This window comes from Ipomoea nil, unplaced genomic scaffold, assembly GCF_001879475.1.
Source record: "Ipomoea nil cultivar Tokyo-kokei standard unplaced genomic scaffold, Asagao_1.1 scaffold2735, whole genome shotgun sequence".
NCBI classification, from domain to species: Eukaryota; Viridiplantae; Streptophyta; class Magnoliopsida; order Solanales; family Convolvulaceae; genus Ipomoea; species Ipomoea nil.
In genome coordinates this window covers 1,378,678-1,522,856 of record NW_017619163.1, presented here as the reverse complement: position 1 = coordinate 1,522,856, position 144,179 = coordinate 1,378,678, and the positions used below count along the sequence as shown (strand labels likewise).

At 38.9% G+C, this 144,179-nt stretch overlaps 5 protein-coding genes and 1 long non-coding RNA gene across 10 annotated transcripts in view; 3 read left to right on the top strand and 3 right to left on the bottom strand.

Annotated features, from left to right (window-relative positions):
* LOC109156529 overlaps nt 1-758 on the bottom strand; it is a 1,323-nt gene extending 565 nt beyond the window's left edge. Inside the window, exon 1 of the mRNA XM_019304381.1 lies at nt 1-758. This exon is cut by the window's left edge and continues 565 nt beyond it. Coding sequence (XP_019159926.1) covers nt 1-758 — 758 coding nt within the window.
* A 16,211-nt stretch (nt 759-16,969) lies between these two features.
* Nucleotides 16,970-19,827, bottom strand: LOC109156501 (calcineurin subunit B-like). Of its 4 annotated transcripts, XM_019304352.1 has the most exons (8): nt 19,659-19,823; nt 19,486-19,542; nt 19,227-19,308; nt 19,000-19,124; nt 18,820-18,916; nt 18,079-18,188; nt 17,680-17,754; nt 16,970-17,171 (listed from the first exon to the last, which is right to left on the bottom strand). In XM_019304352.1, the coding sequence occupies exons 3-8, from the start codon at nt 19,294-19,296 to the stop codon at nt 17,121-17,123; spliced, it is 528 nt and encodes a 175-aa protein (XP_019159897.1). In that variant the 5' UTR covers nt 19,297-19,308; nt 19,486-19,542; nt 19,659-19,823; the 3' UTR covers nt 16,970-17,120. The 4 variants fall into 4 exon arrangements, with proteins under 4 accessions (XP_019159897.1, XP_019159899.1, XP_019159896.1 ...); XM_019304354.1 differs by having other exon boundaries at nt 17,676-17,754; nt 19,486-19,825; XM_019304351.1 differs by lacking the exon at nt 19,486-19,542 and having other exon boundaries at nt 19,659-19,822.
* A 36,431-nt stretch (nt 19,828-56,258) lies between these two features.
* On the top strand, nt 56,259-56,759 carry LOC109156528 (lysine-rich arabinogalactan protein 18-like). Its single transcript, XM_019304380.1, has one exon. It carries the CDS (start codon nt 56,259-56,261, stop codon nt 56,757-56,759), a length of 501 nt encoding a protein of 166 aa, XP_019159925.1.
* A 9,533-nt stretch (nt 56,760-66,292) lies between these two features.
* LOC109156544 (G-type lectin S-receptor-like serine/threonine-protein kinase At4g27290) lies at nt 66,293-67,351 on the bottom strand. Of its 2 annotated transcripts, none has more exons than XM_019304397.1 (2): nt 66,902-67,351; nt 66,293-66,811 (listed from the first exon to the last, which is right to left on the bottom strand). In XM_019304397.1, exons 1-2 carry the CDS (start codon nt 67,338-67,340, stop codon nt 66,528-66,530), a joined length of 723 nt encoding a protein of 240 aa, XP_019159942.1. In that variant the 5' UTR covers nt 67,341-67,351; the 3' UTR covers nt 66,293-66,527. The 2 variants fall into 2 exon arrangements, with proteins under 2 accessions (XP_019159942.1, XP_019159943.1); XM_019304398.1 differs by having other exon boundaries at nt 66,293-66,799; nt 66,902-67,350.
* Nucleotides 67,352-84,059: 16,708 nt separating this feature from the next.
* LOC109156551 lies at nt 84,060-108,667 on the top strand. The gene is made up of 3 exons (XR_002050044.1): nt 84,060-84,276; nt 104,594-104,597; nt 108,656-108,667. It is a non-coding gene; the product is annotated as an uncharacterized LOC109156551 (long non-coding RNA).
* Nucleotides 108,668-130,214: 21,547 nt separating this feature from the next.
* LOC109156527 (uncharacterized mitochondrial protein AtMg00810-like) lies at nt 130,215-130,905 on the top strand. The gene is made up of 2 exons (XM_019304379.1): nt 130,215-130,600; nt 130,686-130,905. The coding sequence occupies exons 1-2, from the start codon at nt 130,215-130,217 to the stop codon at nt 130,903-130,905; spliced, it is 606 nt and encodes a 201-aa protein (XP_019159924.1).
* Nucleotides 130,906-144,179: the final 13,274 nt, after the last annotated feature.

The window sequence follows — 144,179 nt, the reverse complement described above, 5'->3', positions numbered from 1 at the left end:
TTGACGCTACTCCCGGTGTCAACCAGGATTCGGCGAACGACTACACCATTGATGTCCATAGCGATGACCAACGCATCTCGATGCGGGGTCTCTCCGGCTGGCAGGTCCCTATCGGTGAACACGATGGGTTCTCGGCATACCTTTTTGGAGCTCTCTTCGCGGCCGTAAACCGTCCCGACATACAATTGCCGAGCCCAGGCTTTTCGGGTGTTTGCCGAGTCGCCGCCCTCTGGTCCGCCGACTATCATGTTGATAACCGGCTTCTGGCGCCATTGGGCTTCGTCCTCTTCGGAAGCCAGCTGCTTACCTCGGCTGTTCTCTGCGTCGGCGGCAAGTCCCTCATCTCCTCGACTGGCCGACCTTCGCCTCCATTGATTAGGGGGCGGGGTCCCTTGCTGGATAATCCCCTCCATGATCTTCTTTAGATAGAAGCATTCTTCCGTGCTGTGAGTATAAGATTTATGATAACGACAGTACTTAGAAGTCTTACCAGTCTCCCCACTTGTTACACGGTCGTCGATCGGTGGAGGCGGAGGTGGGGCGACTGCTTGTATCTCGTGGACCGGCCGCTCCGGAACCGGTCGATAGGCGTGAACGACGGGGCGGTCGTACGGTCGCCTAACCTCGGGTCGCCGGGCCACATCCGAACGCCTTTCCTTCGTCTCGGCCCGCGTCCTTTTCCCGCTGGCGGACCCGCCGACCTCGCGTTGTCGTTTATGCTTCATGGCCTGCTCCGTGTTGGCTCTCTTGTTGGCCATCTGGATAGCTTCCGCGTATGTTGCCGGGCGATTGTCCCTTAGGTCTCGGTACAGCTGGCCGGACCGCAAAGACTCGATGAAGAAAGTGAGTGTCGTTTGGTCCTCCACTTCCTCTATCGACTGGATCTCCTTTTACCAGCGGGCTAAATAGGTTTTTAAGGACTCGCCCTCGTCCTGGTGGATGTCGCCTAAGTGCGTCAGGTCCTTCTGTGGCTTGGTGTTGGCGGCGTAGTGGCTCATGAAGCGATCTGCCAGCTCCTCGAAACTGTGAATCGTACCTTGGGGTTGCGCCACGAGCCACCTTTGCGCGGGCCCCTTTAGCGTGGGTAAGAAGGCGCGGCACATGACCGGGTCCCGTACCCCTAAAACTTGCATCTTAGCTTGGTAGCTCAGTAGGTGTTCTCGCGGGTCGCCCGACCCGTCGAACGTGGCTTGCTCCGGGAACTTGAAGTCGCCTGGTATCCTGAAGGCCATGATCTCGGCCGAGAAGGGTAACGCGGTCAGCAGCGTTCGGCCAGGGGCCTTGGCTTTTCCTTCCACCTGTTCTTTTAGGTTTCGTACTTCCTGGGCTAAATTTGCCACCTCGACCCTCTCTTGGGTGCGGTTTCCTGTCGATTCCGTGCTCTCGCCGACCTCTGACTCGACAGGTCGATCATGGTCGTGGGCGGGCTGCTCTAAGCGGCGAGCCACTGTCCGGGCTTTCCTTGCACGGTTACGGTCACGCGCGCTCTGTCGACCGTGAGTTTCTAACGGGGCGCGAAGGGGTTCTCTTCGTCCCAGCCGTTCTCTCGCCGACCGTCGTTCAACACCCGGACCCAACCGAGAATGAACGGACTGGACCGGTTGACTCTTAGCCCGGCGGGTGGATTGTCGATTGTCTGGCCTTCGCGACGGTTGGGGGTCTCGTTGCGGTATCCGAGTAGTGGATTGCTCCCGTATTCCCCGGCTCGCCTCGGCCAAAGCGCGTCCAATCGCTTGTAGCTGATCCGGGGTGAGCTGCATCGCGGCTGGTTGTGGATTTCTCCGCGGAGTCGGCGGCGGTGTCGCGTCGTTTTCCCGGCTTCGGGCGTTTCTTCAATTCAACTGATCTCTTAGGTCGGCTCCTAGCCCATTATCGTGTTGACTCAACTGCTCTTGGCTTCCTGTCATGGTAAAGCCTTTCGATTTCTCGCAACTAGGGCTCTCCTCGATGTTCTCTCGGACTCGCTTTGCTCAGAAGGCACGCGACTCTTTGTTTCGATCCCCACGGACGGCGCCAGTGATGGTTTTTGGGTTTTCGGGCCCAAGGAGGTCCAACACAACCTTTCAGCTGGAGGATACACCTTTCACAAAAAGTCTGAATTTCAATGAAATGCGATGCCAATAATACTTTGTATTCCCTTTCCGGGTTCTCTCGAATCTCCCTCTTACAAGGGTGGAGGAGCCCTTTTATAGTGGCTCCTCCCTCACTGACTTAAAGTCCCATAATGGCCGACTTCAAGGCTGCTTTCAAGGTGCCGAGCCGTTGAGTGACGTTACGGGGTCTACCAACGGCTCTTTCTAGCTTGTAACCGGCGGACTGAGTCCGGCCTTTAATGCCTCAACGGCTCCTCGTCTTAACTTCTTCGGAGGCTCCCTCAACGGCTCTCTGCACTGAGTCTTTCCCTGGGTTAGGCCCGGACCGACTCCTCGTCTCCGGCCCATGCTTAGGTTGGGTTGTCCTTCATAGCCCTGGCCTGGGCCTTCCATTTGGGCCTGGGCCGACTCCTGGACTCGGCCCACGCACTCTCCAGGCCCGCCTTGTGTCAGCCCATCCTTCTCTCTGGTCTTTCCTCTTTGGGCCTTCTTTTCTTGGGCCGGGGTTCTCACCCCATCATATATAATTAAATTATTCTACCCAATTATATCCTAATAACTCTATATGATGTATGATATATATGTATATAATAATACATTCTTTCAATAATACATAAATATATAGGGTTGGGGTTCAACCTTTTGGAAAGAATAATACATAAATATATAAATATTGTATTATCATATTATACCTAAGTAATTAATACTAATACTTCTAATAATAATAATAATAACAGAAAGATTATTTAAATGTATATATCATTTAAATATTAAAACAATATTATTACATAGAATACATGTCCTACACTATTCTATCATAACATTTTTTTTTGTAGGAAAAAAAAATTATTTTTTGTGTCTTCATGCATGATATATGTGCTCTTGAAATTGGTTGTTTCACACTGTTTGCCATGGTCCTCTCATTTGTTGTGTGATGTATTCTTGTATATGTACTCCGAAACCTGCAAAATAGAAATCCAAAGCCAAAAGGAAGCATTGTTTGTTACTTAATTCTAATGGGTAATAAGGAATTAGGAATAACTTAGAGAGATCCACCTTGAAATATAGATTAGGATAATAAAATTCTATCAGCTTTTGGAGTCCTCTCATTTGCTATGTGTGATGTGTTCTTGTATATGTACTTCTAGACCTGCAAAATATTATGAAATAACATAGAAAGCATGGTTGCTACCTTATTCTAAATAGTAATAAGGATTTAGGAATAACTTAGATAGATCCATATTGAAATTAAAAAAAAAAATTAAAAAAAATGTCTATCAGATTCGAAGTAGGAATGACATCTCATCCCCCATTGAAATGCCTTAGACAAAAAATGTCTATCTGTTCATTGTTCAGCACAAAAAAAAAAAAAAAAAAAAAAAAAAAAAACAAAAAAAACAAAACAAAACCACCATCATTCAATTGTTTAAAATTCAAAATCAGACACACAAAGATCCCATCCTAATGTTCACAATTCCATCAGTTTCTCAGTTTTCATAGAATAGAGCTGTTAACATGGTCTCGTATAAACCGATTGATGTAGCTTGATTTGAATTGAGATTTGTAAAAGAACTTATCTACTGGTCATGGAAGACAACTTCCTTGGATTTGATTATGGAAGACGATTTTCTCTCGGGGATTTCATACGCTCTCATAACTCGCAAGCGAAGAGCGCTTCTCGATTTCATACGCTATCACAACTTCTTTAATAGTGTTTGTATTGCAGAGGATGTGAAATATATATATATATATATATATATATATATATATATATATATATATATATATATATATATATATATATATATATATATATATATATATATATATATATATATATATATATATATAGATGTTTAGATATTTTAGTAATTGATTTGATTGGCTTAAACTTAGTATTTGGTTTTGATTGGCTGACTTAATCTTAGTAATTGATTTGATTGGATTAAACTTAGTAATTGATTTTGATTGGCTGGCTTAAACTTAGTAATTGATTTTGATTGACTTAAACTTAGTATTGACTGTAACTTAGTATTGGATTGGGCGAAAACTTTTTACAGTATCTCATTTTGTTTTAATATATATATATATATATATATATATATATATATGGTGTGAATCCAGTGAGACCCCTATGATGCATGAGATCATGAGATCTCATCAGAGCCATTAATTCATTGTCAATAGATGGTTAAGATTGAAAGAGAAATGTAAATTAATTAAGAATATATTTAAACCAGGACTATGTGGTCTAATGGTATCCGGGTTGGACTTCCATTTGGAAGATTATGAGTTCAAGCCTCAGTGGAGGCGTTATTGGTTCTTTGTGTTTCAGTAGGTTGAGAAAGTATATGAACAGATACTACAATGTAATAGAGCCAGTAACTTTCAAAAAAAAAAAAACCATAAGGATAAACAAGTAATTGTAGTCATGTGTTTAAATTTGGAATTTACAGAGCTTGCAAATGGATAGTAACTGTAACTTCTTCTTTTTTTTTTTTTGCTAATTTTTTATGGTGGTGTGTGCGAGTAAGATCGATGGCGTGTGCATTTTGTATAGACTTGATTCTATGCAATTTTTTTAAGGTTTTCAAGATTATTAGTTGGTGTGTGCATTAGAAAACGTTGTGGGTTTGTTTTTGAGAAAAAAAGACTTAAACAGTGCAACAAGTTTTTTTTTTTTTTCCATCATGTGGCGTATATTACGATGGTGTGTGCAGTAAGATCTATGGTGTGTGCATTTTATATGGACTTGGTTCTATGCAATTTTTTTTTTTAGGATTTTCAAGATTATTAGTTGGTGTGTGCGTTAGTATACGTTGTGGGTTTGTTTTTGAGAAAAAGACTTAAATAGTGCAACTGGGTTTTTTTTTTTACATGTGGCGTATATTATGTTAGTGTGTGCGTATATGTTTTTTGGCGTGTGCAAATTGAATGGATGGGGGTTTTACTTTTTAAATTTTTTAATTTTAAAATCCGAGATTAATATTTGGTGTGTACGTGAGTTCATGTTTGTGGGATGTTTTTAAAATTGGAAGGGCTTGTTTTTTTTTATTTGTTAACAAGAGGTATATATAACGGTGGTGTGCGCGCGTTAAGTATCTGGCGTGTGCATATTTACTAGTCTGTGGCTCTGAAGGTTTTTTTTTTTTTGCTTCGAACATGATTAGTTGGTGTGTGCATTAATACATGTTGCCGGCTTGTTTTTTAAGGAAAAGAATTAAATAGTGCAACAACTTTAATTCTCCCCCAACATGTGGCATATATTACGGTGGTGTGTGCGTATATGTGCTTTGGCGTGTGCAAATTGAATGGATGAGAGATTTGATTTTTATTTTTATTTTTTGGTATTTAAAAACCCATATAAGTATTTGGTCTGTGCGTGAAGTCATGTTGGTGGGTTGTTTGTCAAGAAAAAGATTTAAAAAGTGGAAGGGCTGGTTTTTTTATTCGTCAACTAGAGTTATATGTAATGGTGGTGTGTGTCGTGTAAGTTACGTGGCGTGTGCATATTTTGGTCCAGGTTTAATAATTGTTACAGAAACTATAATCAAATGTGTATTCGAATTCATGACGTAGTTTTTATTTATAACAGTGAAGATTAAAAAGATACCTAGTGTTGAGTTTTTATTATGTACCGAAGTTGTTTATTAACAATGCTATGTGCATGGCTGTCGTTGGGATTGATATTGGTAGTTTGTTTAGAATGAAAAAAGACAGAAAGAGTATTATTCGGTTGTTTTAAAATGCATCGTAGGTTCAATCTGCACTGGTCTGTGCATGTATGTGTTTAAGTGTGTGCAACGGCTGGTACGGCGGGTGTGCTTACGTTAACACTGAATTTTAAGTCGGTGTGTGCGAGATTGTCATGACGTGTGCGTATTATTAAAACGAATTTCTGTATGATGTATGATTTATTAATTTTAATTCGGTGTGTGTGTGTGTGTGATTGTCATGACGTATGCAATTATTTATAAAAATATATAAAATATTTTATTGGTCTCTGCGATGCAGGCCCCAATGAAGCAACTGATGAGGAACGGATTGTGGTATGGGGCAGAATTATTATGCATGGGGCAAAATTATTATGCATGGGGTGTGTGCATTGCCATGTAACTGCGTGTGCAAGTGACTGAGTTGCAGTCTTAAGAATGCCATCGTGTTAACGTTTTGGGATTTTAGTTATTATAGAATTAGCAAAGTTGTTATTTGGAGGGAGATTGAATCCACGCATGTTTTGTTTTTGCTTAAAATGTGTTTAAATAATGCGAAATGAGTGGACTAGGCGTAGATGTGGGGTGGCTTGGTGGGCTGTAAATTAGGTTTGTGCATACAGAGTTTTTGGTGTGTGCACGGGATTGGGTGTATTGAATTGGGTTTGGTTTTGTCCAAAATAATTATGTACGTCGGTGTGTGCATTTGTATGCAATGGCGTGTGCTAATTACAGTTCCGTCACTGTAAGGACAGGAGAATGAATTCCCAGTAAAAAATGAGTGAAAAACTTAGAGAGCGAGAGAGAGATGATTATCTTTTATTTAACTGTACTTTCACTAGTGTTCTGTACATCTATATACACACTGAGAATACAGCCACATTCATATGAATGGAAGGGAGGGGAGTGAGCTAACAACCTCCCTTGACTATCTCTAATCATGAGCAAAAAGGATGGATACCATGTATATGCACTCTCATTCAATTGAATATACAAGGATGACAGAATCACAGGACATCTAAATGCAATGTGCCCGAAATTTTTCATAGAGTTAACTTCATTAATGAAAATGCAAAGCCAAAAGTTGACAAAACCCAAATCCCCAAACATCATCAAACACAAAAGAGAATATATTCTTTTATACAAAATAGTAGTGTATCAAAGTTGAAACCAACAACATCAATATAAAAATTAGAATTAAATTAATTTGAATAAATAGACTATTCTTGATGTTAATATTATATCTATTTATATATATATATATATATATATATATATATATATATATATATATATATATATGTGTGTGTGTGTGTGTGTGTGTGTGCATCCGCGACTAATATTAATACAGAACAAAGAGTAAAAGAAGAAAAAACGACAGTACCATGCCAGAATGGCGATGAACAGAGTGAATTCTTCTATTCGATCCGGGCAATATCATCTTCGAGGCTATCAACTTCTCCACTCCCTACAATTAAACCCCCTCAGATAAATCATGAAATCCATAATTCAATCCCTAACTTCAATCACTAAACGATATCACTAAACGAACAGACTGGCACCAGAGAGGGATGAGCTCGCCAAAATGGAGGAGGCCACCTTCCTTGCGTCGCTGAGCGCAGAACAATCTGATAGAAGAGAAACTGAATATACATGGCATGGGGTGAGAGAAATATATTGACAATTGATTCCATACCAAAAATAACGCTAAAATCATCTACAAATGGCGGCATTAATTAAGGGAAAGTAGTAAATATAGTGAGAAAATGCCAAAATGACCCTGTCTACATATAAACTCATCAGCACGTGAGATCAAAATGCAATGAATCTGAAACGTTGAACACTAAAAATAAACGAACAAGATGTAGTCTCACCATCTCACTTGGCTAGGGGTCTCATTGGATCATATATATATATATATATATATATATATATATATATATATATATATATATATATATAGAGAGAGAGAGAGAGAGAGAGAGAGATAGAGAGAGATTCGTTGTTTTGTTACACTATTGAGTGCTTTACTAAAATATATAGATTTTGTTGTCACAAATTTTTGAGGTGCACTTTTTTAGAATCATGCTAAATTTGAGCAGTTTTTTGAAACTAATTTCTATTAATTCCCATTATTTTATTTTATTTCGCTATATAAAATTTTCGCTCTAGTGGCAATCTAAAAGAATTGTTCACTAAGTTTCTGCCAACATCTACATTTGAGAAATTTGTTTACAAAATTCTAATGCATGGACTATAAAAGGTTATTGTGTTCAGGGGGAACGACAACCTCTAAGTATATTTGAACAAATAGTCTAGAAGACCCTTATAATCTTAAATATTATGACCTAAATGCTTATAGTTGTACTCTTTTATCCTTAGCCAGGTTTTTTCTCAATAGATTTTCTTAAGCTATGGTTTTTAATGAGGCAACATGTGTGATATATGGTTCACACTTCACATACATCGTGTATTTTTTTTCTCGACTAATTTTTTCCACTCAATTTTTCTAAGGAGACTTTTAACGAGACATGTGTATGGTAAGATAATGACCAAGGGAGAATGTTATAAATACTTGATTTATTGTCATTATCCTATTTTCTTGTATTTACTATTAAATACCGTTTTTCCATATATATATATATATATATATATATATATATATATATATATATATATACACATATACATATCAGTTATGAATGAAAATGAGCTATAGAAGTTCCAACATTTTTCAGTTTCTCTTCCCTTTACTTTTCTCTCTATCTATTCTCTGTATTATTTTTGCGTACAATTACGCTAAAAATCATCTCAGTAGACTGAGTTAAAGGAGGCCAAATTTATAACAAAAATAAATTAAAAATTTAAAAAAGAAAAAAGAAAAAAAGGGACCATTATTGTTTGAACCATGGTCCACACAGCTCTATGAACCACAAATGAAAAAGTACATTATTATTTGAAAGTACATTATTTTGTATACTATCAAATAATGTGCATTTAGTGCACAAATAATGTATTTTTAAAAATGTACTTTATATTCACTGAAAGTACATTATTTTGTATAATGTACATTCAGTACACAAATAATGTACTTCTAGTATATTAAAAATGTATTTTTTATGGTTCGCACACTTGTGTAGACCACGGTTCAAAAACACATAAAATACATCATTCTAATTCATAAAATACATTATTCTAACATAAAATATATTATTCTAATTTATAAAATAATTATTTTACCCTAGAAAACTTATTATTTTAACACATAAGCGCGTAGAGCATTATTAATTTTTAAACGTCAAAACGATATTGTTTTGGATCACCATGTTCGACACAATAATTTGCCTTTGGCCGGAGCAACCAGTAACACCAACTAAATTGGTCTAAATCCATGAATTTGACTTGTTCGCGGTCAATTACACCTTTTTTAATTATTAAATTGAATGAACAACAACATTTTGAGATAGTTAATTGGTTAATTTTAACATTTTTCCCAAAGAAAAAAAAAATTGAAACTAAAAGGAGTTGTTATACCATGGATCAGGGTCCACCTTACAAGGTAAATTAGAGTTCAAAATACACAATTTACATACTAAGTGTTTATAATTCAAATACTAAATGTTCACAATTTACCTTTTAAAAAATTGTGAATATTTAATATATAAATTGTGAATATTCAGTATGTAAATTATGTATTTTGAACGCAAAGTGGACTGAATCCACATAATAATTTGCCAACTAAGGATCCGTTTGGAAAGTAGGAAAATGACTTTTTCCAGAAAATATTTTTCTTTTCCATGTTTGGTTGCATTCTGAAAAACTGTCTTAGTGTGTTTGGTTCATATTCTGAAAAATGGGTAGAATTGTATAATTAATTATTTTATTTAGAATATTATAACATGTATAATAATATATAATAATACAATAACAATTTTAAATATAATAAAAAATAACTAATAAGATATCAAAATAACTTACCAAAGTCTTGTAATTCAAAACAACAACAACAACAACAACAACAACAACAACAACAATAATAATAATAATAATAATAATAATAATAATAATAATAATAATAATAATAATAAGTGGTATAGTAGTGGTGGTATGGTGGTGGTGTAGTGGTAGTGGTAGTGGTGTTATTTGTTATATAATAATAATAATAATAATAATAATAATAATAATAATAATAATAATAATAATAATAATAATAATAATAATAATAATAATAATAACAACAATAACAACAATAACAACAACTAGTAGTTGCACCCGTGCGATGCACGGACATATGATATAGACAAAAAATTAACATTAGTGTAATAATAATAATAAAAAGAATAGTATATGAAATAATTATTGAAAAATGATTAACATTGCAATTGTATTATGCATTATTGAAAACTTCTTTGTATATGACATTTGTAGTCGTACTTACAATACATTATCCCCAACATAGAAAACGTGTTTTCGTCAATTGTTGCAAAATTATCATCTTGAGTTTGCAATAAATGTGAGGTGGTATGCATATCTCAGAATTACCATCAACTATGTTACCGATGGTTCCATCACCAATATTAGTAACTCTCTTTGTAAAATTTTTAAGTTCATAAAAAATCATCACCATAATTTATCCTTTGCAAACGTAAAATTTTCTGTTAGCTTGAGTACTTTACAACTCATCCAAAGGTTTAAAAAAAAATAATAATAATAATAAATAAAAATAAAAATAAAAATAAAATTGTTTGCCCCAACAATATCTTGTGTTATTCTCTTTGGAATTACTGAGAATATTTGACAAAAATCTCCATAAAAAAACAGCTGCCTTCCGACCAAAAGTCATATAATAACTACATGGTTTTTTGAAGCATAACAAATCTATCATTGTTTTTAACAACACTTCGAAGCAATGTTTATGCATCATTGGAGCTTCACCTGAAATTATCAACTTGCACTGCACAATTAACTCTGCTAATTGACTCGGTTGTTTTATGTTACATGTGGATTCTTCTGTTATACAAATAGCTATTGCAAATTGAGAATATAATGTGTAGTTCTTCCACCAGGTAGTAGCAAAGATACTATACCGCTAGACAACTTCCTAAACAATTTTAGGTCTTCCCATTGAATTTGATGTCAACAATGCAACAAACAATTTCCCAATGTTGCAAAACACGCTAGGCGTCCCCTAGGCGCCGATTTTTTATTTATTTATTTTTATTTTATTTTATTTTATTTTTTTAATTAAAAATAAAATTAAAAATTAAAAATTTTTAAAATTTAGTAATAAAACATAAGGTTTCCATAGTTATTTCTTAGAAATTATTTACGAAAGTGGTTGTAAAAGTGTTCAAAAGATTGTTTAAATCATCTAAATACATAAAAAAACTAAAATTAAGAGCTAAAGAAGCATTTTTTTGAGAAATTAGTGGACCAAACCGCCTCGAAAAAATACGCGATTTGAAAAAAAAAATTGTCCAAAACGGATAACCGAGTCAAAAGTTATGCCTTCCGAAACTTTTTCAACATTAAAAAAAAAAAAAAAAAATTATAGCGCCGAACCGCCGAACCGGCCGGCTAGGCGGCCGGCCGCGGAGGAGGCCGTTCCTCGCGGCGGCGCAATGGCGCCTAGCGCCTAGGCGCGATTTTTGCAACATTGCAATTTCCTCATAGCACATCCTGTCGCCCATTGGCTTGCCTCATTTACAGCGTCAACATATTCTTTGTCATCGTCTATTAATCCTCTAGCATAACATTCATCTCTGAATGACTCATACTCTATACAATCAACCATTATTATATCTGTATAACCTGTAGCACCCATGAACCTTATTTAAGATACATCTAAGATAATAAATCTCACATGTTCCTGGTGGCACATAGAATATTCAGTCAATTGCAAAACCCCTATGTCTAGGATGTCATTCCCTAAGATTCTTTTTCCAAAGAAATATTGTTGACATCTCTGCATTAGTTAAACACCTTGCATCCGGGAATTCTTTTTCCAGATTATATTCTCATTTATCAAATATCCTCAGTATAGCGAGATTTTAAATCATATATTAATTTCAAAAGTTGGTGTTGTCATATAGTGAACTAACATAAATGCTAATTCGTCCAATATCTAAACTCATCAATACAATCTTTATTACAAAAAAATTAAAAAGAAGGTAAAATGTTGAATCTAATACTTCATCTACAATTTCATTTTTATGCATAAAATAAAATAAGGTCCCAAAATAAAAACAAAGTACTTAATATATTCTATTCAATTTATATACTACCTCTTTAATTTTTCAATATATGCAACTGCATATATATTAATAAGAACCAAATATGAAACTTTTGCTTTTCATTTACATGATTCACCAAACCTGTACTCCTCTTTTGAAATACTCAAACAAAAAGAAGAAACTTGAATCTTAAAAGTTGGTTAATATGTTTCAATGTTTCTTATTTTGTTGTTTGACTTTAACCTCTATTTTTCTGTACTTTTAACTTACCGTGGATAGTTTATTTTTATTTTTTTCAAATCAGTATGTGTTCCATTTACCTATGCCTGACATACTCTTCACTGTATGCGGCAATACAATTAGGATTAAAGGTTTTTCTTTTTTTTTTCTTTTGCAAACAGGATTAAACATTTTGATGTCCTCCACATACAAATGCATTGAAAAGTACCCAGAAGTTTGCACACAAATGCACGGGAAACACCCTGAAAGTCATAGAAAATCTTATATACTATTTTTTATACAAATTGAGAAAAAAAAATATTCAATACATGGTAGGTAGTAATAATATAATGAACTGATGAAAACTGAACCTCGCTAATCTAATGCCCCTTTACTGCTTTGATCAATAGAATGAACATCATAAGAACAACAATCCAATTACCCTGAAATTAAAAACTAACCACAAGAAATTAAAGTGTGTCTAGAAGTGAATGCATGGAACAATATATAATATGATAGTCCGTATTCATTATATAGTATCTAATGCTCAAATACTATAGAAGAGCCCACAGATCCTTTAACACAACCATAATTTTTTCTAAGTTTCTTATGGTCGTCATCTTTATTAGACACTTTGGGAACTCCTTTTCCCCAACACCAGCATTGCCTCCATGCACATCGCAATAACCAACTACAACACCGTCGTCCTCATCGACCGCACAAACATCAACCATTTCAAGATAATCCTCTCCGCCGACCAATGCCGCAATGACCCCCAACGAACAAATTCTGATAACTCTTGATGTTACGGACACTCTGTCATCCTCAACCTCAAAACCAACTCCATCTGCCCCCTCAAGATCCTCACCGACACCTGGTGCTCCTCCAGCCAATGAGTCCTAATGTTCTCTCTTTCTCTTTCAAAATCCATGGTTGCGCCTACATAATGAATACAACTGAAATTAAAGAAAACAGACCTAAAGATTCAAGATAACTATAGCACTCAAATACAAATTTTACCTTATATATATATATATATATATATATATATATATATATATATATATATATATATATATATATATATATATATATATATATATATATATGTGTGTGTGTGTGTGTGTGTGTGTGTAAACGGCACTGTAGAGATTGTCATCCAGAGGGTCAAGTAGATCAAGAAACTGCAAGTTGGAAAATTTAATCATTGAAACTGGAAAAACTATGACCACAATACAATTGCTCACTTCGAAATAAATCTCTTTGGAACTCTCTAGAAAAATCAAAGTCATCTCACATTCATGCCTCACTGTTGTATGAACTCATGCCTTCTTCACAACGCCATTACTGCTCATAGCATCTCATAATTTTCTATTCTTCTCACCGGTTCATGAATAATTGAGTATTTTGATATTATTATGCACACAGGGGATAGATGACTTGGATCTGCAGACGACAATCATAATGAAGGTCGGAAAGGAAAAAGAATATCCAAAGGTCAAAAATCTTAAAAGAGAAGCTTATCAAAGAAGGTGAAGGCAGGGAAATTGTCTATGAAGTGGAAGGTATTACTCTGAGCGTGAAGCCATTCTATTTCTATAGCCATTTGCAAGAAGCATATTTATTTTTGTCATTAATGCAGCCGACTATTACAATACCCAATTCTTTGAAAATGAACAAAATGTACTCTACGTCTCTACTACCCATGAAAACATTTATTTACAGGAGCCTTGGAAACACCCAAAATTTTATCGTTTTATCATATATAACATTTAAACGATACATGCATTCAATACCCTTTTCCCATAATACACATCGGATTACGAAGAGATCCAAAAGCAAATAATATAAGTATTTAATTAAGCCAAATACTCTAAGCTTAAAACAACACAGTTTCGCGTAGGCGGGAAATGATGTGGCAAAAAAGTTTTTGCTATTATATAGAGACATAGAGGAAGATAAGATAACAACTGGTGGTGGTATGACAGTGGTGGTGGTGGTGGTAGTGTGACGGTGGTATATGGTGGTGGTGGTGATGGTGGTGGTGATGGTGGTAGTGGTATGGTGGCGGTGTGGTGGCAGTGATTGCAGTGGTATGGTGGTGGTGGTGGTAGTGAGGTAATGGTGGTATGGTGGTAGGGAGGTGGTTGTGGTACGGTGTGGTGTTGTTGATGTTGGTGGTGGTGTGTAAAAGTTGAAAACGGGGGCGGAGCTACCTTTAGGGTAGGGGGCCTGCCCCTTACCCCACCCCTCATTTTTAGTAGATATTATATATATATATATATATATATATATATATATATTAATATGGATAAATTATATTTTTGGTCCTTCCTAATTTTTCAGGAAAGTTACACATTTGTCCTTAAGTTATGTGGTAATGGTAGAATTCATCCCTAATTGTTGGTCGTGCTCACTTTTCGTCCCTAAGCTATAATTAACGTCACAAATTTCGTCCTTTTAATAACATGTTGTACTCACTCTTAGTCTCTGAGTTATATAATGTTGCAAATTTTGTCCCAAATTTTTGTTAGTAAAGGAACGAAATTTGCAATATCATTTACGGTGTATATTTTAAAGACGATAAGTGAGCATGACTAATAATTAGAGATGGATTTTACAATTGTCCTATAACTTAATTTGGGACAAGAATTGCAATTTTTCCTATTTTTTACTATTGTATATATTTTGTGTTATGTGAAAAATTCAAAAGTAATATTTGACAACATTAACAATCTTACTCATTATATATTTCATATATTATTGCACATAGTATAATTTAAAATAATTATCAATAATAATCGGCACAATTATATATAGTATATATATAATGATATTGTATGGTTTGTACTAATGTCGACTAAGATATAAAATTTTTTCTATAAATTCGCCACCCCCCCCCCCCCCCCCCCCCCCCCCACACTCCAACCTAGACTTTCTGGAAAATGACTTCTCAAAAAAAGGAAAGTCATTTTCCTCCAAAACAAGGCTATTTTTCAAAGTCAACGAAAAATGATTTCTATTGACTTGATTTTCCAAGCACATTCAATCATTGGAAACCTGAAAAATGAAAAAATTGTTTTCCAGACTTCCAAAAGGGGGTGTTTGGTTGGCATGAATTGCAATTCAACGAAATGATAAACTACATTGTTTGGTTGGAAGGAATTGGAATTCCCTCAATTCATATGTCCCCCTATGAATTGCAATTATGAATTCATCCATACAATGAAAAGGAAAAATGACATATTTGTCATTAAATGTTATTATTACTATTATTAAACAAGAGTATTTTAATCTTTACATATTTGTCATTATTCCACCCTACCAAACAATGTAATTATAATTTTTACTTTATTCATACCTTATGCTTTTCCCACCAAATTACAATTTCTTTCCTACTTAATTCTTTCATTCTAACCAAACGTCCCGTAAAAGTATTTAATCAATTTCTGTTTAGGTTCTTATTTGTCCTCATTTCTTGGGCCATTCCCTAAAAGCTTATCCTGAGGTATGGGCTCTGTTACAGAGTTTAAGTAGCTCTCAAATTGGGCTGGAACATTCCTTGGACTAGCAGGGCATTTAGATTTGAGTTGTTATTATACCATGGACCAGGGTTCACATTGTAAGGTGAACCCTAGTCATAAATAACGTATAAATTGTGTTTCTAAGTCAAATCACATAATAACTGTAGAAGTAAATTTGTGAATACAATATATGTTCATCAAATCCTAATATATTTTTTTGTGTGACTGCAATATTTGAAAGGAATTTATGAATACAAAACAAGATAATTAAAAGATAGATTGTAAACATTTAGGAGTTAATACCATTTGGAGTCCTCTGAGTATAGTGATTTTGTTACGTTTAATCCTAAACTTTCAAATTAACCACTTGTGGTCCTTCGACTTTCAAGTTGTTACCATCCGTAGTCCATATTAACCACCCATGGTCCTTCAACTTTCGAAATTTAACCATCTGTGGTCCTCATAGAAGGACCATGAGTGGTTAAAATTTGATAGTTGAATGACCATGAGTAGTTAACTCGGACCACGGATAGTAAAAATTTGAAAATAGTATGACCATGAGTGGTTAATTTGAAAGTTTAGGACTAAACGTGACAAAACCACTATACTCGGAAGATCCCATAAGGCATTAACTCAAACATTTAGTATGTAAATTGGGAACATTTGGACCCGAGTCCACATTGCAAAGTGGACCTGAATCCACAAAATAATTTGCGCTTAGATTTTGGGCAAATTATATAATGAACCAAGATTCATCTTGCATTGTGGATCATGATTTAAAACGATACAATTAATACATTTTGTATATTTTTCCTCCACATCCAACCCCAAAAAGGCTCTATGCCATCTAGAGGAGTGTCCCAACAGTTAACACATTGTGTATCTTTTTCCATCCACGTCCAACCCCTAAAAAGGCTCTATGCCATCCGGAGGAGTGTCTTAGACCGTTGTCCTTCAATTACCAATCATAATATGATAGACTTTGGTCCACATTTGTAAGCCTAATATAACTCATTTTGCTTTACAGGATTGTAGTGGCCTCCTTGACGAGGAATGCAAGTCATATTTTGGTCAGGCTTCGTATTGTAATTTGTAACAACTAATGACGGTTAGATCATGTCTCGGAGGCAGGCGTGACACAGAGAGAAATGGTAACGTATCAATTTCGTGACACTAACACGCCAGTATTCCTTGTAAATTAGATTGGGCAATGCTTGCTTTTATTTATTTATTTATTTTAATCCTTGATTGAAGAATAAAACAAATGTTTGCTAATAAAACAAAACATTTGTCTCAAATTTTAACTACTCAAGCAGAATTCTAGGAACTGCTGCTTAGCTAGTCAACTGGCACCTCCACCTCCATCTTCAACCCAGGATGCTCAAAAACCTGGAACAAAAAACAACATAATAAAACACATCAAAAAGAAAAATAAAAAGAACATATCGGGTGTGTTTGGTAAATACTCCAAAACTGTTGTAGGTTTGACTAATTGATAGCATTAGCTGATTGTAGAAAAGTGTTTGGTAAATTAACTGTTAGCTGGAAGCTGATTACATGCAAAATGACTTTCTCAAAAAACTTATCGAAAAAGCTATTGAGTAACTTTTTTAATTTTAGCATTTTGGAACAATAAATTGTTACAAAAAACTAATTAATCAAACACTCATATTGATTGTTTAACCAAGTCAAACAACTAATAGTGGTCAAATAAATCAAAATTGGCTGAGACTAACTATTTTACCAAACAGGGCCGATCCTCAAATACACTTCATTGTTCCTTTCATGTCTTGGCAAGGTACTAATCATATGTCTCATATAGAAACCAGTGTTGGTTCTATCTTACTGCTAAATGTTTGAGAATTCGAAAATGGGAACGAATATGAGACATACCAACCTTAACGAAATCGTCCAAAAGTAACAAGGAGTCCCTCGCATAACCTGCCTCGTGCAGAACTTGGCTCAAAACATCCTACGAAACACAGAATAGAACACGCTAGGAACTTGTCAACACCTTAAAACGCGTTTCTCAGAAAGGAGAAAAGACAATAAGACAAATTAACCGTACTGCATAAATCTCACAAGCATACTAGAAAACAATGAAGGAAAGTTGCATGCAAATGCCAAAAGCTAGAAGCAGCGTAAAATATTAAGTGTTGAGTCTAAAAGAATGGAATGCGTAATAGACACCTAATTATAGGCTTTCCCACAACACGCTATATATCGTATTTACAAATTCAATAAGAAACGATAGAAAACAGAAATAATGGTAAATTAGGCATAGAATGATTTGAACCTTTCTTTGCTTATCTGACATGAACGAGCCAGTCAAATCCTGAAGCACTTCCATCATGTCATTGAATGAGACCTTCCCATTGCCATCAGAATCATATACTTTGAAGATAACTAACACATAAACACAATTCATCCGAATCAAACAAGAGATATGAAGAACTAAAATGAGAGTAAGAAATACATAAATACTGCATGGTCACTAATTTACTATTCGAGTGACAGGCATAAGTTCAAAGCATAAAATAATTTTCTTTGATATAAAATGGAAGCATAATATCAGCCTCTCAACTCCTAATCAGCACCCGTGCCCTTGAAGTGCAGGGATCAGGGAAGGAATGCTTGTCGCAATAGTTCTTCCCCGAGACCGTGAGGGTACATACACTACAATCAATGTTAAAGTTCAGTCCCTTTTTATAATAATTAGCACTAAGACTCAATTTTCAGAAGAACAAATATAATGCCAGCCATGCTCTGATGATACTTTGGCTCTTAAGCTTTCACAAAGTAAAAGAAAAATTTCAAACACGTACCAAATAACAGCATAGCAGGCATTTCAAGACAAGATTTTTTGAAGTAAGCATTGAAAAAGCTTTGCCAAAAAAATAGAGAACCTGAACTAAAGCTATCTATATAATACTTGAACCAAGAAAAAAGCAGTATACTTCACGTCTTGAATGAACTAAACAAAACATATCTGCTAATCCACACATACAGAGTAGTCGGGTGGGGGTAAATAACCTACGTTCAATTTTCTGCCGCATGCTTGCTTTGGCACTAAAAGCTGACAAAAACGCTACAAAGTCCTTGAAGTTTAAGCCATCTACCATCTTGAGCAATCTCTGGAAGATTAAAAACAGATCAGATAATCAAACAAGGCAACAATAACACCAATCACAACTGTACTTTCATCCCAAAAACCAACCTGAGATAGTGGATTCATGGCAAACTCTGGAACTGATAAAAACTCATCAGCTGATATGAACCCCTTGGCACTCCTATCAAGTTGGCAGAACCTCTCGTATAGTGACACTATTTCTTGCTGATTAACTAAATTTTCCATAAAAAAAATTTCAGTAACAAATAGATCAAATCTATAAAAAGGGTACAAAAGAAAACAAATAGATGCATCAATTAAAGATAGATTCTTACATAGATGGTCACAGTGATCTTTAACGTCTTCAATGTCATACTGGGTCAACATTGAAGAAGCATTACCCATTGTTCAATCTCACTGTAAATCAACATTTTGCACCAACTATCAGACTCCCACTCATCAAAATCAAATCTTTTTCCACAAAAGAGTATAACACTAATGATCAAAATCAAATCTTTTTGCACAAAAGAGTATAAAACTAAGTTCAGAAGGCGAAAATGAGCTTCGGGCAAAAGCCATGAAACAGAAAATTACATGAAATTCCAAGATTTTTGGTTGGCGGTGTGAAGGACAAGACCAATGAGAAAGAAACTGCAAACCCAAAAATTTACACAGTGGTACTAATAGTAGCAGCAGACGAAAGGATTGGATTGAGATTCATTATTCAATTCGTCAGCATGGGAGCTCCAAAAAGATTAAAAGAATACCTTGTTCACTCCAAATTGAAGAGGAATATATGATTGATTCTCTCCACTCCACTCTTGCTATTTTGGATCCCTCACCTCGTACTCGTCGCCGTATGGGATTTGTTTATTGCACGCAATGTCAGGACTTCTTGTTTAATTTTGTTTTGGCGAGGACTGAATGAGGGGGTCAACCCGTGCGCCCAGCTAACTTTTTTGTTTTTTTTTTTTTGAAAATAACTTTTTTGTTTAATCAATCCTTATAATTAAATTCTTAATAACTTTATATATATATATATATATATATATATATATATATATATATATATATATATATATATATATATATAATATAATATAATATAATATAATATAATTATAATAAGAGCCAATAATGTTAGGTCCTTAACTGGAATAAAAAAATGTCAATACTATTTGTTTCTTAAAATGAATGGTTCATAGTATTTTGATTTAGTATTTTTAATGATTTTTCTTATTTACCCTTTATTATATTATTTTCTTTCTTTAAATAACCTTAAATTCCGTTAGTATAAATTTTATTAACGGAATATTCCGTTAACTATTTATTATTCTTAACTTACTCATTAATTTTTATAAGAAAGGTTTTAGGTTCGAACCTTATTCCAATTAGAGTTAGCATAATTGTTAAACATAGACTACGAATATGTTAAAATGTATTAAAAAATAAAATAAAAAATTTAACATAAACTTTGGTCAAATAATTAGCCAGACTAAATACATAGCATTCGATGATTATAAATCAGTAACTTTGATAATCATTTGATTTTCTTTCATTAAAAAAATAATAAATTTAAGTTCATTTTTTTTTTCATTTAATTAATCTTCTTTTGATTATTGAGAACAAAACTTAATATTTCAATTATGCTTTTATCAATACATGAAAACTTCTAAAGAATTTTGTAAGTTAATTTTTACTATATTATTATAACAATATCTATTGTAACCTTATATTTTGAATTATTTATTATCATCATCTATTGACAGCAATTGTCATTGACAAACTCTCAAAACAATTTGTCTCAACAACGAATGAGAATTTTTTAAAAAAATCAATGATTTCATTATTGTGGATGAAAAGTATATACGCCACTTTATTCAATCGTTATGCCGTGGAACTGTGTCCACCTTGCAATGTGGACACAGTTCTATGTTCATAATTACTGAAGTAAATCTTCATAATTATAAAGCTATATATTCATATTTTTTTAACTTCATATTCATAATTATTGAACTTTATATTCACAATTGCAGAACTCTATGTTCATAATTATTAAACTATATGTTCATAATTATAAAACTATATATTCATAATTTTTTAACTTCATATTCACAATTATTGAATCTCTATATTCATAATTACAGAACTATATGTTCATAATTATGTTCACAACTTTATGTTCATAATTTTTTGAACTGTATATTCATAATTATGAACAATTTTGGAACCGTGTCCACCTTTATCCACCTTGCAAGGTGGACACGATTCCACATCATAATTTTCCCACTTTATTGCTTTTATTACTTAAATTAAAAAATAAATTAGTAGCTACAACAAAAAAATAATAATATATATACATTTAATTAATTTAAAATTAGATGTCTCACAACACATGAAACATGTAGGGAAAACTACCACTACCAAATATCAACATGTGCTTGTAAGATAAAGAGTTCATAGCACAACTAAGATTTCAGTCATATACACAACAAGACAAATCTAAAACTTCATACAGCATAATCTCATTGCATGATGAATTCCTCTATGATACTACCACTAAACCAATTGCACATGACACACTACCAATAACAAAAAAAAGAAAAAAAGAAAAAAAAGACATGTACTGAAAATGAAAACAATAACAATGCTACCTAAAAGAGAATTAGAAACATTTAAACCAAAAATAGTATTTATTTAGACTATCGCTTTTAGACTTAGTACTTAGATTTACGTTATTACAAAGTTGCAAACATTTATTTTTGTGACAGTTATATATAATCAATCTCTCATATATTATCTTGCATTTATATACTTTAAATTACCGATTTAAATAAACAAATTCAACATTTATTTACCTATGCATGAACATCTTCTATATAATATAGCATTGATATACTTTGAAATACTTATTTAAAAGTAAGTATTGGGCATTATCCTATTCGCGCAAAGCGCGTAGAAAAACTAGTATATACTAATAAGAGCCCAAGAGAGTTAGGCTTGTAATGGGTAGAAAAAATGACGGTCAAATTTTTTAATCAAATGAATGGCTCAGATTGATCAAATTTTAATTTTTTCTTAAGATTTCCTAATTTATCCTTAATGAATATGATTATCCGTTAACTTTTCCGTTAAATATTATCTTTTCCGTTAATTTCTGTTACTTCACTGTTAACTTACTCATTGATTTCAATAAGAAAGGTCTTAGGTTCGAACCTCATCCCAATCAAAGTTGGCATAATTAGTACTCTATTTTACTCTTATTAAATTAAAAATAATAATTTAGTAGCTACAACAAAAAATAATACATATACATTTATTTATTTTAGAATTATGTGTCTACAATGTCTTTATTCAAAAAAAAAAAAAATATTCATTATCAATAAATTAAATAAGAGAAATAATTTCATTAGTTATATTTGCTTTATTTTTCTCCAATATAAAAATTCTTTAATTCAAATTCATAAATTGATTATATTTGTTGCATTGTCCCTACAATGTCTTTATTAAAAAAAAAAGATTCATTGTCAATAAATTAATTAAGAGAAATAATTTTATTAGTTATATTGTCTTTATATTTCTCCAATGTAAAAATTATTTTCATTCAAATTCATCAATTGATTATATTCACTATATTGTCCATTATCTTTTTTGTGCACTATTTTTAATTAAATATCAAAGTTATAATACAAAATTAATGCTATATATTTATTTATCAAGTATTTTATTAATACCATGACAAATTTTTTTTTAAAAAATAATAGAGTCAATCATATTAACCACTTGAGGGATTTGTTGACAAAGAGAATATTCAAATTACACAACAATTTGAAGTGAGAACTATCTTGCGATGTCCTTGTTTAACGATCAGGAGTTAGCAGTTAACGCTCGGATTATATTAGCGGATTTGACCAGCGAACTATATCAACGATTGGTAAAAAGATATTTGAAAAAATTAACTGTATATATTAACATGTAAAATGACCTAATGGTATACATATATTTAATAATAATAATAATATAATAACAACAACAACAACAACAATAATAATAATAATAATTGTTTTAAAAAATAAAAAATATATATAATTAAACCAATCATATTAACTACTTGTGGGATTTATTGACAAAAGAGTATTCAAATCACACAATAAATTGAAGCAGGAAACTACCACCCAATGTCCTTGTTTTGCAATCAGCAGTTAGCTCTTCAATATTAGTATATATTTAATATTTTATGCCCTAATTTTTATTTGCCCTCCCTTATGTCCCGTATTTGGTTTAACCATACCTATACAATTATTTTGTTGACAATTATAATCAATCTTGACTATATTATCTTGTATTTGTAGACTTAGAATTACATATTTAAATACGTAAATTCAACATTCAATTATCTATGCATGAACAATTCTCTTATAATCTTTTCTTGATATACTTTAAAGTACTTATTTAAAAAAAAAAATTGGGCATTATCCCAACCGCGCAATGCGTGTAAAAAACTAGTTTATACCATAAAATTTAAAACAATTACGAGTTTTTTGCACTTTTGGTCCCACAATTATAGTGGCACTATCAAGATTGATCCGTAACTTTCAAATCTTGCAATTTCAGTCCACGATTATTGTTTTTGTTGCAAAAATGGTCCTTACAACCAATTTTCTGTCAAAATCTCACGGGAGAAAAAATTCCTCATTTCAAATAGGGATAAAATAGACATTTACATTGACCTTGCAATCTCGAACCGCTGTTGACCTCTTACTATGACCAAAGTGCGAAAATATCAAACATAAAAAATCCAATTGCCAGAGACGAACCCTAATTTGCTCTCATCTCATCAACCCATATGCGAACAAGAGGAAAACAACGATTGTCATCTTCAACACGTCATCCATTGTCGATCTTCATCTTCTTTATTTTGAAGGAAAACATAATGGCTACATCGTTGATGAGATGAGAGCAGATTATGGTTTGTCTCTGGCAATTGTTTTATTTTTTGTTTGATTTTTCGCACTTTGATCAGAATAAGAGGTCAACAGCGGTCCGATATTGCAAGGTCAATGTAAATGTCTATTTGATCCCTGCTTGAAATGAGGACTTTTTTTACGGTGAGATTTTGACGGAGAATTGGCCGGAAGGACCATTTTTGCAACAAAAATAATAGTCGTGGACTGAAATTACAAGATTTGAAATTCGCAGATCAATCCTGATAGTGGCACTATAGTCTTGGGACCAAAAGTGTAAAAAACTCAAACAATTACTAACAAAGTAAACTAATTGATGGGTTAAATGAAAGAAAAATGACGATTTTAGTCCATTAGTTATATCAAAATTATAGATTCAGCTCATTAATTATAATTATATACAATTTTTTTCTTTAAATTATGTTGAGAGTGACAATTTCAATCCATTATTTATAGATTTTATTAATATTAATAATTTATTTTAAATTTCTAAATTATTAAATGATATATTGGTTATAATGGTTTTATTGGGACTGAGTCCACCATAAACCAGGTATTGAAACAGGAAATAGAAGAATAATAATCTTATTGCTAGGGGCGACAGGCCCAATAAAGTACGTACAAATCCCAAGAAACTGGGCAAAAAATGGCGGCCCAAAAAATAAATAAATAAGCTATAAGCTATTAAACTAATAAGGAAACAAAACTAAATATGTTACCAACAAGACTTGAACCATAGTATACCAATTAGAGGGAGAATACCATATTACTTAACCAAAGGAGTCGTTATGTCTCTCAAGTGTGTCCTGTACAAACCAACCTCCCCCCCCCCCCACACTTATACTACCACTGGCCTAGCCTACACCATCCACGTGTACGTCATCCAAGCAAGTCAGTTCCTGTCGCACACGTGTCCCACGTCGCCCACCCTCTAGCCTCATCCTCCGCTTGCTATCTGCCTCACCTCCCTCACACTCACGCTAGCCCAACTACCCCCATGCTACCGTCCAAGCGCTACACTACCAGGTCCCCTGGGGTGCGACCGACCGCACTTAGCGCGCCCAGGTCACGGAGCACCCACAACAAACGGGCGCGCTAGCGTGCTCTGTGTGTGAGAGCCCGTGCCCAGGTGCACTCTTAGGCACCCCACCACTCGAACAGGATGCACCGGGGAGCACCCGACACCTTTGGGGCGCCTCACCTCTCGGCGATGTTCGCGCCACTTGGCGCCCCTCGTCGGCGCTCCATGACAGCCGGCGGCCGGCGCCAGCTGTCCCCCCATTACCCAACCTCCTTTCTTGGGCCTCCTTCACGATCCATCATAATTTATCAACTAAGTGGGCCCAACTCCCTATATCCCATCATAAGTCCCCACTTCTTCTATTCATTAAACTAGTGTCTTACCCGTGCGATGCACGACAACAATTATGATATGATGAATTAAGGGAGAAATTTAAAAAATGGAAAATCATCGTAGAAGTGTATGAAAGAAACTATGATTAAATATTATAATAAAGTTTTACAAATTTTGGAAAACCTCTTTGTATACAATGTTTGCTGTAGAATTACTTTGGGTGTTCTCCTTATCACAAATCAAAATCTTCAAACCATTTGGGTTGGTGACTCTTGAAATAGCAACATATAATTGTCCATGACTAAATACTAGTCTTTTCAAAAAGAGTCCTACGTGAGAAAGTGATTGACTTTAACAATTGTTAATCGTCATTGCGTTAGAGGGAATTGTCTTCTTTGAAATTTAAAAGGCAATCTCAAATCTGAAGGAGTTAATGACATTCTTGGAATCAAGATTTTATGACCTGCACTACTTCCGGAAAATACCTTTGCTTCCAAAACATGATTTCCAAGTTTTGTAATAAGTAATAACCATGCATCCTGGTCCCATTACACAAACCAACTGAGTGGTTAATATTTCTCAAGAGCATAACCGGAGTACCTACTTTTAGCCTGAGTTCATGATTAGGCACACCAAAACACTTAATCCCATTCAAAAATTCTGACGTGTGCACATCAACTAATAGATCAACATTAGAATATGATTTGCAAGCACTATCAAAGCTGAAATATGTATTTCCTTCAGATGTGTTTAAAGAAACCATATATTCATTGATAGAGTCAACCACATCAAGTGATGGAGCCAATATTGCCCCCTTTTCCAAGTATGTTGGATCATAAAAAATATTGGAGTATGATGGATATGTACTTTCCACAATAGCTGCAATGGGATCTCCAAAACATTTCAACAAAGTCTCTTATGGAATAGTAATGTTTTCACATCAAATTGTTTGCCTCTGAATCTCTCCATCTCCTATATTCGCAATCCATTATGAGAATTGCTTTAGCTTTTCATAATCACTATTTGAGTATGAGTTTGATGAGAGCTTGTAGTTTCTCTCTCTAGAGTTTGAGGAGGAGTTCTAGTCTCATAGCTTGAAGATCATTGTAGAAGAAGACATCAAGTTACATTCTAGTGGTGCAATCTATTGTTTTTGAATCTCAATTTCTATTTCATATTTGGATTGTTACTTCTTACTTTGATTTGAAATGATCTTCCATTTAGCTATGTGTGGCTAGGTTTAGATAGGATTAGGATTGTGAATCTCAAATCATGATGCTAAAGTGAGATTTAATTTTTAATTAGGTTTTGATATTGTGATTGTATGTGTGAATTGTGTTGCCATTGAATGCTTTGTGTGCTTCTTGTGGAGTCCAGCCAACTCCGTGAGGGAAGTAATCTAGGCAAGGAATTGCTAGATTACTTGGTGGTTCATTTCTTTGGCATTTCCTAGTTCAATATCCGGGAGGATGCAACTAGGAATGAAGTGTAGGCAAGGTGTTCGAAGAAATGACTCTTAGGTACTTAGTCATTTGACAAGTGTTCTAAGCCTAAGAGGAATACTGGTATATCGGAAGGTGAATGGACTTAGCACATCTTCACACAATTCTACTTTCGTGATATCAAGATCTATATTAATGATCCTAAACGCATCATGAGAGATGAGCAATCCTATCCTAGTTTTTATTTTTGGATTAGTTCTTTGTTTACTTTCATTTGCATGCTACAATTCGACTTAATCATGTACAAACACGTGACAGGGTGCATGATTGACAATAACGTCTCTTAATCAATGCTTTGTGACTCTTCCAATTTGTCATCTCTTGAGAACGATAAACTCGAGAGTCATCCCAATCTTTTTGACGTAAGCACCTCTAGTAAAGAGAAAAATAGTTTGTCAAAAATGGCGCCATTGCCGGGGATGACAAACGGTATTAGTTAAGAAGCTTGAGTTGAGTTAGGTATATTGCCTTGATACCTTTTTTTTTTTGTTTTTTTTTGTTTTTTGTTTTTTGTTTTTTTTTTTTTTTTGTTTTGTTTTGTTTTCTTTTTGTTTTGGTTGTTTGTTACAAGAATTGTTTGCATGGTACCCTCTAATCAACTACTTTTAGTTGGGGAGGAGAGCTTTGCTGTTTCTTATTCGTAGGCGAATGCAAACAAGAGCCAAAGGAGATCACGGATTGTTACCTTTGAATCCGGAGATTACTAAAGCTACAAGAAGAAGAGCCATTCGCAACCCACATCTAGTTGACGAGATGGCATTCACGAGTGCAGTTGGAAGAGAGAAACCTTACCTACATCCCCACTCACCAATCAAGGAGGACATGTGTTTGGAGGAGTTCAAATTCCTCATGAACCGAATCTTGAAGTAAATCACAATGATGAAGGTCAAGGACAACCAGAGTTTAACCAAAGAGAGGGTTTCTTTGGCATCCCAAACGAGCAAAGAGTAAGGATGACAGCGGAGTACATGACTCCCAATTTCTCAATGCACAACTCGATCCGGGTGCCGGACTTAGAAAATGTCAATTTTCACATCCCCCTGGCAGTGTTGAGCTTGGTGCAAAACATCCCCATTTGGAGGTTTGCTTTCGGAGGATCCGCATACACACATTAGAAGGTTTGTAAGAGCATGTGGCATGTTTCGACAAGAAGGTGTGCCGGATGAGATAGTAAGATTGAAGCTATTTCCGTTTTTGGTGATCAGTGAAGCATTAAGATGGCTAGACTCCCAAGACGACCAACATTTTAGGTCATGGGCACAATTGCATAAAGAATTCATGAACGAATTCTTCCCATTGACCAAAGCGATGAAGGTACGCAAACAAGTGCAAGAGTTCAAGCAAGGAACTCTAGAAAGTCTTGGTGAGGCTTGGAGGAGATTTAAATCATTGAGGAGGTAATGTCCCCCGGACCTACTTCATCCGTGGAACATGATAAGTTCCTTTTATGGCGGCTTGACGGATGAAGGAAATATGCTTCTAGATTCCTCATCGAATGGAGCTTTCGTCTCATCTTCACCGGCGGATGCCGAAACACTTATAGAAAGAATCTCATCGAACACTTCGTTTTGGTACAACAAGAGAAATTCCCAATCCGGAATGTATGAAGTGAAGGAAAGTATTGCCCACGATGCCAAGGTTGAAGCCATGACTCATGAAATCAATAAACTCCAATCTAAGCTAGAAAAGCTTGAGGCAAAATCGCGACCATGCGTGGCGTTAGCGCTCTATTGCAAGATATGTGGTGGACCACATAACACGGAAATTTGCAAATCCTCCATTAGTGTGGAAGAAGTAGAAGCCATGGGATTTCAACAAGCCCCACGAGCAAGTGGATGGGGAGGAGAGAATGCTAATTGGAAGCAAGGAAGCGGATGATACTAAGCAAATTACCAAGGGAGACCTTGATATGAATCTAATCCAAAATTCAAATAAGATGGAGTATTGTCCCAAGATTACTCTCAATGCAAAGATAGAGATGGATCAAAATATCTTAAACCTCACGAGAAACCCTTTGTCTCGAATCCTCAAAGACTTGGAAGAATCCCATGTAGCTTCAAGTACCTCGATGTTGCAATCTTCAATCAACTAGAGTCGGATCTAGTTTCCTTCGATTCAAGAACGAGTCCACGAACCTAAATCTAAGGTTGAAGAAAGTAAGATTGATTCGAGTCCACGAATCAATTTGCTAGTCGAGTCCACGACTAGCCACTAATTGAGTCCACAATTAGCCATAAGGTTTCTTACACAAGTGTAAAGAAAAACTTAAGAATTTTATTGAATTAAAGCCTCCTCAAAACTGATCTGGATGTGCCCTATTTATAGGTATAGGGCAGCATTTTAATCTAAATACAATGGGAAAAAGAGTCCTAAACCTAATCTAGAAAACAAGTAAATAGAGTTTTATTTAGAAAAGGATTTAAGGAATCCTTTCTAAATACAACTAGTGTTTTCTCTTTAATTCTAAACAATTTAAAATAAATGATGACCACAAATAATAAAGATGATTTGGGCCTCAGATCTTGTGATTGGCCCAATTTGTAATCTTAATGGATCTTCATTATGTTGGGCCGCATCATCCTCCCCTTCTTGAAAAATGATTCGACCTCAAATCTTATAAACATTGTCTTCGATCCGTGACATCACTTGAAACGGGCCACTATAATACTTTCCTCTATCGAATGGAATTATTATTGGAATTCCTTGATTTTTCCACCAATGATGCTTTAAGGATGTACTTTTTGGCCTTGTGATGAGCCCACTATAGACCCTTATTGGATTCCATGTGTGTTGGTTCCTATTATTCTCCCATTCTTGAAAAGGATTCGTCATCGAATCCAAATCTTCAATGAAAGACAAAGTAGCAAGCTCACTTTCTGTTTTATCACGCTCATGGAACTTTTTCTTGGGGTGCTTGACACGAGTCGCTCCAATCATCATCCTACAATCAACAAGTAAGGCAATTAAGTCTAATGACACATCATGGAATTTAAACATTCTGGATAGTAATAGATCAGCAAAACGAGACATATTAAATTTAGCCATCTTTTTTGAATTTTCAACAAGCACAACATCTTTCCTTCTAGAGCTTAAGGCTAAACCAAACACAAAATCCATGGAAATATCAAGTAATGTTTTAGATGTATTGTGGTGGTAAGTAGCACAATTATGAACATAAGATTCTACATCTTTTTTCTTCTTTGGCCAATGAAAATATCCATGCAAAACATCATCACTCTTTGGAAAACCAAAGTGTCCTTTATGTGAATCAACAATTAAACCATTGCCCAAAACAAAGCAAAAAGTGCAAATCCCATTGACTTTGAACCAAAACCCCTTGAGCAAGTAGTGTTTCACATAAGAAGTTTTCAAATGTGCCTTATAACTTTCCAGTGATTCCTTATCTCTATCAAACAAAGTTTTAGTAAAATCAAAATTAAGGAATCTTGGATGTATGGAGGCAAACAAATTTCTAACACATCTAGCAAGTACGTCATTAATAGAAACATGACAAAGAAATCTAGAGAATAATAATGCATGCTTTTGGAATAAAAGTGAGTATAAAGTGACTCCCCTTCCTTTCTCTTGCATACTATCCTTTTTAGTTACCAAGAGATGTTGCACTTTGACACCTTGGGCTGGTCCTTTCCACTGTATCACTGATTGTGGTCCCTTTGTTTGGCTACAAACTGAGTTAGAGGATTGGAGTGGTGATTGCAATTCCAAACATGGAGGTTCCACTTTTCTCTCTATGATTTCTTCATTCTTTGAGGCTGGTTTGAGAGCTTGCATCAATGTCAATTGAATTTCTTCTACTTGTTTAGGATACAAACGAGACAAGAAATATGTAACTCCATTCATGTGAAACACATAAGTGTTCCTCATTCCATCAGAACTTATTTTTCTGTCAAATTGCAATGGTCTACCTAACAAGATATGAGCAGCCTGCATTGGGATATTATCACACAAGATTTCATCAGAGTAACTGTTAATATATAAAGGAATAAGATCCTGTTTGGTTACTCTAGCTTCTCCTACATCAGTTAACCATTGCAAACAATAAGGATTTGGATGATTAAGCAAAGGTAACTGGGGAAATTTAACCATAGCTGCACTAGCCACATTTGTGCAACTTCTAGAATCTATTACCATAGCACAAGCATTCTCTTTAATTGACCCTTTAGTACAAAATATATTTTCTCTTTGAGACTCATCTTCTTTTAAAGGGTGAACATTCAAAACCTCCTTAACAACAACAGTATGACTAGACTCACTAGCAACATATTTAGAATCAGAATCTAAAGGTATGAATGGTTCTCCCTCAACATGTTCATTGAGAGTTTCAAAATGGTCACATACCTCATCCTTAGACTTATATTCAAGACAAGAAGCAAAATTTTCAGATTGTTTTGTTATCTTAACTACCCTTTTGTTAGGGCAATCACGAGCTATGTGGCCTCTCCCATTACATCTATAACAAATCAATTCTCTATCATGTTGAGTCCTCACTGCCTCACTTACCTTTTCCTTACCTTTGTCTTGTGAATCATCTCTTGGAGGGGGATGTTCATCACGCCTTTTAGGGGTGGAACTTGTGTTGTTCCATCTTGATGCACCATTGTTGGACTTGTACAATTTCATCTCTTTGATTTTTGCCTCAGATTCACGTGCAGCATACAAGGCACCATAAAGGGTGTCATATCTCTGAATACTCATTCCACATCGAATTTCTAAGTTCAATCCATGTACGAAACGAGCAACAGTTTTTGTCTCTTCTTCATGTATGTCTCCCTGTTTAAGCAAAATATTTGTAGTTTGGTAGTACTCATCAACTGACTTTTTTCCTTGCACCGTTCCCTGCAATTTTCTTTCAAGATCATAGAAAAAAGATTTAGGACGAAAGGTTAGGCGCATATCTTCCCTCACTTGAACCCAAGATTCATAGGGAATAAAATTAGCAACTCTTTCTATATTTCTTTTTCGCCACCAAGATAATGCATACCCCTTAAAAGATGTAGCAACTATCCTAATTTTTGTAAGATCAGAATATTGCTTTAAATAAAAAAGAGTTTCAACAGCATTCTCCCATTCTATGTATTCGGTAGGTCCTTTCTCACCGGTGAAGTTAGGAATTTCATGTTTAATGTTTCCCAACTCCGCATTACGCTGCTGGATCCTTTGACATATAGGATCCACTCTTCCTACTGGTGGCAGGTGTCGCTCATCATTGTGTGGTGGTTGCACTTGCTGTGAGCGTTGCTCCAAATTATTCATTCGTTTGAGTAACCTGTCTATCTTTTGTTCTAATGTCTGGGGAAAGTTTGGAACTTGATCAGCCATCTGTATAGGAAACAAAATATCTAAAAAAAAAAACAAGAAGATGTGTGAGTAATCACGTTAGTGAAGCCAAAAAGTTGGCTCGCTCCCTCACTATTCTCAGCTCGCAGGTAAGAGGTGGATTATATGGCTCTGGGGGTGCACTACACACTCTTACAAATACACACTCCACTCGTGTATCGCTCAAGGTGGCAGATACTCTCACAAGCCTTTTTCCAAAAAGGAAAATTCTAGTCCGGAACTCAAGTTGGTATGGATTCAACCTCAAAGTTCAAGAAAACGTACCTTGGAAAACTTCACAAGCCTTTGAGAGTAAGGTGTATCGCGAGGTAGGTAATAAAATTGAGAGCAAGAAGCAAAGAAAAAGGACAATACAAGCAAAGAAACTAAGCAAGATTTGAAAGAAAAAAAGGAAACCAAAGAAGGAAGTATGGCAGAAAGATATGCAAGACCAATATCAAAAGATAGAGACAAATAGAATATAAAAGAGGTTCACGTGTACCACAACCAATTAGGAATCTATCAAGAACTCCTTCCAACCTTATACTTTTCCCCTTCCTTGTCCCTCCAAAATTCTCCTACCAGCCAAATTCTTTCCCCAACCTTATTCTTCTTCTTTATAGCTTTTTCTTCTTTTTTTTTTTTTTGTTTTTTTTTTCAACTTTCTTGATTTTTTTTTTGATTTTTTTTGATAAGTAACCTCCAAATAACTACTGTAAATATCAACAAAAATTTCGGACCAAGAGAATCCACACAACCCCTTCAAAACAGAACCAAGAATTTCAAGAATCATGCAGAAAAACAGAAACGCTGCCCTTACTTCGAAGATCAATATATCAATGACCATAAGGAATTAGCAAGTGTAAAATATATCAATGAAACGCCCCAGAAGAGATCTAAAACATATCAAAATTTCAGACGAGAATAACCAGTGTATCTTGAGATATAGATCATTCTTTGAAATTGGTCACCGAACGCGGAAATCTGGACAGGGTGTGATTGCGACGTGATTGCACGTAAATGCGCTTTGGATATAGGTAAGGGTGAGATGGGGTTATTTTCCTAATAGAATTTGTGGTAATATGGCGCTTAGGAGGTGTGAGGTCTCGTTGATATTAGACGGGAAAAAATGAAAACTCTTTCAGGATTGTTTTTCAAGAAACTGGAGAACATGTATCAAGATTCAAGAACACAATCAAGAATGCAAAGGAACATTTTTTTGGTGGTTTTTAATGAATAAGACACGAATAAAAGTAGTATGTAAGATAAGAACGCGATAAACCTAGGGAACCAAAAAAACAAAATTTCTAATGATAATAAGATAAACCTAGGCTCTGATACCAAATTGATATGAATCTAATCCAAGATTCAAATAAGATGGAGTATTGTCCCAAGATTACTCTCAATGCAAAGATAGAGATGGATCAAAATACCTTAAACCTCACGAGAAACCCTTTGTCTCGAATCCTCAAAGACTTGGAAGAATCCCATGTAGCTTCAAGTACCTCGATGTTGCAATCTTCAATCAACTAGAGTCGGATCTAGTTTCATTCGATTCAAGAACGAGTCCACGAACCTAAATCTAAGGTTGAAGAAAGTAAGATTGATTCGAGTCCACGAATCAATTTGCTAGTCGAGTCCACGACTAGCCACTAATTGAGTCCACAATTAGCCATAAGGTTTCTTACACAAGTGTAAAGAAAAACTTAAGAATTTTATTGAATTAAAGCCTCCTCAAAACTGATCTGGATGTGCCCTATTTATAGGTATAGGGCAGCATTTTAATCTAAATACAATGGGAAAAAGAGTCCTAAACCTAATCTAGAAAACAAGTAAATAGAGTTTTATTTAGAAAAGGATTTAAGGAATCCTTTCTAAATACAACTAGTGTTTTCTCTTTAATTCTAAACAATTTAAAATAAATGATGACCACAAATAATAAAGCTGATTTGGGCCTCGGATCTTGTGATTGGCCCAATTTGTAATCTTAATGGATCTTCATTATGTTGGGCCGCATCAGACCTCAATTGAATCAAGGTGGCAAACCCACATATGGATCGGGAGGAGATAGAGGCCGGATAGCTTATGGCCAAAATTTTGGTCAAGGATCTAGCAATGTTCCCTACCGACCACCTCATGTTTCTCATTGAGATGTGCTTGTGCCAAGAAGCGAGGCTAAGGAAGTTGAAGAGAAGCTAACAAAAGTGATCAATGATATGAAGAGAGATCAATGACTCTTGAAACAAGAGATCACCCAAGAGATAAGACAAGAAATTGCGACGGTAAAGCAAGACTACGCAATGTCTTTGAAGAATATTGAAGTGCAAGTGGCTCAAATGTTCCGCATGATGTCGAAACAGCCATGGGGAGCTCTACCAAGCACAACGGAGAACACCCCGAAGGAGAGGGTGAATTCCATCATGACCGTGAGCAAAGAGGGGGCTAGAAAGGATGCGATAGACAAAAGTTATGAAAAAGACATCACATGTGAGAACAAAGAAGGTGAAAGGAAGGAGACCACTTCTTGTGGTCTAGCCAAGGAAAAAGAAGAAGAGGACATCTCTTATTCCCTCAAGAACCAAGGAAAGGAAACTATTCCCTCAAAACCTCAATCACCAAAGTCAACCCCGACGAAGTTGCTACGGATGCAAACTTGGGAAAAGAGAGGTATGATCAAAACTTTTCTCCGAAAATTTCATTGTGCTCATCATATAAGACATGTTTTAGAAAATGTTGAAGAGAATGGTGTACCTCAAACCTATTTGGGTGAAGAGGCGTCGACTTTGATTCAAAAGGGGTTCCCTAGCAAAAGAAAGGACCCTGGTGCTTTAGTTGTTGCATGCTCCATCAAGGAATGTGAGTTCAAAAATGCTTTAACCTATTTAGGAGCCTTTATCAATGTTATGCCATCTACCACTTTTAATTGGTTCAAATTGCCGTATATTTCTCCAACCCAACTTACTATACGTCTAGCCTGTAACACCCCTGAATTTTGAGATATTTAAAACTTATAAAATAAAGGCGAATCTATCAATTAAATCCCAAACAGAGCATAAAGCTATTCATAATTGTCGGGGTACTATGCCATACCTAGGTTTGAGAACCTAGATGTACAGGCTAGACTATCCAAGCATAACAAGTCAATATACAAATACAACTCCAAGGCACGCAGGCCAACTACTGTGCTAAGGCTATAAAGCTAAGTCTAAGGTTCTGACTAGCGCGCTCCGAAGCTAATGCTCATCACCTGAAAAACATTCGGTATAAAAACCGTCAGCGAATAATGCTGGTAACCCACTCCAACGCATTAAGTACAATATAGGTAGATATAAGAAACTCATTTTGAAACTGGAATACATATATACTTACGAGACTCTATTTTAAATCCAAGATCAAGTTCAAGGCACATTAACAGACCCAATAGTATAGAATAATCATAAAGACTAACATGCATCCTAAGAATGCAATACAAGACATAACATGCAGATAAACACATAAATAGAACTTAGAGACAACGAAAGCATTCAAGACAATCAATCAGCAAGTAGTCATCAAGGCACACAATTCATCTTCCAACCTTATACCAAGTTCCAACCTTGTAGCTCCCCTCCGTCCTTATATCAGTTCCAACCTATACCTCCAGGCCACCCTTATATCACTACCCCTTATCCCTCCGGGAAACTACATGCCCCCACCGACAAACCACCTATCAACCACCAACATATCAAGATGGTGCCGCAGTGCCATTCAAATGATCTGCACCTCTAGTGCCAATATCAAGGGGTTAGCGCATATAGCTCTAACATGACACCACAACACTTATAACTTGACCCATGCTCAACGACAAGCTAGTCGAAGGTGGGTGTGTGCCTTCAACACAGTCACCGCTATGGCCTGTACCTTTAGTACAATGACCGGGCACAAGTGGTGCCAATCTCCAACAATTCATTTCCACCAATCACAATCTCATCGTCCTCATCATCATCAGTCACACCAGCCATGGCGCAATGACCATGATACTCATCACCATTCAATCAAGCAACACATAATCAATAACAATCAAGACATAACAGCAACGACAAGTATTACACATAACTTCCTAGGACGATACCCAAAACACCAAACGAGATTCATACACGACAAACGGGGTACAACGGGACACGAGGAAAAACACCACAAACCACGCCGGCTTTCCAGCGGGTGGGTGGTGGGTGGAGGACCACCCGCCGGCGGCGACATACCATTCCAGCAGGTGCCTGGCGGGCAGTCGTTGCCCGCTGGAATAGTAACATGGGCAACGGGTAGGTGGCAGGCACCCCTGCCCCCACCTACCTCCCACTGGCTCACATGCAACTTTCGGTCCCGGGATCTCTCGTGGAATCCGAAATCATGTCCAAACACATTCAAACACATAATGACAACGCCACGTATTCAATTAACGGGATGAAACCAAGAATTATACCAAATACGTCCTAACACGATTCCTAAACATGCCAAGATTCCATCATATAACGGTTTAGGAGCATCCTGAACCACAAGAATATCAAGAAATCTATATGCAAGGTCCTAAACACAAGTCCTAGGCTAGACTCAACACCCGATCATGCATAATCCCACCCAAATATACCAAGATCATCATAATACGAAATTCACGATATAAACCCTAGGACTCTAGACATAATCAAAATACAAGATCATTCATATAATCAATCATAGTATCAAGAACATCAAGATTATCAAATAAACACAATATAAATCCTAGGCAAGGGCTCTATCAAGACTCAATCACAGAATTACACATACGATTATCAAAGGAGCCAATGAATAAGATATAGCAAGGAAAATAGGTTTTGTCGAGACATGGGTTACCCCTTAGCCTTAATTAATCCTCCCTTGGCTCTTAAAGTTCTTTTCTAAGATTTCCCTCCGATCGATCTCCATAGGCTCGGTGGTGGGGAATCTCCTGGGAATAATTTTGTGTAGTGCAACTATGGGTGGTAAGGGTTCTAATTGCTTTCTAATCCCCTATTTATAGATTTAGGAATCCTAATCAGAGTCTGAATAGCGACGACCTATGTTCCATTCCTAACAGGCTTATAGATCTAGGATTCCTAATTAGAATCTGACTGGTGAAAGGTCTACTTCTCTATTCCTAATAGGGTTAAGACTCGGGTCCACGATCCATGATGGATCACACTAATGAATTAAAGGGAATCCTAACTAAATTAAATCCTTTTTAATTATTATTACGGAATTAATTAAATAATTAATCCAGGATTAAAGGCCGTAACACGGGGTGTTACATTGCCGATGGTTCTATAAGGCACCCACGAGGGATAGCCGAAGACGTACTAGTAGGGGTTGGGGATCACATACTGCCGGTGGACTTTGTTGTTATGGATGATGAGGATATGCCTTTGATTTTAGGGAGACCATTCTTGGCTACATGTCGTACTCTCATTGATGTGAGCACAGGGAACTTAACATTAAGGTTTGATGATGAAGAAGCCAAAAAGGAAGTAGCCGAGGCACAAAAGGAAAATGTGTGCATTGTAACGAAGAAAAAGGTCAAGGTGACAGCCAAGACCATACATCGTTGGGAAATGGGGAAGTTGACTTGGGTTGCAAAATGCCTAAAAGGCAAAGTTTTTGAAGGATCTTAAAAACGAAAGAAATAGTCTAGTTTTGATCCGGGTGCCGGACTTAGAAAATGTCAATTTTCACATCCCCCCGGCGGTGTTGAGCTTGGTGTAAAACATCCCGTTTGGAGGTTTGCCTTCGGAGGATCTGCATACATACATTACAAGGTTTGTAAGAGCATGTGGCATGTTCTGGCAAGAAGGTGTGCTAGATGAGATAGTAAGATTGAAGCTATTTCCGTTTTCGGTGATCAGTGAAGCATTAAGATGGCTAGACTCCCAAGACGACCAACATTTTAGGTCATGGGCACAATTGCATAAAGAATTCATGAACAGATTCTTCCCATTGACCAAAACGATGAAGGTACACAAAAAGTGCAAGAGTTCAAGCAAGGAACTCTAGAAAGTCTTGGTGAGGCTTGGAGGAGATTTAAATCATTGAGGAGGTAATGTCCCCCGGACCTACTTCATCCGTGGGACGTGATAAGTTCCTTTTATGGAAGCTAGATTCCTCATCGAATGTAGCTTTCGTCTCATCTTCACCCGCGGATGCGTTGTAATGAAGAAAAAGGTCAAGGCGAAAGCCAAGACCATACATCGTTGGGAAATGGGGAAGTTGACTTGGGTTCCAAAATGCCTAAAAGGCAAAGTTTTTGAAGGATCTTGAAAAACGAAAGATATAGTCTAGTCAAGGACTTTAAATGTGACGCTTCTTGGGAGACAACCCAAGCATATTTTTCTTTTACTTTTCAATTGTTTTGTTTCGATAATCTTGATTTGATTGTTGATGAATAATTGCATAGTTAATGTGTTCTATTTCATGTATTCTTTTGTGTGGTACTTGGGAACGAATTTTTCAGGCATTGGTGTTGAAAAGACATGGGAGGAAATGACCAAATACGTCAAAGAATGAAGGAGATAATGTAAGAAAATGGAGCAAAATTCAGGGGAGCTCACTGTCTCCAATCCACGCACACATCCACGTGCGTGGGGCCAAACGTGGATTGGAAATAGTAGCATCCACGCAAAACAGGGGAAGAAACCACGCCGTGGGAAGGCTCGTGGATTTCAAGCAGAGAAATCCACGCCAGCTCCCACGTACGTGGGAAGCTGCGTGGATTTTGGGCAGAAACGTCCACGCGACGACCCATGTGCGTGGATCACCGCGTGGGACGCCTAGTAACCCTATGCGAAGGTAGCGCAGAAATACCCCCCCTCCCCTTCCCCACGCAAAACCCTATTCTCTCCCACACAAGGTACACTTTGCTTTGTTATTTTCTCCATAGTTGCAAGCTTGCAATCTTCAAAACTTTTACAAGAGTCATCATCAAAGAGGTAACCAATCTAAACTTCAATACTCCATGAATGTAGTTTCCAAGCTTTTTCTCTCTTGAATATGAAATTCTAATCTACATTGTTCTATACATATTGATGGTTGAAATTGTTGGATAATGACTAGAATATCTTGGGAGCTACTAGAATTGTATTTGTGGAAATTTATGGATTAAAGCATGGAATTATGAGTATGGATTTCTTGTATGAACCCTAGTTTCAATTTGGGGGAAAATCTTGATTGGGTTTGTCAAATTTCTCTTTGATAATGCAAAATTTCAATAGGACAAAAACCTTTAATACCCTCAGAATAACTGACAATTTTTGGTTTTTTAAGGTGAAAATGCAGTATAATTTAGACTGATAGGGCAAATACCAAATCAAAAATGATCACTTCTCATTTAATGATGAGAGAGAAAATACTCAAGTGAGGGAGGGACAAAGGCATTTAATGCCTATCCACTCAACTGCCACTCCATGCATTTTCATGGGATAGTGGACCGAGCTTTTCGCTCACACGATCTTCTCCATAATTATCATTCGACGGTTGGGATGAGATATCCGAATCTTTTGAAATTAACCGTCACCCATGCAATTGAGAACACATAGTTGCATTGACTTCGTGTAATCTTTTTACTATCTCATCTTTCATCTTGATTTGGTGAATCAAATATAGTGTCCACAAAACAAATAAAGTTTCGTAAAACCGTGTCATTGTTTCAGAGTTCGTGTTGCGAAACAGGTGAAGTTTCGATAATGACTCAATGTACATCTCACAACACGAAACTTGGAAATTTATTTATTCGAAAGGATAAAGACATTCATTCATAACACCAACCACTTCAGCCCAAAAGGCTAGACAACCATACATCCATTTAACACGAAACCATAACAACTGATTTCAAGTTTGCATCAGATAATTACTTCTTGCCTTTTCCTTTCGAGCCCTTGCTGGTTTCTCCCTTAGACATAGATTTTCTATAGAGTTTGAAGGCCACACAGTCTGTTAGAGTTGAGAACGTGGTTTTATCCGAAAAAGTGGTGGTTTCGGAGTCATCTTCTCCAGATTTGGGTTCAGCTTCTCGAAGAAACATCATGTAGTCTTTATCATAGAGAGGGTTTTTCATGTCCTCATCAGTAGGGATCATTCTTGAGGATCCTTCTCTCGGGTTGGCAGGTAGTGGTCCTTCATTCGGGTCAGCAATTGGTGAATCATCAGCCAGAAATCCTTCGTTATGAGGGTATTGTTCTCGATCAGAGGAAATTTCCAGTGGACACCGTTAGCTATTACCAGGGTAAAGATCACCTTGTTCTTCCCTTATCTTTCTCAGGGTCTCCTTCTGTCGTCTGGCAACATCTCTAGTGAAGGGTTTTCTAGGTGGAATAGAACTCCTTTTCTTATCCATTTTCTTAGTGTGAGGAGGTGTGATCTTTTCTTTGCGAGAACACCCTTTTTATAGCCAAGAGCTTGAGATCACGGGTGGTATTGATAGCTAGAGAATCATGAACATTCAATGGAACCATCAAAACTCAATTCTGAAGAGTCTATGTTGCATTGATTACCACTGTTGACTGAGTTGATAACCATTTCCAACGTTATCTCAGTGTACACATGTCAAGAGTTCATTCGACCACATAAATTATTTGTGAGTTCGTCAAGCCTAGCATGGATGCTTCTTTCTGAGAGATTCCTTGTTACATTCCCGTGAATGTAGTATGATTATGAAACTGTCTTGTCTACAGTTGTATGAATCAAATAAAGATTCATGACAATTAAGTCTGAGTCATTACGAAACAAATAAAGTTTCATGATGATGATTATGAACGAAAGAGATTATCGAAAGCATACAGAATAATTATTTTATTAGAACATGGACATTTATTACAAGAGAACATAATAATAGAAACATATGTCCATTTGATATCATAGCCCTGAAGAGAGGATTATTTCTTCTCTTTTCCTTTTCTCATCGGTTCATTCACCACCTCTAGTTCCTCATCAGAGATGTTCTCAGCCTGCCAGCTACTTGCTTCTTTCTTCCAGGTGTTGTAAGACACCAATGACTCTGTGTCACTTTCTGATCCTTCTATATCGGAGATGTCTTCAACCTCATAATTTTGGACGAATTCCATAAATTCCTTGTCAAAATTAGGGTTTTCTAGATCTTCCTTTGATAGCTGTACAGACGTCTTGTAAGAGTTTCCTTTGGATTTCTTGGCATCCTTTCGAACTGCTCCCTTATTTTTGACGCTGCAATCAACATTGTTTCCTTTTGCCGATCGTGATCCAGACTCCTTTTTGTTCCTTCCTTTCTTTATGAGAGATAACATTATTCATTTACTGTCCTTTTATAACTACTAGATATGATCACGGGTTGCGGATTGTTGTGGTGGTAAGTGACCTTTTAATGCACACGTCGGTTAAGATGACTTTTATAACCATGAGTTTTTCCACTCATTTATGAGTCAATGCTGAATGAAATCAATGTTTATCTCATTGCCAAGTGTCATCACATTATTTGACCATGCCTATAACACCCCGTGTTACGGCCTTCAAATCAGGATTAATTATAGAATTAATTCCGTTAACAAATAGTTAAAAATAATTTAAGTTAGTTAGAATTCCCTTGATTAATTAATGTGGTCCACAATGGACCATGGACCCTTATCTCTAATTAAGCCTTTAATCCTAATAGGAATAAAGAAAGTAGATCTTTTACTATTCAAATACTAATTAGGAATCATAAACCTATATATCTGTTAGGAATAAAGAAAGAGGACCCATTATTAATCAGATTCTAATTAGGAATCCTAAACCTCTTACCCAGTTAGATTCGTATTAGGGATCCTAACCTATATAAAGGGGGGATTAGAAGGCATTCGAACCATATCACCCATATCTCTCCCTCCCTACACGAAATCCCCTCCAGGCCAAGGATTTCCCCATCACCAAGCTTAGGGAGGATCAATTGAGGAAAGACCTTAGGAAGTTGTAAGGAGTTTTATTAAAACTACCAGGTAACCCATGTCTTACAAAACCTATTTTCCTTGCTATATCTTATTTATTAGCTCCTTTGATAATTGTATGTGTGATTCTGTGATTGAGTCTTGATAGAGCCTTGCCTAGGATTTATATTGTGTTTATTTGATAATCTTGATGATCTTGCATTTAATTATGTCTAGAGCTTGTCCCTAGGGTTTATATCGTGAATCTCGTTGTTATGATGTTCTTGGCATATTTGGGTGGGTTTATGCATGATCGGGTGTTGAGTCTAGCCTAGGATTTATATTTAGGGCTTTGCATATAGATTTCTTGATGTTCTTGAGGTTTCGGATGCTCCTGAACTGTTATATGATTGATGTGGAGCCTTGCCATGTTTAGGAATCGTGTTAGAACGTATTTGGAATGATTCTTGGTCTGATCTTCGTTAATTGATTCCGTAATATTTTTGTTGCGTGTCAGAGTGTGTTTGGACATGATTTTGGGTTCCACGAATGAACCCCGAACCGGACAATTACATTCGTACCAGTGGGGGATAGGTGGGGGGATGAACACCCACCACCTTCCCGCAATGAGCTGCCCGTGATTCCAGCGGGGCAGCCGGCGGGCAAACGTCTGCCCGCTGGGCACCCACTGGAATGGGATGCCCACCGGCGGGTGGTCCACCACCCACCGTCCACCCGCTGGAATGTGGGTGTGTGGTGGGGTGTTTTTCCCCGTTTAATGTTTTCCCGTGTCCCGTTGTGTCCTGTTGTACCCCCTTTGACGTGTATGAGTCTCATTTGATGTTTTGAATACCGTTCTAGGAGTTTATGTCTATTACGTGTCCTTGTTGTTATGTCTTAATCGTTATTGATTGATTATGTGTTGATTGATTGAATGGTGATGAGTATCGTGGTTATTGTGTAATGATCGATGTGACTGATGATGATGAGATTGTGATTGGTGGAGATGAATTGTTGGCGGAAAGCACAACGAGTGTTCGGTTATCGTGCTAAAGGCCCGGACCACCCCTTATACTTGCTGGCTAAAGGCTTGGGTCAGGGTATAAGCGCCGCGGTGTCATGTTAGAGCTATATGCGCTAACCCCTTGGTATTGGTACTAGAGGTACGAACCATGCGAATGACACTTCGGTGCTACCATGTTGGTGGACTTGTTGGTGGTTACGGAGTGGGGCATGTAGTTGCTACGGAGGAATAAGGAAGAGGTATAAGGGTGGCCTGGAGGTACAGGCCGGTTGGAACTGAAATAAGGTTGAAGTGGAGCGAAAAGGTTTGAACTTGGTATAAGGTTGGAAGATGGATTTTGTGCTGTGATGATTACTTGCTAATTGATTATGTTTGAATCCCTTTGTTGTCTCTATTTGCTATTTATGAGCTTATCTGTCTATTATGTCTTGTATCATGTTTTTAGGATGTTTGGTAGTCTCTATGATTGTTCTATAATGTCGAGTCTATCATTGTGTCTCGAGTCTTGATCTTGATTTAAAGCTAGAGTTGCTTAGAATATATATGTATTCCAGTTTCAAAATGATTTCCTATATTTATACTTATTGTACTTAACACGTGGGAGTGGGTTATTCAGCATTATTCGCTGACGGTTGCTATGATATGTTTTTCAGGTGATGATCATTAGCTGAGGAGAGCGCTAGATGGACTCGTAGTCTTAGTCTAGTTAGCCCTAGATATAGTAGCAGGCCTGCGCGCCGTAGATTGTATTTTGTTTATCAACTTATGGATTACACCTGCGTGGATAGTCTTAGCCTGTGCATCTAGGTTCTCAAACCTAGGTGTGGCATAACACCCCGATGATTATGTTTAGTTTATGCTCTGTTTGGGTAATTAATGTTAGTTTGCCTTTATTTTATGTCTTTAAATGATTTAAAAATTAAGGGTGTTACGATGCCCTTATCACATTGATTAGAGAATCTTTTGTTGGTCAAAGATGTAGTTGTGACAACATTCTTAATAAGAATCCGTGAGTGTGGATGAGACACATGTAGTGAAACTGATAGATATATCATTTATTTAGGAGAGATAAGATGATAAGATATCACAAGAAGTACACCAGCCGAAACCATAATGAGCATAATGAAATTACTTGAGGATCCGCTCCTTGAGCTGCTGCTTGCGTGTTCACCATTGTTATCACAATGGGTCCATCTTCAATTACATCCTACATCTCATCATGGATGGCCGAAAGATGTGCCTGCATTCTCACTTTCCAGTCATCAAACTTAGATAAGTTGAAAGCAAGAGGTCTAGACCTATTTTCATGATCCTTTTCCATTTTTATGAAAAATGTGCATAGATTAAAAATGAGATTTTCAAATTTTTTAGAAGGGATTTACCAAGCAGTAAATGCAAAGTGTTTACCGTTCAAGGCAACTGTAACACCCCTAATTTTTAAAACATTTAAACTCATGAAATAAAGGCGAATCTGTCATAAGTAACCAAACAGAGCAGAAGCTAAGCATAAGAGTCGGGGTGCTATGCCACATCTAGGTTTGAGAACCTAGATGCACAAGCTATACTAACTCAACAAGTATGATCCACAAATCCATATTCAAATACAATTCAAGGCACACATGCCATCTAACTAATACTAGGGCTATCTAAACTAAATCCACGAGTCCAACTAGCGCGCTTCGAAGCTACTGCTCAGTACCTGAAAAACATATGATGTAACAACCATCAGCGAATAATGCTGGTAACCCACTCCCACGCGTTGAGTACAATATAGGTAGATATAAGAAAACCATTTTGAGACTGAGGGATACATATATAATCCCACGGAACTCTAGCTTTAAAACCAAGATCAAGACTGTGACACCCCATAAATCCAAAATCTATTTAAGGATTAATTAGATAATTAATCCTAGCTTAATTGGTAATTTATTCCTAAAATCCTGAAAATTCAATAGTCGGAGGACTAGAAATTGACTAGTCAATCCAAGTCAAAGAGTTGTACTCTATGCTTTATGAATTGTTCCCTTGTCTCCTTACTCTTCCCACTTTAGTAAGGGCAAAGGAGTCTTTTTTACCTTATGTTTGTTCCCGGAGCTAACCTAGCATCATCCTTCATTTCATTTCCCTAACACCCTAAACATAAAAGCTCCACCTTCTCTCTAGAAAATTGATAGCTTCTTCTTCAAACCAAGTTTTGGGCAATCCTAGATTCTACAAGTTGGTCTCCAAGATTCAAACTTTCTTAACCTTGAGCATAGGGGAGGGTAAGATCCTTGATCTCTTAGTGTTTTTAGTACCTTTTTAGGTGTCTTTTTCTAAAAGATAGAATCTTCTTTGTCTTTTGGTGTGTACTTGAAGTTGAAGTTGAATGAGAGCTTTAGGAGAAGCTTTTAAGGGTGTGAAAAGTGAAGGTTTAGGCTACAGAGGTAACCCATGCTTTACAAAATCTATCTTCTTACCTATATGATGATTTCTTGACTTATACTTGTGATTTTGCTATGCAATGTGAGATTTGATGCATTTTCTTGTGAGAAAGCATATATGGAGCTTGTTATTAGGATTCTTGTATGCCATTGCTTGGCTATTTCTTGGGTTCAAGTCATATTGTTGTATTTTGTGAGATTTTGGGTGTTTTGGACTTGAATTTGGACTTGTTGTTGAAAATCCCCGAAGGGATTATTTGTGGTACAGGAGTGTACCCGCGGGGTACATGCCCCATGGGTAATGGTACCCGCGGGCAGAACCACGGGTGGAGGTCCACCTGTGGCCCCACCCGCGGGGTACACTGTTGTGGTCGGTCGGGGATTTGTTCCCCGTGATTCTTTTGACTCGGTAATTGATGTTTTCACCTCCCGATGTTGTTTTGTTGGGCTATTTGAGTGTCTTCTTGATGTTTCGTATGTCTAAAATGGTATGATAGGAATCCATGTAGGATATGGCATCTTGAATCGTGCTAAGTGTTCAACTTTGTGATTCGTTGGACCATGATGAGTCTTTTATGTTCTACGGAACTATGTTTGGTTTACCCGTTTGATAAGCATGCTAGTTTGATGATGAAATGCTAGTGTTTGTGGTTTGTTCTTACCTATTGAGGTTGGCAACTTGTGTTGACCACCGTTGGTGTCGGATTGTATTCCTTCCTTGTTGAGTACGGTTTCATATCTTTGTTGTGATCTGTTAGGAATATATTGTAATAGTTTTTTATATGCCAAATTGTATTTTAAAATCCCCAATTTTATTTGTTAAGTCTAGGCGTGTCATAGACCATGAAAGGAAAATTAACAAATATGAAGAAAGGGAAAAATACGAAGAATAAGATGTATGCATATGATATGTATACTAAAATAAGCCCACACACCCAACTCAAAGAAGAAGTCATACTGATGAATCTCATACGAAGAAACGAGAAGTAAACCAAAATTCATGAAGTTATCTTGAAGATCAAGCATTTATGGAAAGAAAGAAGTACATCAAAAGGAATGCTATAATGACCAATAATCTGTACAGCCGAGATGGATGAAAGCTTGTTGTATAAACCGCAAGGTCTCAGGTTTGAAACTCACTCCCTAAGCTGAGGTTTGAAAAGACAAGAGATGAAGTAGGAGCTGAGGTTTTAATTCAAGTAATTCGAAACTAAGAAGGAGATGCTGTTTCGAGCTAAATTAATTCAAAGAAGCCTTAAAGTCACTTCAATATGAAGTTAGAGATGCAGTTTGCAAGTCAAAGTCTAAGTCTAAGAGATGAAGTTAGGAGCTGAGGTTTTAATTCAAGTAATTCGAAACTAAGAAGGAGATGAAGTAGGAGCCTTAAATCAGGTTTGAAGTTTCGAGCTAAATTAATTCAAAGAAGCCTTAAAGTCAAGTCAATATGAAGTTAGAGATGCAGTTTGCAAGTCAAAGTCTAAGTCTAAGAGATGAAGTTCCAAAGCCACATATAGTAAGAGCTGAAGTCTCATCAAACTATAAGCTGAAGTTGGAGATGAAGTTCCAAAGCCACATATAGTAAGAGCTGAAGTTAGAGAGCCACATATAGTAAGAGCTGAAGTTAGAGATGAAGTTCTAAAGCTATATATAGTAAGAGGAGCTGAAGTTGGAGATTAAGTTTTAATCAGGATTAAATTCTCACCATCAAAATGAGACTCAGATCAAGAGATCTCATTGGCCGAAACACTTCATCAGTAGCCATACAGAGAGAATAGAATACACAGAAGATGAAAGTCCCAGAAGGCAAGATCTACATCAGAATTATTTTAAGAAGCCTTCACGTGAAGACAGATCTGCATTAGAAATATTTTGAGTCTCTTCACATGGACCAAGAGCTATGCAACGGCCAAAATATCAGAGATATTATTTTTAATATGATCTTTTGAGAAAGCTACGGATTCTCTGCAAAAGGCTATAAGAATTCAAATATGAGATTTGGAATTCAAATTTGAGATCTACAATTCAAATTTGAGATTGTCTTTTTCCAACGGACAACTTCTCAAAACCAGCTATAAAAGGATGAAGCATGAAGCAGATCAACTCACTTCCAACACAAGCAACAAGCAGTACATACGAACAAGTGCTATACTCAAAAGTGAGAATATATTCAAGTGAGATAAACACTCAGAGAGCTCAAAGAGAAAATATTCAAGAGTGTTTTAATTCTTCATCATTGAGAGACTTGCTACATATTGAAGATCCATTCAAGAAGTCTCAAAGTTGGAAAGTCAGTGAAACTTGTTTTTCTATAAACAAGTGAATCAACAGTGTTGGAGAACACTGGACATGATTAGTGCAGGCTTTGTGATCAAAGCACTAGATCACGGGATACGTCGAAGACGGGAGGAAAGTAGCACGGAGTTGTGAAATCCTGGATTGTCACACGGAGCTGTGAGATCCGAAATAGCAGTGTAGGAGAACACTGGGCGTGATTGGTGTGGGCTTGGTGATCAAAGCACCAAGATCATGGGATACGTCGATCGGATTGTGGAAGACGGGGGGAAAGTAGCACAGAGCTGTGAAATCCTGGAAAGTAGCATGGAGCTGTGAAATCCGAAGCAGCAGTGTTGGAGGCACTGGGCGTGATTAGTGTGGGCTTAGTGATCAAAGCACTAGATCACGGAAATTCATTGTATCTAGGAACCAAGAAGTGGTGGATATAGTGAATTGCTCTTGGACGATAAGAGCAAGTGGAGTAGGGGGATTACATCACCTCCGAACCACTATAAATTGCCTTGTGTCATTTACTGCTTTATTTACTTACTGCTTATCACGTGGATACTCTTGACACATCCATCACACACGCTTACTTTGTTTTTCCGTTGCGTACAAGACTCTAGCAATCTAGTTAAGAGTCTTGATCTCTCTGTTGCCTTAGCAATTGTTGCATTCGCGAAAAAGGTTAAAAGTCTATTCACCCACCCCCCCTCTAGACTTTTACCACACCCCTTTGGGACCAACAATTGGTATCAGAGCGCGTTGCCTATTTGGGTCAACCTTGTTTCTGACTGCTAGGCAGATCCATTTTACCAGTGTGTGATTGGATTATATTATTCTTTTTCCACGTGAAAATGAATAAAGATTTGGCACAGAATTTATTATTCTCACTTGATAAATTTGATGATTGGAAAGTTCGTATGCAGGTTCATTTATCGGCCTTACACGATGAAATGTGGGAAATCATTTCTAATGGACCGATAGAAATATTGAAAGTCAACACAACATTTCTTCTATCATCCGATGCTCAACAATATGTACCAAAGCCAAAACCAGAATGGTCATCAGACGATAGAAAAAGAAATAATCTTGACAACATTGTCAAAGATATTTTATTCAAAACCGTTGATGATACAATATTCCCAAAAATTTGAAAATGCACAACTGCAAAAGAAATTTGGGATACTCTCATCAAGATCGGTGAAGGCGATGAACAAGAAAAAGACAACAAGCTCACGATAGCCATGAAGAAGTTCGAAGATTTTAAAATGCTATCAAGTGAAAGCATTGTCGATATGGAAGCAAGAATGATCAAAATTCTTGGAGAGATTAATGATCTTGGCAAAGAGATTAGCCAAAAAGAAATTAATCTCAAAATCCTACGAGGCTTACAATCCGCATGGGACATGAAGGTTACGGCTATGCGAGATCACCGAGAGAGATCTAAGAACGTTGTCAACTGAAAAATTGTTTAGTGATCTTAAAGCATATGAGTTCGAAATGAAGGCCAAAAATGACGAAGATTATGAAGTTCGAAATCCAGCTCTAATGGCCGAACAACCATCAAACTCCAGGTCAGTAGATAATATTGATTTTATGACTGATGAACAGTTTGCTCTTTTTGTTAAGAAATTTAGGAAATTCATGCGAAAAGGAGATAACAAATATTCATCACGAAGAAATCAAAATTTCTCTCGTGGAAACCAAAATGGCGCATGGAAGCCGAATGAAGAAAAAGTTGATGAAATGAACGATCTATGCTACAACTGCCGCAAACCCGGACATCTTAAAATAAATTGTCCGCATCCGATCGTTAGCAAATATCAAGGAAAAAACATTGAATCTACACCGAACAAATTCGATAACAAAGATCGAAGATTCAAACGTGACAAAAGAAAGGCGCTAGTTAGTAATGAGCCGAATGAAGATGATGAATCCAATGAATCATCAAGCGACGAAAGCTCAAGCTCAGATAATGATACGACACTAGTATGCAAATCAAATGAGTTGAGTGAAGATTGTCTTATGGCTCTTGGAGCAGAGGAAGAAGAGGTAACATCTAATTCTTTTACTTCAGTTAGTTCTTCCTTTTCTCGTGAATCTATTGGCAATCTAATGCGAGATTGGCAAGAGATCTTGGCCACTCATTCTCAACTCAAGGAGCGCAATAGTATTCTAATTCTTGAAAAAGAAGAAATGAATAAAAAATTGCAAGATGCTTTACTTGAAGTGAGTAACTTGAAGAGTAAAAATATTTGCCTTCAAGAAGAGTGTAAAGCTAGAGAGGTTAGAGAACATAATCTAAGAGCTACCATTGCTACGTTTACTAATTCGTCCAAAATAATGGATAAAATGGTAAACATGCAAAAGCCATCAGGAGATAGAACCGGACTTGGTTATGACTTCACATGTTCTCAAACCCCTCCAAAACTGACTAATCTTACTGCTACTTTAAATAATAAAGTTCAAGTGGTAAAATTTGTGAAAAGTCAGGATAGCACAATGAAACGAGGACTTGGCTATCAACCAAATGCAAAAATGAATATTGCTAGGCCGAACCACGTTAATTACACGGCTAAGCATTCAAAATTCATTAAGAACAAAAGATATGCCAATGAGTTAAGTTCAAAGAAATTTCATAGAAAAGAGGGAAGCTTTTCTAGAAATAGAGTTGGGAAATTATATCCCACTCAAAAGGATTGGTTGTACAAACCTTGTTTTAATGCTTTTTATAGACCAAAACAACAATCCTCTTCCCAGGTGCCGAAATATAAAAATGATTTTCAAAATCGGGCACCAAAAATATTTTCTAGAATCAATTATGATTATCAAGTCTCAAATGGTTACAAACCACCTTATCTTAATTCAATAAGATCTAAGTGGGTTTGGCTACCAAAAATCACTAACAACAAAGGACCCAAACAAGAATGGGTACCTAAAAATAATTAATCTTCTTTGTAGGATGTTTGGTACATCGATAGTGGCTGCTCCCGTCACATGACGAGAAATAAATCTTATCTAGTGAATTTGAAGAAAATCGATGGACCAAAAGTGATTTTTGGAGGAAATCAAAATTATGGAATCACAAAAGGAGTTGGTACGATTGAAAGAAATGGAATAAAAATTGAAGATGTATCGTACGTGGAAGGATTAAAGTTCAACTTGCTGAGTACTAGTCAATTTTGTGATAAAGGCTATCTTGTGGAATTTTCCAAAGATAAGTGCCTAATAAAAAATGAGACAACAAAGGAAGTAATACTCACTGGAGCAAGGAAGAAAAATATGTACGTTGTTGATTGGAGCACAAGCAAAGAGTCTGTATGCTTAATGGCCAGAAATTCAAATGATGCAAACTGGGAATGACATAGGAAGCTCAACCATCTAAATTTCAAGACAATCAATCAACTTGCAAAGAAAAATCTTGTTGAAGGTTTACCAAATATTGTCTTCAAAAAGGACCAAGTGTGCGACGCATGCCAACGTGGAAAACAAATTAAATCGTCGTTCAAATCAAAGACGCATGAGTCAACGTCAAGACCGCTAAGCTTGCTACATATGGACTTATTTGGACCGGTTGATCCAATAAGTGTAAGTGGTAAGAAATATACACTCGTTGTTGTTGATGATTTTTCCAGGTACACTTGGACCGTGTTCATCAAGAAGAAAAGCGAAGTTGAGCAAGTGCTACCAAAGTTATTGAAGCAACTCCAAATGAGAAGGATATGAAAATATCAAAAATCCGAACCGATCGTGGAACCGAGTTCGTGAATAGCATGATTCAATCATTTTGCGATGTACAAGGAATTTATCATCAATTATCTGCCGCAAGAACGCCGCAACAAAATGGTGTAGCCGAAAGAAGAAATCGGACACTCAAAGAAGCCGCACGAGTGATGATTAGTGCGTCCGGTCTCCCGAAAAGATATTGGGCGGAAGCTATCAGCACTGCTTGCTACACACAAAATAGAAGCATCATTCACAAGCAGTACAAGAAGACGCCATATGAATTATACAAAGGGAGAAAACCAAATATTAATTATTTTCATATTTTTGGATGCAAATGCTTTATTTATATTAATGATAAATTGCATCTAAAAGCTTTTGATGAGCGTGCAGATGAAGGAATTTTTCTAGGATATTCAACTACCAGCAAAGCATTAAGAATATTAAACAAAAGAACAATGGTGGTTGAAGAGTCCATACACGTGGTGTTTGACGAAAAATCACACGTCAAAAATAATGCAATGGACGTGGAAGACATGCAAAATGGTAACAGGTGTCAAATTGATTTTGGTGATACTAATGATACATGTGAAGATGTTTTGCAGGGTTTAGGTGAGCTGGAAACCAATTCTCTAGAAAATCCCATCTCTCATCCAGAAAGTGCAAGTGGCACAATTAATTATAATATTAATAGAGATGAGGTTGGAGATCCAATTAGAGATGAGGTTGGAGATCCAATTAGAGATGAGGTTGGAGATCTAATTGGAGAACCAATTAGAGATGAGGTTGAAGATCAAGATGGAGACCAAGGAATTAATGCTGAAATTCGAACCAACACCTCCAGTTCTCAACCAGCGAACCCATCCAGTATCATGCACCCATTTGAACCAGATTTGAGATGGCTCAAAAATCACCCTCCAGATTTAGTCAGTGGAAATGTACGCGATGGCGTGAAGACAAGATCCTCAACCATGGAAGCATTGTTCACGTGCTATTTATCTCAAATCAAACCAAAGGAAGTGGACGAAGCTTTAAGCGATCCGAGTTGGATTGACGCCATGCAAGAGGAGCTTGATCAATTCAAACGGAATGACGTTTGGGAACTTGTTCCAAGACCATGTGATCATAATGTTGTAGGAACAAAATGGGTCTTCCGGAACAAAGCAAATGAAGACGGCGTAATTGTTAGGAATAAAGCAAGACTCGTTGCAAAGGGATATTCGCAGGAAGAAGGAATAGATTTTGATGAAACCTTTGCACCCGTAGCAAGACTTGAAGCAATAAGAATTTTCCTAGCTTATGCCGCACACAAGGACTTCACCGTCTACCAAATGGACGTCAAGAGCGCATTCTTGAACCGATTACTTGAAGAAGAAGTTTATGTCGAACAACCCCTAGGTTTTGAGGTAAAAGGCGAAGGTGAAAAAGTCTACAAACTTAAAAAGGCATTGTATGGGTTAAAACAAGAACCAAGAGCTTGGTATGATACCTTGTCAATGTTCTTGATAAGCTGTGGATTCACCAAAGGCCAAGCTGACAAAACTCTCTTTAGAATTCAAGATGGTAAACATATTTTATTAGTGCAAATATATGTTGATGATATTATATTTGGAAGCACTAACAATTCTTTGTGTGAGAAGTTTTCAAAGCTTATGCAGAAAAGATTTGAAATGAGCATGATGGGTGAACTAAATTACTTCTTGGGCTTACAAGTTAAACAAATGAAAGAAGAAATTTTCATCAATCAAGCCAAGTACACCTGCGACTTGATCAAGAAGTTTGGCCTTGATGGAAAATCATCAATCAAGATTCCTATGAGTATATCATTGAGGCTAGACAAGGACGAAGATGGAAAAGATGTCGATCAAACGAAATATAGAGGAATGATTGGTTCACTTCTATACCTCACTGCAAGCCGGCCAGACATATCTTATGCTGTGGGAGTGTGTGCGAGATTCCAAGCAAATCCAAAAGAAAGCCACCTCACTGCAACAAAAAAGATCATAAGATATCTAAAAGGAACGATGAACGTAGGATTATGGTATCCTAAAGGTACAGATTTTACTCTAACGGGTTTTTCAGATGCGGATTTTGCAGGTTGTAAAATAGACAGAAAAAGCACTTCCGGGACATGCCAGTTCTTGGGGGGAAAGGCTTGTTTCTTGGTTTAGCAAAAAGCAAAATTCCATCGCAACTAGTACCGTCGAGGCCGAATACATTACTGCAGGGAGTTGTTGTGCTCAACTATTGTGGATGAAGCAACAATTGAAAGATTATGGAGTAAATTGTGATGACGTTAGTATTTATTGTGATAATACTAGTGCAATTGCGATTACTCACAATCCGGTGCTTCACTCAAGAACCAAACACATCGACATTCGACATCACTTCATAAGGGATCATGTTGAAAAGAAAGATCTAAAAATCGAGTATATCCCTACGGAGAATCAAGTTGCAGACATTCTCACAAAGCCTTTATGCGAAACGAGATATGCTACCTTAAGGCATGAATTGGGAATGATCGAATTGAGCTAAGTATCACTGGACTTAATTTCCGTATTATAATTGATACATGTGCTCAATTTAATTTATTTAATATTGTCTGTTCATGTTTTTGTTTTAAAATTACGTGAATAATTTTGTAATATGTGTTATCTATGTGTTTATATATTTGCATGTGATGTTTTACGTGTGTTTATGAGCCATGCAAAATTGTTTGATAAATATGCAATTTTCAGAATTTTTGAGGTTAATCGCATGTTAGTTTAATTTGTTACTTGAATTGCAAGTAAATCTTTCGTACATGTGTATTAATCTTCAAGAATGATTTATTTACATGCCTAATTGCTCTTAAGTTGATTTTAAATTATTTGTGGCATGATAAATATTTGTTACGTAAATTGCATGTGCTATATGTGTTTAATTATTATTTGTGTTGTTTTGGAAATTGCCATACGAAAAACCTTTTTCAAAATTGGTATCAAGTTATTTTTGGTTTCTAAATTTTGTTTTTGGGAAGAAGTTACAAATTTAATTATTTACCAAAATTTGTGTGGTTTATATATGTATTTTACCGTTTGTGCGTGTATATATATAAATATATAAATGTGATTGTTTCCTAATTGTTTTTGGTAACTAAATCCCAAAAGACATTTGATACCACCAAAGTGTTTAAATTATTATTTATCGTGTGGTTGTTATTGTTTTTAAAGAAAATTCAATTTCTGAAAGATGGAGATATTTTATTTGATATTATTTATTTTGTGAAGAAAACTAACCTGTTTGTTCGAGAATCCACCTCCTAAACCGTCTCTTCAACCTAATCTCCTCTCAAATCTCCCATCTCCAAATCAAATCCTAAACCTCCTCTCCTACTCAATCTCCACCTTATGTGTCCTTTCGAGAATCAATTACGTGCTTAAAAGATTTCTAAGAAACTGTGAGCATTAAATGCTGCTGTCTAATAATGATTGCATTCTCTCTCTCCTGACTCACCCTCACCAAAAAGACACATCTATCCTTAAAAAGTCACATTTGGAACCCTTACATAAAAAGACTTAATCGTCCATACCCTCTCTCTCTAGTCTAACCGAGAAAAACCTTCTAAAACCCCCTCTCATACAAAACTCTTCATCTTCTCTACCAAAAGAAAATCTCAGATCACTTAGAAAGCCTAAATCTCTCTCCCAACCACTAGTACAGATATGCACATCCGCTACCCTTGTAAAGGGTTATCCGCTACCCTTGTACAAGGGTAGCGGATTTGAGGGACGCTGAAAGCCTTGAGTTTTCCGCTACCCTTTCACAAGGGTAGCGGAAAATTAAAATCTGCTACCCTTCTAAATATAGAAGGGTAGCGAATTTTCTTATTTTATTATTATTTTATTTAAGCATCCGCTGCCCTTTTTACAAAAGAAGGGTAGCGGATTGTTTTTTTTTTTTTTTTTTAAATATTATTTTTTATTTTTAAATGCCCCAATTTTTATAAAACTCCTATTTTCATACACTACATATCAAGATAATACTAATTGTTGGTTTTTGGATTTTCGGGCCCAAGGAGGTCCAACACAACCTTTCAGCTGGAGGATACACCTTTTTACAAAAAGTCTGAATTTCAATGAAATGCGATGCTAATAATACTTTGTATTCCCTTTCCGGGTTCTCTCGAATCTCCCTCTTACAAGGGTGGAGGAGCCCTTTTATAGTGGCTCCTCCCTCACTGACTTAAAGGCCCATAATGGCCGACTTCAAGGCTGCTTTCAAGGTGCCGAGCCGTTGAGTGACGTTACGGGGTCTACCAACGGCTCTTTCTAGCTTGTAACCGGCGGATCGAGTTCGGCCTTTAATGCCTCAACGGCTCCTCGTCTTAACTTCTTCGGAGGCTCCCTCAACGGCTCTCTGCACTGAGTCTTTCCCTGGGTTGGGCCCGGACCGACTCCTCGTCTCCGGCCCATGCTCAGGTTGGGTCGTCCCTCATAGCCTTGGCCTGGGCCTTCCATTTGGGCCTGGGCCAACTCCTGGACTCGGCCCACGCACTCTCCAGGCCCGCCTTGTGTCAGCCCATCCTTCTCTCTGGTCTTTCCTCTTTGGGCCCTCTTTTCTTGGGCCGGGGTTCTCACCCCATCAACTAGTCCCTCACTTTTCCGCACCCGGTCCACCAACCTGGGTTTGGAAAAGTAGTAACCGTCCCCTTATCCGGCTCACCGCATCCACGCCTTGAATGACTCATGAATAGCCCAGATTATCCGCTATCTCCCGGATCCCGCGGGACCGTTCGAATCTGCTCGACTTGGCCTGGCACCTATAAATGTCCTTAGCTGCTCTTCACCTTACTCACTAACTCCTCATGGGTCGCGCTCCATTGAAAGGGAAACGAATTGACTTCGGGTCGCCCTGGCGCCCGTTGCCCTCAAAACGGACTCGGCCCGAAAGGGAGCCCAAGAAGAAGGCTCCTCGTCCAGCCCCCCAAAGATCTCCTGTTGGCGCTGCCTCTTCGGCTCTTCGGCCGCCGACTCCTGCTCGACGTGAAGCCGCTCCGTCTTCTCGCCCTTCTCCCCCTCCGGCGACCGCTCGAGTGACTTCCCCGGGTGGACCCGTCGTTGATGTGCCTGTCCCGGAGCAACTGACCTTCCGTATGACCTTCTCCATCCCTCTGGACGACCTGGATGGTCCAATTACGGGGCTGATGAACGAGGAAGATTACGTCCGCTACCAGGAGACGTACCCGGACGATGAAGAACTGATCGTGCCACCACTCATGCCGGCTTTCTGGGACTTGCTTTGCTCATCCCCTCCTGGACCATCGGGAGGGTTCTTTGGGAGCGACTCCTCTTCGACGGGCGAGTGATCACGTAAGCCGGGGTTGGCCTTATATTCTAGGGGGGTAGTCTTCTAGGAGCATTTGCTTACTCTCGCTGTAATAAGCTCCATGTAACCTACACCTCCTCTTATTATAATAAAACACCCTTTGCATTCTGCTTCTTCTTTTGTATTGTTAGTGCACTCGTCCGCCTGAATGGTTGAGGAGTCGGCCATCATGTCGAGTCCTCCCTTCGTTTGACACCTGTGAGGCATTCCGCCTCCCAGGGCGAGTCAGGCTTTTCAGTCTAGCGTGCGAATCTCGCCCTTCCCGAGCTAATTTGATGGGACTAATCTCTGACAGAGATTCGCACCGCCCATACGTCAGTTATGATTCCCTCCGTGATTTGCGCCTAGGTTATCGCCCCCTCGAGGCTCTATATAAGGGCTCTTGGTGGCTCTATGTTTCTCATCATTCCTCATTTCAAAACTTCAAGCCATGAGCTTCAGAGACGGTGATCGCCGCTGGTCTATTCGCAACAAGGAGCACGCCCGGCTGGAGGAGCTCCGGCAGAAAAGGGCGGCTAATGGAGGGCACCTGGTGGGCGACTCCACCTCTGACCCTATCGTGGTGCCTCCCGACATGCTTGACCTGATGATCGTAGAGCCGGATGACGCCGAGATGGAACCTGTGGTGGAGGACCCGGAACCGGAGGAAGACATAGAGTGGGAGGCTCCTCCGCTTTTTGGCATAGCTATGTCGCTGAGTGCTCTGGAAAGGCCTCTGCGGATGATAGTCGATGGGAAGCCCGCAGTGTATCTGGATGAACTGCCCGAGCCCGAGCCTGAGCCGAGTCCTTTGCCCTTCCGTCCCCACTACTTCCTGGAGGGTCCGCAGCCGGTGCGTCATGCGGAGGAGAAAGAAGCTAAGCCCTAGGCCCGTCTTTTCCTTGTAATGTGTGTGTGGCCGAGTCCCCGGCCTTGTACTCCCTGTTTCATGGAATAAAATCATGTTTTTATGTTCGACTCTTGGTTTCGCATGTCTTTTGGCCGACCCCCGGTTATCATGACCGGCTCTTAGAATTTGTCCGACTGATCCCCTTAGGCGAGGGACTCGCCGAATCCATCGGCCGACCTCGCGACCAGAAACTTGTCCGGGCCCTTCAGTTGGCCGGACCCAGCCGGGTCTTTTCTAGAAACTTCCAGCATGATCTTGGTGGGCCCCCATGGCTTCGGCCTTGATGGGCTTTCGGCTTAGCAGGCCGGGTCACAGCTATCTAGCCTCGGTCTAGGGTAGACGCGCCGCTTGCAGGCTAGCCCTAGACCTGAACCGTCGCCCCGTCGGGCATTAAATGCGGCGTCCTTTCGATGTCTTGTCGCCTCCGATTCCTCCACTGAGGAGGCGCCGCGTGGCGGCTTCCCGGGCTTCCCCTTTCCTTTAAATGGCTCCTCTCCTCTATTCTTCTTCTTCAAGTTTCCACCCAAGCTTCTTTGCTCTTTCATCGTCTTCCCAGCCTCAACTCAGATCTATAAGTAATGTCTTCCTCCTCTTATTCTTCTTCCACCCGCCGTCAGTCTTTTGACAATCCGGCGGGGACCTCGCCATCGTCCTCTTCTTCTTCCTCTGTTGTCCGCCGTCTGGAAATGCCGGCGGGCTTCCAGGCGGTGTCTTCTTCTTCTTTTCTAACCCCTCCTTCCTCTGGGGCGGCTACTCCGATGAGCCCAGCCCCGCTAACCACGGTGGCGGCTCTGCCGGACGGCGTCGAACGGCCGCGAGGCAAATTCGACTCGATAGTCAGGCCGTCCGGTCTCCCGTCGAGTGCCACGGCAGCGGACCTTGATATGGCCCGTTTTTTGCTTGGCCCTTCGGCCCTGGTTGTCGCGGCGGAGGGTCGGCCCATCCATAACCCGCCGGAGGGTTTTGTGGGCATTCACCTGCATTCGGTCGCATTCGGCTTCCGAGTGCCTCCTCACCCATTTCTTTCACTTCTTTTCTGGCACTATAACCTGGTCCCGGGTCAGTTAGTGCCCAATTCGCACCGCCTTCTTACCAGCTTCATTAACCTCCGCCATTGGTGGCAGTGCGAGCCGGATCTAGACTTGTTCCGGTTCCTCTTTACCGTGAACAAAGTCGGCTCTCACTCGCCTGGCTTCGTTCAAGTCGCCGCCCGTCCGGGGCGGCAACTTTTCGAGGGGTTATCCGACTCGATCAAAGAGTGGAAGCCTCTTTACTTTTTCGTCCGGCCCCGCTCTTCTTCCTTCTCTTTTCCGACCCTGTGGCCGGCGACTCTCTTCAAGCCTTGCTCTCGGCGTGCCGTCTTTACGGAAGATGCTGTCCAGGGCGGCAAGTTCTTGAAGAGCCTGGGGCCGTACTCGGTCAAGTATTGGTCCCGGGTCCGGGCCATGGCCAAGCATGGCCTACTGCCGGAGGGCGCGGCCACCATAGGTAGCGTCTTTTTTACCCCGTTCTCAACTCACTCCTACTTCTTTATTTTTATTTTAACCCGAAGCGCTCACAACTATGCGGTTTTCTTGCAGGTCCGTACGATTCTGACTCCTCCAGCTCCGACGAGGCCGTTGCACCAACTCCAGAGATGGCGGACAGGGCTGAAAAGATGAGGCGTCGCTTGACGCAGCGTTCCACCGGTGCCGTCGCCGCTTCTTCCTCTCAGCCGTCGCCGGTGATTCGGCCGGCTCTTCCATCCTCTCACAACGTGGTCGACCTCACGCCATCGCCCGTGGTGTCGCCCACTCGGCAGCCACCTCCTCCTTCGACTGAGAGCCCAAGCTCCAAGCGCCCTGCCGAGCACACGGAGGGGCCGACTCCGAAAAAGATCAAGCTGTGCCACGAGGTGGATGCCGATGCCCAAATCTGGATGGGCGCCACCTCGGTCCGCAAGTGGTGTGCCGACGTTCTCCTGCCTAATGACGTGGCGGCGACGCAAGCTTTGGGGGACGGGTATATCATCGAGGCCTCGCTTTGCCAATCTTACCGCGTAAGTGTCACTGACTCGGCTCCTATTCTCCGCTCTTTCTTTTCCTTGTCTGACTCGTGACAACTGCGCAGAACCTCACCTTTCAGATGGAGATGGGCAAACGGCTCCAGAACTTTAGGACCGAGATGCGGTCCATGGTTCTCAAGCTGCGCCAAACAGAGGAGGCTTTCCTGGAAGAGCAGGCGAAGCATCTTAAGATGGTGGAGGTGCACAACTCCGAGCTGCTGAGGATTACCCGTCAATGGGAGGAGGAGAGGGATAAGGTGGCAACGATCGCCGCGACCTCCGTCGAAGATTACAAGAAGTCGGCGGCCTTCGAGGCGGATGTGAGAGCGGCGGTGGAGGCCCGGAAGAAAGAGGTGGCCAAGGAGTGGCTGGCGACCCCAGAAGGCGACGAGTTCCTTCTGGATCTGGGCGAACGCGATTACCGCCTTGGTTTCCGCGAAGCGCAGACAGAGATCCACGCCACGTTGCTGGCTCGCGACTCCTCGTTCACTACCGAGGGCTGGGGCCTCAAGCCGGTGTTGGATGCTGAAGGGCCGGCAGCGCCTGCTGATCCGTCGACTCTTCCCACGGCGACGCCCCCAGAGCTTATCGAGTCCTCTCCTCAGGCGGAGGACCCTTCTTCTGTTCCCCTAGCTGGACCAACGGCAGGGGCGCAAGTTGAAGGGGTCGACGTCGACACCCCATCCCCAGTAGCTTAGGGCTTTTTAAGATAGCCCTTTTTTTGTAAAGGCTGGCCTCCTTTTCGGCCTTATTTTAATGAAAAAGCTCTTCCTTCTTTCGCACTTCGTTTTAGAATTCTTTTAATACTAACAAATCTCTAAGGCTTCGAGCCTTTCTCCCTTACCTCCTAATTCACCCTTGCCGAGTCTTTCAATCGAGGCGACTCCCTGGGCTTTCTCTTGGAAACGACAAAGGGCCTGGGCCCTTGTTTCCTCACTCTTTCTCGCCGAGTCCCTCAATCGAGGCGACTCTTTAGGCTTTTCCTTTCTCATAAACGGTTTAGGGTCAGTGCCCCGTTGTTTCTATATATACTCGCCGAGTCCCTCAGTCGAGGCGACTCCTTCTGCCTTTTTCTCGGAAACGACTAAGGGTCTGGGCCTTTGTTTCCTAACTCTTTCTCGCCGAGTCCCTCAGTCGAGGCGACTCTTTAGGCTTTTCCTTCCTCATAAACGGTTTAGGGTCAGTGCCCCGTTGTTTCTATATATACTCGCCGAGTCCCTCAGTCGAGGCGACTCCTTCTGGCTTTTTCTCGGAAACGACTAAGGGTCTGGGCCCTTGTTTCCTGACTCTTTCTCGCCGAGTCCCTCAGTCGAGGCGACTCTTTAGGCTTTTCCTTCCTCAGAAACGGTTTAGGGTCAGTGCCCCGTTGTTTCTATATATACTCGCCGAGTCCCTCAGTCGAGGCGACTCCTTCTGGCTTTTTCTCGGAAACGACTAAGGGTCTGGGCCCTTGTTTCCTAACTCTTTCTCGCCGAGTCCCTCAGTCGAGGCGACTCTTTAGGCTTTTCCTTTCTCAGAAACGGTTTAGGGTCAGTGCCCCGTTGTTTCTATATATACTCGCCGAGTCCCTCAGTCGAGGCGACTCCTTCGGGCTTTTTCTCGAAAACGACTAAGGGTCTGGGCCCTTGTTTCCTAACTCTTTCTCGCCGAGTCCCTCAGTCGAGGCGACTCTTTAGGCTTTTCCTTTCTCAGAAACGGTTTAGGGTCAGTGCCTCGTTGTTTCTATATATACTCGCCGAGTCCCTCAGTCGAGGCGACTCCTTCTGGCTTTTTCTCGGAAACGACTAAGGGTTTGGGCCCTTGTTTCCTAACTCTTTCTCGCCGGGTCCCTCAGTCAAGGCGACTCTTTAGGCTTTTCCTTTCTCAGAAACGGTTTAGGGTCAGTGCCCCGTTGTTTCTATATATACTCGCCGAGTCCCTCAGTCGAGGCGACTCCTTCGGGCTTTTTCTCGGAAACGACTAAGGGTCTGGGCCCTTGTTTCCTAACTCTTTCTCGCCGAGTCCCTCAGTCGAGGCGACTCTTTAGGCTTTTCCTTTCTCAGAAACGGTTTAGGGTCAGTGCCCCGTTGTTTCTATATATACTCGCCGAGTCCCTCAGTCGAGGCGACTCCTTCTGGCTTTTTCTCGGAAACGACTAAGAGTTTGGGCCCTTGTTTCCTAACTCTTTCTCGCCGAGTCCCTCGGTCGAGGTGACCCATTAGGCTTTTTCTATCTCAGAAACAGTTTAGGGTCAGTGCCCCGTCGTTTCTCTCAATACTCGCCGAGTCCCTCAGTCGAGGCGACTCCTGTAGGCTTTTTCTCGGAAACGTCTAAGGGTCTGGGCCCTTGTTTCCTATCTTTTCTTGCCGAGTCCCTCGGTCGAGGTGACCCATTAGGTTTTTTCTATCTCAGAAACAGTTTAGGGTCAGTGCCCCGTCGTTTCTTTTCATTTTCTCTCGCCGAGTCCCTGCTCGAGGCGAGTCCTGGCTATGATTATTATTTTCTAACAAACTTCTGAGAGCTTGGACTCTTGGTTCTTTCTTTACTGACTCGCGTTTTTTAGTCGGGGTGATTCTCGGTTGTAGCTTTACTTTTCCTTCCTTTATGTAGCCCCTTATAGATGAGAAATACCATGAGCAATATCTTGGAATATATTTTCTTGCCATGCCCAGTCTATTGTGCGGCACATGTGACTGGAAATTAAGCTCGCCATATGTCGAAAAATCCATCCTTCAAACTCGCGTAAATGATAATACTCAGGCAGTCGGTTTTGAAGCACCTTAGTATTTCCCACCGAGCTGAAAAAATAGTAACGCTGGGGCGAGAGGAGTCGAGCCCTGGCCTCCTTATTTTCTCCCATGACTTTTACCAATCTTACACAATTAAATTTTTGAATCTCTATAGCATTTGAATGTAACACACTTCAGTCGTGGACAGGTTACGAGATGTGTCCCGCTTTAGGATTTTCCCGCCGAATAGCTCCAGTTTTGAGACCATCATCAGTCAGCATGCAAGACCACACGTTATTCTTCCTTCCTTGTACTTTTCTCCATTAGACAAATTAACTTCAAACTCTCTCTGTATGATTTTTGATCGCAAAAGAGCGGCTGACTTCGGCATTAGAAGCATAATTTTCCGACTTCTCTTTGCTACCGGAAGAGTCATATGACGAACCAGGTAAACTCATTAACAGAACATCCTCAATTTCAATGACCGGATCTTTGAGCAATCCTTGAAGCAGTTTCCATCTTCTTCCTACTTTATTTAATCGACGACTATAGCACAGATATGTAGAGCAGGATTTGTGATTCTTTATACCAAGTTTCCAAAGCCTGATGTTGCCCTCGTTGTTCTGCAACTCGGTCCGAGAATGGCCGCAGCTCCTCTTGTCAACCACGAGCGACTCCGTCGAGCAATCGCCGGGGACTCTGCCTGCCATTCGAGCAACGCCGGATCTCTTCCACACCGTGTGAGCAGGCAATGAGTGCGTCAAAGGCGTCGGAGAGAGGGTCACGCTGGTTGCGAAGCGGCCAGAATATTGCTCACTTAGTCGGATCCTTGATGGGCAATATCCGACTCGGGCTTTAGTCACTACCCTGATACTTATTCGGGAAATACTCTTAGTGGTTGTGTTGCCGACTGATTTTCGATGATTCTGTATGGATGAGGAGTCGGCTGCTGTGACGAGGCTGTTCATGGTTGGGAATTTTGTCGCCATGGACGCCGACTCCGTGTCAGGAGTCTGATCATTTAGTTTAGAGTAGATGGAGTCGGCGCAGTGTGGACTCGTCGGTCTGTACGGAGAGAACGGGGTCGGCGAGAAAATGAAGTCGCGGGAACACATGCAGTCCCCCCCTGTTCAGGCGATTGGGGGAAGAACGCCATCTATGACTCTTTCTTTTCGCCGGGTGTGCCATCGCCGACTCTTTCCGGCAACTGAGGATCATATTGCCGCCGTTTACTCTGCTCATGCCCACTATCCCTCTTCGTCATCTTCAGACCATCAATATTTTTGACTGTAGATTTCATGAGCAGCATCCCCTTTGTCGCGTTCGCAGGCCATCAATTGACTCGGATTATTTTTCCATCACAATCGCAAGGGAAGAGCTTCCAGAACGCCTCGTCACAAGGCGAGAATGAAGAATTCGCGCAACGGGGAGGCCGAGTCCGTGCCCATCGTTCACCCCTGTTCTAGTGTTGACCGGGCTCTCTTGTATTTGAGTTGATTTTTTACCACCGACTCCGCAACCGGCCGTACGCTCACTGATGATCTCGACCTTGTCCTTTGTGATCACCGAATGAGATGAAAGCCGCGTGGACTCGGCGGACATCCCCAACCTTCTCCGGCGAGAATACCCGACTGGTTCCTGCTGACTGGGCGTTTCTACGGAGCCCGTTAGTTTGGATCGCATTTTCCAAAACGCGGAAGACATTATCGAGTCCACCGGCGACATCGGAGTGAGATACGTGGTAGATCAGTCTGAGGAAGAATCTGCCGTCCTTGAAGTGAAGACTCTGGAAATTCCCTTATTTTCTTTACCGTTTTATTCTTCTGCTTCATCAAGCTAACATGTGTAAAGTCTTTCATCAGAATGCTCAGCGCAAGTTGCTTGTAAAGAGCATCAGCAATGACTTGGGTCGGGTTACTGCAAGTATGGTGTTTCCCTCTGGTGCAACCTATCGACTGCTTCGCCACTTCTCACTGACTCGGCATAACCGATCCACAGATGAAGATTTGAGTCCATTTTTCATCCGACTCTTCCTACGTCGACAACCGAAAGAACTAGCGGTGGTGTTTTGACTTGCGATCGATCAGCAGTGGTGTCAACTTGTGGTCAGGTGGGCGTTGCCATCAACTTGCAGTCTGGTCGGCTGTGGTTGCCGGGATCGGTGGCTTTGGTTGCGAGCTCGGCAAAGGTCGCCGGAATTGGGGCCTTGGTTGCGGACTCGGCCTTCGACTTTGGACTCGGCGGAATAACAACGAACACCCATGTATGTAGCAAATACTCACATGGACTCGGCAGATTGGGGGAATAACCCTGAACTCTTATATGTGTAAGCGGTAGATTTTTGTTATGAATCACTTCAGAACGCCATGTAAAGCAGAGCGTTAGAGCTCTTTAGAAAAAAAATGGAAGAACCCAGAATCTCACGACAAAAGCTTTGTTATGTGGGGAATCAGATCACCCTCCGAATATATTGGAGCGCATGGAGGTATGTTCTCAAAATACTCCTTTTTTTTTTTTTTTTTTTTTTTTGGACTGCCGGCTGCAAGTTCCCGTAAAAGCATTTAAAATTCCATGCTTTCCAAAAATTAGGAATTATGTTGGAAATTCCTTTTTCCTCTTTAAGCACAGTAGACATCCATTTTCCATATGTCATGTGGAAAAATATGACAATTGTGCGTAAACTTTTCCTTTCCTTTGATTCTGGCCGTCCATTTTTCCAAAGGACGGTCTCGGATTTTCTTGTTGTGATGATATTAGAATGTGTATACTGGGGAGTTTCCTTTACAAGCCTCTTTTAACAACATACTGCTTGTCGGGCTCCATATAATCAAAGTTTTTCGCATAATCAAGAGAAAAATTAGAGAAAACAACTGTGACCACGGTGTCTACCGTTAAGGTCACGGTGGGGGAACCATTTATTCGGCGTCCCGACTTCTTGATTCCCCCGGCCGAGTCCCTCAGTGTGATGGACCGGCCACTCTTTGCCAACAACTCTGAGTACTTTAATTTAAATATTACATCTAATTTAAGGGTTACCTCTTGTAGACCTCAACACACAGTTTTATTTGCTTGATTCTCCTCTAGTCCTCTTCTTGGTCCACGGTTCTCCGTGAACCTTCTCAATCTTCCGTCCGTAGTGACTGGACGCTCTCCGAAATTGCTCAGACAAAGAGGCAAACGCGACATTTTGTCACGATCCCCACAGACGGTGCCAGTGTTGGTTTTTGGGTTTTCGGGCCCAAGGAGGTCCAACACAACCTTTCAGCTGGAGGATACACCTTTCACAAAAAGTCTGAATTTCAATGAAATGCGATGCTAATAATACTTTGTATTCCCTTTCCGGGTTCTCTCGAATCTCCCTCTTACAAGGGTGGAGGAGCCCTTTTATAGTGGCTCCTCCCTCACTGACTTAAAGGCCCATAATGGCCGACTTCAAGGCTGCTTTCAAGGTGCCGAGCCGTTGAGTGACGTTAAGGGGTCTACCAACGGCTCTTTCTAGCTTGTAACCGGCGGACCGAGTCCGGCCTTTAATGCCTCAACGGCTCCTCGTCTTAACTTCTTCGGAGGCTCCCTCAACGGCTCTCTGCACTGAGTCTTTCCCTGGGTTGGGCCCGGACCGACTCCTCGTCTCCGGCCCATGCTCAGGTTGGGTCGTCCTTCATAGCCCTGGCCTGGGCCTTCCATTTAGGCCTGGGCCGACTCCTGGACTCGGCCCACGCACTCTCCAGGCCCGCCTTGTGTCAGCCCATCCTTCTCTCTGGTCTTTCCTCTTTGGGCCCTCTTTTCTTGGGCCGGGGTTCTCACCCCATCACTAATCATCAACACAATTATCAACAAACTATCAAAAACAATATTATCAACAAACTATCAAAACACAATATTATCAACACTCAACCAATATACTATCAATACAATACTTTATATCAATACAATATAACATATAATCTATAACAAAAGTTACATACTCTTCCAAAAAATATTTTGCTCATAAGTCTCGAATCCCATCTATTTCATTGGTAGAGTACGAATTTCCTTCAAATACCTACAAAATAATTTAATTAATCAAATTACTAAATAAGTTAACTAATAAAATATAATTTAGCTATTCTATATAAATTTACTTACCAAAAGGCCAAAACGTATTTGATTTCCCCCAAAATCACCCTGTCCAAGCTTGTTGTTGGCTGAAAAGTTGTTGGTAGCTCTAGCTATGGTAGGAAAGTCAAAAATTGGTAGCTCAAATTCATTATCATGCAGTACTTCAGTCTTCTTTCTCCACAAACAGAACATCAAGCTCAGCCCTACGAGAATTAATCCAATAACTGATGACAAACTGGTTGCAAGTAGTTCCAACTTTTTACCACGTTTCCTTTTGGAGCCTACATCAGAAACTAAGAAAACATTGTGTATACTGTAGTGAGCACCATGATAAAAGAAACCAAGGCTGACTTGAATAATTTCAGATGTAAAAGACAATTTACCATTCAAGAATCCATGAGTTGTATTCTTATCTAGCTCAGAAGATGCAAGCCTGATATATATGTCTTGACCTCTATCAGATAGCTTTCTAATGTCAATCAAGTCCCCGAACCAGAGCAAACAGCCACTTCCCCCATTCCTGATATCCAATCTTGAATAAGCAGTACAAGTGCAGTTCTTCAAGCAAACTTGCTCGCACTCTTGGAGTGTCATAGTCTCATCATACCAGGAGTACTTTGTATCTGGCAATTTAATGCCAGGATACTTCACAAATATATCTGTTCCATTGTTGCAGTGCAGGCCCCTCCTCCGAACACATCCTCCAGAATAATCTGCCATGTTCCATTCTTCTTGGTTTCTGGGAAGAAACTTATCCAAACATCCACAAATGGGAAAATTATAAATGTTGCAAATGCCATTTGCACAACATGCTCTGTACATATCACAAGAATCTGTAGGAAATTTTCCAAAATTAATCCAATTTTTCATCCCACCAACCCACACCAAGCGCTCGATAAAACCAGTGTTAGTTAAAACTAATATAGATATAATTGAGTTATTATTGAGAGAATAACTAGTATAAACCTCATGCTTGTTAATAACCAAAGCATATGTGTATATGGGATTTTTCATCTCTTGCTGGAGAAATGGGTAGTATGGAAAATAGTAAGGAAAATACAAAGAGCAGGAGAAATTCTCCCATGGCTAACTACCCCAAGTTCCCCTCCTACAACAATCATATATCTCTTCCATCATGCAGTACTGCAGTGTTTTAGAATTTCCAAATATTCATAATTATAAATTTTACTACCAGCACCTTTTTGACTTAGTCTTGCACTAAAAGTGTAGTATCTCTCTTGTTTTTTTCTCATCTTTCCCTGGTCTCATATGAGAAACAAATTTCATGATAATGGAGATGCCAATGGCCAACAAAGAGAAGACCCAAAACTCACTTTTCTTCCCCCAACTTGGACTAGAAAAATAAAGGGATGTTTAATTCATACAAAATAAATCTCACTGTTATAAGCAATTATTAAGCACACTAATAAGCATCTTTTATGACTCACAATATTAAGTGATAAATTACAGATCATTAGGGTATTCAAGCAAAGTGACAAACCATTGAAATTGAATGTTGGTTATTACTGTCCGATGATGGTCTGTCCAAGTTGGCTATTAGAAACTATTTCTGTCAGTTGAAAATTGTTGTGTTGCAGCTTTGACTCCTTGAACTCAACAGCATGCTTGGTAAAAACTTATAATAACCTCAAGACTGTCACAGTGCAGCCTTGTCAAAAAAATCAATTAACTTTCTTGTTGATCAATTACGCAATAGATTATGACCACTTTGGAGTGTCCATCAATGATACAATTGGAGCTTGACAGAAGCTTCTAAGCTTTCACCTAACTTTAACCCAGTAAAACTACAAATGAGATCGCAGTCATGTTGAAGCATGTCAATGGTGGTGTTGCCCACTTTGGAATTTAGAGAAATTAGAACAATCTGAAAAGATAGCTACACAATCTGTTTTTTTTTTTTTTTTTTCAGATGTTGACTTTTTTCAATACCCATTTTGGAATTTAGAGAAGCAAGAAGGATGGAAATGAGACAACATTCATGCTCTAAGTAAATTCCCATAAATCCCGGTCTCAAATCGCAGAGCTTTTCACCTCTGAATGCTAGCATAGACAAACACATTAACGTCCAATATTGCAGGACCTCATTTTTCAAAAGTGTCTATTAGAAAACAGTGTTACTTTCATCAGCGGAGCTCATTATTATCTTACTGCCTAATCATCTTTGATAAAAAAAATCACAGCTACTAACAACGCAACTTCCTACCTGTGCACAACTTTATTGATATCTAAATCTTAATAAGCAAAAGCTGTAAATAACTCTTTTTGCTCTTTTCATTTCAGAAAGAGTACCTTTTTGCTCTTTTCATTTCCTTTGATTGACCTCCCTGCCTTGTGAATCACTCTGATCCAAACAATTCTTGTGTAACCTCCATGATTTGGAGAGAAGAATGCACCTGTAAATAAAATTCTGCACATGAACTGTGAGGCATCATCTTAAGGTTGATAATTAGAACTTTGAATATTTTGGGAACTTTAAATGAAATTTTTTTATGACAAAAAGTTTGTAGAATAAGAACCACATTAAGGCAAACCTAGTCATCAATCAATCTTAACTCAGAATTTAGATAACTGGAATCAACATTCAAAGCAGCAGTAGTTTCAAGGGCTTAATGAATCTGAAAGCACCAATACAACGAGAGAACCTTCAATAAAGACTAGAAAACCACAATGGTATGACAAATTAGCAATAAACTTAGGCAATATAAAAACATTTCTCATTCATACATTCACACATCGATCAACATAAAAATCAAAGATTCAAGATACAGCCTGCAAAACATATCGCTTGTAATCCCATTTCATTACTCGTGGCCAGAAGATGGTGATAACAATATTGTTTTGCATGAAAGCATACAACAAAATATACAATTATCAGAAACAAAATATACAAAATATACAATTATAAAATTCAAAATTAAATAATTAAAATGTCAAAATTCTAAATAAAATAATAATAATCAAAATTCATAACCAAAATTCATACTTCTACCCATATTATGCCATATATGCACACATTACTACATAATCCCAACAAAAATAACAACTAAATTCATATTTTTACACATATTAGGGTATAACAACAAAAATAACAACAAATAACTAAAAATTCGAAATAAAAATTATCAAACTTAACAAATATAATATATATTACAATGATAATTATAAAAAAAATAATTTTAACAAAAAAGAAAAAAAAAATACCTGCACGTACAGTTCTACGGACCAGCTGCCGACAGTGGAATTCACAGAAGCAGCCGCGGCGATGGCGACGGTGGTGGCGGGGTCGTAGGTGGCTGATGAGAGAGGCGTTGGATTCCTTATCTTGGTGGCGGCGGCGGCTTTTGGCGACGGTGGTGGCGGGGTCGTAGGTGGCTGATGAGAGAGGCGTTGGATTCCTTATCTTGGTGGCGGCGGCGGCTTTTGATCGAGGCTGAGGGAGTCGTGGTGAGAGAGGCGGTGTAAGCGGCGTCGTGGGAGGATGAGGGAGGCGGTGGTGAGGGCGACAGCGGAGGTGTGGTCTGTGGTGTGGTGAGAGTGACGGCGGAAGCAGGAAGAGGCGTTGAGGAGAGTTGAGATATGAGCGAGCGCAGCTAGGGTCTAGCGAGATCTGTTTTTTTTTTTTTTTTTGTCATCGTTTATTTTTTTTTTTTTTTAAATTTTTGTTTCCAAATCTTGTTCCCGCTGCCCTTTCTACGAGCAAGGGCAGTGGAAAGTATTCATATTTACAATTATGCCACCGCATCTTTTTTTTGAAGAAAAAACTGCTACCCTTTTTGTAAAAACGGTAGCGGTTTCTTATTCATTTATTTACAAGTATGCCACCGTCCCTTTTCTTTTTAACAATGCACTACCCTTGTTTAAAGAAGGGTAGCCTAAAATCATATTTCTTTGCTCTATTTTGTACTAGTGAACCGACTCAATCACTGTCCGAATCGATCACAATGGCGCAAATAGAACAATCCAAAACTTTAACCGTGCTTGTGAAACAACTCACGGTAGGAATGGTTCTCAATGGAGAATATTTCATGAATGGAGCTCAAGACAAAGTTCTAGCAGCGAAGATCATCCAAGCATTGAAGAACTGTGGATTTTATGATTTTCTCTCCTACAAGTTTTCTGGAGCATTTGAAGAAGATGTGGTAGAATTCTACCTACATGCAAACGTGAAGAATGACCGAATTCTATCTACTGTTGGCGGAACACAAGTTGAAATTTCAGAAGAAGACATCAGAAGCTGTTTCAACTTTTCAAATTCTCAAATCCTTGTGGATACTCATCATTATGATCTTCAAAATTTCTGGGATGAAATCCGAGGTCCAAAAACACCAGAAATACCAGATTTATGCGATGAGAAAAATCTCTTGAAGCCTGAATATGAGATGCTGTTGGACGTAATTTACAAAGCCCTGGACAATAAATTGGGAACTTTGAAAAAATTCTCTGCTCCATATATTTGCTTGATGAATGGAATCATGAGTGGAATCAAGTTCAATTGGGCGAACTACATTTTTACCAAAATCATAGGCTTTATCCTTGCCGCAAAGGCAGTTGGAAGCCCACTCATAGGAGATCAATTTCTTCAAGGTGTTGGCTATGGACTTGTCATTGGAGAAATTTTGAGGAAGAAGAGAATACCTTTGAGAAAACACAAAAGTGTTGGAATCTATATGTACTTATTCAGGAAGTTTTCACCAGACTATGGGAAGAAAAGTCAGAAGAGAAAGGCATCCAAAGGAGGAACTTCTGCAAGCACAAAAACACCTCAATCAAGAGGATCTCAAATCAGAAGCAATAGGGCCGCATCAACTGCAAGTAATTTTATGGGGTCCAGTAATCCAACCATCAGAGATCAAGAAGCCACGAGCACAGCCATGACAGTTATACCGTTCCAAGGAGTGATTGAAGACGAAGCTCAAAATATGTGCCATCCGGGATTGCCAACTGAACCCATTGATGACACAACACGGATGGAACTAGCAGGAGTTGAAGTGCGAGTTTCCAATGAGCTGCAAAGAAGAATTTCAAGTCAATCAACAGGAGAAGCAAGTGCCGGACCGGTAGTGTTCAACACTATCCAAGATGATCCAAACTTGATGAACGAGCAGAACAGAGTCCAAGAATGGATAAATTGGAGAACTAAAAAATATCATTCATTCATCCAAAAGACTACTTCAGAATTGATAGGAAGTGAAGAATTTGCCTTGGAGTGGTGTGGAACAGATTCTATACTAGAGGCACTCAAGATGAACATCGATCAAGTTTACAGATCAAAACTTGAAGAGAAAAATGCAAGAGGCAAAGTTGTTGCAGCTGTGGCCGAAGAAAACGCAACTCAAATCTCACCAGCTCAATTGGAAAAGATTAATGAAGCTCAGCTACAGATTGCACTGCAAAGATCTATTGTGGACACTCATCACAATCCAGGTGAACCTTCTCTTAATATTGCTGATAATCTTCTTGATGCATTAAGAGAAAGGAATGAAGGAGATATTATATCTGTGTGTGCACCCGTGCTAAATATTGCTGATGGTGACCAAACCAGTGCTGTGATTGGTGATTTAAATTTGGTCAATATTCCTGTCATTGAAGCCGAAACACAGACAAATATTGAATCAAATAATGACCAAATTTTGAGTAATGTTGATGGTCCACAAGCCGAATTGAATGACTCTGCAGGGATGATGTTGACGTGGTCAGAGAACAAATAAGAGAAGATGTTGGAGATGAGATTAGAGAAGAAATTGGAGAACCTGTAAGTGAAGAAGTTCTGAATGAGAATAGAGAATTAATTGGGGGGAACAATTAATTGAAGTGGCAGTACAAAATGTCTCTGTCAAGGCTAATACAAACTTCCAATCCCCACTAGAAGACAGACCATTGTCTGAGCAACCTATTCTCTCAAATCCTAGTTTCTCCCAAGATATTGACAATTATCAAGGAGAAGAGGAAGTCAATACAGAAGGAGAAAATCCTAGAAAAGAAGCCAGTTGTCAAGAAAATACCACCATGGCCGAATCATCTAAAGGAAGAAGCTTACAACTTGTGGAAACTCCAGTTCTAGCAGATTCAAGAAGGAAGTTTCTCAGATCCTTACATAATCTAAACTGGACAACACACCACCGGCCTGAAGAAGATGAAGATGATATGCTGACAACTTTGTTTGCCAAAGTATCCGAATCTGGAGATACAATCTGCCACAAGATCGGAACTACTTTGAAGGATCAAGGACATATGGCGATGTAAGAATTTGACAACACAAGGTCAAATTTCACACAAATCTTTGAAAAGCATATATCTTTGGAGTCCAAGATCGACAGAACAGAAAGCCGTTTGAAGGCTGACATCACTGCCAGCTTGATTGAAGTGATCAAAAATTTAAAGAAAGAAAATGAGGAAGCCGAAAAGATCAACTATGAACGTCATATAAGGCAACTGAAGGCCATACAAGATCAAGAACGAAGAATCAATCAACTTGAAATTGAGCTATCCTCTATGACTCAGAAGTTGGAAAATTTGCATAATACTTCTGACGTAGCCAGTGAAGGAATCAAGATTGTGAAACCAACCAAGACCGAGATATCTGAGTTCTTAATTTCCTTGCTGATAAAGCCAAAAGGGGGGAAGAATATCTCAGTCATATGGTAGCTCAACAACAAGAATACTTTTTTGGGCAACCACAAGCTACACCACCAAGTGGCCGAGGCCGAGGCCGTGGACGCCAAACATCTCCAAGTGGTTTGGGTTTTGCTCAATTTTCTAACTATGGTTTAGGTGCAGGTTCATCAAAAGGAAAAGCTGATGATTGGTTCAATTGCTCCAAAACCGGTATACCATCTATCGTATGGACCAAAGAAAACGCACCTGCCATGATCAAGAAGCAATCCCCAGCTGAAGTAGCTCACTGGGTAACTGAAAAGAATAAGGAAAAACAGAGAAAGAGAAAGAAGATGGATATGTGGTTTGATTTGCAAAAACTCACACGAACCACAGGAAATTCTCTTGGCCATGGTAGAAGCTTCAATGAATGCATTGAATGGATCGAAGCTGGAGTTCTACCGGGAACAACTCTGAAAGAAACATATGAAAATTACCTCGCCGGACAAGTCAACAAAGAATTCTTCTGTGAGTGTATCAAGAATGATGTGTACAAGATGAGGGAACACATCAAATATGTCCTGAAAAACGGAAGAAGTGATAAGAGGCAAAAGAGGTAATCTGATCCTATTATTTTTCAAAACTTTTTGTAAAACTACTGTTTCAAAATTATCAAGTATTTTCCCTTATTATGATCGTACAAGTTATGTTAATTTCCTAAAGTGGTCTATATTTGTTTTTGATATCTTAACTTGTAATTAGTATGTGAATTAAAAGACAAGCATGTAAAACGCATAACAAAAGAGAAAAATGACTAGAACTAAAAATGCAATATGCGTATTAGGAACTTGTCTAAAATTAATTCACGAGTCAATTTATTTTCCCTAGAAAATTTTTGTTAAACTCATCATGGCTTTGTCAAATAAAATTGAGCAAAAATATTTTTTCGAAAAGACTTAAAGCCAATGACTGAGTATAGGATTTTGACATTATCAATATGGGGGAAATTGTTAGGAATATATTGTAATAGTTTTTGATATGCCAAATTGTATTTTAGAATCCTCAATTTTCTTTGTTAAGTCTAGGCGTGTCATAGACCATGAAAGGAAAATTAACAAATATGAAGAAAGGGAAAAATACGAAGAAGAAAATGTATGCATATGATATGTATACTAAAATAAGCCCACACGCCCAACTCAAAGAAGAAGTCATACTGATGAATCTCATACGAAGAAACGAGAAGCAAACCAAAATTCATGAAGTTATCTTGAAGATCAAGCATCTATGGAAAGAAAGAAGTACATCAAAAGGAATGCTATAATGACCAATAATTCGTACAGCCGAGATGGATGAAAGCTTGATGTATAAATCGCAAGGTCTTAGGTTTGAAACTCACTCCCTATAATTTTATAAAGAAGCCTTAAATCAGTTCCAAGAGATGAAGTATCGAAATTAATTCAAGTAATTCGAAACTAAGAAGGAGATGAAGTAGGAGCTGAGGTTTCAAAAGAGGTTTCGAAATCAATTCAATGAAGTTGGAGTAGAGGTTTTGAAATCAATTAAATAATAAGGTTTCGAGACTAAGTTGGAGCAGAGATTTTAAGATCAGTTTCGAAATCAATTAAATAATAGAGATTGGAGATGAAGTTAGAGATGCGGTTTGATTAAATAATAGAGATTGGAGATGAAGTTAGGTTTCAAGATCAGTTTCGAGATGAAGTTAGAGATGCGGTTTGCAAAGTATGAGATGAAGTAGGAGCTGAGGTTTGAAAAGAAGTTTCGAAATTAATTCAAGTAATTCGAAACTAAGAAGGAGATGAAGTAGGAGCTGAGGTTTCAAAAGAGGTTTCGAAATCAATTCAAGTGAAGTTGGAGTAGAGGTTTCGAAATCAATTAAATAATAGAGATTGGAGATGAAGTTAGAGATGCGGTTTGCAAAGTATGAGATAAAGTTAGAGGATGAAGTAGGAGCTGAGGTTTGAAAAGAAGTTTTGAAATTAATTCAAGTAATTCGAAACTAAGAAGGAGATGAAGTAGGAACTGAGGTTTCAAAAGAGGTTTCGAAATCAATTCAAGTGAAGTTGGAGTAGAGGTTTCGAAATCAATTAAATAATAGAGATTGGAGATGAAGTTAGAGATGCGGTTTGCAAAGTATGAGATGAAGTTAGAGGATGAAGTAGGAGCTGAGGTTTGAAAAGAAGTTTCGAAATTAATTCAAGTAATTCGAAACTAAGAAGGAGATGAAGTAGGAGATGAGGTTTCAAAAGAGGTTTCGAAATCAATTCAAGTGAAGTTGGAGTAGAGGTTTCGAAATCAATTAATTCAAGTGAAGTTGGAGTAGAGGTTTCGAAATCAATTAAATAATAGAACTTGGAGACAAGGTAAGAGCAGCGGTTGGAGATGAGGTTTCAAAAGAGGTTTTGAAATCAATTCAAGTGAAGTTGGAGTAGAGGTTTCGAAATCAATTAAATAATAAATCAATTAAATAATAGAAATTGGAGACAAGGTAAGAGCAGCGGTTGGAGCTGAGGTTTCGAGACTAAGTTGGAGCAGAGGTTTCAAGATTAGTTTCAAAATCAATTAAATAATAGAGATTGGAGATGAAGTTAGAGATGCGGTTTGCAAAGTCAAAGTCTTCATAAGTCAAGTCAATATGAAGTATGAGATGAAGTTAGAGATGCAGTATGAGATGAAATTAGAGATGCAGTTTGCAAGTCAAAGTCAAAGAGATGAAGTCTCATCAAACTATATATAGTAAGAGCTGAAGTTGGAGATGAAGTTCCAAAGACACATATAGTAAGAGCTGAAGTTGGAGATGAAGTTCCAAAGCCACATATAGTAAGAGCTGAAGTTGGAGATGAAGTTCCAAAGCTATATATAGTAAGAGCTGAAGTTGGAGATTAAGTTTCAATCAAGGATTGAATTCTCACCATCAAAATGAGACCAAGATCAAGAGATCTCATTGGCCGAAACACTTCATCAGTAGCCATACAGAGAGAATAAAATACACAGAAGATGAAAGTCCCAGAAGGCAAGATCTACATCAGAATTATTTTAAGAAGCCTTCACGTGAAGACAAATCTGCATTAGAAATATTTTAAGTCTCTTCACATGGACCAAGAGCTAAGCAACGGCCAAAATATCAGAGATATTATTTTTAATATGATCTTCTGAGAAAGCTACAGATTCTCTGCAAAAGGCTACAAGAATTCAAATATGAGATTTGGAATTCAAATTTGAGATCTACAATTCAAATTTGAGATTGTCTTTTTCCAACAGACAACTTCTCAAAACCAGCTATAAAAGGATGAAGAATGAAGCAGATCAACTCACTTCCAACACAAGCAACAAGCAGTACATACGAACAAGTGCTATACTCAAAAGTGAGAATATATTCAAGTGAGATAAACACTCAGAGAGCTCAAAGAGAAAATATTCAAGAGTGTTTTAATTCTTCATCATTGAGAGACTTGCTACATATTGAAGATCCATTCAAGAAGTCTCAAAGTTGGAAAGTCAGTGAAACTTGTTTTTCTATAAACAAGTGAATCAACAGTGTTGGAGAACACTGGATGTGATTAGTGCGGGCTTTGTGATCAAAGCACTATATCACGGGATACGTCGAAGACGGGAGGAATGTAGCACGGAGTTGTGAAATCCTGGATTGTCACACGGAGCTGTGAGATCCGAAACAACAGTGTTGGAGAACACTGGGCGTGATTGGTGTGGGCTTGGTGATCAAAGCACCAAGATCACGGGATACGTCGACCGGATCATGGAAGACGGGGGGAAAGTAGCACGGAGCCGTGAAGTCCTGGAATGTAGCACGGAGCTATGAAATCCGAAGCAGTAGTGTTGGAGGCACTGGGCGTGATTAGTGTGGGCTTAGTGATCAAAGCACTAGATCACAGAAATTCATTGTATCTAGGAACCAAGAAGTGGTGGATATAGTGAATTGCTCTTGGACGATAAGAGCAAGTGGAGTAGGGGGATTACATCACCTCCGAACCACTATAAATTGCCTTGTGTCATTTACTGCTTATTTACTTACTGCTTATCACATGGATACTCTTGACACATCCATCACACAGGCTTACTTTGTTTTTCCGCTGCGTACAAGACTCTAACAATCTAGTTAAGAGTCTTGATCTCTTTGTTGCCTTAGCAATTGTTGCATTCGCGAAAAAGGTAAAAAGTCTATTCACCCCCCCCCCCCCCCTCTAGACTTTTACCACACCCCTTTGGGACCAACATGATCCATTGATTGATTCCTGTGATGAAAATATGAGTATGGGATGTACCTTGATTGCACGGTTAATGGTATGGGACATTAATCACCAAGGTACAGATGTGGTCCTCGTGGTGGCCATGAAATGAAATTGGTGGTGTAACCTGAGCGTAGGCTCATATGTTGGCGGTTGTGTGATTTGAACTGTACCCTCGTGTACTGATTTGTTGGCAGAAATGTTGGCGGTTGTTGGCGGGGGAACGACGGTTCCCGGAGGCATAAGGTTGGACTCAGAAGTACAGGGGTCACTCGGAGGTAATGGTTGGAACTGTAATAAGGTCGGGGGTAGCCATAAGGTTGGAACTTGGAACTTGGAACTTGGAACTATGATTCTTGTGACATGAAGTGTCACTGTGGCATGTAGTTGCCAATGCGATGAGGTCATGACTACAAAAATTTAAATGATCATTATGTTAGTCCAAAAATTATGAAGAAGAAGGTCCTAGAAGGCTCATTGAACATAGTCATCATTGAAATGAAGTCATGTAGTTATTTTAGTTATTTAAAATGCATTTATGTTAAATTTAATATTAGGAGACTCTTAACTCTTTGTTTTCCCTTTGAAAGTTATGTATTAGCCTATATAAAGGCTAAACACAACCAGAATTTTAGAGATAGAGATGAATGAAAGAAATGCTAAGGCATTTTGTTTTTCTCTCATGTGATTTTGGAGATGTTCTTTTAGGCTTATCAAGATAATACCAATCTTGTGGTGCCATCCATTCCTTATCACCTAAGACCAAGGTGTGGCAGAAATATCTTTATACAAAAACACAAAAATAATCCCATAACCAACCCCTACATCAACCAATTCCATCTCCAACACCTTTAAACTATAATTTTTGTTCTTGTTGTTTTATGAGGAAAAGATCGGGCAACCGGAGGACTCTTTGGTGAATCGACTCTCAAGTTCATCCCCAAAGATCCACATCAGTTTGGTATCAGATCTTTTGGTTCATTCCTCACACAAAAAGGTTAACACTCTACCAATCAATTCTTGTTTCATTTGTTTCTGCAGAAAAGTTTTCAGCCTGTGTCTTCAGAAAGAAAAATTCCAAAAAAATACTTCCACATATCCAACTGTGTTGAAATTTTTTCTGGAAGTACCCAACCTATCACTCTATTGCTTTATGAAATTTTTGTGCAAAAATAATATTCCTATGAACACAGAAAAATCGCTGAATTCAACACAACCGTAAGATTCTGGACAGAAATTTTCATCCTGTCCAGTGCAGAAGAAAATTTTGGAAAAAATACTTCCACATATCTTTTTTCCCTGAAAATTTTTATGGTTGAATAAAACCCATAGTTCTTGCTAAACATAAAAAAATTTGGGTAAAAATATCATCCACAACATTCCAGAAAATTCTTCAAAGTCACTCTTAAAATCTGTCTAAATTTTGTGTTGCCATTCATTGTGTTTTCTAGTTTATTGTTCAGTGTTTCACATCATCCATGGAGTCTTTTGAGTTAAATACACTTCAAAAAGGGTCATTTAGTGTGGAAGAATTCTACAATAAGTTACAAGATTTGATGATCCGTGATGGGGTGATTGAACCCGTTGTTATTACCAAGAACAGATTTGTGTATGGTGTTAGAAAAGAAATTGCATGATTGCTTCCTCATCGGTGCTAATGCTTGTTTACTTTATTATACCTTGCCAAACAAATTGAAGAGAAATTGCAGTAAAAAGAGGTCGAGAATTCGATTCCTATTTCCTTGTCATATGATGAGAGCTCAAAAGAAATGAATGAGGATGTAAACATGTGTGAACAAAAATGTGAAAACAAAGATGAGGAATATTTGAGTGAAAAAGAAGGAAAGATTGAGAAAAAAAGTGAAGATGAGGATGAAGAATTGTCTTATGAACTTTGTGAGAAAGAGAATGAGGGAAAAGAACTTGAGAACCAAATAATCTTTGATTCAAGTTTATTGCATGTTCATGAACGTAATTCAAGGATTGAGAATGGGTTTGGAAGCGTGACAAAGGGACATCAAAAGTTAAATGCATTTGTGGTAATGTTGTGCCAAGTTCAAGGAAACATGGGATCACACACTTCCGTTGATGCAGACATTCAATTCATACGTTGGGAAATTTACTCATTTCCATTTGACCGAGGCAAGTTTGATTCGAGGACGAATCTTCTCGAAGAGTGAGGGAATGATGAGGACACGACCCAAGTAAATTAAAATATCACTATGTCGGTCCAAAAATATAAAGAAGAAGGTCTTAGAAGGCTCATTGAACTTGATCATCATTGAAATGAAGTCATATAATTAAAATGTAGTTATTTTAGTTAATTAAAATGCATTTATGTTAAATTTAATTAGTGACCTTTTGTTTTCTTTATTTCTCTGTTACTAGTTCAAGGGAGATGAATGTTCTTTAATGCCTTGTAAATAGTCTTCTACAAAAAGGAGGCTAAAACATCATCTTGTAGGGAGAACTTTGGAGATTGAATCAAGAGAAAATGTTTAGGCATTTTGTTGTCTCTCTTGTGATTTGAGAGATGTTCTTTTAGGCTTATCAAGATATCTTCCAATCTTGTGGTGTCATCCATTCTTTATCACCTAAGACCAAGGTGTGACGGAAATATCTTTATACAAAAACATAAAAATAATCCCAAATCCAACCCCTACATCAACCAATTCCATCTCCAACACCCATAAACCGTAATTGTTGTTCCTGCTATTTTGGTGAGGAAAAGATCGGGCAACCGGAGGAATCTTTGGTGAATCTAATCTTGAAATCATCAACAAAGATCCACATCAGTTAATGATGAGGACACGACCAAAGTAAATTAAAATATCACTATGTCGGTCAAAAAATATAAAAAAGAAGGTCTTAGAAGGCTCATTGAACCTGATCATCATTGAAATGAAGTCATATAATTAAAATGTAGTTATTTTAGTTAATTAAAATGCATTTATGTTAAATTTAATTAGTGACCTTTTGTTTTCTTTATTTCTATGTTACTAGTTCAAGGGAGATGAATGTTCTTTAATGCCTTGTAAATAGTCTTCTATAAAAAGGAGGCTAAAACATCATCTTGTAGGGAGAATTTTGGAGATTGAATCAAGAGAAAATGTTTAGGCATTTTGTTGTCTCTCTTGTGATTTGAGAGATGTTCTTTTAGGCTTATCAAGATATCTTCCAATCTTGTGGTGTCATCCATTCTTTATCACCTAAGACCAAGGTCTGGCAGAAATATCTTTATACAAAAACACAAAAATAATCCCAAATCCAACCCCTACATCAACCAATTCCATCTCCAACACCCATAAACCGTAATTGTTGTTCCTGCTGTTTTGGTGAGGAAAAGATCGGGCAACCGGAGGAATCTTTGGTGAATCGAATCTTGAAATCATCAACAAAGATCCACATCAGTTAATGATGAGGACACGACCCAAGTAAATTAAAATATCACTATGTCGGTCCAAAAATATAAAGAAGGTCTTAGAAGACTCATTGAACCTGATCATCATTGAAATGAAGTCAGATAATTAAAATTTAGTTATTTTAGTTAATTAAAATGCATTTATGTTAAGTTTAATTAGTGACCTTTTGTTTTCTTTATATCTATGTTACTAGTTCAAGGGAGATGAATGTTCTTTAATGCCTTGTAAATAGTCTTCTATAAAAAGGAGGCTAAAACAACATATTGTAGGGAGAATTTTGGATATTGAATCAAGAGAAAATGTTTAGGCATTTTGTTGTCTCTCTTGTGATTTGAGAGATGTTCTTTTAGGCTTATCAAGATATCATCCAATCTTGTGATGTCATCCATTCCTTATCACCTAAGAACAAGGTGTGGCAGAAATATCTTTATACATAAACACAAAAATAATCCCAAATCCAACCCCTACATCAACCAATTCCATCTCCAACACCCATAAACCATAATGGTTGTTCCTGCTGTTTTGGTGAGGAAAAGATCGGGCAACCGGAGGAATCTTTGGTGAATCGAATTTTGAAATCATCAACAAAGATCCACATCGGTTAGCTATCAATGGTGGGATTGTTAATTGTTATCTTCACTGTCTGGCATTTCGTCGAGCACCTTGTATGCATCCCGACCCTCTCTTTCTTCTTGGGGTGGATTAATATTTACAAAGGTGAGGAGATTCAGGCAGTCATGTAGAATCTCCAGTTCTGGGATCTGATTATCCTATGACAAAGATGAAAGCACAACATAAACTCATCCTAGATTTTTCTTTCAGAGACAAAACAAATCCTTTTGTTCAAGAAACTGTGGACTTTGATCTATTAACTTTTGGGTATGAATTCAGTGTTGAATCAGGCAGGAATCCAGTGAAGGCTCATTGTGGAGATACAAGAAGAATTATACACAGATACACTAAGCTTTATCATCAGGATAGTTTTAATTTCTTGGGTTTCGATCTGGATTAGTTTTTAGTGAAACCTAGGTAGAGTTGTGCCACATGTACTAATGTTTCCAGAATAATGTTTCTCAAGGCATGGAGTTCAGACACCGATGTTGTTGATGGAGAAGAAAGAGAAAAGCCGCCATTAAAGCAAGGGAAAAGCAGCAGAGCTCCGCCATTAGGTCTTCCAATGTTAGGTCTCGCTGAGAACGGGAATGAAAAGGGGAATAAGGAAGGAGATCTGAAAAGACGAAATTACCCCCTATCTAACAGGCCATCTAACGGGAATATTGACGGAGGACCAAAATTGTCCTCGTCACAATAATAGTGTCCACAAATTGTCTGATTTTTTAAAAATGGACTAAAATTGTCTGTGCCACTATAAATCTAGGACAAAAAATGTCTTTTACTCTAAATATACTCAATCAACAACCATGGCGCTAATACCACTTTGTTGGGAAAAATCCAACTTCCTGCAACAAATGAAAATCAGATAAACAACACGGTGCACAAAGACGAGATAACACAATAGCCCAAAATAAACAACAACACAATGGACACACGATTTACTTGGAAAACCCCAAAACATAGGGAAAAATCACGGGACCACCACCAACAAAGTTTCCACTATAACAAATCTGGGGTACACAGGTTTAGGCTATCGCACGAGCCATACACCGATAAGTCATCAAATACATCAATTCTAGGTCAAATACATTCAATCAGATTCACAGGTTAAATGGAATAATATCTTGTATTCAGAATATTCAACCACCACGAATAAAATAAAATGAATATAAAAGTACGAGAATATCCCAAAGATGCTTTGAATAAGTACAATCTGACCTCTAAATATTTGATGAAGAAATCACCCCAAGAGCTTAGACAAACTCACGGCAAATCATCAAACTTGCGTCAAAGATGAAGAAAAGAAGATGAATTCTTCCTTGCTGCTGCCACCGAACTGCCTTCACTGCTGCCCTCTCTCACTTCTGTCTTTCTGTTTTTACCTTCAATTCTTAGTCTCATTGCCGAATGGATATATATATCATATGAAGGAGAAGAATGACTTGCTCCTTTTATAGCTTCACTACTTGAAAATGAGAATTTATGAATACAAAGGGAATTTGTAAAGGTAAAGCAAATTCACTTTCCACCATTTCACATGCTCCCAACAATAAAAGCAAAATGACTTTTCTTCTTCATCTACCCAAACATCTGTTGCTCCAACTTTCACCCATTTCTCATAATCCTTAATATTATTATATATACTAGTTATCCACCCGTGCGATGCACGGATAAAATATAAAATGTATATATATATATATATATATATATATATATATATATATATATATATATATATATATATATATATATATATATATATATGAAAATAAAACAGATAATAGCAAAACTCAAACAATGTTGATTTGTTTAACATTTTTAAAAAATGATTGATTTTAATATATAAAAATGTATGTAACAAAAATAACATACAAAGTTTATATATTATAAAACACATCTTTATATACAACATTTGATGTTGAAGAAACTATTCTTCATTGTCATTGCAAATAAGTAATTTAAGATAATTTGAATTGCTAACTCCGGATAAAGCTACATAAAGTTGTTCGTGAACAAAAACAAATCTTTTCAATAATAGCCCAATAGTAAATGACGTTTATCCTTGACTCTTGTTAATTATCATAGCATACAACAACTTTCGTGGGAATTGCCTCCACTGAAACTTAAATGGTAACTTTAGATCTGATGGGGTCAATAACAACCGCAATCAAGAAACCTCTTCATCATCACAATTTTCTAAATCAATTCAATACAAGTAACATTTAATTAATAATTATGTAATTAAGTAATATAGTTAAAATAAAACTATTAATTCATAAACAATTTATAAGAAGGGGATAATTAAATTAACAATATATATTCGTAACCATCGGCCCATTTCTGGCAGGAATCCAAAAACACGTTCGTAGGCCCATTATTTATATAAATATATATTTAAACAATTAATTTTTCATACATGGTCCAGATAAGCTCTTCTATTTATCTAGCCCAGGCCAAAACTTGACTTATGGCCCACACATAAAACCCAAAAAACCTAGATTCAGACATTGTTGTCTTCTTTCCTCTCTTCTAGCTTATGCCGTTTCTCTCTAAACTTTCTCTACCCATTCTGGAAACTTCACGACAGATTGGTTGCTCAATCTGTAATCCTTCTCCTGGTCTTTGAAACTCACTATTTTCACCATTCCCTTTGTACCTCTGACCTTCGATCTAATCGGTTCACAAATCGTGACCGGTTGCACGGAAGAAAACCCTAACTTTGTCTTCATCAAACTCATGTATATCAAACACCACTCAACAAAAGGATCGGTTGAAGATTTTGGAGAACGGATCTGGAAGAAAGCAAACAACACAATATATCCAACAAAAACTACGACATTTGTAAGGTAATAGTTCGATTTTCCCGATTTTCACTTATAGAGTATTTTTCTGTTTATACGCATGTGTATTGTTCGTTTTTAGGAATATTATATACATGCTATAATTTTTTGATGTAGAAATATAATAGAATATGAAAACACAGTTAGTTCTAAATTATTATTTTTTTTCCTAATCTCTGCTGTGTCTAATATTTTTGATAATATGTGCCTTTTTAATTTTTTTTATACGCATGCATATTCTGGAAAAAAAAAGTTCAGGGTTATTATTATGTTGTATAGATTTAACCTGTCATGTGTGTAATTTATATGTCAGATTTTATTCTGGGTTTATTTAGATCCACATGCCATGAATATTTTAAAATTGATTTATTTAACTGTTAGTGATTAATGTTATGGAATCCAAATTTATAAATTTCTTTTCTCTCAGAAATGTATGTGTTTCTTTATCTGAGAAAGCTATTTTTTTAACAAATTTATTTTCTGTTCAAATGCATGGCATTCATATGTATATTCGAAATTTATATTTATTTTTTCCTCACAAATGTTTGAACTTCTTTTTATTATTTTCATATTTTGTATTGATTTAAATTTTATTAACTAAAATTTTATTTTATTTTATGTAAAATAATGTTGCTAACTATATTTTTTTTCCAAACTAAGTTGGGCAGGACTTCAAACTGTCAATTACAATCCCATTGAACCGAATGGAAAAACACAAAATTAAAAGAAAAAAAATTGCAAAATATTTTTGTTCCGTTTTTATTATTTAAAGTGGAATTGTTTTTTTTTATAAAACATAAAAACTACCTAAATACATTCAACTTAAAAAAAAACCTGCCCGTAATGATCTTTTAAATTTTTTTAAACAACTTTGTTTACATCTACATATGTATCTCAGTATATTATTAAAAAAAATGAAGACAGTAAATCACAGATTGCTAAAATACCTATCTGCATATTAACTATATAGCAACAACCAAGAACAAAAATTTGACTTTAAAAATGGAAGTCTTTTTAATGATTTTAATCACTCTGAATTGCATTTTTTTGCTAGAATTGACATTAGTTTTTTTTAAAATCTTTGGTGCAGATTTCACAGACATATGTTAAGCAAATGAGGAACATTCTGCAAATGAAATATTAAGTCAATATTTCATACAGTTTGAATGTAGAACAGCAGGTATGATACGTTGTACCTTTATCTTCAGCATCATATTTTCTTTTTCCACGTATGGTAGTTAACCCCGTCAATTTCTTCATTATTCTTGCAATTCTTTACTATGCAGTCACATCAATTGTAGATTCTTTGAGAATGAATAGAGAATGTAGATCCTAGTTTTTAAATGAGATGTATATATAGATACCAAGTTAGAGAGAATTGAAAAGTCACTATCAAACATTAGTACATTAAAGTCAAAGCTTACCATTAACAATTAATGCTTGATAGTAGGGCTAGGTGTATATGAAAAGTAGTAGTATTATATGTATTGAATATTGTGTAACTTGTATTGTACTCAACAAAGGTGATGGCTGTTTCTGAGAATTTAAATAACCAATAATGATTTCAGTATTATATCAGATTTGTTCTCCCTTTTTTCTGCATAGATAGATTAACAATAACAATTTGAAAAGTCACTAAAATTGAAATTAAGAAAAGTGGAATAAAACCACAAACCATGTATATTATTTACCATGCAAATCAAATTCAATAACTAAGATTTAGTGATAATATTAACTCCTGATCAACATGCATGTGTCTTTCTAGTACTAACAGAAATGTTTTACAAATATGGTGTAGGTGCTACAGAATTATGAGACACATGCATACACAAACCAGAACATGGTGCAAATCAAATAGTAAGTGTAAATTTGCTAATGCTTGAATTTAAAACACATGCTTCCCTTGTACCTTAATCTTCATCTTTGTGTTTTTTCTTTCTACATGTGCTAAATATTTTTCATTGAAGGTTCTGAAGAATGTAGTTTAAGTGATACCTGTTTGTGTTTTGCATGGAAAAGGCAGCATAAAACCATAAATAGCTTACATGAAATTAAAACAACCATTACATACTACTTTTTAACTTTTTTAGCTACTGCAACAAATGCAGTTTCCAGAACATAAGCTTCCAAAAACAACCCTGTCCATACTGGAAGTGGTTAACAGTACACTACAACAAATCCATTCATCAAAACATAACCATAAAAATACAACACTAAACACACAACACAAACCTAAACATCTAGTCTTAGTACAATCCATTTGGGCAGTAAGTAATGACGTAAAATTTGAATTTAAGAAAATGGAAAGAAAAGAACTAACCTGCTAATCTTTTGCTTGATTATGATTGGTTTCATTTTGGAGCTCTAGAAGTCTTGCATTTGGAACTTTGGTGTAAGTTTAAAATCCTCCATTTAAGCCTTAAATCTAATATAATGTTATTATCTACCAAAAAAGTGGTGTCATTTACTGCTCTAACCTTCTACTTGATAGATTGTTATGGTAGTGTGGGTGCAGTGTTAAGTGCTTAACTCTTTACATTTTATTTTATTTTTTTTTTTGCTTCAAGGTTGAATTTTTAAGTAGTTCAGCTTATCTCTGCTAAGAGATGAGTGAATTAGTTCCTCCATCATGATTCTGGCATAATCTTCTAACTGATGCATCTTATTAGTTTGTGAGAAAATTAATTATAATTCAACAAAAAAAAACATAGACATGTTTCACTCTTAAATGCCATATATATATATATATATATATATATATATATATATATATATATATATATATATATATATGTATATATATATATATATGTATATATATATATATATATGTATATATATATATATATATGTATATATATATATATATATATATGTATATATATATATATATATATATGTATATATATATATATATATATATATATATATATATATATATGTATATGTATATATATCACCTTATAGAGAACTCTGAACCCACTATCAAGGATTACAATAGGGTACTTAATGTTTACTGTCAATTGGTACTCATGCTGGTAGAGTAGTAGGGCTAGATCTAGGGGTAAAGTTAAAATGTTGTGTGTATTGGTTATTGTGTAACTTGTAGTCAACTCAAACACACATTACATCATTTTTTTGTCCTCATTACATTTTTCAATTCAAATACTAACAATCTACAATTAGATATAAATGATGATAAAGGAGTGTGATGCCTTTTTTTTTTTTTTTTTTTTTGTTAGTTATTGTCTTATGATACAACTGATGTATTATAAGCTAATTATTAGGAGTTCACCAGAAGCCATATCAAGAGAACAAATACAATATAAAAAACTTATCATATATATATATATATATATATATATATATATATATATATATATATATATATATATATATATATATATATATATATATATATATAACACAAATACTATACTCTAGATTATAAACAATCTAAAATTACATGCAAGCGATGATAAAAGAATCCATGTTTTTTTTGTCTTTTTCTGATTAAAGTGTTCTAATTAATTTTAAACCTTTTTTTTTTCACTTTTTGTTTCTGATTCAACATAGATAAGAGGATTGAGAGAAGTTTACCATCCTTCCAAGCAGCTGGAGCTATCAATATGCTGAGGCAGCGGGTTGGCGTACTGTGGCAGAGATACTGTGGAGGGTAATCGCCCTTGGAGGGTATCCTTGAGGGTAACCATGGCTTGGGCAGGTAACCGGGCAGAAGGAATCCTTGGGATATCCTTCTAACAAATAACCTATTCCAGAAACTCAAAAATCCATCAGATTTGTTCTGAAAAATGGCAAATATACGATTCAGTCGAAGAAGATTACTGAAAAAAAGCTTACCTTGAGGAGGCGGCACACCGACGGGAGGTGGCCCCTGATAGTTCCGCACACAACGCGAAGCTGCACACCAACCACCTCGGACATCTTCTTCATTGATCGCATAATATGAAATTTGTTTTTACAGTTTGCATTTGAATAGAACTTGAAGTCTCTAAACATGTATCTTCTATATATAAGCAAGCAACTAAGGTAGTGAATAGGCCTGTAGAGGAGGAGATAACAACTTTGAACGCGCAATAGGCCACTCCTCTACAAATATAGCCTGACACCATACCAACCCTGCAAACACGCAATAGGCCACTACCCTACAAATATAGCTTGACACCATACTCTTCTGGTCAAACACTAACGCCAAAAAAAAAAAAAAAAAAAAAAAATCTAAACGCTGTCATTTATTATGGGCGGGAAAATGGATGAATCTGATTGGCTAAAATTTAGTGGCTTTTATATGTATATAGATAATATAAAAATAATTAAGACAACAAAAATATAGTGTATACAAATTGGCTTGGTACTAATATGAGCTATTTACCACATAGGAGGGACGCTCATCCCAATAGTATGCTGAGCTCGTTCAATAAGCTAAGTAAATGTTACCATTCAACATTTCTTCTTGATTTATGAAATGAGCATAGCTATCTAATTTGACAAATTTGGAATCCTTGGATCTTAAAGACAATATATTCACTAGGTCGCTCACAACACAAGGTGAAATGTTATCATTCAACATTTCTTTAGATTTCACTAGAATCGCATTCGATTTCTCATAGATCAAGAAAGCCTTTTAAAGTTGAAGAAGCTACATCACCTAGATTTAAGTGGAAATTTTCTCCGTATGAAGGATATTCTAAAGTCTCTTTGCAATCTTGTGGTGCTTACATTCTTATCATTAGAGTCAAATGAAATAGAATGGAAGGAATGCTTTTTAGTGATGGTGAGTAGTACAATGGCTCTGTTTGGTAAAATAGTTAGTCTATAGTCAATTTTGACATATTTGACCACTATTAGCTATTTGACTTAGTTAAACAATCAATATGAGTATTTGATTAATTAGTTTTTTTTAATAACTTATTGCTTCAAAATGCTAAAATTCAAAAAACTGCTCAACTTATTGATTAATTAGTATTTGATTAATCCAAGATCTACGATCTTTTTCAATTGGTATCAAAGCCCGGGGACTTAAAATATTAGTCTAACCGATCTGGCTTCCACGTGTTTCTTGAACTCAAGCCCTCTGTATTTGTTCTTTATTTTGGTTTTCTAGTTTTCTTATTCTTACTTACTGTGCATTGAGTCTTGCAGCATGCAACGACATAGAGCACCTTCTGAACTAACAGGTGACAACTATGCGTACTGGAAGGCCCGCACCAAAATACAACTACAAGCTCAAGGTGAGAGGGTCTGGAGGGCAGTTTTTACTGGGTGGACTCGTCCTACCAAAGCTGGAGCCACTTCAGAAGATCCTCCAGTCCTCAAACCAGAGACAGAATAGACTGATGCTGAGATGACAACCGCAAGATTTAACAATAAGGGTTTGGATATCATTTTTTCTTTAATGCATGAAAGTCAGTTCACTATTATCGCAAGTTTTGACTCCGCTAAACCTGACTTTGAACGTCTAAAAATGAAAGAAGATGAATCAATAGTTGATTCCATGCCCGTGTTCAGGAACTTGCAAACCGTGCAAATGTTGTAGGCGATAAGATTCTTAGTTCACTTCTTCAACGTTTCAGGATGAAGGTAACGACAATTCAAGAACATGACGGGTGGGAGAACAAAACTGTAGCTCAATTATGGGAAACTTGCAAACCTATGAAATGGAAATACTCTTTGACCACACCAAAAAGAAGAAAAACATTGCCTTTATAGCTGAAGAACATGAGTCTGTATCTGATCTAGATGAGGTAAATGATGATCCAATTGAATTTTGAACTAAACAATTTTCGAAGCTTTTGAAACATGTGAAACAGATGATCAACTCTAGAATTGGAAAGGTTCAAAACGAGAAGGGATCAACATCAAATGGATCACGTAACAATCAAAAGACTAGATCATCTAATTTTCGTCCATCTTCATCATGAAACCGTCAGTCTAGGGAGAAGTAAAGTGGAAAAGGCATTAGGTGTTATGAATGTGAAGGTTTCAACCATGTTCAAGCAGAATGCGCAACATACCTAAGGCGTAAGAAGTCGGTGAAGGCAGCTCTAACCTAGAGTGATGACGACGAACCTGAACCTGATCCTGGATCTAATATAGAAGAGATTTCTGCAACTTTATGGCATTCACGGCAATAACCAACTTGGATCAAGTCCAAGAAGCCGAGTACGATTCTGAAGTTGGAGAATACTCGTCGGCTGAAGATCATGATTTATTAGCTCCCTCATTTGAATTAGAATATAAAAAGTTGTATGCCAAATGGGAAATTCTTGTAAAAGTTAATAGATCTCTGTCTAGTCAAGTTAGAAATTTAGAGAATGCTAGGAAAGTGTATCAAAATCAAATTGCTAACAGGGATAGTCTTATCAAAGATAGCCTCAAACGTGAGGAAGAACTCAAACAAGAGTTGGACATGCTAAGAAGGAGAATCAAAATGATGGACAATACCTTTACCCTCGACCAAATCTTGGATTCTAGAAGGAAGACTATTACAAAATATGGTTTGGATTTTTCTAGCGAAATAGACAACACAGTGACAGTGTTTGTCAAAGTTTCAGGCTTTGACCCAACAACTGGACCTAATACAGAAGCTCCAGAAACTAGTACAACACGGGAAATATACGACAATGTAAGGCTTGGCAAACCAAAATTTAAATACTATAATCCTATTTGTCACTATTGCAAGGTTCGGGGGCACACTATACCGAAGTGCTTTTATTTTTATAAGGATCAAAGGGTCGAGAAGTACACCCACAAACAAATTGCACCGTTTGTAAAACAATTGTGGGTTAGGAAAGCAGATTTTATATCCCAGTTAATATCAAACACATCTCAAGGAACTGTGGTACTCGGGAACTAGTAGAAGATAGAGGAATTAGATTAGAGAATCTGCAAATTCAAGATTGAAGGGACATCATCGAAATAAAACCAGGTATTTTATAATTCAATAAATTATATTTGTTTTCTAATAAAATTTCTCTCTCTGATTCAGATCCATAATTTTGTCCAGAGGTGAAATCTCAAATTCGAAACTCTAAATTTTTTGCCGATCTCTTTTTGAATAATTCTCGCTACTTTGGAGGCTTCAAAAATCCTAGAATTATTGGTACCATTTTTTACTCTCTCCTTTACTAGTAGTGGTATTTTCTCAATACCAATTTCAGTTCCTAATATTCTTTGTCATTCTCGTTGCCTATTGCTCTGCGCAGTTCTCTTTTGCCTGGATTATCCTTTTGTCTTTCTTTCTTTGACTGCTTCCATGTGTTCATTAATTATCCATCTATGGATTTGATCAAATTTTGTGCATGTACTTGCGGATTTATCTGCTTCAATAATTGATGTCTGATTTTGAAATTGCTAATTGTTTTATGTTATCTGTGTGTGTTTCTTTGTGTTATTTACTTGGTCTGATCATGGCCGTGTTTTTTTTTTGTTTGTGTATTTTCCGTGCTATCTGTTATGAATCTGTGTCTGAAATTGCTTTGTATGAATCTATGCCTGAATCTGCTTCTGTGCATGTATCTGCTTTATATGAATATGAATCTGCTCTACATGAATGTGTTGTTTTATTTGCTAATCTTCCTGCATGTTTGACCCAATTTAACAATTCCTGAATTTGTGTCTATAAGTGCTTCTATGTTATTTGTTGAGTTATATTCTAGTTACATGTGCCTAGTTCTGGGTTTCTCGTTTCTATTCTACTTGTGCAGGTTCCTATTACAGCTTCAAGGAACTTGCTCTAAGAGTTGTCTTATTATGATGATTTTCTGATGAAACAGTTAGGATGTACAAATTGAGGGGGCGCAAGATTACTTGGATTTTCATAATGTTGGTGTTTTATTTTTTCAAAACCCCAACATATAATTGACAATATTATTATAGCAAATTAAGATAGGGTTTAGCTTGTTGTCTGTTTGTTCTTATAGAAGACTGACCGATCATTATAATCAACAAACGCACTGCCACTGAAGACCTGATAAAGGAAGATGTTTCTAAAATGCTGAACGCGGTTTTTTTATGACAGTTTTGGAAAGAATATCAGCGGATCAGCGTGGAAGGTATGGACCGAATCTTAAAGATTTCATTCTTCACAAAAAGTCCTACCTTCTACAATCAAAGATATTTTTGGAGAGTGTTCTTACCAAGGAAGTATATATATCCTCATTCGATCAAGAATTAGGGTTGCGTTGATTGAAGCCAAAAACACTCGATGCTAAACAGAAACACACATCTCTAATTGTCATGCCTCTTCTCAAGACAATAAGTTCTTGGTGATTATGATGAAGAACTTGAGAAGAATCAACGTTGCTTAAACGAAAGGACGAGAAGATCACTCAGTTGTGGGAACAACGTGGGACTGCGTCATTGAAGCGGACTGCATCAGAGTTAGCTATCCAATTGAAGGGATTTCATTGGACTTCTGCATGCGTGGCTCTCCGACTTCAACAGTCCACTAAACCTTTGTAGACTGGGTACTGACCTTGTGTGGGGCACTTGGGTGAGATTGCTGTTTCTCTATCTTTGTACATTGGATTATGATTTAGTGGATTAGACGCCTTGATGATCGTCCCCTAGATGTAGATACACACTGTATCGAACTGGGTAAACATCATATGTGTTGATTTATTTTCTGCTTTAGTCTTCTGCTTTAAACTAATCTGCTCTCTAACTGGATGATTGATTAACTAAGTCTCTGAGTCAGTCAGTCCAGTATTCCAGTTGATAAAAACTATCGATAGTCTTATACTGAGGATATGCAAAATTACATGTGGTATCAGAGCTTTTAAGTCTACATAGTGACTTGATCCTTACAGGAAGAACTTTTTGCATTGTTCTCTATTTAAGAAGCTATTTACTTGGTTGTCTGTTGGCTGTTAGACTGCTCTCTGCGTGTGTGTTCTGGCTGGTTGTCTGTTTTGATTCAGGATGGATGCAAGTATGAAACCACCAGAATTGGATGGTCACAACTATTCATTCTGGATGGCTCGAATGGAGATTTATCTTCAAGGACAAGGCACCAGAGTTTATCGTACTATCCTCACTGGATGGAGTCCTTCGACAGTTCAGAATGCTGATGGATCTGCTGAGTTCAAACCAATGGAGACATGGACTGAAGATGAGATGTCGTCCTCTGATCTGAATAATAAAGCACTGAATTCTATTGTAGGATCTCTACATGAATCAGTCTTTACCTTGGTTACAGGGATAAAAGAGGCAAAACGTGTATGGTAAATTCTTGAAACTAGATTTGAGGGTACCAGTGATGTCAAGCAGTCAAAGCTTCAGATGGTTCTATCAGAGTTCGAAGCCCGCAGGATGAGTGAAGAAGAAACTATCTCTAACTTCCATAGTCGTGTTCAGAATTTGATGAACAAAGCTTCAGTACTTGGTGAACCATTTACTGATGAAAGAGTTGTCAAGAAGATCCTTCGCTCTCTGCCCAAACGATTCCGAATGAAAGTGACTGCAATTCAGGAAAACACATGCTAGGAGAAGAAGAGTGTGGGAGAGCTTATGGGTAATCTACATACTTATGAACTTCAAGTGCTGGCTGATGATGATCTTGCAGTCAGCAGAAAAGGCAAGTCAGTGGCTTTTTTTGCTGAAGCTGATCGAGAATCTGACACAGATGACATAGATGATTAAGCCTTAGCCTTGATAACAAAAAATTTCAAGAAAATACTGAAAGGTTTCAATCGAAGAAGCCAAGGACAACCTAACAAGACACAGTACAAAAGTGGAAACTCCTCATATCAGAAACCAGAACCGTCCTCCTTCACAAAGAATAGTTAGTCCCAGACTAGGCGAACTAGAACTCTAAATCGGTTAGTGCAGTGTCGAGAGTGTGAAGGGTTTGGACATATACAATCTGAATGTGCAACATATCTCAAAAGGAAGAAAGCTATGTCTGTGTCTACCCTAAGTGATGATGAAGAGGAAGCAACAAATGACCCGTCTGATGAAAATGTTGGAAACTTCGTAGCCTTCTTCTTCACAGCTACAGAGAATCAATCAGAAGAAGATGAAACTAATGGAAAATTGTACATATCATCAGATGATTTTGAAGAGAGACATGTTCAGCTAGAGATGGAATTTGCTAAATTGGTTGGCAGTTGGAAACAACTGGTGAAAATCAACAAGAATCTGAATGAAGATCTGAAACACAAAGATGAACTACTGAAGAAACTAAACACTGAATTAGTCACAAAAGAAGATCTTATTGCTCAGATAAGATCTCGAGAGGGAAAACTGATAAAAGAATTGGAGGATCTGAAGAAAACTATCAAGATGATGGATACCACATCTACCTTAGACAAAATTCTGGACTCTGGCCGAAATTCTAATGATAAAAAGGGACTTGGATTTGAACGAGGACAACCCTCAATGTCAGCTCCTGTGTTTATCAAAGAAGGTACATCTGGTGGTGACTCAGTTCTTTGTCATGAACGAGGTCAATCATCAAGATCAACTCAGTTCAATCAGAAAGGAAGCATGCACACTCGGATTACTGAGGCTGAATCTAGCAGAGTCAAATTTCAATCTCAGCACTCAAAGTTCAAGACTAAGTTTGTTAAAGTTAGACAGTACGTGCCCATCTGTCACTACTGTCTAACAAAAGGGCACACCAGACCTGAATGCTACTTCTTCTACAGAGATCAGAGGAAGGAGAAATATCAGAATAATTCTATTACTCCTTTCACAAGGTAGGTTTGGGTCAGGAAATCAGAAGTAATCTGCTATCCCACAATTGTTCTGACCGCCTCTATGACTGAAGCAAGATGGTACTTCGACAGTGGATGCTCCAGACATATGACTGGGAATGTCAAGTGTCTCATGGCCATTCAACCTAGCAGTGGATCAGTGACGTATGTGGACGGACAAAAGGGAAAGATAGTTGGTAAAGGTACCTTAAATGTGCCAGGATTGCCACATCTAGGCGAAGTTGTCTTAGTCAGTGGCATGAAAGCAAATCTTATTAGCATCAGTCAGCTGTGTAATCAGAATTTGAATGTGTGCATCAACCGAGACTGCTGCAGAGTCCATGATAAGGCAGATCAAGTGGTAATGGAAGGAACTCGCTCTTCTGACAATTGCTATGTATGAAACTACCTGTCTAATATCTAAAACAGACGAATAAAACTGTGGCATCGGCGTTTGGGACACATAAATTTCAGAGATATGGACAAAGTGATCAAACTAGAAGCTGTTCGAGGGATACCAAAGCTCAAAATAGAACAGGAAGGAGTTTGTGGTGCATGTGCTATTGGAAAACAAATCAGGGCCCCTCACAAAGCAGTAAAGATGATTACTACTGAGAGATGTCTAGAACTGGTTCATATAGATCTTATGGGACAAACTCAGATTGAAAGCATTAGAGGAAAGAAATACATCTTTGTGTGTGTGGATGATTTCTCCCGGTTCAGTTGGGTATATTTTCTAAGAGAAAAGTCCGAGGCATTTAATGTCTTCAAAACTCTGTGCATAAGAGTACAAAAAGAAAAGGACGAGCCCATTATAAAAATCCAAAGGTTGAGAAGTGATCATGGAAAAGAGTTTGAGAACTCCCTATACTCAGAATTCTGTTCAGAAAATGGGATAGCTCATGAATTCTCCGCTCCACGAACAACACAACAGAAAGGAGTTGTGGAAAGGAAGAATCGGACCTTGCAGGAAATGGTAAGAGTAATGTTACATGCATCACATCTGCCACAACGTTTCTGGGCAGAAGCAATGCACACAGCATGTCATACAGTCAATAGAGTCTATCTCAGACCAGGTACGTCTCAGACACCATATGAGATATGGAAAGGAAAGAAGCCAAACTTGAAGTACTTTCATGTGTTTGGAACAAAATGTTATGTTCTAATTGATAGGGAACAAAGAGGAAAGTTCGAGCCCAAGAGTGATGAGGGCATTTTTCTTGGATACTCACCAAACAATCGAGCTTATAGGATCTACAACAAAAGAACTCAACCAATCATGGAATCAGTGAATGATGTTATTGATGATAATCCAGAAGAATCAGATGAAGCATCTGTGACTGATCCAGTGACAGATCCCCCTATCAGTGATCCGTCAAAAATATCTGAGACAACCAAACTGTCTGACACACATGAATCGTCAGAAGAAGATGAAAGTAATTCAAAAAAGGACAAATTTCTCTCTGATGGAGATGGAAAAAATAAACCCACCAGAACTTGGAAAAATCATCCCTCAGACAACATTATTGGTGATCCAACAGATGGAATGCACACCAGAAGCCGAATGAGAAACAATCTGATAGAAATAGCTGGTTTCGCCTGCTACACCTCAAAAATAGAGCCAAAAAATGTGAAGGAAGCCTTGCAGGATGACTTATGGGTTAAGGCAATGCAAGAGGAGCTACATCAGTTCGAACGAAATCATGTGTGAGATCTGGTTCCAAAACCTGACAGAGTTAACATAATCGGAAAAAAGTGGATTTTGAAGAATAAAACTGATGAAGCAGGCAACATAGCAAGAAACAAAGCTCGTTTAGTGGCTCAAGGGTGTACTCAGATAGAAAGAGTTGACTATGATGAGACATTTGCACCTGTTGCTATATTGGAGTCAATCAGAATTTTACTATCAGTAGCATGTATTCTGGGTTTCACACTGTTTCAGATGGATGTCAAGACGGCATTCTTGAATGGTTATTTGCATGAAGATATTTATGTGGCTCAGCCTAAAGGATTTGAAGATCCATTTCATCCAACTCATGTCTACAAACTTAGGAAAGCTCTCTATGGACTCAAACAGGCTCCAAGGGCATGGTATGAACTACTGACACAGTATCTGTTACATCATGGTTATGATCGAGGGAGTGTAGACAAAACGTTGTTTGTTAAAACCACTGGAAGTCATGTTACAATTGCTTATATCTACTTAGACGATATTGTTTTTGGGTCTACTCTACAAAAGCATACTGATGATTTAGTGAAAGTCATGAAGGAAGAATTTGAAATGTCCATGGTTGGTAAACTGACTTACTTCCTAGGGCTTCAAATTAAACAAAGTTCTGAAGGATACTTTATCTCACAAGAAAAGTATGCTAAGAATTTGGTCAAGAAGTTTGATATGGAATCATGTAAGACACCTAGGACTCCTATTTCTACCTCTACAAAGCTGTCTAAAGATGACGCAGGTCCATCAGTAGATTCCACTGTCTATCGAAGTCTGATTGGAAGTTTGCTTTATCTAACTGCCAGTTGACCAGACATAATGTTCAGTGTTAGAATGTGTGCAAGACATCAATCTACTCCCAAAGAATCACACTTGATAGCTGCCAAACGGATTTTGAAATACATCAAGGGTACAATTCAATATGGAATATGGTATTCCAAGGACACTGAACTGAGTGTTATTGCTTACTGTGATGCTGATTGGGCAGGAAACATTGACGACAGAAAGAGTACATCAGGTGGATGTTTCTTTGTTGGGAAGAGTTTAGTGTCATGGCTAAGTAAGAAACAAAATTCAATTTCTCTAAGTACAGCTGAGGCAGAATACATAGCAGCTGGAAGATGTTGCACTCAACTTGTATGGATGAAGCAGATGCTGTTGGATTATGGTCTATCTCAAAAAACTATGACACTTTACTGTGACAATGTCAGTGCAATAAACATTTCAAAGAATCTTGTTCAACACTTCAGGACCAAACATATTGATATAAGACATCACTATATCAGAGATTTGGTTGAATCAAAAGAGATAGAGTTGGAATATATTCATACTGATAAACAGTTGACAGACATATTGACTAAGCCTCGAAACCAAAGTTTCGTTTCGCCCCCGCCTCATTACCAGATTTGCTCTCATTGCTCCCGTTGCTGACACCAAGACATCTCCATCAAAGAAAACTGACGCAAATCGGTTTGAGATTCTCAGATCAGCTCTGGGGATCTGCAGGATGGACTGTTAATGCAGAACGGTAAATCAGAAGGAGTGTATATGTTTTTCTCAGCCTCGAGTCAAAATTTCAATCTTTGACTTCCTTTTAAACTCCCTTCTATTTATGTTAAGTAAATATCTTAACCTAGCCTACCAAAATTAAATTGCATGTTTCAAATTTCAAACCTTCCGTTTTATCCCTAAAAAGGAGCTATACTGTTGCATCAATCACTTCGTAGCTGCATGCATCCTGTCAGCCGCATTGATTAGCGTTCCTCACCCTTGGGATTATATATTTCATCTGATCGGTCTTAGTAGTAAAGGAGGACTCACCACTACTCTGTTCTCTGTTTATCTTCTCTAAAATTTCTCTGCCTAGGATTTTTCCACTCTCTCGTTCAAAACACACAGATATGGCCGATGCAGTGAGAAATATCATCATCAAGTTAGGAAGGAAATCTCATTCACTAGAGAGTGCTCTGAAGCATGTGAAAACGCTTCTCCAACTCGCAATGAAGAAGAAGCTAAAATTGGACCCTGTTCTTCGCAACGAGAGTCTATGTCACGGTAATATACAAGCAACCTTTTGGAGATGGCCTCAGAAGCAGATGATGATATTAGCCCTGCCTATATTGACGGACCAGAAGATGGGAATCGTGCAGGGGCATTCCTCAATGACTTTGCACAAAGAGCTCTGGAATGGGATGAAATTTCTCGTCGACGGGCAGAAGCACATCATCTCTATCTTCAAGCAGCCCAGGAGGAGGCTAAGCACCGTATTGCGATTCTACAAAACAGGTCAAATACTTCTGATACTCCGATTGAAATTTCTCCTGATAAGCCTTCTGAGTTGTTATCTGATGATGTTGAGTCCGTGCTACCTATTGAAAAATCTGATAGTGCAAACACCTTACTGTCTGCTAAGCCTTTTTATATATGATGATCCACCCCAGTTGTCCACTGTAAAATCTGAGTTTGCAAAAACTGTTCTTGAGATTGAATCTGAGGAAAATGTTCACAAGTCTGATAATGTTGATAATTTGAGCCTGGTTGTATATTCTGCGGATGTTGATCGTTCGGTACTTTCTGTTGATCCTGTGTCTACTCTATCTGATAAGCCCTCTGTTGAGGATTTCCAGTTGTTGTTCCACAAAAGCTGTCTGTTGAGACTATTGCTGAGCAGTCAGTAAGCCCCCTTCCTTCTGAGTCGATTGATGGTGTTCCTGTCTATACATCCTCCAACTTGGCTAAGAGCCTTGACCATATTCGTCACTATGCAGGATTACCCTCTGCCACAATACCTGAACCCTACTGAGTCATACATCCGATGAATGAGTCTTCCGTTCCAATAGATAGTGATGATGAAAAAATTCTGGCTGAAGTATACGGTCCACAAGCCCCATCCTCTGATTCGATTGGGTCTCTAACAGTTGAAGAAACAGCACACCCAGATTCCACTACTTTCAAAATCAGAGAAGTCACCAAGCTTCTTGCATCCTCATCTGCCCATGTGTCTGAGACAATCAATTCTGTTTCTCTGAGTCCTACAAAAAGTTCTCTTGTTAGAGAAAGACGAAAGTCCAAACGAAAAGGAGTCCCAGAGAGAGTTGCTGTGGAAACTGGTGATGAAAATACCGAATCCACTCAACCAGAGAAAAGAAGAAGATCAACTGATTTTGAGATGGCTGAAAGTGATCCGCCGGTCAGGCAAGTCTTTAAAACTCTAAGATCGTCTGTGAAGAATAAGGCTCCTACAGTTGTTCCATCCACAACAACCAGAAAAATGAAAGCTACTACAAGGCCAAGAGGAAGGAGTCTTACTCCTGATGTGCAGAATGTTTCTGACAGTCCTGATACCTCTGTTTATAAGCTACAGTTTGTCTCTGCAACTGCTCAAGGCAAGTGGTCTACAATGGTGAGACGAGAGCTAATAGTCCAGAGATCAGTTGATGAGTTTCAATTGAATTCAGTCTGTGATATTTTGCCTCTGCTGAGTGAGGTTGGCCTGCTGAAGACAGTGACATCCACTTGCCCTTACTCAAAGTTGCTGACCTACGAGTTCTACAGCAACCTGAATGAGGAGATTGATAACCTGACTGGTACGAGGTGCCAACAAATCTTTATTAGGGGTAAGTGGTATGTGTTCGGACCAGACATGATCAATGAGTACTATGGGTTGAAGACAGTTGAAGAAGAACAAGTTTCTGACTGGGATGTGGTTGCAAAGACCCTCACTGGGGGACTGGCCCCTGTTTGGCCAACTGGAGATAATGAGAACTTGTCTAGCTCTCAACTTACCTCCAAGTTTGTTATTCTGCACCGGATTGCCTTGCACAACTGGATTCCATCAGCGCACTTCCATACAGTGGGAAAACCTCTAGCAGCTCTTCTGTTTAGAGTTGGCACCAAGATGACTGTTGACTTGGGGAAATGGATCTTCTATCATATTCTTACACTGATACATCCCAGGGAACAGAAGGTACGACTTCCGTATCCAAATCTCATCTTTGGTGTATTAACTTCTCAAGGGTTGGTTCCGATGCAAAGTGAGGTTGTTACTCCTTCTCTCCTATATACTGTCAATCCACGCTTGTTGACTGGCAAACACATCAGGGATGTTACACCTGTTGATCCTCCGCATACCTCTGAGGCTGATGCAACTGTTGAAGATACTGCATATGCTCGAGATGTACCGCTGTCCCTGCGTCTGAAGGCTCGTGTGTCTAAGCTGGAGACTGTGAGTGATATTATCTCAAGACAGATCAATGCGGCCCGCACTGAACTTGCAACTGTTCTACTTCGATTGAGCTTGACTGAGTCTGCTGTTGGTGATACTGTGAAGTCTGACAGTGAAGGTCCCTCCAATGCTTAACATGTCCTTTGTCTATCTTTGGCAAAAAGGGGGAGTGCCTAACTCAGGGGGAGTTTTTTTGTGATTGTGATGGTGTTCTATGGCATCTTCTGGTCCTGTCTGGGCATGTGTTTGTGGTGGCCTTATGTATTGTGAAGAATTGAACTGTTCTTTGTTTTTACCCAGCACGATTTGTGTGCTGATGTCTTTATGGGTTGTATTTCAGACATTATTTCCTTTATGTGCCAGTTATTTATACGTCTCTATCTTTAGCTAAATTGTTCTATCCTTAGTCGAGTTGTTTTGCCAAATAATAGCCAAAGGGGGAGTTTGTTAGTGTTTTATTTTTTCAAAACCCCAACATATAATTGGCAATATTATTATGGCAAATTAAGATAGGGTTTAGCCTGGTGTCAATTTGTTCTTATAGAAGACTGACCGATAAGTATAATCAACAGACGCACTGCCACTGAAGATCTTCTACAATCAAAGATATTTTTGGAGAGTGTTCTTACTAAAGAAGTATATATATCCTCATTCGATCAAGAATTAGGATTGCGTTGATTGAAGCCAAAAACACTCGATGGTAAACAGAAACACACATCTCTGATTGTCATGCCTCTTCTCAAGACAATAAGTTCTTGGTGATTGTGATGAAGAACTTGAGAAGAATCAATGTTGCTTAAACGAAAGGACGTGAAGATCACTCAGTTATGGGAACAGCGTGGGACTGCATCATTGAAGTGGACTGCATCAGAGTTAGCTCTCCAATTGAAGGGATTTCATGGACTTCTGCATGCATGGCTCTCTGACTTCAACAATCCACTAAACCTTTGTAGACTGGATACTGACCTTGTGTGGGGAACTTGGGTGAGATTGCTGTTTCTCTACCTTTGTACATTGGATTATGATTTAGTGGATTGGGCGCCTCGGTGATCGTCCCCCAGATGTAGATACACACTGTATCTAACTGGGTAAACATCATATGTGTTGATTTATTTTCTGCTTTAGTCTTCCGCTTTAAACTAATCTGCTCTCTAACTGGATGACTGATTAACTAAGTCTCTAAGTCAGTCAGTCCAGTATTCCAGTTGATAAAAACTATCGATAGTCTTATACTGAGGATATGCAAAATTACACATAATATTTGGATTATCTTGTTTTTTTTTTTATTATCTTATCTGGTTTTGTCGGGCACTCTGTCAGTCTCATTTCACTAACACTGATGATCACCTTTGTCAATCTATTTGACAAAAAGGGAGGGCAATAATTTAGGGGGAGAGCCTCTTGGAATTCTTTTGGTAAATTCTTACGGATGTGGAATCTCTTTATTGGATTTGGTTGATTCTTGGGTTGTTGAATGGATTCTGGTGTTATGAAATATCAGATTATCTGTTAGGTTGTTTATCGATGTCCATTTGAAGTTATTATTGGTTAGTACTCTCTTTGAATTATACTGGATATTCTTCTTTTATTGTTATAAATCCTTATAGGCTTTTTATGTAAACAAATATACTTAAGGCTTTCTGTTTAATAAATTACTTAATTATCTTATTTTGCCTAAAGTATATTTGTCTTAGGTTTTGTCAAATAATTGCCAAATGTGAGATTTTAAGTGTACAAAAATGACCAGGACTATATGGTCTAATGGTATCCGGGTTGGACTTACATTTGGAAGATTATGAGTTCAAGCCTCAGTGGAGGCGTTATTGGTTCTTTGTGTTTCAGTAGGTTGAGAAAGTATATGAACAGATACTACAATGTAATAGAGCCAGTAACTTTCAAAAAAAAAAAAAAAGTGTACAAAAATGATACAGATAATATATTGGCATATTATTTGTCAAAACTTAGATTAATTTGGTTAGGCAATTATTTTTAGAAAGAAGAAAAAAATATGCTATCAGTTGTTCTACAGAGATGAAGTCTTCAGACATGGTTTTAAATGAGTGGTTCTCATTTCTCTAAAGATGTATTGAATTATGAGGTCTTTAGGCAAGATTTGAAATTGTGATGCTCATTACTTCAAGGAGATATTATAGCCAAATTTTAGGGTGACTTGCATCAAAATTTATTTATTATATAAAGTGAAGCATGGGTGGAGAAATGGATGAAAAGAGAAAGCATTGAAATTCCAATTTGGTTTTTGACATTTGAAATTGCAGAATCCAACCCATTTACTAAGCTTAAGTTCCAGGATCATGTCGTTTGCAAAGAACAAGTGTGTAAGGCAGGGGCTTTCTCTAGTCAGTTTGATCCCCTCCCATTGCCACTGATCTTCATGCTTTCGATTAGGTGGCTCAAGCGCTCGATGCACAAAACAAAAAGAAGGGGGGAGATTGGATCTCCATGGCGGATTCCACGACTTGACTTGAACCACGCAGACATTATACCATTGAACGTGAGGAGAGGTAACACATTTCATGATGTTGCGCACCCATACTTGGTTAAAGCCGATGTCTTTCAATGTTGTTTGAATAAACCCCAAAGACAGCCTATCGTAGGCTTTCTCGAGATCAATCTTAAGAACCATCCAACCCTTTCTTCGTTCGCATTGCTCTAATGACCTCTTGGTATATTAAAACAATATCGGTAATCTACCCCCCAAGTATGAAACTTGACTGGAAGGGACCAACTAATTTCTGCATAAGTCCTCTCAATCTGGTTGTCATGACCTTAGAGATAAGTTTGTAAGATACATTGCAGAGGCCAACCAGTCTTAACTGCGTGACAGATTCAGGCCGATTTACTTTCAGGATTAGAGTGATCAAAGTGTCATTGCAGCCATGGGGTAGGACGCCATCTTCAAAGAATTTTTGCACAAATTTAATCAAACTCTGGCCAAAAATATTCCATGATTGTTGATAGAAGGCTGCATGATATCCATCTGGTCCTGGGGCCTTGAAGGGAGACATATCGAACATCGCTCTCTTGATCTCTTCAGGTGCAAATGACTTATTAACACACTGCCAGTCAACCTTGGAAAATCACTGACTAGATCATTTGGTAATATGGTGCGGCTGTCATCTGTAAATAAGTTGGCAAAATACTTACATACGTGCCTCCTCATCCAAGAACAGGTTGCCATTTTCGTGTTTGAGAGTGCTAACATAGGAAGGCGATTTTTTTGTTAGGGATGAGGCGTGATAAAACATTGTATTCCGGTCCCCAGAAGCTATCCAGTCTTCCCGGGATCTTTGAAACCACAGGACTATAGGAGTTTTTCTTGGAAAGGGATTAGCTCATACTCTTTGCGTAGCTTCTTTTCCAAATCAGTCCGTACTCTGTTCGCCAGACAATATTAGATGCCTTGTAGTCTAGCTATAAACCCTCCTCTTTCTATGAAACGTAGTATGATTCCATGACTCAATCTTCTGCGCAAGAATTTTGTTGTTAGCTTCTAAATCTTTATGATTGTCCCAAAATTGAGGTTGGAGAAATCCGGGTGACGCCTGCAAGCCAGTATTGGCAACACCACTGCTGTCTTCCTCCATGATGTCCTTTGGAGTTTTGCAATCAAAGAAATCTATCATGTCGTCTAGAGGGACGTTCAGGATAGGGGAAGCTGCGTTCAAAGGAAGGTCATGTTTTGGTTGTCTCAGCCGGTGTTCACCATAATTTTGGAGAGCACATCCCCCCCCCCCCCCCCTATGTGTTTGAACCCAGCCGCTGCCTTTCTTGGAGTATTGCCTCTGTCATAGGAATATTTTTGTAATAAAGTTTTGATGAGCCAAATGTAATTTAGATCCCCTTAGAATTTAGGTCTTTAGTACAAGCATCATAATCCAGAATATCGAGTCAAAGAAAATCTACCATATGAAGAACAAAATTAATTTGGAAAATTAATTTTGGTCCTACAAGTATTCATCCGAGAAAGAAGCATAAAGGAATGGCGTTGCAACAAATGACAAGATGAGCTTAACAGTGAAATGGTAGAAGTTCTTATATAAAACGATCATACTTGAGATCGATCCCCCCTAAAGGCTTGTTTTTTACAAGTCAAGAATTCGGACAAGCAAGATGCTAGGAACACGATGTGTACAAGCAAGATGTGCCAAAGGAGCACGATGTGTACAAGCAAGATGTGCCAAAGGAGCACGATGTGTACAAGCAAGATGCACCCAAAGAGCACGATGTGTCTCAAGGGTCACAATGTGACCTAATCAGAAAATCACAATGTTCAAGTCAAACAAGCAAGAAGTGCCGAAGTCAAACAATAACAATGTTCCAAGGGAGCACAATGTGTCTTCTGAAAAAAGCAAAATGTAGCAAAGAAGCAAGATGATCTGAAAATGGATATATTCGAAGAAATTTATTTTGAATCAACCCACATGCCACAAGAATCCAAAATTGCCTGAAGATATGATCAGAACGGGAGAAATATTTATGAAGACATGAATATAAAAACTTATCCTAGAAATAAATTCTACCAGAAGGATTTATTTCAAAGATACGTTGGAAATTCAAAATTGACAAGAATAATAATATTTTAAAGAAACAACTTGAAAATCAAGTTGAGATAAAATATTATCTTGTCAGGCAAGTTGACAATCAAATCATATTGAAGATCTACCATTGTCAACAATATCAGGCTATGAAGATTCAAAATTCAAAAATCAAATTATCCCACTCCAACAGATATAGTTGGTTATATATAAAAAGGCCATGAAGACTTGAAGAAATAACAGAGGTGAATACACACGAGATAAGAAGTGAACAAGTGCAAGTGCTAAAATATTCTTTAGAGACTTAGTCTGAATAGTCTCAAAAATAGTTGGAGAGAGATACAATTACCTTTGTATTTGTAATTGTTAAAAGAGTATAGCTGTGTGCAAAATACTCTAGTGAGTGTAGCTGTGTGCAAAACACTCCTAGTTGCTAAGTGTAGCTGTGTGCAAGACACTTAGTTGGGTTTGAGTATAGTTGTGTGCGAAATACTCGGAGTTGGGTGTAGCTGTGTGCGAAACACTCGGAGTTGGGTGTAGCTGTGTGCAAGACATCTGGAAGAAGTGCTTGTGTAGCGCTTATCACTATTTTAACTGTGTGTGGAAGATAGTGAATTACTCCTAGAAGTGAATGGAGTAAAGTGGACTAGGAAGATTACGCCACTTCCGAACCACTATAAATTGCCTCTCTCATTTACATACCGCACTTACATAATTCGCTCTATCTATCTATCTTATCCGACTAACCAGTTTACTATTCACTGTTAATCTTAATCTTTCGGGTTTAGCGTGTTTTCACGTATGCATGTAACTCAAACTTTCCATGCTTAACATTTGAATTATTCTAAGCAAGTTTGACGTGTTGCATGTGACATTTATCATACGGTCGACGTGACACGAAGTCTTATTTATAGTCTTGAATATTATTGTTAAATATTGAGTGCACCATCTCCTTTAAATATTCAAGATATTCATGTCATTCTTACACCTCATCTAAGCTTATCCTACCCGTGCATGTGATTCAAATTATTGATTGGGCATAACTCTTTAATTACTTCTCTATTTACTTGTTATTTAGAGTTGAAATTACCAAAGAGTTATTTATTGTGAATAAGTTTAAAAGTCTATTCAGCCCCCCCCCCCCCCCTCTAGACTTTTACCACCCTATCGGGACCAACAATTGGTATCAGAGCAGTTGTCTGTTGAGTCAAACTTGACTGCTAGACTGATCTCGAAAAATCAAGATGATGAAAAGAGATATGGCTCTTGCCCAAAATCTACTGTTTTCCTTAAAAAAATTTTGATGATTGGAAAATTCGCATGCAGGTACATTTATCCGCATTACATGATGAAATGTGGGAAGTCATCACTAGTGGTCCTATTGAAATTTTGCAAGTTAACACTTCATTCGAACAAACAAGTGAGACTCCACAATACATCCCAAAACCGAAGGTGGAATGGTCTCGTGAAGATAGAACTAGAAATAACTTGGACAATATTGCCAAGGATATTTTGTTGAAATCTATCGATGACACGATATTCCCAAAAGTTCGAAAATGCCAATCCGCGAAGGAAGTTTGGGAAACGCTCATTCAAATTGGTGAAGGAGACGAGCAAGAAAAGGATAATAAGCTCACCATAGCATTAAAGAAATTCGAGGATTTCAAAATGCTAAACGGCGAAAATATTACCGACATAGAAATAAGATTTGCTAAAATCTTAGGAGAGATTAATGATCTTGGAAAAGATATTAATCAAAAGGAAATTTCACTCAAAATTCTATGTGGTCTACCATCTACATGGGACATGAAAGTCACGGCCATGAGAGATCATAGAGATCTAAAAACCCTATCAACCGATAAGCTGTTTAGTGATCTAAAAGCTTATGAATTTGAGATGAAATTAAGAATAGAGGAAGATCATGAAGAAAAGAACAACGCACTCGTAGTCGAGCAACCATCAACTTCAAGGTCAGTACAAAATGTTGAATTATTGTCTAATGATCAATTTGATCTCTTTGTCAAGAAATTTAGGAAATTCATGAAGAGAAGCAACTACAAGAAAAATCCACAAGGAAAATCTTGGAATGCAACAAAGAATTCGAAGAAAGAAATGGTTGAGGAAGATTCAAATTTCTGTTACAATTGTAGAAAGCCTGGACATTTTGCAGCAAGCTGTCCACACCCCAAGGTAAGTAAAAGTCAATACACAAATATTTCTAACTCTCAACAGGAAGAATTCAAGACCAAAGATAAAAGATTTACAAAGGAGAGAAGAAAAACATTTTTTAGTGACCCACTTGAGATAAGTGAGTCAGAAGAATCTTCAAGTGATGAAAGTGACACCTCAAAAGATGACAATGCAATGTTTTGCATGAGTATCTCCAACAACTCATCCTGCGAGGACATGTGTCTTATGGCAAATGAAAATGAAGAAAATGAGGTAACATCTAATTCTTATGATTCTGTAAATTCTTCATTCTCTAGAGAGTCCTTCTTTCACTTAATGAAAGAATGTCAAACCGTTATGGACACTCACTCTCAACTCAAAGAGCGCAATAATTTTTTAATTCTTGAAAAGGATGAATTAAATGAAAAATTGCAAAATGCTCTACTTGAAGTGAAAGACTTGAAAGATAAAATTATTTGTCTTCAAGAAGAGTGTAAATCAAGGGAAGTGAGGGAACACAACCTTAGAGAGGTTATAGCAACATTTACACATTCATCCAAAATAATGGACAAAATGGTAAATATGCAAAAACCCTCAAGTGATAAAACCGGACTTGATTATGATCCTTCGTGTTCTCAAGCCTCTAAGAAATTGACCAATTTTACTACTGCTTTGAACAATAAAGTCCAAGTGGTAAAATTTGTAAAAGGTCAAGATAGCACAATGAGACAAGGAATTGGTTACCAAACCAATGCCAAATTTAATGCTGCAAGGCCGAAGCCTCAAAGAAATAATATTTCGCCTAAGCAGTATATAAAAAGGCAAAAGTTTGTTCCTAAATGGAAACACACCAATGAGTCAAGTGCACAAAGCCCTCATAGGAAAATGGGAAGAAATCCGAGAATTGGGGCAGGGAGATTTTATCCCTCTAAACAAGATTGGTTTGATGATATTAAAGCATGGACTAAGTCCAGATTTAATGCCTATTTTAGGCTCAAACAATCTACTTCCCAAGTGCCAAAAAATCGAGTCAATTTTCAAAAATTGGCACAAAAAGTGTTTTCAAAAATTAAATATGATTATAATGTGTTTAATGGTTACCAATCACCTAGACTTAGATCAGTGAGTACAAGGTGGATTTGGGTACCTAAAAATGTGTAATTTATTTGCAGGAAATTTGGTACTTCGATAGTGGATGTTCTAGACACATGACTGGAAATAAATCTAGTCTTGTGGACTTTAAAAATATCGAAGGACCAAAAGTCGTATTCGGTGGAAATGAACGATACGGCATAACCAAAGGAATTGGTACAATATTTCGCAATGGTTTAAAAATTGAAGACGTATCCTTTGTTGAAGGTCTAAAATTCAACTTGTTAAGTACAAGTCAATTTTGTGATAAAGGATATCTAGTAGAATTCTTCAAAGACAAATGTCAAGTGAAGAATAATTCCTCAGGAGAAGTTGTGCTCGAAGGAATAAGGAAAAAAAAAATATGTATGTGGTTGATTGGAACACGACAAAAGAATCAGTATGTCTACTAGCAAACAACGCACACGCAACAAGTTGGGAATGACATAGAAAGTTGAATCATCTAAACTTCAAGACTATCAACAAGCTAGCAAGAAACAAACTCGTTGAAGGTCTACCCGACATTGTTTACAAGAAAAATCAAATATGTGATGCTTGCCAAAGAGGAAAGCAAATCAAGTCATCATTCAAATCCAAAGCTCAAGAATCTACAACAAGACCGCTAAGTCTACTACACATTGATCTATTCGGTCCAGTAGACCCTGTAAGTCTAAGTGTTAAGAAATATACACTAATTGTTGTTGATGATTTTTCCAGGTATACATGGACGATATTTCTCAAAAAGAAAAATGAAGTGGAGCAAAAGTTGCCAGAACTACTTAAGCTACTACAAAACGAGAAAGACTTGAAAATTGCAAAAATCCGAACTGATCGTGGAACTGAGTTCGTGAATCAAGTGATCCAAGCCTACTGCAATTCTCAAGGAATTCTACATCAATTATCTGCCGCACGTACACCACAACAAAATGGTGTAGCCGAAAGAAGAAATAGAACGCTGAAAGAAGCCGCACGTGTGATGATTACGTCAGCCGAGCTACCTAAAAGATATTGGACTGAAGCAATCAACACCGCTTGTTATACGCAAAATCGAAGCTTGATACACAAGTCTTACAATAAGACTCCGTACGAGTTATGGAAAGGGAGAAAACCTAAACTCAACTATTTCCATACTTTTGGTATAAAGTGTTTTATTCTTAATAATGGTAAAACATATCTAAAGACTTTTGATGAGCGTGCAGATGAAGGAATATTTTTGGGATATTCATCTACCAGTAAAGCATTCAGAGTGTTGAACAAAAGATCAATGGTGGTAGAAGAATCAATTCATGTTTCATTTGATGAAGCCCATAAGAAGGAAACCCAGAGCAAGAAAAATGATCAGGAAAGTTGTCAAGTTGAAAAATCATTTAATGATACTGACATATCTTTTAAAGATCAAGTTGTACAGGGTATGGAGCAATTGGACATTGATTGCAATAGTGAAGGACACGTGGAAGTGAATGAAGATCCACACGTGGGAAATCTAAATTCTCAAGTAGAAACACAAGTTGGAGAACAATCTGATGAGAAAAATGAGTCTACCTCCAACTTACCTACTGAACAAGGAAACGTGGAAAATCCATGCAATCTACAATCTGACTTGAGATGGCTCAAAAATCATCCTCCAGAGCTAGTAATTGGAGATCCACGAGAAGGAGTAAAAACAAGGTCCTCAAATATAGATGCTTTATTTTCTTGTTTTCTTTCTCAGGTGGAGCCCACAAGCATTGAAGAAGCTCTAAGTGATCCGGACTGGATTTATGCAATGCAAGAAGAGCTTGATCAATTTAAAAGAAATGACGTATGGGAATTAGTTCCAAGACCCGAGAATTACAATGTAATTGGAACAAAATGGGTCTTCCGGAATAAAGCCAATGAAGAAGGAATTGTTGTTCGAAATAAAGCAAGATTAGTGGCAAAAGGATATTCACAAGAAGAAGGAATAGACTTCGATGAAACATTTGCACCAGTTGCAAGATTAGAAGCCATCAGAATATTTCTAGCTTATGCCGCATACAAGAATTTCACTGTCTACCAAATGGACGTGAAAAGTGCATTCTTAACTGGCTTATTTGAAAAAGAAGTCTACGTCGAACAACCACCCGGTTTCGAGCTAATGCAGAATAAGTTTGAGATGATCATGATGGGAGAGTTGAACTACTTTCTTGGTCTACAAGTAAAGCAACTCAACGAAGGAATATTCATCAATCAGGCCAAATACACAAAAGATCTTATAAAAAAATTTGGTCAAGATGGAAAATCCTCAATCAAGATCCCGATAAGCACGTCTTTAAGATTGGATAAAGATGATGAAGGCAAGGACGTTGACGAAACAAAATATCGAGGAATGATTAGATCATTACTATACCTCACTGCAAGTCGACCAGATATATCTTATTCAGTGGGAGTATGTGCTATATTCCAATCAAAGCCAAAAGAAAGTCATTTTCTTACCACCAAGAAAATCATTCGATACCTAAAGGGAACAGTCAATGTGGGATTATGGTATCCCAAAGAAGGTAATTTTACACTAACTGGTTTCTCAGATGCAGATTTTGCAGGATGTAAAATCGATCGAAAAAGTACCTCAGGGACATGCCAGTTCTTAGGGGGAAGATTGGTATCATGGTTCAGCAAAAAGCAAAACTCCATAGCTACAAGTACAGCCGAAGCTGAATATATAGCTGTTGGGATTTGTTGTGCACAATTTCTTTGAATGAAACAACAACTGAGAGATTATGGCGTAAATTGTGAAAATGTCAACATACTGTGTGACAATACAAGTGCTATAGCCATAACACACAATCCGGTGTTACATTCAAGAACAAAGCACATTGATGTCAGACATCATTTTATCCGGGATCATGTTGAAAAGAAGGAATTGAAAATAGAATACATCCCGACCGAAAATCAAATAGCTGACATTCTCACAAAGCCTCTGTGTGAATCAAGATTTTCGAAATTGAGACACGATATGGGCATGATTGAATTGAGCTAAGTTTCTAAACTCTATTTAAATTAAAGAGCTCAATTTTTAACTGAAAATATGTTGCTTTATCTGATTTAATTAACGTATTTTCGTGCATATGTGTCCCACATGCAAAATATGTCACATCTTAGTATTTATGTCTACCTATCTTAATTGCATGTTGATTAAATATATAAAGCATGCATGAATCTTCAACCAAGTATCAATACATACATACATACATACATACATATATATATATATATATATATATATATATATATATATATATATAATAAAATTTGGTTAGATTTACAAAATCTTTATCATTAAAGAGTTGACAAGATAGTGTGATGATGATTTTATCTTCATAATTGAAAACACCTTTCTATGGTAGTTGCATACAATAAATTCTCTAAAAAGAATCAACTTTCTCTTTCTCTCAACTACATAAACGTGTATATATGTACATATATTATTTTCGAAAGAGATTTAGTGCTCTGTAAAATTTTATTTCAGGTAAAAATTGGTCCGAGTATCTAAATTTTTGGCGCCACATCAGTAGACAAATTGGATGGAGAGTATATAACCTAAACTAACTATCAGTTAGGTCAAAGGTTGGAAACCCTTGGAATATCAAAAATAACCCTCACCTCTTAAAGTCAAAAATTAAATTTTTGAGGATATTTTTGTAAAGACACCCCCCTCCACCCAACCGGTTGAAAAGCCACCTCTTCCACTCAAAATCCTCCAAAACCTTCCATCTTCCATAGCCGAATCACTCTCAAGCTCCATCTCTCAATCTCAATCAAAATATCAAACCCATTATGTCAACCATTGGAGATTCAAGCTCTCAACCTAATGAGGAACAATCTACACAACTCAATCTCACCAAGCTAGCTATTGGAATCAAAGCCGGAGGAAGCTTTGACCCCCACGGATTTCTCAAAGAGGCCAAGAACTCCGAACTAGCACAGAAAATCATCCATGCACTCCAAAACAGCGAACTAATGAGGTTATGTTCCTATCCATACTCTGGATATTATGATGAAGATGTAGCAGATTTTTATATCAATGCCAAAGTTGTTGGTTGGACTATTGAGTCCACCGTAAATGGAACTCTCATCACCATTGATGAACAAGAGTTACACTCATCTTTTGGACTTCCTATATCTAGTCCAGAACAACCACTGTTGGACCTAGATATACATGCATATGATCACACCGAAGTTTGGGCAGAAATTCAAAATGAGAATGCATCTCTCGAACCCAACCTTTCCGGTCACAAATCTGACTTGAAGCCAGAATATGAAATGCTAGTCAAAATCATCTACAAATGTATTTTGTGCAAATTAAATAGTATGGAGGATATATCACCTACAAGAATTGGATATTTGCATGCCTTGGTGACTGATGTTAGGGGAGACTGGAACAAGTTGATATTGAGCCGGATTGCTCATTTTGTGAAAGGTGCAAAGATTAGGAATGGCAGGTTCAACCATATTCTAGGTTTCGGGTTACTCATTGGAGAGATAATCAAGAGAAAGGGATTACCAATGAGGGCTAGAAAGCCATTTGGGAATAACCGAATACTCTACAAAGATCATGAGATCTCAATTGAGTCAAATCCCAAAAGAAAGAGAAAACCAAGAGGTATTCCTGCTAGAAAAAGGCCAGTAGCAGAAATTCTTGGATTAAACCCTCAACTCACAACCCAACCTCTTGAAAATCCTACCTTAAGTCACGACCCAAATTCAAGCCACAATCCTACATCAAGCCAAAATCATACCACAACCACAAGCCAAAATCCCACCTTAAGCCACAACCCTACCTCAAACTATGATCCCAACACTAGCCAAAATGTCATGAACCCTTTCTCTCCGATAGCTATATTGGAAACAATGATGAATGAAGAAATTTATCAAGTTGATGGACTTGATTTAATCTTGGTAAATGAGTATCAAAGAGTTCTTAATTGGAGAAAATGGAGACTTGGCTCTTATCAAGAATTGATGACAAGAGGACCAAGTATGGAAGAAGAAGAAGTATTCTCTTTGCAATGATCGGCAGTCTAGATATTGGTCATGCAACCTTGATATCAACCGTAAATGGAGCATTCATAAGTAAGCTAAAAGCCAAATTGGCCGAGACATCTCATGTCAACACAGCACAAGAAAATATGCCAACCGGAGATGAATTTTTGGTTGATATTGATGATTTTGATCAACCCATTGAGCTTACTAGACACGAAGAAGGAGAAAATGCCACACATGCTCAGCTCTTTAATCAACATGGTGTGAATCCACTTTTGATGGACATCGAACTCTATGATGTTAGTGTGTTAAATTAGACTGAAATTAGCCATGAGAATGAAGCCATGCAAGCCAGCCACCATATGGAGGAAAATCAGTCAAGACATGCAGAAAGTGTTCAAGGTGACACACACGTGTTGGAATAGCACACGCCAGAAGAAGCAAGAAATGTGTTAGAAAATCAAGCACAATCTCACATGCTTGGAGATAATTCTGCTCAAGAAGGAGCAAGACACCTTCCCGCAACCCAAGAAAAGAACAATATTGATGGCACTACCTCAAATGATCAATTGAAGAATCTGGAAAGTGTTGTACTAAGCCATGCTTGGAGATAATTCTGCTCAAGAAGGAGCAAGACCCCTTCCCGCAACCCAAGAAAAGAACAATATTGATGGCACTACCTCAAATGATCAATTGAAGAATCTGGAAAGTGTTGTACTAAGCCTAGTTGACCGAATGGAGAGCATGATTCAAGGAATTTACACTCATGTGGATCATGTTGTCAATACACAAGGAGGAAAATTTGAAACTTCATTTGATGAAAATCGAAGAAGTCAACAACACTTGATTGATACTCACCAAGCACTTGAGAGACAAGTTGGCGTTTTGAATACAAATGTCAAAGGACTACTCAATGAGTTCTATATCCAACTATCTCAATCCTCAAAAATGCTGGAAAAGCCAATGAAGCAATTGCCGTGAATCAAAGCAAGGGGATTCTCAATGTGGTACATCAACATGAGAAACAAATTAGTGATGTCCACACAGATCTCATCTCCATCAACACCAAAGTAGGCTGTCTTCGAGGTTCATATGAAAATATATCAGAATATGTTTATTCTCTTCGTGAATCGGTACACACACTGATTGATTACGCCAAAAAGGGGGAAGAGAGATTCAGTCATTTAGAAGGCATGCTGGAAATGATCATGACTGCCATGGCTACCAAAAATATTGGTACAAGCAGTAGCAGAGGAGGAGGCAGATCTGCTGGCAGAAGCAATATTGCGAGAAAAGAAGGGATGGAATATTGGTTCGGTGGTGATGCAGACAGTCCAGGAGGATCAAGCAGTACCAATACCACTAACCGATCATTTCGTGAAATTATTTGTGCAGGAGGAAATCAAGAACAAATAAATTGGTACAACAAAGTAGCTCTTTATTTGGAATCCACACCAAGGGACGGTAGAGTTGAAGTGCCAAGATTGGCAACCTTGAATGATCTACCAAAAGGGATGAAGAAGAGTGGTCCAAGTGACCAAAACATGTGGGTTTCGAATGAGAATTTCAGGAGAATCAAGAGCTATGCAAGATCTTTGATGATCATGGTGCTTAGAGACTACATCAAAGTGAATGATGCCGAGCTTCAAGGAAACAAAAGTCTAGAAGAATGCATCATATGGTATGAAGAAAGTATACTGCCCGGAAACAATATCATCGAAGCATTCAACTACTACGTGATTGGGCAGGTATGCAAAGATTATGCCATTAGTGACAATTTCGTTGAAATTAAGAATCATATAAATCATGTGCTAGAAGAAAGGAGAAGTAGAATAATCAAGTGATTTGTATGATTAATGTCACAATATTTTTGTATGGTCTACGAACTTGAAGTATGACCATAAGACAATTTGCAATGATGTTTTCGATTATCTGATTATGATGCTTTTAAGTATTTTATCTACTGTTATTTTATTTGTCTTGAAAGGTAACATTTTTAGCTTAGGTTGTAAAAATCGCATAATTGGAAAAGTTACAAAATTCATTAACATTAAAAATCCAAAAATGCGAATAGGAACTTTTGTTGCTAAAAATACCTTTCCTAGAGTCAAAATCAAATGTTAAACTCGTCATGGCTATGTCAAAGTTAATAAAATCTCTTGAAAAATAATTTTTTTAAGACAAGCCAAATGACTGAGTATAGGTTTTGGCGTCATCAAAGAGGGGGAAAATTGATAGGAATATTTTTGTAATAAAGTTTTGATGAGCCAAATGTAATTTAGATCCCCTTAGAATTTAGGTCTTTAGTACAAGCATCATAATCCAGAATATCGAGTCAAAGGAAATATACCATATGAAGAACAAAATTAATTTGGAAAATTAATTTAGGTCCTACAAGTATTCATCCGAGAAAGAAGCATAAAGGAATGGCGTTGCAACAAATGATTGGATGAGCCTAACAGCGAAATGGTAGAAATCCTTATATAAAACGATCATACCCGAGATTGATCCCCCCTAAGGGCTTATTTTTTACAAGTCAAGAATTCGGACAAGCAAGATGTGCCAAAGGAGCACGATGTGTACAAGCAAGATGCACCCAAGGAGCACAATGTCCAAAAGAGCACGATGTCTGAAAGGAGCACGATGTGTCTCAAGGGTCACAATGTGACCTAATCAGAAAAGCACAATGTTCAAGTCAAACAAGCAAGAAGTGCCGAAGTCAAATAATTACAATGTTCCAAGGGAACACAATATGTCTTCTGAAAAAGCAAAATGTGGCAAAGAAGCAAGATGATCTGAAAATGGATAAATTCGAAGGAATTTATTTTGAATCAACCCACATGCCACAAGAATCCAAAATTGCCTGAAGATATGATTAGAACGGGAGAAATATTTATGAAGACATGAATATAAAAACTTATCCTAGAAATAAATTCTACCAGAAGGATTTATTTCAAAGATACGTTGGAAATTCAAAATTGACAAGAATAATAATATTTTAAAGAAACAACTTGAAAATCAAGTTGAGATAAAATATTATCTTGTCAGGCAAGTTGACAATCAAATCATATTGAAGATCTACCATTGTCAACAATATCAGGCTATGAAGATTCAAAATTCAAAAATCAAATTATCCCACTTTAACGGATATATTTGGTTATCTATAAAAAGGTCATGAAGACTTGAAGAAAGAACAGAGGTGAATACACACGAGATAAGAAGTGAACAAGTGCAAGTGCTAAAATATTCTTTAGAGACTTAGTCTGAATAGTCTCAAAAATAGTTGGAGAGAGATACAATTACCTTTGTATTTGTAATTGTTAAAAGAGTATAGCTGTGTGCAAAATACTCTAGTCAGTGTAGCTGTGTGCAAAACACTCGTAGTTGCTAAGTGTAGCTGTGTGCAAGACACTTAGTTGGCGTTGAGTATAGCTGTGTGCGAAATACTCGGAGTTGGGTGTAGCTGTGTGCGAAACACTCGGAGTTGGGTGTAGCTGTGTGCAAGACATCCGGAAGAAGTGCTTGTGTAGCGCTTATTCACTATTGTAACTGTGTGTGGAAGATAGTGAATTACTCCTAGAAGTGAATGGAGTAAAGTGGACTAGGAAGATTACGCCACTTCCGAACCACTATAAATTGCCTCTCTCATTTACATACCGCACTTACATAATTCGCTCTATCTATCTATCTTATCCGACTAACCCGTTTACTATTCACTGTTAATCTTAATCTTTCGGGTTTAGCGTGTTTTCACGTATGCATGTAACTCAAACTTTCCATGCTTAACATTTGAATTATTTTAAGCAAGTTTGATGTGTTTCATGTGACATTTATCATACGGTCGACGTGACACGAAGTCTTATTTATAGTCTTGAATATTATTGTTAAATATTGAGTGCACCATCTCCTTTAAATATTCAAGATATTCATGTCATTCTTACACCTCATCTGAGCTTATCCTACACGTGCATGTGGTTCAAATTATTGATTGAGCATAACTCATTACGTACACTTATTTATTCCGCTGTGCATTTCAATTTAATTACTTCTCTATTTACTTGTTATTTAGAGTTGAAATTACCAAAGAGTTATTTATTGTGAATAAGTTTAAAAGTCTATTCAAACCCCCCCCCCCCCTCTAGACTTTTACCACCCTATCGGGACCAACACTCCGGCACCTCTTCCCCTCGAGACTGAGGGTTGTGGCATCCAAAGGTTCTATAGACCTCTTGGTTGTTGAATCGACTGGTGACTAGTCCTAGGATCCCTTCTGCCATGTTGTTGCTTAGGTGAAACTAGAGCTGGGGCCTTTTCCTCATGTCTTTGGGTCTTAGGTGGGTGGGTAGCTTACTCCATCTTCGTGCATGGATTCGTCCATTTCTCCTAATGGGGCAAAACGTGAATTGGAAAGCTGTATGTTATAGACAGGTTGATATGCCATCCCCTGCAATTTCTCATCATGAAGACGCCTTTTTTGGCATCCGATTTCCTAGGAGGCCTACGATCTTTGCATTTAACGATCATCCACGACCCGTATTTATTAGTAAAAGTATTTAATCTGGGATTATCTTTCCTTAGCGGCACAGATTCATTCATATGGTTCCCTTCCGATTCCAAGAACATGCCCTTAGTATTCTGGTTAATTTCCACAGCTGCATTGGCTTCTTGTCCGCATTGCTTGCTCCTTCTTGTGACCATAGATACCACATTTAAAACAATCTAGGTAGTCCTTCATACTCTATTAGGCATACCATATCTTCTAGTGTAAACTTGGAGAGCAAAGGCTTCATAATGTCAATCTCGACACAAATGCGCTTAAATTTGCCCCTTGACACCAAACCAGTAGTGTCGTCGATCTTGATTGTTCTGCCTATCTTATTCCAAATCTTCAAAACAAACTTCTCCTCAAAATATTCGATCGATAGCTCTGGTAGGCTAACCCATGCCAGTAATTTCTCAGTCTTGTTCAACCTGGGACTAAAATTAGGAGTCCAATTAGGTAATGATCAAGCAACATCCATGGGCCTCCAAACTTTACATGGTCGTAGTCGCGTAGCGATTCGAATCCGGCTAGGTAATAATCTTGCTCCAGATCAATCAATTCGATGCTAGCCTCTAGTTTCCATAGAAATTGGAGACGGCGGAGTAGATACCCATAGCCTACAGGCTTACCTAGAAGTCGAAATATGAGTGTTCTACGCCACGGGCTTCACAATCTGATTTTCTCCTCTTTTGTATCTTTGATTCTCGGGCAATCGGGGTAATCCTGTTCATCAATGGCTTCATTGTCTGATACGTCTTGTTGGGGTAGAAAATTCACCGGTATCTTGGCTTGAAGGAAATTTCTCAGACTTTATTTGTAGGATGGCCACGGCGGCCACTCAAGATTCAAAGCCAGTTGCATAGCGTTGATGGCTGGTAGTGACGCACTTTCGTCTCGTTTGGATTTCTTCATACTTTGTTCGTTCAAGGAGGTCTTGAACTTCCTCTGGCGATTCACTAGAGAGCATTACGACTCAAGTTTCTGACCTTTACCTTTAATCTATTTCATAACATATTTTAAAATATACAAAAATTAAATACAAACAAAGATAAAATATTTGTTATTTGTATAAGTTTGCACAATTTACTTATCAATAGCACAGGAATAATTATTCAAATTTAGCTCATAGATATCCAATTGGTTATTATTATAGCCCACTCTCTTTTATAAACCACAACCAAACTCATTGTATACAATTGTTTGACAAATAGTAAAAAGAAAAAAAAAAAGACATTTTTTTAAGGAAATAGCAATTTTGTTGATATCTTAAAAAAAAATAAAAAAATACAAAGACCTAAAAGTGGTCTACATAACGCAAGGAGGCCTAAGTCTTGGACAAATGTGTGGACCATAACGAAAAGTACATTTTTAATACATTATTTGTGTATTGAATGTATGTTATACAATATAATGTACACTCAGTACACAAATAATGTACATCACCTGAATACAATAATGTACATTTTTAATATACTAAAAGTACATTATTTTTGTACTAAATGTATATTATTTTTACAATATACAAAATATGGTACACACAATAATGATGGTAAGTCTTGGCCTACAACCGAAGACCTTAAAAGTGGTCTAGAAAACACAAGGCCCAAAGCCTTAAGGACATTCTCAATAGTGGGAATTTTGGTGTGGTTTTTGAGAAATTTTTGTAGTTGTGATTAGGATAGAGAAAATGAGAGGAAATAAAGAATGGAGAAAAAAAAAAACAAAACAAAAGCTGAAACCTACAAAAAAAAAAAAAAAAAAAAAAAAAAAAAAAAGTAAGGAATTTGCGTGCCCAGCTGGCGCGTGCATTGCACGCGCCAGACTAGGCGTATATTGGGCTTCACGCAGCATGTGCTACAATGGTTTGTTTCAACAGCTGGGTCTCACCACCGACAAAGTCCCTAAAATAACAAAACAAACTCTTTCAATCTATCTCATGTTTCTCTTTCCTCTAAAGTGGTATTTTTTTCTCAAATACCGTGTATAATCTCCCTATTGGGGATGTTCTAACCCACATAAAGACCCAATAGTGATCTAGCAATACAAAGAGAGCAAATTATTCTGAGGACTCGGGTCTACCTTGGGGTCCAAAAATACACAATTTATATATTGTATGTTCACAATTTACATACTGAATATTCACAATTTTTATACCCTAAATGTTCACAGTTTATATACTGAATGTTCACAAATTACATTCTGAATGTTCACAATTTACATACTGAATGTTCACAATTTCCATTCTAAATGTTCACAATTTTATATACTAAATGTTCACAATTTAAATTGTGAACATTCAGTATATAAATTGTGAACATTCAGTATATAAAATTGTGTATTAAATACCAGCCAAGGTCTCTTGAGTTTAGTGGTTCCGCCATCAATGGTCCTAAACTTTCGTTTTGACCTTCTGTCATCCTTTGAATTTAAAAAATGGCCTCCAATAGCCTTTCCGTTAAGTTTGTCCGTCTTATCCGTGAAATCTTAGGGGCATAATAGTCTTTTTGTTTAATTCTCCCCCAAATACACACTCTGTCGAGCAATCACTAAAAAAACCCATCGGCAGAACAGATGGACGAGCGGCAGAGCAACTGGGCGTACTTGAAGCCCGTCGTGATTCTTGACCTCGTTTGAAACTTGATGTTCGTGCTGATTGCCGCCACGGTGCTAGTGTTGAGCCGGGACGAGCAACCAAAATTGCCGCTTAGGCTTTGTATTGTAGGGTACGCATTGCAGTGTGTGCTGCACGCGGTGTCTGTTTCTCTGGAGTATCGCAAGAGGAGGCGGTGGAGATGACAATCGGCGGATGAGGCGTTTGGTAGAGGCGGCGAGGGTTTGAACTCTTCCACATCAAACCCTTTACTTCTATTTACTTGTAATTCTGCAATTTCATTCCTTGGAATTGGAAGCTGAAGCTATTTATACCCAAATGTTCTTGATTTGGAAGGGGAATTTGTCAAATCATCATTTTTTTTGGCTAATTCTAGCTAGGGAATTAGAGCAACACTTGAGCTCCCATCAGACGTTTCGAATCTCGCCGGAAAAAAAAATTTGCCCCCTCCTCCGATAAACTCCACTGTTGGTGGGTCTGCAAGACTCTATTTTGCCATGGATTTTCGGAGGAACTCTACAAACCCAGACCACTTCCCTCCTTGTTACGCCAATGTGGATGGTTTTTCGGGTTCGAGTCTTGCAGGGACGTCCACACCGCCGATTCTTTGGCACCGGTCGATACAGAGGAGAGTAGTGGCAGTGAATAAAATGGTGTGAAAATCGAGGCTTTAGTCCAAGAAGATAACAACGCTTTTCTTGGATCTTCATCTTCACCACCTAAGAGTGCTTTGCTTTTAACCCGATGTAGATATGCTCCATATAGATCTTCATCGCTGGCTTGCAAGTTCTGGGGTTCGCCATTAAAGCCCATCCACCACAGAAACAGATGATTCCGGGATTGAATCCTCAGACATTACTACTACTTATCCATGAAAAGCCCACTTCTTCACCAGATTGTGGAAACGCAGAACCCGTGGAATCAGGGAAGACGCAAGAAAGTGAATATTTTGGGAGCTGAAATGGTGAAAATGGAGAAAAGAAAGTCAAATGTTGATTTGAAAGGTCGATTATGCCCTTGCATTTCACAGCTGAAACGGAAAACACTAACGGCAGGACTACGGCAGGTCATTTTTGAAACTTGGAGAATCACAAATGGTTGATTTGAAAGTTTAGGACCATATGTGGCGGAACTACTATTCTCGAGGGACCTTAGTTGGTATTAACTCGTGTATTTTTACTTGAGCCTACCTTGCAAGGTGTACCCCGATCCATTGTATAACTATTGACGACGACAAATTATTATGTGTTAGAATAATGTACATTACGTGTTAAAATAATGAAACTTTTGTGGAAATATAATGTACATTATGCTTTTAAATAATGTACATTATGCTTTAGAATAATGTACATTATGTTTTAAAATAATGTATATTATAAGTTATAAAAATGTATATTGCAGCGAGTCACGTAAAAAAAATACTTACAATGTTATTTTTGGATCGCGGTCTACACAGCTGTGTGGACCATGGTCCATGCAATAAGTATTGCTCACCAATGCAAATTATGTTGTGGACTCGTGTCCACAATGCATTGTGGACACGAGTCCAAAACGACGTCGTTTTCAGAAAAAAAGACGGCATTCCAGTTAAAAAAACTTTGATTTTGTCTCGCCGTTAACGACATTATTCGTTTGTCGAATTATGAATGTACAGTTATGGAATTATGAACTTACAATTATGAACACAAAGCTCTGACATTATGAACTTACAATTATGAACATATAGTGATATTTATGAACAATTGAACATAGAGCTCTAAAATTGTGAACATAGAGCTTCGAAAATTATGAATGTACAGTTATGGAATTATGAACACAGAGCTCTGACATTATGAACTTACAATTATGAACATATAGTGATAAAATTATGAACATAGAGCTCTAAAATTGTGAACATAGAGCTTCGAAAATTATGAATTTACAGTTATTGAATTATGAATGTACAGTTACGGAATTATGAATGTACAGTTATGAAAGTATGAATGTACAGTTATAGAATTATGAACACAGAGCTCTGACATTATGAACTTACAATTATGAACATATAGTAATAAAATTATGAACATATGCTTCTATAACCAAGTGATATGAAATTTTTTTTTAAAAAATGATGGGAGATAACGGTGCCACTAACAACATCATTACCGTGTCCACAATGCATGCTGCCATGCTGGACATGGGTCCATAGCATAACGATTGGCTCACCAAGGCACCAAGCTGTGATTTCTGTCTTGCTTTGCTCAATAATTTCTTTTTTTATTTTTTATTTTTAATTTTTTTTTTTTGTTTTAAATGTGAGCTCTGTTCTTATTATAATAGAAAAACTTATGGAAGAAAAAAGGAATATCTTTGTTCTTTAGCTGTTATATGTACTTGGGTTAATTAATATTTTTGATATTCTATTCTTTCATTTCCTAGGTTTTAGTAGGAAATTACCGTGAATTATATTGTTCCATTTGTCTAGTTTGTTGTGTGGATTAAAAAATAAAAAAAAAATAAAAAATAAAAAAATAAAAACAGAAAGGGTATCTGCAACCCTTTCAACATAGAGAGGATTGTGGTCTTGTGGATACCCATATATTTTTTGAAAAATAAATGGTATTCGCGACCTTCTTTGTGGATTCTTGACTTTTCTTGACCTAACATAAATGGTTGCGGAAAGTTTTGACCGTGAGTCCGCGACCCCCTCATATGCGATCGTGAATTAACATTTTTGTACTAGTGTTATTTTCTTCGTTGTTTTAGTTAATTATATATATATATATATATATATATATATATATATATATATATTTTTTGAATTTGATTTAGAAAATTTTTATTAAGTAATGTTTAATTTAATAAATCATAGTACCATTCCCAGTGGTCCACAGTCCAAAATATTCTAGGGGTTATAGATTTTTTTTTTTGAAAAGTAAATTCATTAATAATAATTAGGAGCTTTTACAATAAAGATCAATAGAAGGATATGACATTCCTTACAATCCGACACAGAAACAACTTCCCTAACTAAGCTACTGATCGAAAACTTGATTCGCAGACCTTAAAGGAACTTAAAGTTTCTTTCAAATCTTTGATGATCTGGCCTAACATAGACAAGACTATCTCTAATTGAAAAGTCTTGCACACTACCTGAGTCTTCATCTCCATTCTTCTGCCATTGACAATATTCCCGACTAAATCTTACTTTGACCGGCCGGTTTATCAATGAGTAGCCTACCAACTAAGTTGAATTGCATATCATAGTTCGGAAGAGATGTTTTTTCATTGTCATCTTCGTTGCTCAGAATGAGTTTCATATTAGCCAAGACCATTTTAACCATTCACTCTCCAAAAGAACCTCGTCGAAGGAACGAGAGTAAAAAGGCTCATCAAAGAAACGAGATAAAACTAAATATCCTGCAAAACAAATGCGAAAATACAAATAGGTAGGCAAAAAAACAAAAGTGGAAGACAGCTATGTTGCTTGAATCCGAAAAACAAAACTGGGAGACAGCTATATTGCTTGAATCCGAATGCCACAAAATAAAAACCAGAAATTTCCTTAAGCTATAATGCTTGAATCCACAAAAACTCAAGCCAGTGCCACTTCAAAAATCAATGCCACAATCAAATTTACCAAAACCAAACCACTATAGTTTGTTTCACTTTTCGTTTTTCCAAAAAAGTGAGCTTGCTTTTACAATGGTGAAGGGCTTCTTGCTTAGATCTGGACTTGGCGTTTTTTTTAGGCGAGAGATGCGGATGCAAGGTAGCGGCCAGAGGTGGTGGAGATAGAAGGGGGAGGGAGGGGAGAAGCTGGTGGAGGAGGATGCGGCGGAGGAGAAGTCAGTCGAGGGGAAAGGACGGGAGACCACCGCGACTGGGGAAATGTTTCTGGATGGCCGTGACTTTCATTCTGAATCTCGGTGGTAAGGACCTCAGAATTTTTTTAACGAGTTTTTCTTGGGGAAAAGGTTCACCGAGAACCATCGCACGATTTGCTAGTTCTTGAACACGTGTGTGGAAATTCATGATGGTTTCATCCTCACTCATCCGGAGTTCTTCAAAATCGGACTGTACCAGTTGCAGCTTCGATTGTTTTACAGACGTCGTACCTTCGTAAGTTGACTCAAGGGCTTCCCACGCGCCTTTAGCTGAGTCATAACCTGCAACTATAGGAAATTGACTTTCATAGATAAGATAGTAAATAGTATCTAAAGCCTTATCATTCTTTCCAGCATTAGTTATTTTAGATTGGGACCATTCGGTTTCAGGTTTAGTTACTCGCGTTCCATCATCACTGGTACTGGCTTTAGTTGGATGAGTCCAACCTGTCACCACGGACTGCCATACTGCATCACCTTGAGCTTTTAGATGTGCACGTGTGCGAGCTTTCTAATAAGCGTAGTTGTCGCCGACTAGCTGGGGAAGAACCTTAACACGATCCATTCTGTAACACTCAAAAACCCGTGAGATTGAACAAATTAACAGAATAAAGAAAATCAATAAAAGCCGTTGAATGCTTGAGTTCAAGAGGCACGGAGTAGTCAGATCGACAGACTAACAAATTAAGTCTGGAGGCTCTTATACCAATTGAAATTGCACCGTGAATCTTGAATGCAAGATGTAACTTATATTTCTACTTGATTTTATGTTATGCAACAATCACGTTCATTAATTATATTTGTTAATCAAATGTAAATAACGAAAATTGAAAGAATAAAATAAAACAATAACACAAGAGAATTGTTACGCAGTTCAGAGCGCTTCTCCTACGTCTGCCCAATCCACTATAGATGTTCACCAAGGAGTATTACAAGAGGTAAGTACAAATGGCTCTCAGTCTTTACCACTTCAACCATTCCTAACACTTATTCAGGATTGAACCGTACATGCCATAACAATCTTCAAGCGAAACTTCAGCTGTAGCAGGTACTGTCTGTGCAGTCCATAATTAAACTACAATAACATAATCAAAGTGATAATATATGAGCTTGTAAAATATTCTTTCACTTAGAATAGCAATTCTCAATTCGTAACTTTCCAAAATGGGATGACTTCCTTTTACAGTAAAACCCATCCACCAGCTTGATCCATAATTATAGCATCATATAATCTTCAAAGCACCATAACCACACGTTTTTGTTTAAATTCCCCACACTGTGAGATCAGCTGACTTCCTCTTCTTAGAAAAACAATAATTGAAAGTCACTCAAAATAAACTTATGTGATAGGAAATGGTCCAAAAAGTTTTAGACTAACTTAAATAAATCTAATTAAATTAAAATAAAATAAATTAGCCAACAAAGGTTTTAATATGCACAAACTTTGTACATTTACAATATTTTCAAAGTCGGAGGACGTAATTGGGCACAAAAAATTGTCAAGGACCAAATTGATAATTTTGTAATAGTCGATGGACTATTTCGGTAATAAACTCTTCTGAATTTATAGTTCATTAATTCTGAATATATAGTTCATTCATTCTAAATACACAAACGCAGCAAACTGCCATAAGCCAAAATAGTGTACCAGTAACCGGTGTGGATATATAGTTCATTAATTCTGAATATATAGTTCATTAATTCTGAATATTTTTCGTTAAAAATAATGCCGTTTGGGATCATGTTCACCAAACATGGTGAACACGTTTCCACAGCATAATTTGCGAGGATTATATGGGTGGTACTAGAGTGTGAAGGAATTGAGTTTCTTGGGTCTCTTTCTCCTCTTGAATTGATCGAACGAATTTTTGTTTTGATGAAGTCATAAAGAGTTGAAGATCGACTTAATTACTAGATTAATATTTGAATGTGTACTTAAATATTAAAATTGCACTCCATATTAAATTATTAGTTTTACTATGAGATTTAAATTGGGACAATGATTGTTCGTCCTAAAAAATCCCCCCGCGAGTAAAAATTTGTATGATCATTGTCCGTGAGACAGATCAAGTCAAGATGAAAATGTAATACTTATATTGAAAAATATAATACTAATCAAGAATAAAATATTTATTATTTATATGAAAAAGTGTAATATTTTTGAAGAAAAATATAATACTTTTACATTTTGATTTAAAAGTATTACGTTTTTCCTCATAAGTATTACATTTTCTATTGTAAGTAACAAACAATTGTCAACATTACTTATAAGGGAAATTGTAATGCTTTTAACGAAAAAATTAATACATTTACATTAAAATGTAAAACTATTACTTTTTTCTATAAAAATATTACATTTTACCTTATAAATAACAAACACTTTGTTCTTGATTAGTATCACATTTTTCAATATAAATATTACATTTTTATATTGACCCGACCCAATTCTCTTATACAAGTGTGACCCTTTTATTTTGAAACTCACCTCACGAAATTTTTTATTTTGGAGAACGCAACTTATTCCCTTTCTTAGAGGACAACACTTGATCGGATTTGTAGACGGGAGCACTCCATGTCCGGCAGCCACGCTGACTGCCGCCTCTGGCGCCACCACCGCGGAGCCTTCTCCCAATCCGGCGTACAAGACATGGGTTCTCCAGGATCAATCGATCCTATCCCTGTTGATTTCCTCAATGTCCGACGAGGTCCTCCATCTTGCGGTTGGCCGGAATACCGTCGCCGAAGTCTGGAGGTCCATCTGCACTTCCCTTGGCTCTAATACGCAGGCGCGGTGTTTGAATATGCTAGGCCAGTTTCAAGCTCTCCGGCAAGGCAACGCGACTCCGACAGACTATCTTGGAAGGGTAGAGCTTTTGGTTGAAGCCCTTGCACAGGCCGGACAGCCGCTATCCATGGCGGAGCAGAACCTCTATGTTCTGAGGGGACTTCGTCCGGAGTACAAGTCATACGCAGCCTCCCTCACGGCCCATGCGCCGGTCTCGCTTCCCTAGTTGGCGGATCACCTGCAGGCTGCCGACTTCATTCTTGCAGATGATTTCATCGCAGATGGTGGCAGTAGCAGCTCTCATACGGCGTTATATACAGGTCATGGCAGTGGTGGACGTCACTCCGGCAATCACAGTGGCGGTGATGGAGGCTGGCAGTCGCAATGGCGTGGTGGACGTGGTGGCAGAAATCATCGCGGTGGCCGCAATCATCATGGTGCACCGCGTTGTCAGATTTTCATATCGCAGGGGCATACCGCAGTCTACTGTTATAAACGCTACACGACGCAACCACCCGCGCAAGCTCATGTTGCCGTCTCCGGTGAATCCCCGGCGACACCTGTACCACCGGCCGACATGTGGTACACTGACACGGGCGCCACGGCCCATGCCACTCCCGACGCCGGCATGATGACGTCCTCGGAGGACTATAATGGCCCGGATACGCTCCGGGTGGGCAATGGTACAGATTTAGTTATCTCACGGGTTGGCCATGCATCGATCCCGTCTATGTCAAAACAGTTGTTCCTATCTAATGTGTTATATGTCCCAAAATTAACCATCCCCTTATTATCTGTCCAAAAATTCGCTAAAGAAAATAGTGTATTTTTTGAATTTCATGACAGTTGTTTCATTGTGAAGGATTCCAAAACTAAGGCGGTGCTTCTTAAAGGCCCGACTTCTGGAGGTCTATACAAGCTACCTGTATCCCGGAGTCATTTTGCGTTCGTTAGTTCCCGTGCAACGCCGATAGTTTGGCACCGCAGGCTCGGTCAACCACACAGTCTTGTCCAGAATAAAATCCTTCGGCACTGCTCAGTCAATCAAAATAACACTAGTTTCGGGTCATGTACGGCTTGCCACCTGGGCAAGTCATCTCGCTTAAATTAGATAGGATAAACAATTCTAGCAACAATGTACTAGACTTATTGTATACGGATATCTGGGGGCCTGCACCAGTTATCTCGTCTAGTGGGTTTCGTTACTTCCTTTTATTTGTTGATGACTATTCCCGATATTGCTGGTTTTATCCATTAAGGGTAAAATCAGAAATCTATAAAATATTTGATGTGTTTCGTGTGTTAGTAGAGCGGCAATTTTCGCGCTCTATCAAGTCTATACAGTCGGATTTAGGGGGTGAGTACCGCAAACTTCATGTCACTTTTCAATCCCTTGGAATTAATCACCGCCAATCCTATGCTTACACACATGAGCAAAACGGAAGAGTTGAGCGCCGTAACAGACATACTGTCGAAACGAGCCTAGCTCTTCTCACCCAAGGGGTTGTCCCAAAACAATACTGGGATCATGCTTTCGAGACTGCTACATGTCTAATCAACTATCTCCCGTCCTCAGCACTAAATTTCGAAAGTCCATACTTCCGTCTTCATAAAAAGTTACCACCTTACCAATTTTTACGAGTCTTCGGGTGCTTATGTTACCCCTATCTAAGACCCTACAACCGGCATAAGATAGAGTTTCGTTCCACTCCTTGCGTCTTTCTGGGATACCCTCTGTCCTTTCGAGGGTACAGGTGCATGGATCTAACTAGTGGGAAGACTTATATCTGTCGCCATGTGCGGTTTGACGAGTCGATTTTTCCCTTTGCCACAGGTACATCACCGCGATTTGTTGAGCCACAGCCTGTGCCATGGGCAGCTGGACCCATAGTGTCAGTTCATGTTACATCTACGGTGCATCTTACCTCTCCATTACCACACGACTTTGACCCTCAGCCAATAGCTCAAGAGGACCCACAATTGGCCATTGAGCCCGTTGTCCCATCATCTCGAGGGCGGGGTCGGGGTCAGGGTCGGGCACAACCACAGGAGCGAGGCCATTTCATGCGCCTCCGCTGTATGACTCAAGGCACTAACTACAATAGCCGCTGATCCAACGTGTTATTCCCAGGATGTTGGCCACCCACAATGGTGGGATGCTGTGGACCAAGAGTTCAATGCTCTACTTCATAACGACACCTGGCGCCTGGTCCCACCTGACCCGACCATGAATATCATGGGGTGTAAGTGGGTGTTTCGCACCAAGCGCACTGCAGACGGCTCGGTAGAACGGCACAAAGTGCGCCTTGTGGCTAAGGGCTTTAACCAGGTAGCCGGAGAAGACTTCTTCGACACCTTCAGCCCAGTGGTAAACCCAACCACGGTTCGCCTACTGTTTTCGTTGGCTATCACCAACAAGTGGACTCTACAAAAACTAGATGTCCATAACGCCTTTCTAAATGGGCGCTTAGCAGAAACTGTCTATATGAAGCAACGACCTGGATATGAAGATCCGACTCATCCTAATCATGTCTGTCACTTGCAAAGATCTCTATATGGTCTTAAACAGGCCCCGCGGGCATGGTTTAAATGACTTCACGACTTCCTTCTTACCATGGGGTTTAGCGCGTCAAAAACAGATGTCTCTCTCTTTTACTACAGTGCAGATGGGTGTCAGGTATTTCTTCTTGTCTACGTTGATGACATCATTATGATGGGCAGTAATGCCACCCTAATCAGCACTTTGTTGGGGCGTCTTGCTACTGCTTTCAAGATCCGGGATCTCGGAAAGCCGAGGTTTTTCTTAGGCATTGAGACAGTAGACACTAAAGACGGTATGATCTTATCCCAGCGTCGCTACATGACTGATTTATTGAACTGTGCTGGCATGGTTGACTGCAAGCAACTAGCCATGCCTGCATCGACCACACAGGCAGTTACTTCGTCTGATGAGCCGTTTGATAATCCTACTCAGTACCGTCGGATTGTTGGAGCTTTACAGTATCTTACTATTTTCCGTCCTGATTTATCATATGCCGTAAATCGTTTATGTCAGTTTATGCATTCTCCGTCCGTTGATCACTAGGCTGGTCAAGCGGGTCTTACGGTATATTAAAGGCACCCTGGATTATGGGCTACGTCTTAGCTCTTTTCCTACTGCTTTCATTCACGCGTATTCTGACTCCGACTGGACTAGTTGTCCGATTGACAGGAAGAACACCAGTGGGTATGCAGTTTTTCTCGGGACCAATCTCATCTCATGGCTATCACGGAAACAGCGGACTGTGGCACGCTCCTCGACATAAGCAGAATATAAAGCCTTGACTGATGTTGCAGCTGAGGTTACTTGGGTTGTCTCTCTGCTCCGTGAGCTGGGGCTACATATTGGACAACCTTCTACTTTATGGTGTGATAATTTAGGGGCAACATACCTATGTGCCAATCCAGTTTTTCATGCCAGGACGAAGCATGTTGAGATCGACTACCACTTCTTTCGTGACAAGGTCGCAAGCGGGGAATTTGTGGTTAATTTTGTTTCGACTAAAGATCAGCTAGCGGATGTCTTCACCAAGCCTCTTTCGGGACCCAGGTTTATGGCTCTTCGAGACAAGCTCAACGTTGTTGATGGATATATTATACCCACGACCCGACCCGGGGTAGCAACGCGGACCCGGAGCACCACGGTGGAGCCCAGGAGCAACGCGGACCCGGGACACCACATTGGAGCCCAGGAGCAACGCGGACCCGGGGCACCACATTGGAGCCCAGGAGCAACGCGGACCCGGGGCACCACATTGGAGCCCAAGAGCAACACGGACCCGGAGCACCATAGAGGTGCCCCGACCCGACCCGACCCGAGCCACGTGGGGCTCGGGTCGGATGGAACGACCCTACCCGAGCTCGGCTCATGGCGGGCTCGGGTAGGATAGCTCGGCATCACTCGAGCTCGGCACCACCCCGAGCTCGGGACCTGACCTAACCGGTCTACCCGAGCCCGGTCAAAGTAGTGATCTAACCACCCCCCGATTTAGGGGGAGGCGGTTGGGGGGTTTAGCTTGTATAAAAACCCCCCTCCTTGTCCTAACAAAGGGCATTCTATCTACATTCTACATTTATTCTACACACTTTGTCCCGAAATACTATTGTAATAGCCAATTTTACGGTAATTAATATAATATACGGTCTCACGGTCTTACGACATCGTTTCGTTTATTTATATATTATTTATATTACATTCTTATCCGGATTTATTGATTCGGGTCCACCCCGGGTTAATTAAATCCATCATTGGTGCTCTTGTTGAGAGTTGTTGTACCAGCTCAAGTGTGTTCTATATCCAGTGGTCTACCGCGACCAGCTACTATGGCAAGATCGAGATCCAACTCGCGCCACACCAACGGTTCCCGCGGCACCCAGCTCGTCACAGCCGGGAATGGCCCCAACGGGGTCCCCAGCCTTCAACCGGCCACCTCTGTCAGGTAGGTGGGAGACATGAGGGACCGCCTCACCAACCACCGTAGCGACGGTGCACCACCTCCCGCTGCCCCCGTGCCGCCCCTAGCCCTTGTCCACGAAGGGGTGGAGGTCTTTGAGCAGGCCTCCACGGGGCTAGCCCGGGTCGCGCAGAGTCTCCGAGCAAGTGTACCTGCCGACCCAGGCGTTGACCAAGGGCTGTCGGCACCTCCTCCCACCCGGGGGCGCAGCGGTACAAGCACCCGGCCACCCCAGGCACCCATCACCCAAGGGGAGGTCAATTCGCCCCGCCGGACGGACACACGGGGAGGAGGGGACTCACGATGTGACCGACGTCAGGAGGACGACGGAAGGATGTCAAACCAAACCAGGCCCGCCATGGAGAGGCTGGGCAGCTAGGTGCCAGCCCGAGAGAGGTTGGGCCCAAGGCCTGTCCGCCAACGAGCCTCCACCAGCAGAATCATGCTCCCGCAGGCAAGCATGACGACAATCAGTCAGCCGGAGGTCGCCAAGCCACGGACCCCAAGCCCAGCAGCGACAAGAGGCGGGCTCGCGGAGGTCACCAGGACGGGGGACCCGAGCCCCACCTTGGCGTGAACAGGCCTCCCGGGTCGAACGATCAGGTGAAACGAATGGTAGAGCTCCGAGCTCCCATCAGGAAGAGGTCGAGCAGCTACGGAGGAGGATGGACGAGCTCCAGAAAAAGATCGACGAGAGGGATGGATCTCCAGAGCCCCAGGATGTGTTGTCCTCCCTGTTCGCAAACGCCATCATGGAGGAACCCTTACCTCGAGATTTTCGCTTTCCCACCATTAAGGCGTACTCAGGGACCACGGACCCGCGGTCACACCTCACCAGGTACAGGGCCGCCATGATGCTCACCGGGGCTACCGACGCCATCCTGTGCAGGGGGTTCTTGGCCACCCTAGATGGGCAGGCGCATGACTGGTTCGGATCCCTTCCGGAGGGGTCCATCTCCACCTTTGCGGACCTCACCCGACAATTCCTGTCCCATTTCGCCACCAGCATGCAGTGAAAGAAGCAAATCGTCGATCTGTGCGACATAAAGTAGGGGAGCTCGGAGTCATTAGCCGAGTACCTCACAGCAAGTGGAAGAAAGAGGCCATGGGGGTCGCTAACTTCGATGGGAAGTCGGCCATGCCGATTTTTCGAAACAACTTGAGGTCGGGCGCTTTCCACCAGGACCTCATCAGGTACCCCCCAGGACCTATACCGACCTGATGGACAGGGCGGCCAGGTACGCTGACGCTGAGGTTGCCGAGAAGAGGAAGAAGTAGCAGGAGTAAGGGAGAGGTCGAAAAGACAAGGCACCCCAGGAGGAGCGCAAGGCGCCACGGCCACATCGACGTGAGTACGCTGAGGGGCCTAGGCTGAACCCCAAACGCTATCTCACCCCGCTGACACAACCTGTGGGTACCATCTTGGCACACGCGGAGGACCAGAGAATCGTGGTATTCCCGAAGGAGGAGTGCATGAAGATATCGACGAGGGGGGACACCAATAAGTATTTCAGGTTCCACCCGCAGAAGGGACACGATACAGACGAATGCATCCTCCTAAAGAGATAAATCGAGGAGCTCATCCAAATGGGTTACCTCGGCCAATTCATCAAGAAGCCCGGCCAAGCGCAAGGCCAGAAGCAAGGCAATGTACTGAGGAAGGGAGGTGGCCAGGCGCCATCCACCTCAGCACCTCGTAAGAGAGACCACGACCACAGTTCCGAGGAGGAGGAGAAGACGACGGAGGATTGCCAGCCCCCGAAGAAACAAACCATCTACGTCATCTTTGGGGGGCCCGAGAGAGGGAACTCGCCAGCTGAGCGGAAGAAATGGGCGAGGAGCTTGTACGTGGGGGAGGTCACACGAACCCCCCACGAGAAGAAATCGAAGAGGGAGCCCATCACGTTCACCGACGCCGACCTGCCAGATGGGCCCCTCCCCCACCGAGACGCCCTGGTGGTCAAGATGGACATCAAGAACGTAGTGGTTCACCGGGTGCTCGTAGACACGGGTAGCTCGGTGAACGTCATGTACTACGACACGTTCACCCAGTTGGGACTCTCAAGAAGGCAGCTGGAGCAAGTATAGACCCCATTGTCCGGGTTCACGGGGGACTCAATTGAGACGGAGTGGTCGATCAATTTGGAGGTGGAGATAGGCACCCCACCTCACACCAGGAGGTCGGAGGTCGAGTTCGTAGTCGTCAAAATCAGCTGCGCCCACAACATTATACTCGGCCGACCCGCCTTAGAAGACCTCAGGTGCGTGATTTCCATGGAGTACCTGTGCCTCAAGTTCCCGACACCAGCCGGGGTCGGGGTCGCCCGGGGGGACCAAAAGGTGAACCGCAGCTGCTACTTAAAGGCGTGCCACCAAATTGGTCAGAAGGACCTCCAGGTCCACACCATCTCCGAGAAGGCATTTCGGGAGGAAGCAGGTCGGCCTCGGGCCGAGCTCGTGATCGAGACAGGGGAGGTCATCCTCGACCTCAGCCGACCCGACCGGGTTGTGAAGGTGGGGGTCGGCCTCCCGGCCGAGCTCCGAGCACGGATAATTAACACCAATAGGAGCTACAAGGAGGTATTCGCATGGAGCCCCGAGGATATGCCGGGCCTCAGCCGAGACATGATCACGCACAAGTTGGTTGTCGACCCCGCGGTCAAGCCAGTCCATCAGCGCAAAAGGTACCTCTCTACCGAGAGGAGGGAGTTCGTAAAAAAGGAGGTCGACACCCTGCTGGAGATCGGTCATGTCAGGGAGGTCATATACCCCACCTGGCTGGCCAACGTGGTCATCGCCCCAATGCCACCCACATGGAGGATGTGCGTGGACTACACCGACCTCAACAAGGCCTGCCCCATTGACCCCTTTCCTCTCCCCAACATTGACCAGCTGGTGGATGAGACTGCAGGTTGTGCCCTCATGAGCTTCCTAGATGCATTCATGGGGGTACCACCAGATTTTCATGGAGGAGGCCGACGAGGAAAAGACAGCCTTCACCACATCGGAGGGGGTCTATTGCTACAAGTTCATGGCTTTCGGACTAAAAAATTCAAGTGCCACCTACACCCAAATGGTGGCCAAGGTGTTCAAGCAAGTCCTCGGCCGCAACCTGCAGGCCTACGTCGACGACATGATCGTTAAGAGCACCGACGCCGACCTCCACACGGACGACCTTACCGAGGTATTTTCAATTATGCAGCGTTTCAATTTACGGTTGAACCCCAAAAAGTGCACCTTCAGGGTGCATGGGGGGAAATTTTTGGGGTACATGGTTTCGAAGAGGGGCATTGAGCCTAACCCCGACAAGGTCAAGGCCATCCTGGATATGGAACCACTGAGGTCCCTCCGGGAGGTCCAGTGCCTCAACGGACGGTTGGCAGCCTTGGGCCATGTGCTACCCTCAGGCAAATGAGCAGGTGGAGAATGCCAACCGCACCACAGTGGGTGGCCTGAAAACGAAACTGGAATCCGCGGGGGAGGGGGGCGTGGGTGGAAGAGTTCGACGCCATTCTTTGGGCCTACCGCACCACCCCCTGGAGGGCCACTGGGGAGGCACCTTTTTCCTTGGCCTACGATTTCGAGGCCCGAGCTCCAGCAGAGGTGGTCATACCTTCCCGGCTGGAGGAGAACTACGACCCCGACACGAACGAGGAGCACCATAGAATTGACCTCCACCTGATTGATGACAGGCGCGAAGCAGCTGCGATCCGAGCTGAAAACTACCAGAGGCAAACCAAGGCATACCATGATAGGCGGGTTCGACCCCGCTATTTCCAAGTGGGTGACTATGTCCTCAGGAGGAGGGAGGCGAGCCAACCCCAGGCCGGAGGAAAGTTTGCTGCCAATTGGGAGGGTCCATACATTGTAGCAGCCGTGGTCCGCCCGGGCAGCTACAAGCTCAAGACCCCCAAAGGAAAGATGATAGCTAGGGTTTGGAACTCGGAACACCTGCTGAAGTTTTACCAGTAGACCCGCCACGTGAGAGGTGGACCTTGGCATTGCTATTCTATGAGGAAGATCATTCCCCTCCCCCAAATAATGTCTTAGTGGACTGCAATAAGCGGAATAAAATTTCATGTTACGAAATGTGAGAAGGACCCTTGTTACGCAATGGGTTTTCGTTTATCTATCTTCCAAAAAAAAAAAAAAAACCACGTAGAATGAGAGGGAACGAGTGCTCACCTGTTCTCTCCCCTGCGGACCCTAAGGGGGCACGAGGTCCGACCTCGCGTACCAACCCCGACAGAAGAGCCCGGTGGCTTGGTCCGACAGGACTCGGCCTGAGCGGCTAGCGCGCACCCTAAGGGGACACGAGGTCCAACCTCGCGTACCAATCCCGATGGAGGAGCCCAGTGGCTTGGCTCGAGTGGTTAAGCGCACCCTAAGGGGGCACGAGGTCCAATCTCGCGTACCAACCCCAACGGAAGAGCCCGGTGGCTTGGTCCGGAAGGACTTAGCTCGAGCGACTGACGTGTCCTAAGGGGGCACGAGGTCCGACCTCGCGTACCCACCTCGACGGGAGAGCCCAGTGGCGTAGTCCCATGAGGCTAACACATGGCCCAAAAAAAGCCCTGACGCACCTCGGCACAACACCGGGGTGCACCGTGGTCGCACCTCGGCACGTTGCCGAGGTGCACCATGGCACCGCCTCGGCAAGGTGCCGAGGTCCGTCTATGCCACACCTCGGCATGCTGCCGAGGTCCACCTCGGCACGGTGCCAAGGTCCACCTCGGCAACGCGCCGAGGCTCGGAACCTTGGCCGGTGCCGAGGTCTCACACCTCGACACGACCTAAGTTCGAGCACTTCGACGCTAGCCGGGGGGACTCAAAAAAAAAAAAAACAAGTATTCAAAAGAGAGAGAATTGATGGTGATGGGAGGGGAAAAGTTGTTTCGATTTATTAGGGGAAGGTTTCCAAGACTTTTATAGGGAAGTGTTTCACTTTTGTGGGGATTCTGTTAGGAATAAAGTGTAATGGTTTTGATATGCCAAATATGTATTTGTAGATCCCCCAATTTTATTTCTTAGGTCTAGTAAAGTCTTAGACCATGATCGGAAAATTATTTAAATAGGAAAAGAGAAAAATAGAGGAAGATGGATGAAAATAGAAGAAGATATAAAGCCTAAAATAAAGAATTTGTCTGGAGAAAATGACAAATTGAAGAAGAAGATGAATGATACAATATTCACGTCACTACTACTTAAAGAAATATCCCAGAAGAATTTTCGTGAAGAAAATTAAGGTTGGAAGAATGCATGAAATTGACTTGGAGATCAAGCATCCATGGAAAGAAAGGAATACATTAAATATGATTGGAGATTTAACTAATAAGCTGTACGGACGAAGTGGATGATACTTGATATGTTATGTGAAATGGCTCAAGTTCAAAACTCACCATACATAACTTTACAAGGTAAAATTTGAGAAGCCTAATTAAATTAATCTGATGGAGTTGGGCGCGCGCCAATTACAAGTGGAAATCGACTTGGGTGGCAATTGTGAAGCCGATTTCATAGCCAATTGAAATTGGGAGCAAGTTTCACAAGATGGGAGCCAATGTATCAATTCAAGATGGGAGCCAATGTAGAATTGAAATTGGGAGCTATCAATTCAAGATGGGAGCCAATTGAGGTTGTAGTATGGGATGCAATTTCAAAGTTGGGGACCGATTCAAAGAAGAACATGGAGATCAAATTGAATTGAGATCAAAGAAGAACATGAGGTTGTAGTATGGGATGCAATTTCAAAGTTGGGAGCCGTATCAATTCAAGATGGGAGCCAATGTAGAATTGAAATTGGGAGCAAAATTGAATTGAGATGAAATTCAATACCAGGAGAAGTCTGGGAGCCAATTTCGAAGTCAAAGTCAACAATTCAAATTGGAAAGCAATTGAAAGCACCATGAGAAGTTTGGGAGCCAATTGTAAGTCAAAGTCAGTTGGGAGCCAATTACAATGGAGAAATTCAAATTGGGGTCAACAATTCAAATTGGGAAGCAATTGAAAGCACCAGGAGAAGTTTGGGAGCCAATTACAATGGAGAAATTCAAATTGGGTGCCAATTACAAGCCAATTGAAATTGGGTGTCAATTACAAAGGAGAAATTCAAATTGGGTGGAAGTTCAAAGCCAGTTTGAAGTCTGAAGTCTGAGAACACCCAGACGTGAGAATGAAGAAGGTGAAGATGAACTTATAGTGAAAATATTCTCACACGGAAAAATACTAGTTTAACTAGTATGGGATTAAATTGAAGAATATTTTTTAAATCCCAAAGATACAAGGACCACTTCAGAGCTAATCAGATAAGCCGTTCTACACCCAGATATTCCCACTCAACGTAAAACCAGAGGAAATATCAGATGAAGTTTGAGAACCCATTTACATGGAGAAGAAGCTCTAACAACGGCTAGCTTATCCTTTCTGACATCTTTGCAGAAGATAAGATAAGATCTCTGACAAAAAGATACAAGATTTCAAAAATGAGAGCGTCTCTTTCCAACGGATAGATTCTCATTACCAGCTATAAAATGATGAAGATATGAAGACTTGAAGAAAGAAGACAAGAGAGCAAGAGCATAAAATACGAACTCTTCAAGGAGATCGAATAGAGAAATTAAGCTTGAAAGAGCATAGAGCAAAAATCTCATTTGGTACAGAGCATACCAAAAATCTTCAAGTGAGAAGTGAGAAAAGAAAAAGAACTCAAAGAGCTTCAAAAGAGAAATAGACTGAGAGTTCTTAAACAGAGCAAAGCAGAGCAAAAATATCAAGTGCTTTACTTGATATATTCAAAGAGAGAAAACACTCAGAGCATTCAAGAGAAATCATTCCAGAGTGTTTATCTTCATCAAAGAGATCTGCGCATCATTGAAGATCATCTACAGAGTCTCAGAAGTTGGAAGCAAGACAACACTTGTTTTGGAGCAAAACAAGAGAAGGGAGGAAAGTAGCACGGAGCTGTGAAATCCTGGATTATCACACAGAGCTGTGAGATCCGAAGCAGCAGTGTCGGAGGCACTGGGCGTGATTAGTGCGGGCTTTGTGATCAAAGCACTAGATCACGGGATACGTTTCTACCGGAGTGTGGAAGACGGGGGGAAAGTAACGCGGAGTCGTGAAATCCTGGGATAGTAGCGCCGCGACGTGAAACCCGAAGCAGCAGTGTGGTGTCACTGGGCGTGATTAGTGCGGGCTTTGTGATCAAAGCACTAGATCACAGAAATTCATTATATCTTGGAACCAAGGAGTGGTAGATATAGTGAATTGCTCTTGGAGATAAGAGCAAGTGGAGTAGGAGGTTTACACCACCTCGCGAACCACTATAATTGTCTTGTGTTCTTTACTGCTTTCTTTACTTACCGCTCTTTACATATTCGCTCTACACGAGATATACTGCTCACACAATCTCACACACACTTTTGTTTATTTATTTCCGCTGTGCATCATACTCTAACAATCTAGTTAAGAGTTTTGGTTTATCTTTTGCTTAGCAATTGTTGTGCTGTGCGAAAAAGTTTGAAAGTCTATTCACCCCCCCCCCCCCCCTAGACTTTCACCTTACCTCTTTTGGGACCAACAATTGGTATCAGAGCCTGTAGCCTATTTGAGTCAGTTTGTACCAACCTTTGGTATTTAAACACGTTGCCCAACTGGGTTAACTGTTTTTTACTGCTAGGCTGATCCATTCTACAAAGTGTGTGAATTGGATTAATCTTTCATATCTCTCGTGATGATGATGAAGAAAGATTTAGCTCAAAATCTATTATTCTCACTTGATAAATTTGATGATTGGAAAGTTCGTATGCATGTACACTTGTCGGCTTTACACGATGAAATGTGGGAAGTTATTTCCACTGCCCTATAGAAATATTAAAAGTAAATACAGCGTTTGTTATATCCCCGGATGCTCCACAGTACGTACAAAAGCCAAAACCGGAATGGACATCGGAAGATAGAACGCGGAATAATCTTGACAATATTGCCAAGGATATTCTATTCAAAGCCGTAGATGATACAATATTTCCGAAGATCCGAAAGTGTGCCACTGCCAAAGAAATATGGGAAACTCTCATCAAGATTGGCGAAGGAGATGAACAAGAAAAAGACAATAAGCTCACAATCGCCATGAAGAAGTTTGAAGACTTCAAAATGCTCTCAAATGAAAGTGTTGCAGACATGGAAGCTCGAATGATCAAAGTTCTTGGAGAGATTAGTGATCTTGGCAAAAATATTAGCCAAAAAGAAATTAATCTCAAAATCCTACGAGGCTTACCATCTGCATGGGATATGAAGGTTACGGCTATGCGCGATCACCGAGATCTAAGAATGTTGTCAACAGACAAATTATTTAGTGATCTAAAAGCATATGAGTTCGAAATGAAGGCCAAAGATGATGATGTTCATGAAGCTCGAAATTCTACTCTAATGGCCGAACAACCGTCAACCTCCAGGTCAGTAGAAAATAATGTTGATTTTATGACTGACGAACAATTTGCTCTTTTTGTGAAAAGATTTAAAAAGTTTATGCGAAAATGAGACAACAAAAATTCTGCTCGTGGAAAATTCATCTCTCGCATAACACAAGAAGAAAAAGTCGAAGAAAATAAGGATTTGTGCTACAATTGCTGCAAACCCGGACATTTTAAAATAAATTGTCCATATCCGATCGTTAGCAAGTATCAAGGCAAGAACGTTGAATCTACGCCGAACAAATCCGAAAGCAAAAGGTTCAAGCGCGACAAAAGAAAAGCTCTCGTTAGCAACGAACCAAACGAAAATGATGATTCGGAGGATTCATCATCAAGCGATGAAAGTTCATGTTCGGATGATGATACGGCGCTAGTATGCAAGTCAATTGAGTTGAGTACAAGTGAAGATTGTCTTATGGCTCTTGAAGCAGAGGAAGAAGAGGTAACATCTAATTCTTTCAATTCTGTTAATTCTTCTTTTTCTCGTGAATCTATTGACAATCTAATGCGCGAATGTCAAGAGATTATGCTCACTCATCCTCAACTCAAGGAGCGCAATAATATTCTAATTCTTGAAAAAGAAGAAATGAATAAAAAATTGCAAGATGCTTTACTTGAAGTGAGTAAATTGAAGAATGAAAATATTAATCTTCAAGAAGAGTGTAAAGTAAGAGAAGTTAGAGAACATAATCTTAGAGCTACTATTGCTACGTTCACTAATTCGTCTAAAATTATAGATAAAATGGTGAGCATGCAAAAGCCATCAGGAGATAGAACCGGAATTGGTTATGACTCCACATGTTCTCAAACCCCTCAAAATCTGACTAATTCTACTACTACTTTAAATAATAAAGTTCAAGTGGTAAAATTTGTTAAAAGTCAGAATAGCACAATGAGACAAGGACTTGGCTATCAAACAAAAGCAAAATTGAATGTTGAAAGGCCGAAACAATTCTATGATACGGCAAAGCAACAAAAATTCATCAAGCAAAGATATGCCAAAGAGTCAAGTGCAAAAAGATTTCATAGAAAAGAGGGAAGCTTTTCTAGAAATAAAGTTGGGAGACTTCATCCCACTCAAAAAGATTGGTTGTGCAATAGATGTAATATTTTTTATAGACCAAAGCAACCATTCTCTTCACAGGTGCCAAAATATAAAAATAATTTTCAAAATCCGGCGCCAAAAATATTTTCCAACGTGAGTTATGATTATCATATCTCAAATGGTTACAAATCGCCTCATCTTAATTCAATAAGATCAAGGTGGGTTTGGTTACCAAAAATCACTAACAGTAAAGGACCCAAGAAAGTATGGGTACCTAAAGTTAATTAATCTTTTTTGCAGGATGTTTGGTACATCGATAATGGTTGCTCACACCACATGACTAGAAATAAATCATATCTAGTAAATTTCAAAGAAATCGATGGACCAAAAGTTATATTCGGAGGAAATCAAAATTATGGAATTACAAAAGGAGTTGGCACGATCAAGAAAAATGGTTTGAAGATTGAAGATGTTTCTTTTGTTGAAGGATTAAAATTTAATTTGTTGAGCACTAGTCAATTTTGTGATAAAGGCTATCTTGTAAAATTTTCTAAAGATAATTGCCTAATAAAAAATGAGCTCACAAATGAAATTATTTTATCTGGAAAATGGCAGAAGAATATGTATATTGTTGATTGGAGCACTAGCAAAGATTCAGTGTGCTTAATGGCCAGAAATTCAAATGAAGCTAATTGGGAATGGCACAGAAAGCTCAACCACTTAAACTTCAAGACTATCAATCAGCTTGCGAAGAAGAAACTAGTAGAAGGCTTGCCAGATATTATTTTCAAGAAGGACCAAGTGTGTGATGCATGTCAACGCGGAAAGCAAATCAAATCATCATTCAAATCAAAGACACACGAGTCAACGTCAAGACCGCTAAGCTTACTACATATGGACTTATTTGGACCGGTTGATCCAATAAGTGTAAGTGGTAAGAAATATACTCTTGTTGTTGTTGATGATTTTTCTAGGTACACTTGGACCGTGTTCCTCAAGAAGAAAAATGAAGTTGAGCAAGTTCTACCGAAGCTGTTGAAGCAACTACAAAATGAGAAAGAATTGCAAATATCAAAAATACGAACGGATCGCGGAACCGAGTTCGTGAATGGAGTTATACAAGCTTTTTGCAATTCACATGGAATTTCTCATCAATTATCTGCCGCAAGAACACCGCAACAAAACGGTGTTGCCGAAAGAAGAAACCGGACGCTCAAAGAAGCCGCACGAGTGATGATTAGTGCTGCCGGTCTCCCGAAACGATATTGGGCGGAAGCTATCAACACTGCTTGTTACACGCAAAATCGAAGCAAGATCCATAAGCAGTACAAAAAGACGCCATACGAGCTATATAAAGGGAGAAAACCAAATATTGGTTATTTTCATATTTTTGGATGCAAATGTTTTATTCATATTAATGATAAATTGCATCTAAAAGCTTTTGATGAGCGTGCAGATGAAGGAATTTTTCTAGGATATTCGACTACCAGCAAGGCGTTCAGAATTTTGAATAAAAGATCAATGGTGGTTAAAGAATCCATACACGTGGTATTTGATGAAAAATCACAGATCAGGAATGATGCACTGGACGAAGAAATTGCACAAAATGGTAAGAAGTGTCATATTGATTTTTGTGATACTAATGATACGTGTGAAGATGATGTTTTGCAGGGAATGGATGAGTTGGAAATTAATTCTCTAGAAAATCTCATCCCTCATCTAGAAGAAGTTGGAAATTCTTTTAATAATAATTTTGGGAGTGATGCCTCACGTGATAATGAGGATGCAGTACGGGTTCCAGTTTGTGATCAAGTTGCATGTGAAGTTGGTAATCAATTTCAAGAAGAATTAAATAATGAAATTCAAACCAACACTGGCAGTACACAACATATGGATCCACCCAGTACCATGCACCCATTTCAACCAGATTTAAGATGGCTCAAAAATCACCCTCCAGAATTAATTATTGGGAATATTCATGAAGGCATGAAAACAATATCATCTACCATGGAAGCATTGTTCACGTGTTATCTATCTCAGATTGAACCAAACGAAATTGACGAAGCTCTCAATGATCCGGATTGGATAAATGCTATGCAAGAGGAGCTCGATCAATTCAAAAGAAATGATGTTTGGGAACTTGTTCCAAGACCGGCGAACCACAATGTTGTAGGAACCAAATGGGTCTTCCGGAACAAAGCAAACGAAGAAGGCGTGATTGTTAGGAATAAAGCAAGGCTCGTTGCAAAAGGATACTCTCAAGAAGAATGAATTGATTTTGATGAAACTTTTGCACCGGTAGCCCGACTCGAAGCAATCAGAATTTTCCTAGCCTACGCCGCACACAAAGATTTCACCGTTTATCAAATGGACGTGAAAAGCGCATTCTTGAATGGTCTACTCGAAGAAGAAGTTTATGTCGAACAACCACCAGGTTTTGAGGTAAAAGGCGAAGGTGATAAAGTCTACAAACTTAAAAAGGCATTGTATGGGTTGAAACAAGCTCCTAGAGCTTGGTATGATACTTTGTCAATGTTCTTGATAAGCTGTGGATTTACCAAAGGCCTTGT

Excerpts from the sequence above, each read along its gene's own strand:
- LOC109156527 (XM_019304379.1), top strand. The coding sequence starts at position 130,215 with ATGGGGTTTAGCGCGTCAAAAACAGATGTCTCTCTCTTTTACTACAGT. Across the intron at positions 130,601-130,685 it reads CGGATTGTTGGAGCTTTACA|GCTGGTCAAGCGGGTCTTAC; the intron begins GTATCTTACTAT and ends GTTGATCACTAG.
- LOC109156544 (XM_019304397.1), bottom strand. The coding sequence starts at position 67,340 with ATGTACAGAGCATGTTGTGCAAATGGCATTTGCAACATTTATAATTTT. Across the intron at positions 66,812-66,901 it reads AACTCATGGATTCTTGAATG|TTTCTGATGTAGGCTCCAAA; the intron begins GTAAATTGTCTT and ends ATGTTTTCTTAG.
- LOC109156528 (XM_019304380.1), top strand. The coding sequence starts at position 56,259 with ATGGGTCGCGCTCCATTGAAAGGGAAACGAATTGACTTCGGGTCGCCC.
- LOC109156501 (XM_019304352.1), bottom strand. The coding sequence starts at position 19,296 with ATGGGTAATGCTTCTTCAATGTTGACCCAGTATGACATTGAAGACGTT. Across the intron at positions 19,125-19,226 it reads AGATCACTGTGACCATCTAT|TTAATCAGCAAGAAATAGTG; the intron begins GTAAGAATCTAT and ends TGGAAAATTTAG. Across the intron at positions 18,917-18,999 it reads CCATGAATCCACTATCTCAG|AGATTGCTCAAGATGGTAGA; the intron begins GTTGGTTTTTGG and ends TTAATCTTCCAG.